Source organism: Rhinolophus ferrumequinum, chromosome 25, assembly GCF_004115265.2.
Source record: "Rhinolophus ferrumequinum isolate MPI-CBG mRhiFer1 chromosome 25, mRhiFer1_v1.p, whole genome shotgun sequence".
In the NCBI taxonomy this organism is placed as follows: domain Eukaryota; kingdom Metazoa; phylum Chordata; class Mammalia; order Chiroptera; family Rhinolophidae; genus Rhinolophus; species Rhinolophus ferrumequinum.
The window spans coordinates 1,609,490-1,740,533 of record NC_046308.1 but is presented as its reverse complement, the minus strand read 5'-3'; the positions used below and the strand labels follow the sequence as shown (position 1 = coordinate 1,740,533).

At 48.3% G+C, this 131,044-nt stretch overlaps 1 protein-coding gene across 1 annotated transcript; it reads right to left on the bottom strand.

The window, feature by feature from the left end:
- Positions 1-9,979: 9,979 nt before the first annotated feature.
- On the bottom strand, positions 9,980-110,721 carry LOC117017810 (transmembrane protein 132D-like). The gene is made up of 4 exons (XM_033098407.1): positions 110,664-110,721; positions 105,328-106,216; positions 12,239-12,385; positions 9,980-9,998 (listed from the first exon to the last, which is right to left on the bottom strand). The coding sequence occupies exons 1-4, from the start codon at positions 110,719-110,721 to the stop codon at positions 9,980-9,982; spliced, it is 1,113 nt and encodes a 370-aa protein (XP_032954298.1).
- Between the last annotated feature and the right edge of the window lie 20,323 nt (positions 110,722-131,044).

Sequence of the window (131,044 nt, the reverse complement as noted above, 5' to 3'; positions counted from 1 at the left end):
AGTAGCAATAAAAGTATGTAACCCCCTGGATACTTTTTGTAATTAATAAACTAATATATGCGTATTGTAAAGATTGGAAATGTTAACGAATGAAAGACTGAGACTCAAAGATCAATGAGAATAGACATTCTCTTTGTTTAACATTGAACTCACATACAATACAGTACCTAGCACATGGTAGATTCTGGAAATAGTTCATGGTTTGAATTCAGGAGAAAAGATATCATCCATAAGCTCACTGTTATTAAAATTTTGTCTTGATTTGCTTCTGCACAGCAAGAGAAACCATCGACAAAACAAAAAGGCAAGCAACCTAAGGGGAGAAGAGATTTGCAACCAACACCTCCAATAAGGGGCTATTATTGAAAATATACAAAGAACTCATACAACTCAACCACAAAAAAATGAACAACCCAATTAAAAAATGGGCAGAGGACCTGAATAGACACTTCTCCCAAGAAGACACACAAATGGCCAACAGATACAGGAAAAAATGATCAACTTCACTAACTATGAGGGAAATACAGACAGAGGGAGGGTGCCAAAAAAATGTACACACATTTTAAGAAAGGAAAACTGCATCAAAATTGTAATACGAGGGTAAGGGGGTTGGGGGTGGGAGATGAGGGTAAGGGGGATCAAATATATGGTGATGGAAGGAGAACTGACTCTGGGTGGTGAACACACAATGTAATTTATAGATGATGTGATACAGAATTGCACACCTGAAATCTATGTAATTTTCTCTAACAATTGTCACCCCAATAAATTAAAAAAAAATGATACAAATGTAAAAAAAAAAAATTGTAATACGCAATAAATATTGATAACAAAAGATGAATACAAGTCACGTTTGACTCTTGTAACCGAGTTTCCCCAAAAATAAGACCTAGCCGACAATCAGCTCTAATGCATCTTTTGGAGCAAAAATTAATATAAGACCCGGTCTAATTTTACTAGAAGACTGGGTCTTATACAGTATAGTATAGAATAATATAATACCCGGTCTTATATTAATTTTTGCCGTTGGAATTTTCTGGTTAAGTTCTGAGTCCACGTGGTCCAGTTTTCCGGTGTGATAAGACAAACTCCCCTCTGAACACACTTAGTTACAGTCACTAATAAGTGGACTTCCAGGAGTACGTGGGCGACCCTGCAGGTGACCTGTGGATACAAGTATCCCGGGCTCTCCGGAATTCCACGGACACTGGTAGTTGCAGGCAGATACAGCAATGACCAAACTGTGTCGAGTCCAGTTGATATTTGCCCATGTGGAAACTGATCCTGACACAGTGACATCCTGTACTGCTATTCTGACCACATCTGAAAATCCACCTTTCTCTGAATATTTTAGAGTTCCGATTAGAGAGGTAACTGATGGTACAAGGTGAGCTGAGGTCACCCTTCCTTCTTGTTACCGTGGCACAGAATCTGCCTGTAAGACAGAGAGGACAGGTCTAGAGCCCCTGCATTTCTGGATTGGAATCTTCTGTTAAAAAAAAAAAAAAAGTCTTCAAACCAGTGAGATGAAAAAACTTTTAAACTGCCTGTATGTGATTAGAATGGCTGGTCAGTGGGTCATTTCTTCTACACTAACCACAGAGCGTTTAAAGTGAAGTTAAGGGTTCCTGTGAGAAGTTTTAAAAACTTGTAAAGGAGTGGTCATTTTTTCCACCTATCTGTCCAGTTTTCCCAGCACTGTTTATTGAATAGACTGCCTTCACCCCAGTGTACATTCCTGCCTCCTCTGTCACAGATTAAGTGATGTTAGGGGTGTGGGCTTATTTCCAGGCTCCCTAGTCTGTCCCACTGAACGATGTGTCTCATTCTACGCTAGCACCATGCCGTTTCGATGACCGTAGCCTTGTAGTACAGTTTGGCATCACGTAGTGTGATACCTCCCACTTTGTTCTTCCTTCTCAAGATTGTTTTGGCTATTTAGCGTCTTTTGTGGTTCTATATAAATTTTAGGATGATTTGTTCTAGTTCTGAGAAGAATGGCATTGGTATTTTGATAGGAACTGCATCAAATCTGTAAACTGCTTTGGGTATTAAGGACATTTTAACACTATTAATCCTGTAATCCATGAGCATGGTATATCCTTCCATCTATTGGTATTTTCTTCAATTTCTTTCTTCAGTGTCTTATAGTTTTATAGTTTTTGGTGTACAGATCTTTCACCTCCTTGGCTAAATTTATTCCTAGGCATTTTGTTCTTTTTAATGCAATTGTAAATGGGACTGTTTTCTTCATTTCTCTTTCTGATTGTTCACTGTTAGCATATAGGAATGTGATGAGAGCATGTTTATATAAAAAAATGAAAGAAAAATAAAAGTAGTTTAGAAAGGATCAAAGTAACCTGGTGTCTGATACCTTAGCAGATCCCTGTGAGAAGTTGAAAATCCATTAATTTAAAATGAGATCCAGAAATTGTATGTAAATGGAATCATAAAACATGTCATGTCATGCGTCTGGCTTCTTTCACTCAGCCCAGTACCTTTGAGGTTTACCCACATTTCTTCAGACCTCAGCATGTAGTGCGTTTTCATTGCTGTGTAATATTCCATTGCTCAGATGTAGTACAGTTTTTTATACACTCATCAGGTCATAGACATTTGGTTATTTCCAGCTTGTGTTATTATAGAAAAGGCAAAATTATGGAAAAGAGGCTAGTGGTTTTCTGGAATTAGGGAAGAAGTGGAGATTCTCTACAAATATTCGAATAACAGGGACTTTTTCTGGTGATGGGTGTGCCTAAAACTAGGTTGTGATGATGGCTGAACAACAACAAAAAAAGTTTTCTAAAACTGATTTAAGTTCATACTTTATACTGGTGGACTTTATGGTATATAATTTATAACTCTAAAGCTTAATTTTAAAAAACAGCTCCAAATAGGATTTTAAAGCCCCAGGCCCTAATTGCTGATTTCTCCAATGATGTCTCACTTCAAATGCCACCATAAGCACAGAAGCTCTACCAGGCGACCGGTGACAAAATTAATCACCAGGGTTAGAAGACTCAGAATGCACCAAGGAAACTTCTTGAACTAATTGGCAAACAGCATGGAAGTTGAGAGCTATCAGAAGAAAGGTGCTTTCAGAAATGATAGAAAAATCTAAAATGTGCACACTTAAAAATAAAATATGACACCCTGTCCAAGAAAACTAATACTCAGAGGGAAATTTTTAGAATATAACCAAAAACATGATACTTTTCACAGTTAGGCTGTAAATAAAGCTTCTCGGGGTAGATCCTATAATACTTTTTTTGTTTCTTTATTAATGTTCCAGGAAATACTATGATCTTTCTGAACTGCTCCCCAGGGCTTCCCACACACAGCACTTGTCCCACCAGGGAAACGGGAGATATCAGGAGGCTGCTGGTTATAAACAGCTGCCATGGAGAATGAAGACGCAGACCTAAATGACTGAAAAAACTGAGTTTCCGAAGAACGCTCTGTCCCGCCAAAACATCTAAGGCTGTTCAGGAGGTGGGCGGAAATCTAGGGCCCTTTTTACAACGAACATCTATCAGAACAAACTCGACCGACGAAAGTGCTAATGACTCTTAGCAAATAAAAAATAGTGTTAATTCTGCGTTTATATATATATGCTATATTATGCTTACATATATAAATACGCACATACATATGGTATAAATAAGACATATTTGGCTATCGATAGAGACAGTCAGAGATAGAGGCACTGTAGATACATAGATACAGATACAGGCATGTTCTTCCCTGTAGGATTTTTTTTGACGTTTCCCATGTTTGGAGAGAAGGACGCTAAGGGCTATGCATATATGTGTACACACACACACACACACACACACACACGCATGTTTGCACACACAGTCACTGAAGCTCCAAGTTCAGAAATTTACATGAAGACACACAGCAGTCCATGGTTTCCTAAATGGCACGTTGTGTGTCCCATTGGATATTTCTGCTACTGCAGACATTTCTGGAACTTGCAATGCATGAGGAGCTTTACCTCTCCTTGCAGCAACGTGTCTGTCGTGGGCCAGTGGGCGGGGCTCTGAGATCACCGACACTGGCCGTGACTCACAAAGCATTCTGATGAACGCTGGACAAGTGGCACAATGCAATTATTGTTGCTAATAGCTGTATTATTTATGCTGCGTGTGTTAGTTTTGCAGCAGAAGCGCCGTGGTGTTTTCGTATCACACAGCGCGCTGGAGATTCTACCAAAAGCACAAAGGCACTTTCTGCATGTAAAGACAAGCGGCAATAATTCACTGCCGTTCCCCACGGAGAGCTGGTGTTAAATAATTTAATTCTCATTTGGATACTCGGCTTGGAAATGGGAGATATTAAATAGCCAATACATTCAAGTAAAGCCACACAAGGGTAAACTGAGGCAGCCCTCACACTTCCCCGGGCTGTGTGTCAGGCAGCGGGATGAGCGTCAGGACGAGGCGATGAGCCAGCGAGGTGTGACTTCATAGAGAGTAGGGCTGGTCATGCCCCGCACTGAGCAGCCGTGGGCCTGAATCGTTGTATGTTTCTGCTGGAAGCACTACAGAGTAAGAGACATTTCTGGGGCTGGGCTGGGGCTCTCAGAGGAGTCGCTCCTGCACCCCTTCCCGGAGTCGTCCGCACACGTAGCGGCCACGTCTCGTCCCATTTCATCGACCTAAACTCAGTGTTGTTCTCAAAAGCAGCCGTTCCTGTGGGGCTCCTTTTGGAATGAATCGAGTGGCAATCTGCGGTGCACGTTATTATTCCAGGTCCGCGCTCCCCTCCAACATTACATTCCAGGCCAATCTAACGCCGACACACATTGATAGTTAGAGCTAGGCCATTCCTCGGAACTGCCATGTAAGACGCTATTATGTGAATGTCCCATCTTTTAAAATCAATTCACCTCTCGACGGACACTTGGGGTGTTTTCAGCTGTTAGCCATTTATAAAATGTAGCAGTGAACACTCCTGTACACGTCTCTCCAAGCCCACGGCTAAGCTTTTATGGAGAGTAGGTGGCCCAGCACAGCAATCCCAGGGTCACGTGGGTGCCCGTTTGAAACGTAATTAGCCAGACGCTGACTAATCTGTATCCAAGGTGAACAAACCATTCCACAATTCCTCCAGTATGCAGGGTCTGCATTTGCTTTCACTCTCAGAAATATATTTTATTATTTGCATCTATTTGTTTTTGGGTGTTGTTTTTTTTTGAGCCAATCTGACTGGGAGAATAATATCTAGTCGCGTTGGAAGCAAACCTCAGTCTTTTATAGCGCTAAAGTGGAAGTTATTAAAACACACTTGAGTGGAAATGCTTCTGACAGACTGTAAGTTTAGACACAATGAGAAAACTGTGTTCACACTGGATACAGGCCCCACAAATGGCTAATGTAATTCATCTCGTACTCTGGGAAATTTTCATTTAGGCTAAGGAAATAAAGTATCATCTTTTATGATGTAAGAGGACGTGCGTGTGTGGGCTGCATGTATACGTATAGTCATTGTAACAATTTAAAAATAATTAATAGCTGGTTTTCTTTGAATGCGGCTCTTGGTGCTTTCAAAGTGTGTCTGTTCACATGTAGGACTGTATCTGATTTTCACAACAGTCCGGTGAAGGCTGACATTGTTCTGTGGACATTACAGAAGACGCTGAGCCTCTTGTTCCCTCTCTGGTGAAATGTGAGACGGCCAGCAAGACATGAGAAATAGCGGTGAGAGTTCCTGAATCTTACACTCATGTTCTTTCTACTCTCTGTGAAGGAATTACCATTCAGATGCAATATGATGGCTATTGTAATCCACAAGAATCAGTGATGAGGACACTGAAAAATCACACTTGCCACAGGAAACACATCATTTGCAAAAACATATACCAACGTCTCAGGTTTTGTTGTTGTCAAACTTAGATTCTGGATGTCAAAAGAGTTGAACTATGTCACCAAAGACAGATTGCTGGAAAATATCGCTAATCAAATTACTGCATTAATGTTCAAAAACTCTTAAGATCTTTATTTTCCATCACTTGGTCTGTCATCTTGACACAGTCAAGCAGCAGTAAAGTGCCAACATTAAAACTTTGCTTTCTAAAGCAAAACGGAACATTTTTAAGCAACCTAGAATATTCACTACACGTCATTTTTGCCTGAACCAAAAAGAGGCCAGATCTTTCTGGCTTCAAATTTGGGCAAGCCAGCGGACGGGTACGGCATCCCCAAATAGACAGCATTCATTCAGCAAACAACAAAGACAAACATCCAGGGCTCGAGGAAACATTTCCACAGTCTCAGTGCATCACAACTTGATTGCCCCCTTTTCCGGATCTTCTCTTCTCCTCATTCAAAAACAATCCATGTACACTGGGGGACTTTTTCAGAAATACACACTGAGCAAAGGAAGGGAAAATGGGAATCGCAGAAATACCGCCTGCTGCGGGGAGAGCTGTCAGCATTCTGATGGAAGTTTCTCACGTTCTCCTGCCCATATTTATTTATAAACAGAATTGGAGCTATCTGGTAAGCTCTTTCGTAATCCACTGATTTTTGTAACAGATTTATTAGGATATAATTCATATACTATAAAAATCATCATTTAAAGTGTACCACTCAGTAGTTTTTGGGTTTTTTCACTTTACTCACAAAATGGTACCACTTAGTCACCGCTACATAATTTTAAAATAGTTTTCATATTCCCCCCAAATCCCGCACCCATCAGCACTCAGTTTCCCTTCTCTTCTCCCCGAGCCCCCGGCAATCACTAGTCTACTTCCTGTATCACAGGATTTGCCTGTTGTGGACACCTCATACAAACGGAATCATACGACACGTGGTTGTCTGCGTGGTGTATCTGACTCGGCACCAAGTTTTCAAGGCTCAGTTGTGTTGCACCGTGTGTCTGCACAGCTCTCGTTTTCATGGCCATGAAATACTCCACTGAATGGACAGACCACCTGTGTTTAATACCCATTCACCTGCGGCTGTTAGGAGTCACGCTGCTGTGAAGTCCACGTCCCTAGTTTCCGTGTAGTCGTTTGTGTGCTTTCAAGTCTCTTGGGGACATAAGTAGCAGCGTGAATCTTATGGTAACTCGGGTCACACCCACCTGTTCCTGGGGACATTCTTTTTTTAAACTATTTTACTGGATTGATTTCCAGACATTTCTCTCTCTTACTTTCACTTCTTTGTTATTCTCTCCTCTGAAGCTTCTCTGTGCCCTGAAGTTTCCGCTCAATGTCACTGGGCTTATTTTCCACAGCAGCTAATCCGACGGCCGTGTGCTTCTCACCTTCTGCCGTCTTTCTCACCTCAGACGGCTGCTTCTCCTCACTGGCTGATCCACCTTTCATGATACACTGCTGCTTCTGAGTCTCAGAACACTGATCAGTGTTTCTCATCACCTCTGATTCAGGCAAGAAACTCTGTCCATGTCTCTGATTGGCAAAGGTTTCCCCCACATTCTTTCTTATGGTGATATTTTCGGGAGTCTGGGGGCTTTCTGCCCATTTGGGTGTCCTGCCCCAGAGGTGTTCCCCGCCCCCAGTGACCTGTGTAGCACAATTACCTGTCAGGAGATGAACGCTGGAGCTTCTGACATGCTTGGGCCCACCTGTGCCACAAGCGCCTGTCTCTAGTAGGAGACGGCCCTGACTTGTTCTGGGGCCTGGGTCTCCACGCTCCTTCCAGGTCCTTTTTTACGCACATTTGAGATCTTTGCATCCTCCTCATCCCAGCCCTGTCAGCCCTTTACCAAACGTTCTGTGTTTCTAACTTACACATCATAACTTTTCTAGCGCGTTCCCGGCGTGGGTCTCCCACCTGTTACATTCACGGGACATTTCCCTGGGAACGTGGTAGAATGAAGGTGGTGGTTAGGCACCACGCTAGCTTCCTCCCTCTATCGGAAACCCCACAACATGCATTCATTACAGAGACAGGTTTGTGGCGGCCCGGCCCAGCGAGTCTGCTCTTGTATGTTTGGAGCAGAAAGCTGATTCTGAGCTGGCACATGGCTGCCTGTAATCAATGATGTTTTCTGTTTTACTTTGAAGTCTGCTGTGGTCATGCGATTAAGTGTTGATGAATGAGAGGCAAGAGAGAACTGGGGTTCGGCGTGAATTTCCAAGAAAGTTGCTTAAAGTGACTTGATCCAGCTGAGAAGACCCTTGTCTGTCACTTTTATCTGGCCTGCAATGCAGATGTGATGACTGGCAGCCACCTTAATCTAGGAGGACGAAAGGCATGAATTAGCACACTGTTGAAGAAAGATCGTTGTCGGGGACCCTGATGGTACTGGAGAGTCGCCACACCAGCCATCACCCACCTCCTCAGTGAGAGAGAAATAAACCTCTATGTTACTTAAGTCACTCCTATTTGCATTAAAAATGAAATAGTCAAACCGAATCCTAGCAAATATAGCACGAGATATATTTAGCGATACCAGTGTATACTAACTTTGAACATACTTTCATGATTTTAATATCTGTCTATATTTGAAGTATCAATTATTCTTTATTTATGGCAGCTTATGTTAATACTTAAAATATATTTATTTTAAAATGAAACGCATTACCGACAATAAATGGAAAATTCGTATCATATGAAATAGATAATTACATTAAAAAAAGATTGAAATCTAGCTACGTAGTCTTCCCTTCTACATCATATTAGCAAAGGCGAGAGGCTTTGAGGACAGGGGAGTTAAAGGAGATGAAATTCTCTTCAATCAGACGTCTGAACTGAAGGAGAACTGAAAAGCATGCAAGTTTCTGTCATTCAACTTTATTGAATGTAGTCTCATTTTTATGTATCACCTATAATCATTTACGTAGCAACCGCGGGAAACTCTGAGAAACTCTCATCTATGCAGAGAAGAGCAAAGAAATGAAAATATATGGCTTTTGGTACACATTTACCTAAGTTTACACAGTGCTACAGTGAGCAAGGTTCTGAGAATGCAAACCAGAATTTGACGGACAGAAGGACGTCATTGCTTATTCTGCTTCTGTTCCATAATATTTCCTGGCAGTGCTTAGTCACAAGGGGCCTGAGAGCTGTGATCACATTTATATGTTAATACTGTGATGATAAGGTTTTCGACAACCAAACTTCTTCCAAAAAGGAGGGTGTAATGCATCTTAGATAAGAGATCTTCACTCCTTTCTGTTCAATTCATCACTAGCCCATAAGCGGCTCCTTAATCCATAAAATTACACCTGTCACAGGGACTTAACTTCATTAACGGGACTTTGTGATCCATGGTGAATTATCAGCAGTATAACAGCCATGACTCTCAAGCTAATTAAGACTACTCCTTTCATTCCGATTATCTGATTCTCACTGTTAAGAGGACTGAAAAACACTGCAAAAGAGTACGGAGAATTCTTGAAGCAAATCAGCTTCTGAAGCAAAACCCAGTAACATTGAAACATCCCCCCCAAAACATGGTTCCCAATTATCCTTAAGATAAAGAGAAGAGGCTCTCCCCACGGTCCACGCACTATTCTAAGGGGTGGCACATGGTTTTTCTTTATTTAATTCCATAAAGGCAACGGTACAATGAAAAATTGTGAAGGCGGATAAAAGTTGAACATATTAATGAATTTATCATAGTCAAAAAATTTTCTGTTTTAACTATACACTTTATTAAACGGTAACACATGCACATAGTAAAGAAAAAAAGAAAAATCACAGTCCCAACGGCTCCCAGTGAAGATCTATGTTTAGCCTTATCCCTGCCACTCCCACCTTCCCAGCTAACCCAGCAGAAATCCCAGCTGACAGTTCCTCTGGTGAAAAACACTCTCTTCTCTCGGTTTCCCCCACATGGGGCCTCAGTACAGATGCTATCATACACCTTAGTTTTCTGAACAGATGCACTGCAGACTTTTCAATATGCATCCGTATGGATTTGCATCACAACACACACGGTAACACAGACAGAGTGGAATTCTAGACCGTCATTATACAAGCATTTCCAGAGAGACCAGCGTCTATCAGGCACTGCTGTAGGGGCTGCAAACAAGACAGACAGGGGTCCCAGACCAAAGAGCTTCCATTCTGCAGCTTCCTCCGTAAGCAGAGCCTTCCCAGTGTTAGTGTAAGAACGGAATTCCAAAAACTAAGTTTCTGCATCAACACATATGTATATACCTAAGACACACACAAAGTGTATGTGCGTATACAAGCAGATACCAAATGCCTGTCTCATACAGATGCACGTTCTATATACACTTACTCTGCACATATGCATAGATTACGTACACCGACACATCATGTCCTATATACGCACACACTGAATATGTTATACTGCAGGTACACATACACACATAATGCACTATACATGCATACGTAACATACTATGTAGACATATACACTACACACAGAGACACACATACTCTGTGTCTGTACACTTTTTCCCACCATCTGGACCATAGTAGGGAATGAGAGCTGACTTCAGACTCTACAGAGGGATAAGGAATGTTCTCCCTAGGCAATGGCATTACGACCTCAGGCCTTTTAAAGGAGTCGCTGATAACCCACGCAGGGTCCTTGTTCCTTAGAGAAGATACCAACACCAGATGAGACAGAAACACGGCAGCGCCACACGTGTACATTTCAATGTGCTCCAGAGATGTCAGGTTTCTGCTCCACTTAAACAAGAGTTAAAGGTCTTGGGAGCAGCTATCAGAGGGGACGCATAAAAAAGCAGCTTACACCTTAGCGGGGACAAGCGCCCCTTGGAAAGTCTCCTTACTCCTTCTCCGGTCCCCAGGAGAACTGATCGAATTCTTAGACAGCAATGCAAAAGTAAAGCAAGAACCCTAGTTTTCTAACGGTTCAAATCCCTTTGCATTTCCTAGCTATTTCATAGGTAATACGACAACCACTTGTACCAATGATATTCCATGCAGTAGACGGCAAGAGGAGGAAAGAGAAAAGAAGAACACGTTCCCCCAGTTCCTCCTCCTCTTCTGGATACACTGAAGAGTAATGTATCTACGTACGGCGCGATCTATCTAACTGCCTATCATCTATTTATCATTTATCTGTCTGCCTGTCTGGGTATCTACCCATCCTTCCTAATTTCTGCTAACTATACCACATAAAATAAACTTTCACTGCGGGGTCCTTATTTCCCAAACCACATGAGTGGCGTGGTGTATCCGGCTCTGTACACCTCTGTTAGTTCGTTCCTGTACTACTACTATATAAACATCGACGGCAGATCTCAAATACAGATTCCCTCTTTTCCCTTTCATTTGCCTTGTAAACAACTCTCCAAGAAAAACTCTTGAAACAGCGTCACAAAAGGAAAGGCACACACCAGAGCTTGAGAATTCAGAACCAAAGCCTGGAGGGAGCCGCATGGGGTAAAGAAGGGGTTCCAAGTTAGATCATCCCAAACTGGTGTCTGAAGTTCTTTGGAAAGAAGTCCCCCTAAAAAAGTGTAATAGCCATCAGCTGAGATCCATAACTTCTGTATTAAAAGAAATATCGCGCCCTGAAGCTCAAAAATCCGACTCCAGAAGTGATTTACCACCTACCTGGGATTTGTCTGTTCCGTTACGGTTTCAATTTTCAGTAGCATAAAGAGCAAGGAGGAACCTAAAAGTGGCAAAAGGACGTGACCAGACGGAATTCTCCGGAGCCACAAGCGAAAAAGGACTAAATCAGAACTACCGAGTTCCCAGTCTCTCTCAACTCGACTGGGTCTCATTTGGGGGGTATCAGAGCCAGAGGAAGGTCTTAATTTCTGCCGAGTGGTTCGGGAGCCCTCCCCATCAGAAAACGCCTGCACAGCAACACTGCCACAGCCATCAGTGTGAATTTGCACGGCCAAAGTGGCAGACGCCCCGGGTGCCCAGAGAAACGTGCACCTTGTTTCTAACCCTTGCAAATGGGCCATTTTAGCAGACGCTTCCAGACTTGCGGTTCACCTAACAACGTGGATTAGAAAGAGGCCACTCCAGGGGCATGTACCACCATTTGTAGGTAACCACCCCCTCGCGGGTCAGTCCTGGCAGGTGACCAGAGTTGTGCTGGGCTTTCAGGAGGTCTGCTGTGAGAACAGCCCACCTTGCCCAAATGAAGGGTTCCATGAAGGGTTCCTTCCATCTCAGCCAAGGGCGCTTGCGTTAGAGCTGGCACACACCACCCGCACCCGCGGTGAGAACAGTTACTAGCAAACCCGAGAAAACCAAGCCGCAGCTGTCACAGCGAATCTGAACATAGCCAAGGCAGTCGGGACTCACCTGTTGTCCGAGCCTGCAGATGTCTTCTGGCAAACGACGGCAGCAGGCGCGTACTTGCCTGTGTAGTCCGAGCTCTCCTTGACCTCCCAGATGGAGGGGCTGCTGGCTCTGACCCCAGCCACGCGCAGGCCCTTCTTCACCTTCACCCTGTTGGAGACAGAAGAGCACAGCTGAGCCAGCACTGGGGGGCCCGGGGCGGCTGCCGGGAACATGGAGAGCTTAACACACACTGTTGTCTGGCAGGTGTCAGCTCGTGGCTAATAGAAGTTAGGCACATGTTTGCAGTCACCTTCCAATCCGTCTGTCCTACTTATCCCGCCTCCCCCTACTTCCTACCTTTAACACAGGAGCCAGGAACAGTACATTGACAGTAGCAAGCATCGCTGACAGAAAAAAAACACAGAGAAATATTGTGCTAGTGGATGGCTTTAATTTTTTAAAAGAGAATTTCCTGAGACCACCTAGGCTCATCACCACCATCACCACCACCACCACCACCACCACCACCACCACCACCATCACCACCATCACCACCATCACCACCACCATCACCACCACCACCATCACCACCACCAATACTTATTGATGACTTAGCAGAAAACAGGTGCTCACCTAAGTTCATCGTAGCTTTATCTCATTTAATCCCCTCACATGCCCTGTGACGTCAGTGGTGTTTTAATTGTCAGGGAACAGTTGAGACACTTGGGATCACACAGCTCACAAGCAGGTGACCCGGGATTTGAGATGGCTCCTGACCGCATTGCAGGTGGAACCACGCTGGGTGCCTTCCTTGACATTCTGTAAAACTCTCCAGCAGCAAAACCACTCACTTTGACCCCGCTCACATTCTTTGTTACTCAACATCGGTCGGCACATGTCATGAGATGTAACATCGACTCCAACGAGAGACAGAGACCAATTTACCGAAGCCAGGGAACCCACCATCACAGACTATGTTTATTATTTCTGTCCTCCACTCATTTCCTGCTCCCTTCATTCCTCCATGGGGAGGGAGAGATGACATGCCAATGGGTTTATCAGTGACGTCATTCCTCATTGACAAGCTGGAGGAGCGAGGAAGGGGACACAGCAGAAGTGGTCTCCTCTGTGCATCCTTCTTTTCCTACAAGAAATTTCGAGGGAAACACCCACATGGAATGGAAAATGTAAGGTAAAGGGACGATGCAACGACTTGCAAACAGCCTGATGTATGATCTGGCCTATACGTTTGGAAAAGTCGTGCTTCCTGTTGTGTTTTCTCTGCTCAGTCCCTCGGGTGACCTGTGAAGAGTTCAGGATCAGAAACACCAGGGACCAGTGGGGCCATTTGATGGTGACGGGGGCAGAAGATGATGCCGAGAGCAGCAGACTCTGAGTACACGCTCCAGACTTCTGACAGCTGTACCTGCATGAACATAGTGGCAAGACGGATCCGGTCTCACCACCCAATCCTCACTCTTACGATGGGAGGAGACAGGGTAGGGGGAGGAGAAGACGACCCTCTTAGGACTGGGGTTTGGAGACAGAAGGAGGACCGCCTGCCCCTGACACCAAGAACACGATTTCTCACAGCAACATCTCAAAACAGCAAGGAGTTCACGCAGCAGGTTGGGCCTACCCTCTGCAGAAAGGCTGCTGGCAGGGCTGGCCCCTGGGGGCCCCTGGGAACCTGGATTTCCAGCAGGTTCTGGCCACTTCCTGATAAGGGGGATCCGCCAGGCCTGTCTTATTCAGACAAACAATGTGGTTCATGCTGGACGCCGGCTTTCTTCCTGGCAGTCTAGAATGACGGTGCGTGCCAGGCAGAGGGTGCCAAGGTGACCAGTCCCCAAAAAACACCCAGGGCTCCTAGGCTCAGCTGGGCTCTGTGCTGGAGGCCCCGAGGGCATCCTGGGACCCCAGTGGACTTACAAAAGACGGCCCGCTCTCCTCCAGGCGTCACCCCACGCACCTGTCCCCTTCCTGGGTTCACTTTGTGCGCTTTCGCGATACTAAATCTTAGCCGTGATTGTGACTATATGCTGAGTCCCGTGAGTCTTCCCAGGGGTGGTCTTGGGGACCCCAACACACACACTGATTTGACTAGTCTACAAAGAAAACAGGAGTTGTGTGGTGGCCAGTGCTAGAGCGAGCATTTTTAGAAGGTGACCCTCATGTCACATACAGCATCGTTTCTACAGGAAAAATTAGTAAAACGTTTTGTGTTATACACGACCACTGCACAGGCCAGCGCTCTGAATACGGTCCTGTACGAGCTGGGAACTGCATGCGTTGGCCGGAGAGCCATGCGGGTGGCACGCGGGTGGCATGCGGGGGGCCAAGCTATGCGCCTGCCTTGCAGGAAATCATTTAAAGTTGGCAACCAAGATGTGTGTGGTGGTAAAAGCAAGTCCAGCTCACTAAGGACGGCAACTGTTCCATAAGATGAATTCTAAGAGCTGCCCCAATCACCGTGCGCTGGGGTTTTACTGAATCCAACGTGCTAAATAAACAGCTCATCGACCTGGACCGGGCGATCTTTGCATCACACAGGAGAAATCCGTACAGAGGCCTTTCTGACGGAATGCGCCCATACTGGCCTTCAACTATATTCATAAGTAGGTCATTTGAAAGCCAGGTGAATTTTCTCCAAGGAATCACTCTTTTAAGTTCTTAGAAACAAACACAGTTGCTGATTTACCCCACGAAGTCCCCAGTGTTTGTTGGTAATAATGCTCCTGCAGCCTCTGAAGCTCTAATTGATAGCGCTATTTCTAAGGGTGAGTCTTTCTGAAGGTTAGTGCACGACCCCAGGAAGTGGTCTTTCGCAGACGCAGAATATTTTCGTAAGAGAAGACACGTTTCTAGGGCAGGCGTCAGAGGCTCGGAGGTGGAGAAGGGGCCGTGCCCAGAGCTGTCACTGAACTGAGAAGGACATACGTGGGAGGGTGGGCAGTTAGCCCTCAGACGTTGCTACAGTAAGTACCGAACACGCTTTGTGCTGGGGGAATGGTTCTGAAACGCTAATCTCAGAGCGGTAAGTGGTGGTGCTTAGGAACCATTAAGGTAATTCTCAGAACACATGCAGTCTGGCTTCACTGGGTCTGAACCAAAGGCTAATTCCTTCCTTTGTTTACGATGACTGAGTTACTTCCATTCATTAATGGAAGTTTTATAACCTACTGGTGGTTCAATAAATACAGGTTACACTGACAGCTCCATTACGCAGAGATAAACATAGCACTTGATTTCCGAAGACACTATGCTCTGTACATGCTTAATAACATACCTACCATCATGGGAGCGAAAGCCGTGATGTGCCCCCCTGCATGCCTGCGCACTGCAGATGCGTGTAAACAAACCTTGCTTGGGTTAGGGTGTGTTGTGTTTTCAAAACATAATAGACCTATAGTGTGTGTGTGTGTGTGTGTGTGTGCACACGCACGCTCATGTATACAACACACACACACACACACACACACACACACACACACACACACACACTGGGGGTACCAAAAAATGTATTCATCTTTTGTTATCGGTATATACTGAGTATTACAATTTTAATCCAGTTTTTTCCTTTCTTAAAATGTGCATCCATTTTGTTGGCACCCTTTGTATGTACATCTATGTACACATATCCACACACATACACATATAAACACACATGTATGTAAACACACACACGTGGTGTATGAGTGCGCGCACGAGTGTGTGTGTTCCAAGGACAGTAGCCAGTGACATAACTGAAGCACTGGTGAGCTGGGTTCAGACCTGGGTGCACATTTGTTGTTTCTGCCAGTCCACCTGCACTCGCTGGTATTCTGGGGAACAGCAGAGGCTGCCCCGTCACAGGGACTGTGGGCCTGGGAAGATTGACGGACGGAAACCTGCTTCTCCCCCATTGGTTCCAAGTCCAACCAAAGCGCCTCTGGGTCAAAGCCAAGCTCTTCTGAATTTCTCCCGGTCTCCTTATTTATTTTCTCTCATTAATTGAGGAAAAGAATAGATATGCTGTGTTCTCTCATACGCAGTACCTGTATTGCCATATTCTGTCATCACTCATCGCTTCTCATTTCTAACTGACCGGGAACAATTTACAAGGTGCTGTCTCCCCCCAAGCCCACAGCTAGAACACAGCCTTTGTGCTATGAACCACGTCCAGCCCCTTTCTCCGTCTCGGCCCTGCGCCAGCCAACAATTGTATGAATATGCTTGTTCTTGATGTTATAGCAATTCTCGGAGAATCACGTCCCACTGTCCCTGCCCGTGACACTGGCCCCACCTTCTACCAGTGGAATCCCCTTTGCTAAGTGTCTGCCATGGCTTTGGGACTGTCGCAGTACATGCAATTAAAGAGCAGAAGAGCAGGCCCTAGTTACATGACAACCTAGACGGCAGGGTCCAAATACATTGTATCACGCACTCCGACCAGTAAAATATCCCTTCGCATTCAGCCTTGACGGGGGCATATTCAAGTATCAAGCTTACACGTGGACTACGGAAATAATGAAATGTGTGCGGTAAAACATACGCAGAAATGTAAGTGAGAAACGACGCGATTACAAATAAACATGCTGAAAGGTCCTGTATTGTCCCGTCTCAGCGGGTCACTGTGCATGGCCCTGAGGACACATGCCCTCCTGAGGGGACTGCTGACCCCACGGGAGCCCTCAGTCCCCAGCACGGGATGGAGAAACTCCATGAGTGAAGTAAATGCACAGAGAAGCGGGGACATGGACGCGAGCTCTCCTGCCCTCTGCGTTCACATCGTCGTGAGGGTGTGGGCAGCTCCTCTCACGCTGCCATCTGTGTGGTCAAGTGAAACTTAGAACGAAGGCCAGTCGCTCCCAGGCAAACTGATTTTGATGTCTGCCTCCCAGGGGAGGAGGTTGCAAGTGCTGGAAGGACACGAGGAACTGCAGGGTGCAGTCCTGCTGTCAAAGGCCATCTGGGGGACCCGAAACACAGAGGGGCTTGTTTGCAAGAGGAAGGAGCATCTCCAAGGCCCCGCGGGAGGGGCCAGGAGAGGAGAGAGTGGGACCTGCCCCGCGAGGCCAGACCCACAGCCAGTCAGTGACTGACGACTAAGCAAACATCGAACGGCCCTGCACGTGGGGCGTGTGTCACTCGTTAGAAAGTACACACTAAACTAGGGGCTGGCAACTCAGCTGTGAGGGCAGACCTCACCCACAGGGGCTGCCGTCACCTCCAGGTGCCCTGCCACTGGGGCCTGATGCTGCCGAATCTGTACAGTACTCAAGGGAGGCCAGAAACCCTGACTGCAGGTGAAATCCCAAGGTTTTACAACAGGGCCTGGCTAGACGAGGCATCTGGGGACTGGAAGCAGCCGGGTGTCATCAGTTGTGATGCTGCTGGCTGGGACGCAGGCAGTGAATCCCATTCTGAACGAGTGACGGAATCCGTGAGTCACTGAGCGATGTGGAAACGTCACACTGCCTGTGCAGCATCACTGGGGCGTCCAGGTGTAGAAACACGCTTTACCTATGTCCTCCCCTCCACACACACACACACACACACACACACACACACCCGAAACGACAACAGCTTTATCACGTGTGTCCTGAGCGAGAGGCTGGAATTGCTCAAGGTGGAAAAGCAATGAGCTACACACAAGGGTGAAAGTCACCTGAACTTCCATCACGCTGAAGCTGACCCACCAATACCGCCGTCGTCACGTCTGGGCCCTTGATTCACTTCTTTGTATGACCAGGGTCCTGCCCGGAGCTGCCATACGGCATCACAACCTGCGCCCTGACCCACGCCAGGGAGCACCATTCACGGAGCAGGAGATAAGACACATGGGCCTCCCAGCGTTGAGCAGTGCGCAACCTGCACGACTGTATGCGGCAGCTATGTTCACTGACCGGCCCGGTCTCTCTTCTCCACCAAGGACAAATACAACAGTGCAAAGCAGGGGCCCGGCTGGCTGCCGATCACTTCAGGAGCGCCAAAGAGCTGCGGAGCCAAAGCAGCAGAACACCACGGCGTGGCCCCGCGCGTGAGCGACATGTGATGTCCGCTTGCCAGCCAGGCCCATGGCTTTGCTTTGGGGCCTCGATGGGGGCCTTTCCTGGGGCCTCGATGAGTCACAGTTGACATCCCATTAAACCTGGTCTGTGGGCTTTCTCTGCCGGCACAGACAGATGTTCCATCACTCTGTACAGGCGATCTCAGAACCCAACGTGCCCAGCAAGGAAGCTTTCGTTTTTCCAAGCACCTGGTTCTCCTCTGACTCTCAGTTCCTGAGAAGGGTCCGCAGGCCAGTCTTTCCCACGGGCACTCGTGCACAGAAGACAGGTGACGAGTGGGCCCCGGACAGAAGGGACTGCACAGTGGACAGGAAGCCCGCTGGCTGAGTGCACGTGGGTGCTGACTGTCAGAAGCTTCAGAGGGAGCCCCGACCGCCACCAAAAAAAAAAAAAAAAAAAAAAAGGGTTGTACGAGTGTACAAACGACTAAGCAGGTGATGAATATAATGAATGACGCTAGGTAAGACGCGAAACCTGCCTCTTTGTTGGTTTATTTGTTCATCGATTCATCCAGCACATACTTTCCGAATCCCATCTGTGTTCCAGGCACTAGTCACAGGGCTGGAAACGCAAATAAAAACAGTCATGTTTCCTGTTGACACAGAACTAACTCTCCCGGGGGAGAGACCACACACGCACATTTATTATGCTGATAAGTCTGTGAAGAAAAAGAAAGCAAGGCACCAAGGGAACAGAGCCCCCAGGGGAGGGGTGGCTACCTTAGAGAGATTCAATTTCCGGTGTTACCCACATACCTGCCGAATGGCAAAGCCACAATTAAACCGCGTGTGCGGGCAGAGGGAAACACGTACGTATACATGGTGCCCTTCTAAACTCCATTGCGCTTTGCCTGGCACGTGGCTGGGAGGACACGTCTCCTCCTTCCTACGGAAAAGTCCGACCACCACCCAAGAGTGAAGGATGCTGTTTAAACAGCCCAGAGCTTATGACGGGAGGACCCTTGTTGACGGCGTCGTGAGGACCGTGACAGCTCCATACAAACGAGGGATTCTCGCCTGGGAAACCAAAGCCTGGCCGTAGGCAGCACAGCCTCCCAGCAAAGGACGGCTGAGCTGGCGGCAGCGGGCGCAGGCGAGGCTGCACTAGCTCATCACCTTTCTAGAAAGAGAGGACCAATCAGGTGCGTCCCTGACACTGAAGCAATAAATGACCACGCCCTCTGCACTGCCCACGTGCCCTCGTCCTTTGTACGCTATTGGCTCCCCCATCGGATCAATCAGCAGACCTGCAAGAGAGAAGGTCTCCTCCTTGGTGAACGAGGTGAACTCCACCAGATCCAGGAGGCAGGGTCTTCACCCAGCACCGGTAGAAAATAAACATTCGTTATTGTCAGGAGTGTTATTTTCCTTGTTGCATAGAAACCTGCATGCCTGACTACCTTGAATCAATTTTCACTCTCTTTCCATCTCATCCATTCAATGATCACGAATCAAACCTTCTTTTAAAAAGGAAAAAAACCAAAATAAAACAATAAAACACGATTCTTGCACTCTAGTGGGAAACAGAAGACGCAGAACCAACGTGGTAGAAGAACCAAGGGTGGTAGAAGTCAGATCTCGCCACAGCAGGAATCTCAGCGGAGCAAGCAGGGCCAGTACAGGGACGAGTGTTCCAGGACATTCCACTCTGGTCCCTGTGCCCAGGGCACCAGGGTGCCTGTGGTTTCCAGAGTCTGGGATGACACCTCATTGCACTGTCTGTTCCAAGCCCAACCCTCTAATTCCAGGGCGGCCGCACAGACCAGAACTGGCCTCCGTCTTCCCCAGCCTTGGGGGCTGCCAGCGTTTTAGAGGAATTGCTCCAATATACTTCTTTAACGAAGGGAACCACTCTAACAACACCAGAACGATGCTGAACACACGCACATTTTCAGGAATGTCCTTTGTGGAGGCGGAGAGTAGTTAATTTTTCATTTTACCCTTTTTTTTTTTTTTCCACTGAGAAAATAACGCAGGCATGCTGGGAGTATTCAGAGTCACAAATGGGGAAACGTGAAGTTTTTGTCTCTGCAGAGTTTGCTCCCCCGTTCAGCGCAATATTATGGGATGTCCACGTAGTTAGATGTGGAGATGAGACTAGCAAGGGCGGCACCCTGCCCTCCTTTTCACAGTGCCCACCGGTCACCTACACAGGTCTCGGAGGTGCGTTCCTGGGGGCACGCAGAGACCCACTGCTTCCCCGCCTCACACCTACCAACTACCCCACGGGATGGGCGCATCTGAACAAGAGCTGACAGACTGGGGCCCATCAGATGGACAAGTGGGTGACTTCAAGCTTTGCTACTACAGTCAGTACTTCCGAGAGTTCACACACACACACACACCCATGCACAAGTATGTCTGCAGCGTAAGTGTCTGAAGAAGGAACCCCACATCCAAGACGAGCTCAGCTCTGACAGAACTTTCTAAAACGCCATTCAAAGAGACGCTCCCAATTTACACATTCACTGAGGGTGTCTGAATGTGCCTTTTTTCCTGCCTTTTTGATCCCTGCAGAACTGATAAATAAAAATAGTATTTCATGAAGCTGAGGGGCACTGAATTTGTTTTCATATACGTGTATTTGAAGACCCTCTTTTCATTCAACGCCTGTTTACGTCCTTTTCCATCTCTCTCTTGTTTTGTGGGTCTTATTTTTATTGTTTATTAGAAAATTCATTTGTAAGGAAATTAATCTCTTGATCCATCTGGAATTTATTTTGGTGTGAGAAATGTGTGACAGAAGGATACAGCTTTGTTTTTTCTCCATATGGATTTTATCAGCACTGTTTATTAAATGACTCACCCCGTACCTGTTGCTTTAAATGCCATCTTTAATATGTACTCCATTCATCTGTTTTTCAGGCTGCGTTTTGGACCCTCTGTGCAATTTTGTTGATCTGTCTGCCTTCTCATGGGCCAGTGCCCAAATTTTTTAAACACAATAGCTTACGACGCATCTTCGTATCTGGTAGGGCTAGTTCCTTCCTATTTGCCTCTTTTTTTTTTTTTTTTTCAGTGTTATCTAGATGCCTATTTCAACAAGAACCATTTCTGTTAGCACAATTTCAAAGATAGCCTTTCAGTTTGAAAACATTAAATGTGCCCCTGAGACCTCCCTGTCTGAGGTTGACAGGACCATTCCTGGGGTAAGACGTCACCAGTGCCCACCGGTCACCTACAGGGCCAGCTCCCCACTGTCCCAACTTGCAAATTTTGACTTGAGTGTTTCCATTTCTATTTTTCACTTTTTTATTGTGATGGGAACATTGAACATGAGATCGACTCTCTTCAAGTTTCAAGTGCCCAGTACGGTATTGCATTGATTGTATCTGCACAAGCTATTTCCGAACCCAGACTCAGTTACTAATGATACTGGCAGAGAAGGACTTCAAAGAGACAAAGTTTATCCCACAGCACAGGTCCTTTCCACGGGTGCTCTGCCAACTCCAGTGGGCAGCCTTTTATTGATCCAATTTCCACCCAAATGTGACGACAACTGACATTTGTTCTACAGTGTTCTCCGACCAAAAAGTGACCGGAAAATGTTGGGTGGGAAAGCCAGTAAATGTGTCTTCACTTAAAACTTTAATGTCAAAATATCACTTTTAAAAAAAGTAATAAACTGTTTTTCTGGAGCAGTGATAGGTTCATAGCAGAACTGAGCAGAAAGTACAGCGTTCCCATCTACCCCTCATTCACCCCAACACACGCAAACGTCCCCCACGGACAACGCCCCACAGCACAGGGGGGGCCCTACCACAGATGACACATCGTCAACACTTCTCATGTTGTGTTTCTGGAGTAAAAAAGTGAAACCAGTGCGTAAAAGAGCCGTGTTGGAAAACTGGTAGGATTTTGCAAGCGCTGTAATGAAGACAAGTTTTATCCCCATTTTACAGAGGAAGAAGCTGAGGCACAGAGTAGACCAGTCACTGTCTCGAGGTCACACATGGGGACTAACGGGAGCAGCTCCAGGAGCTCTCCTTTGACGCAGTGGGTTCTAGTTCAATATCCCTGCCCTCGTGCGGTGTCTTCTGGGAACCCTGACAACCTGCCTCCACCTCCTTCTCTGCCCCTCCGCAGGACACAGGGGGACTCGGCATAGGGACAGCTGGATGTTGTGCAGGAGAGTCAGGCTGACCAGCCTCACCCAACCCTGACGTCCACGCTGCAAAATGGCCTGTGCGACAATCTCCTCCCAGGACCCAACGCTACTGCGAGCGGGGCCTTTCTGGCCTGGAGTTCCTGTTCATCTTCACAGCAAATTCCTCTCTCGCTGACCACGGTTGCTGCCTCATTACTTACTGGACACTGACACACAGGCTCAGCCTCTCCCCACTCTTTCCATCCTGTCTCTTCTTCCCACGGTCCCTGAGGCCTGCACGTGTGTCCACAGAGCAGGCGGTCTGCACCCTCCTTGCCTTCTCCGGCCCTGGAGTGTTGTTTCCTCCACCCGGCCGCCCTCACGGCATGTTACAAAGGGAGGGGGACAAAGACGACTTCAGGAGATTCTTCTTTCACTCCATACAGTCTGGCTTCGAAATGCGTTGCCTTCCTGAGGACAAAGAAAATCCCATTTTGGAAATGAACAGCCCCTGAATTTTTACCTCTTTGTCTCCCCGCTTGACTTCCCGTCAGCTTCCATCCAGTTCTAGCTCCACAACGTCATGGGCTCGCACAGATTCAGCTCTGGCAGCGCTCACCTGAATTCGTCACCTCACATTTTATTGGCCAAAAGCAAGTCGCGTGGCCACGTCTCACTTCCAGGGCGGTGGGAAAGTTCTCCTAACATGTGCCACCCCTGCAAACGGATGAAACTAAGAAGAACTCATGTATCCAGAGATGCAGAAGAGAAAACACCGCCATGTATTTCAAAAAACGCTCCCCTTTCCCATTTTACAAATGAGAAAAAGGTTCATTTCCAAAATGGGATTTTCAAAGAGGTTACGAAAACCGGATGTTTCCTTAGGTCACCCGAGGGGACTGTTACACACATGAAAGGAAGAAGGTGGCTCCAGAACACTGAGGTCCTGGGGTTACTTGTCACTGCAGCCTGCCCTACACGGTACTGTCGCTTAGAGAAAGCCTTCTCTGCCTTGTTTTCCCAGTAGTGTATAAATTAAGAGCCTCAGCAGGATTTTGGGGACGTTGACTCAGCCCTGATGATACAAGAGACAAACTAAGGCGTTGTCATGGAAAACATTCATCCTTTGAGCAGCGCAGAGGTCATTTACCAGATTCTGTGGCCCCGGATGAAAGGACACATCCCATTTGTGGTGAAACTAATTATTCCACACTGGTGTGCTCGCCTGTATTTTCATATTACAAACTCCTGATGGAGAAACGTGCTGACTTTGTCACCTTGGGCGCCGGAGCAGAGGGCCGCATCCCTCTGCTCTCACAACTGTGCAGGCGCTACTTACGGAGGGCTGGCCGGCGCTCCTCCCCGCCGGCGGCCCAGGCGAGGGCTCTTTGTTGCTATTTATCCTCCATCTTGACAGACAACAAAGCCAACCTACCATTTAGCCGTGCACTTCTGAACCGGCCCCTTTGTTGACGCTGCAGCACGGCACTTACCAGCCCACACGCTGCAAAGCTGTCATTTGTCAGCAGCCAGCTGTTCTACTTTCTACAACACTTAAGTAACAATTTCACAGCCATTACCAGTCTGCCATAATGACACTGCTGAAAGCTAAGTGAGTGCTAAACTGGTTTTTCAGAACCAAGCAAGCCAGGGGACGTGAGACAGACACTTCGGTCAATAGGAAGGGACAGCTTGTATGTTTTAACGGGTGGGCTTCTGTCTCCATCGGGCCTTCCTTTCATCACCTCAGACCCCTTGGTGGGTAGCAGACACGGTGGGTGGTCCTGTGCAGAGAGGACCACGGTGGTACCTGCCCCTGTCCCACGCGTGCCTGTCTCTCCTCCCACCTGTGACGCAAGGGACGCTATGACATCTGTGAGCTAGGACATCAGAGGTGAACAGTATTTCCCAGTCTTCACGGTGCTTGGCTCTGCAGCTCTGAACCTCCGTTCAGAAGACGGAGGCGATCAGACTGTCAGGAAGCCCCAGCACGACGTGAGGCCACATGCACTGTTCTGGTGACATCCCGGGTGGAGGTTCCAGGTGACAGCCATCATTCACCATCGACATGTTGGGAGCGAGACTTCGTAGGATCCCAGCCGTCCGTGGGCATGTCACCTCCTTCATGCCCTCCTGGCTGAGGCCCCAAGACACCAACCCCAGATACGCGCCTTTCCAATTCCAGAACCCAAGGACATCGTAACGGTTGTTTTCAGAACGTTAAGTGTGTGGAGGTTTGTATGCAGTCAGAGAAGCTGCACGGCGGTGTCCACACGTGGAGCGGGAAGGTCGCCACCTGCCTGTCCTTGCTTTGTGTCCTTGCTTTGTGTCAGAGGCCGTGTTCCACTGGGGACAGTGCGACTCGCCCTCAGAAGTCAGAAAGTCCTGCTAGCTCACGGGCCGGACAAGGCCTGAAGATGTTTGCCTCACATAGTTTTGGTCCATCTTGATCATGTGAACCAATACTTTAAAATGGAAACATTTCCTTAAAAAATCCAGGCTTTGGCTTGCCTTGAAACATCAGTCATCATACTTGACCTGCACGTCTTCGCAGCACTCACCAGCAGAGGTGCCAGCTTTCGGCAGGACACAGGTTCCTCAGCCCCCCGGGGCCCCAACACCCGCTGTGCACCTCCAGACATCTCCCTTTTGCCTGGTCTGCACTCATTCACTCACTCTATTACCTGCCTTCCTGCCCCCTGGAGGCCACTGAGTTTGGGAACCCAGGGAACTCACACGGGGTCTCAAGTGGCTCCTGCAGCAGAAGCCACGAGTTCTGGCAGCCTAGTTACAGCCCCTGGACTTCAGAACAAAGAGAACATGACGGGCGTCAGCTACAGGGGCGGAGACAGAGGGAAGTCCTCTCCTGACTGGAAGGGCCTCACACAGATTGGTGGGGCTCCCCTCTTGCTCTAAACTCTTTCCCACAAGATCTGAAAAGAGTACCTCTGTTGAGGCCTGAGAGTAAATAAATACACTGTCAGACACAAATGTCACAAAGAAATTGGAGAAGGTGAATCCATGTGTTACATGGACGACTTCCAACCACACCGTTTAAATGTATGAAGACTGGCTACTGGAAATTGAGATTGCAACAGGAAAGTAACCCTGTAATTGTGTTTTCTCTCATAGTAAAATCTATCTAGCCATCTGACTATCTATCCATCTGACTATCCATCTATTTATCCGTCTACCTCTCTGCCTACCTACCTATGTACCTATCATCTACCTTCCTATCTGTTGATCTATCTATCTATCTATTATCTATTTGTCATCTCTAGTGATTAACTGGTCCCCAAGTACAATATCAAGCTCCCCTCTTGTTCTACTCTGGCAGCCAGACACCTTTGTCCTTCCGCTTCCTCCTCCAAGGCCCCGCCCACCTGTGTGCCCTGAGCCTGGTGAGCCAGCTCTGTTAGTTTCTGCAGTCTCCCCCATCACGGCGCCCTCTCCGGGAAGGCTTGCGAAGTCGCCACCACCCTGTAACTCAAAATGACTGTTTCCCCGAAAACAAGACCTAGTCAGACCATCAGCTCTAATGCGTCTTTTGGAGCAAAATTAATGTAAGTCCCGGTCTTCTTTTATTATAAGACCCGGTCTTTGATATGATATGATATGATATGATATGATATGATATGATATGATATGATATATGATATGATACTGGGTCTTATATTAATGTTTGCTCCAAACGACGCATTAGAGCTGATGGTCCGGCTAGGTCTTATTTTCGGGGAAACACGGTATATATTCTGCTTTGTCTTTTCTCCATCAAAACACCAGTTTTCTAAAAACAGTTATAGAAACAAAGAACAAAGTGATGGTTGCCAGAGGGGAGGGGTGGCTGGGGGAGAAAGGTGAGGGGATTGTAGTCAACAATATTGTGATAACGGTGCACGGCGACAGACGGTTTGCAGACGTAGGGTGGTGATGAGGCGTAAGGTATGTGAGTGTGGAATCACGATGGCATGCACCTGAGACTAACGTCACACTGCCGGCCGACCATACTTGAATAAAAACATTAACAAAAGGAAGCACTCGTTTTCCGTCGTGAACACGCACGAATTGTGTCCTCAGGCCAGGGTGGCAGACGTCCCGTGGAGCGTTGCGTTTCCTTCCGCATCCACGGCTCACGTAGCGCAGCTGCCTTCATTCAGCCCTGAGCGCCATTCACTGCGCTCCGATGCCTTCACCCTCCAATGTGACCACCCTGCAGCTGCCCTCCCACCCATCACTTGTCCACGCTCCACAGTGGGAGGCAAGCGTGCCCCTCCTGTCGGGGCCACCACTCCTGCCTGCTCCTGGCCGCTGGGCACCTGGGGCCGCTCTGAGCTGAGAGAGGTCCCCGAGACCCTGCCCCTCAGCCCGCACCCTAACACGTCCCTCTCCCAGCGGGGATTCCGCTCGTGTCCTCCTTGGAAAATGGAGGGGAGCTGCGTCTTCCGAAGGTGCTTTCGCGAGGCGTGGAGGGTTACCTCGGTGGTGGTGAAACCCCGTAGGAGAGACTTCCAATGCTACCGTAACAGAGGACAGAAATAATGTTGCAGTTTTCCTTGGACCTGTTTTCATCTGATGGACCAATAATCTAGTCGCCTTGCTTGCACAGACGCGGAAAATGCACTGGACAGAAAGGTAGCCCTTGGTCACGTGACTGTATTTAAATTGAGATCAGTGCAGTTCCTCAGTGGCACAGCCACGTGTGAGAACGTAATAGCTCTGTGCAGACAGGGCCGCCGTGTCAGACCTCACAGGCAGAGAACATGTCGACGGCCACAGAAAATGTGATCGGACAGCCGTGCTCTGGAATAATTTTTACAAAACTATGCATCCCCAGGCACATTTTAAAGTTGACATTTAAAACTTTCCCTCCTCAGCGGCAAAGGTGGAAATTTTCAGTATATTGTAACTATTGACATTTTAAAATTAAACTGTTAGATCATTCTTCTAAAAGTATTCACTGGAATCTAAATACCATGGTGATTTGATATCCTCCGTCATTCGTCTTAAAAAAATATACAGACAACCTCTTCTTTATCAGACTTAAATTTTACATTTACGTTTTTTTCACTTTCAGCTTGCATATCCATTTTACCTCTTTCACAGCATTTTATCCTAATGTGTTCTATTTTTGTGTCTGAAACTCTTTCATTGGTCACTCTGTCATTCTTCTCTGCAACAACAATATGTATATAAATTCAAATTTAGTTTTCCGTGTGTCCGTCAGTCTCTAAATGGGTTGTTTTAAATTCTAGGTTGAATTTCATTACAACTATATTCATTATGCATGCAAATATATATATATATACACACACACACCCATATATATATAAAACTTAAAGACTAATTATTTAACATAAAAATATGAAAGATTATCAGAAATATATTGCTTAATAACCGGAATGGGATCATATAATCAAGATCATCTATCTCGTGCTAAAGTAACAAAAACTCTCCCTGCCTTAAAATGACAGCCTGATCTTCTCTCCTACTTGGGGTTCTACATGGATAGGCAGGAATTCAGGCTGGGGGAACCCACACTGTGATGGTGCCATCACTACACGGTACTTGAGAATGTCCCACCCAAAGGAAGACAGAGCGTGACATGTCACCGTGGGTTTCACATGTGTTTCTGCATGGAAGTGACACACATCATTTTGGCCAAAGCATGTCACATGGCCACAGCTAATTTCACGGGACCTTGGAACGTACTCTTCCTGGAGGGTATCACATGCACAGAAAAAATGAAGCAGCTCCAGAATATTCTACATAGGAAGTATTTAAGATGAGGAACCAGAAACCATGGTCAAGCTGGAGGGAGGCTCGGGCAGCCCCTCCCAGCTACCTCTGCGCCTGCTGCATGAACACAGATGATTCCAGCCTCCATTCCCCAGATGCTGGGGACCCCCATGATCTCTGTGAACCCACAGGAGAACACCTTCTTCTCTACGTTCCAAGTCCCGGGCCTCTCAGTACAGCCTCCAGCCCAGAACCACAGGGAAAAGGGAGCCTGTGACGTGTAGGTGCACATTCCTGCTCGCAAGTGCGGACCAGCCTACAGGACGGGGTGTCGATGGCACTGAGCTGACAGCATGGAGACGTCCACTCCCAATTAGAACATGTGCCAGTGGACCACTGGAGGCATTTCATTTGTGGCAAGAATGAGACAGGTCAGCATCAATTGAATTCCTACATTCGACTTCAGAGGTGCGGTTCTGAGAAACTGAACTGCGGGCACTGTTACAGAACGTCACTCTAGTCTCTGAACTCCTCGGACGACAAACATCACATCGTCACCCACCATCAGAAGTGATGTTTAAAGATTTGACACTTTGATCCGGTTCTCCTTCTGCCTGGCTGAAAGCAAAGACTTAGAGGTCATGTGACTCGCAAAAGCACTGTGAGTAGGTACCCACGTGGTCGGCCTCCTCAAAGACACCACTGTGAGTGGAGTGTCTGTAGCGTTGTCAGCCCGTATGGTTCACGCCCAGGGCAATCCATCAGCGTGAGATCCCATCAGGGCGAGCCAGGCAGGTGTGAAGCGGAGGACTTTGACCTGAGATGCTTTCTTGGGCAGATCAGTACATGGAGGCAGAGAACTCAGCCAACAGATTCTCCTAAAACGATGCATGTCTATATAGTCCTGGAAAGGCTCTATCTACACAGCACCAGGCACACACATGCCCCAGCGTGAAGACCTTTACAATTTAAAAATGTCCTCAAATGTCCAAAGGGGGTGAGAGCTCTAGCAGGCTCTCTAGAAGCCATCACAGTACAACCTGCTGACACACAACTGAACACACCGGACATCTTCCCAGCAGGTTCAAAGGCTGTACGTTTTCAGCACAGGAACGATCTGCTGTGTCTGAGAGGTGACACGAGCTGGTGCGTGAGAACAGATGGGGACTCTATCTTCATTTCATTCTTCTTCGCCTAACATGCAGAGGTCACGATTTAACCCCGAGCCCTTCTTCCCAGAGTAGGTATCAGTGACTGGTCGCAATGCCGGCCCAGGGGAGAGACAATAAACAAGCGGTTACGTGACAGACAGTGATGATTGTAAGGAAGTCTGCGGTGCCATAGAAAGTAAGTAAGGGACTGAACCCAGGTGGAGGGAGGGAGTCAGAGAGCGCTACTCTGAGGTGACATGTAATAGGGGATGTAAAAGACCCAGTAGGATGAGAATGTAAAAAGCCAGTGCTGCTTCTCACATGGAGACAGAGAGCAACGCTGGTCTCTCCAGAACGAAGCTCATTTCTGGAATTCTAGGCATGGCGTCACAGCCGTTCTTCACAGGAGAAGCCTCGGAGCTTCTTCATGTCACACTAATAGTTTCCCTGATTAAAATCCGCAGCAGACAAGAACTCGGAGTCCCACAGATACTGCTGGAGTTCAGATAATTTATGGAGAGCGGTTGAGCACAACATAAGCTATTTAAAGCTGCATAATATACCCACAAACTCTTATTAAGGGCACTGGTTTTCAACCCTCCGAGACAGAAACCAGTTATCATTATGCATCACCATGAAAGCAGATTAAAATTAAATCAATTTGTTTATCTCTGGGTTCTCTGCCCAATTAACAGTTCAGAAAGAAAAGCCTCCTGTCCAGACACCAAGACAATCCTCATTCAAATTGAGACATTAAAAATATAAATCTCGGGAGAATCGAGTACTAAATTTAATTATCAAAAGAGCAGAAAACGGGACTCGGCTTATGAACGGATTGTGCTGTGAGTTCGAGCCAGTCTTTTCGGACGCCATCTACTTAAAATGAAGGAAAGTGATACGTTTCTATGCAAATTACTTCACAGCCTAAGTGGTTTTCTCTCCATAAAGAGAAATGCCACTCGATGTTGCAAATATATACACACCTCTTGGAAGATGTTTTACAGTGAAACATGGAAGCTCTGGAGAGAATACACTGTACACTTACTCATTCGCAGGGTTTATGGATGACTGGCTTCAACTAACCAATGATTTTTCCGGAGTCCCAAGTTCCTGGCTTCAAGGTACATGTTTCTGAGTGTGGCTGATCCATGGGAGACGGATTATCAACCGGAAAGTCCAGGAAGGCAAGGCCTGGGTTCTCCCATCACGTGTTTGGAAGTTGGCATTGAACATTGAATTCGCCAGTTCTTCCATGTCGAATATAAGGGATTTGCTGCATATTCTACTGCTAATGAGGAAGGGAACGCTGCTGCAAGCCAGCTCGCCCCGCTTGAAGACACGCCCTACTAGAAGCCACCCAGCTTCCCACCAAGTTATTAAACAAGTCGCTTTCAGGGAGGTAACCAGAGAAGAGGTGAACACAAGGCGACTGAGACTTAATCGCAGCTCCTGGCACCTCACGGAGCAGCAGAAACGGCCCCACCCTAGAGAAGGAGACCCGAGTCAAGCTCAAGGTCTGCCACTCACTAGCTCTCTGTCCGTGGCCCACAGACTCCGTGACCTCGGTGCCCTCACGTAGCAAGAGGAAGCAACATGCTCAGTCCAGCTCTGCGGTTGGCCATCTGGGGGTCAGCTGAGCTCACGTGTGTCCAAGACCTTACCCGCTGGAACTCCCTCACGCCCCCCAAAGTACCTCATGCTCCCCTATGTGTGTCAAAGTGCCCTGATCCTCGCTAGTGCTTGGTCTGGAATGTTCTTCAACCTCTTGTCCACCTGGATAAATGCCATACGTCCTCTGTGACTCAGTTTACAGAAAGCCCTCTTGCAAAGTGACGCCTGACTTAGCCTGGTTGGACCAAGGCGGACAAACGTCCGCTGTGCTCCAACAGCACTCAGCACACTTCTGTTATGGCACCTGCCACCCTGCGCTGTAACTGACACGCCACCCCTGTGTGACTGACTGCAGTGGCCAGTAAACTATCATCTGTGTCCTTCCCTCCAACACCCCTGGCCGCTAGCACAGCCGTCTCCATAGTTGTGCTAAATTAATACACTGAATTATCATACATGTTGATTATTTTTAGAAGGTGCTTGGTTTATGCCAGATATAAATCTGGGATCCTGAAATTACGCAGCAGAATAATGGCAAGCTATGACCCCCACCCCCCAAAAAAAAATAACTTTTAAACATACACTACTTCTCTGTCATCTCTCTGTGTCCATTTCTATAAAACTTTCAAGACCGGGCTGAGGACCATGGTGACAGAAAAGGCCACCTTTCTAGAACACATCCAGCTTTTCTTCATTTGATGTATTTTTGATCCTTGGTGCTTTTGGTTTAGTGTATGTGTGTAGTCGTGTATAGGTGAAGACACACACGGTGATCTTTTTCCATCCTTAGTTCTTTTATCCCCCTCTTAACGCTTCTTGAGGGGAAGCGGGAAGACAGGCTCCAGAGACCCAAAATCAGCGAGCATAAGAGATCACTGCAGTTACCCTACGAGGGAGGTTACAAGAGAAACGCTTCTTTTTTCTGGTAGAGATCTCACTCTGTAAAATCTGAAGGACCCACAGCTTCCTCCTACACGGAACATCAAAGATCAAGTAAAGGTGTCCTTTCGGGATGAATTTAGAACCCTGGGGGAAGGACAGCCTGCCCGGAAATTGACCTGGGATTGCAGGGGTGGGGAGGAGACAGGGTTAACAAAGGGACAGCAAACCCTCGCCTGTACACCCATCTGAGATGACCTCTGGCCCAGCGGTACTAACCAAATTATTAACAATTGGTACATTACGGGAGTCAGTCAGGACAGCCACGAATACTGAGATGGTTTCCCCGACCTGGGCAGTGGAGGGGTAACGATACCAAATAAAGGATAAAACCCTTGGCTGGCAGGAAGTGTACCTCCATTTTTGAAGGTGGACGATACCTAGTTTTACACACTGGCAATATTTCAGGGATAACTAAGGCACTTCACAGGATTTTCACTTACTTCTCCAAGAGAATCTGGTAAGCAACAATTTTAGTGATTATCTAGTCAACCTGCCTTATTTTATAGACAAGAAAATGGAAACCAGGAGAAGTTGAACAGCATGCCTAAAGTAAAAGTGCTAGCTAGTGGCAGGGCTTAGAATCTGAGTCTCCTTGACTTGAATTTATTAAAATAAAAGCTTGCTAGATGGGCGGGGGGAGTGGGGGGTGGGGGGGAGGGTGAGGGGATTGGAGGGCAGTCGGTGACCACAGGATGGCCACGGGGTGTGAAAATTAATCTGGGGAACGTAATTTGGTGGTTACCAGAGCGTAAGGGGGTTGGGGGGTGGGGGATGAGGGTGAGGGGGATCAAATGTACGGTGATGGAAGGGGAGCTGACTCTGGGTGGTGAACACACAGTGTGATTTATGGATGATGTGATTCAGAATTGCACAACTGAAATCTATGTAATTCTACTAACAATTGTCACCCCAATAAATTAAAAAAAAAAAAAAAAAAAGCAGGCACTTTTCTGACAGGTCACCTGACATGGTCCCTAGGCCATGGAAGGATATTGCCGCCTGGTCACAGGACGTGACAGGGCTACAGAGAGCAGCCTGCACATTCTGGCAAAGCGCTCCTCGAGGCATTTGGGTTAAGGTTGTTTTCTTATCTTCTAGAACTCTGCAGATAAAGGATGCTGCAGCCCCCTGGGACAACTGTCTTGAGTGTCTGCTATTTCTGTCTCTCAACTTTCTTTTACTCTTCTTTTGTTTGTCCAGAGGTCATTTCCATCACCCACTCTCAAGCCCTGTGGATTGGGTGGAAATGACCCCTCTCGTAGGTACAAGAGGGTGCGTCATGGCTTATGTCAGTGATTCTGTGAACCTCTACTGGTCCCCGGGGCATTTTCAAGGACTCTGTGAAGTCAAAACTCTTTCCATAATAAAACCAAGATGCTACTCACGTTTTTCGCTATGTTGTCATGTGCACAAATGGTGCAAAAATGATGGTGAATAAAACTGTTCTCACCTTAGCACAGATCAAGGCACTGGACCCAAGCAAACTCTGCTACGAGTAATGATATCAATTACTGCCACACACTCACAATGTAAAAAATGCCTATTTTATGTAAGGCTGTCCTCGATGAAGCAGTAAAAACCATTATCTGTATTAACTATGTGCCCTTGACTCCATGTCTTTAATGTTTCGTGTGACGAAATACCTGCAGCACTTCTGCAACACGCTGCACTCTCACGGCTGTCCTGAGGATCGCACGCCTGTTATTCTCCGAGCGGAAAGCTGAATTGGCTACTCTTTACGGGTACCATTTTCTCTTAAAGGAATGACTGGCACACTGTGGGTATTCGGTTTGGGTATCTGACAAACACCTTCTCAATAATGAACAACGTGAGGATGCTACTTCTAGGAAAATACCCTCGTATTTGTTACCAATGCCCGAATTATAATTTTCAAGGAAAAGTGGAAATTTGGGTGAGTGGCATCTGCCATTGTGATTCTGAAATCTTCTCAATAAGCACAGGCTGTTTCTGATGAGAGGGGTGTTGATTATTTCAAAGAAAATGTAAATTTTGATATTTTATAATGAAATGGGTCAACATTTGGAAGTCTTGCATAATTAGTGAATCAATGTTTTCCAAATAACTAAGTCATGCTGGTATTATACAATCATGCCTGGGGAGAACCATTCAAAATTACAACACAGACCTCAAGTTCACTGATTTTCAGTATTCACATTGCAACTAACCTTTAAGAAGCCACATGACAAGTTTTGGTGTAGTATTACACAGACACACACACACACACACACACACACACACACACACACACACACCTGAAAAGTCTGTTAAAAGATTCCTTTCTTTTCCACCTACATATACATGAGGTCAAGTAATCTATCTATATTTCAATAAAAATGATGACATCACAACAGACTCAATGCAGAAGCTGATATGAGAACCCAGCCGTCATCTGTTAAGACAGACTTTTTTAAAAAATGGCAAAAAAGTAACACCTTTCTCATGAATTTTATTTCATTTTGGAAAACATGGTTATTTTTCATAAAAATATATCACTTATGTTAAGGTGCAGTGGCTTTATAATTGTTTATAAAGCAAATTTATAAAAATACATTTTTTAAATTTTTCAGTTTTAATTTCTAACATGGTAAATATCGATCGGTATAACCTAAATAAACTTTTTTTTTTTTGGAGTTCTCGGTAATTTTTAAAAGTGAAAAAAGAGCCAGAGCCAAAAAGTCTGAGAACCACTAGTTTAAGCCATCAGCATGTCCCCACGTCTGGCCGGCGTGGGTGGCTTAGGGCTGGACCTGTGACCTGAAGAGAATGATGGTTAGGGGGTGTTCAAGGGCATTTGGGAGAGAAGCGCATGCATTGTATCTCCCACTGGGGCTTCCAGGAAGGGTGTGTTACGGGAGCCCTGAGGGGGAGCCGTCCCTGGCTTGCCTGCCACGTGCAGAGTCTGAGGACGGGGCAGTGAGCTCTCGGCAGACTTCTTGGGGTGTTGCTGAAACGCTGACTCAACCCCCCTAGGTCCCCCTGGCATCTGAGATTTCAGTTTCCTGAGGCACAAATTCCCTTGGCTGGTAAGTCAGTTCGACTGTTTCTGTCACTTGCCACCAGAAGCCTCACTTATACAATAGCCCCGGAAAACAGCCTACGGCTTTACAGTCACTAACTCACCTCACTGACACATCAAATGCCCGCCCACCAGCTTCTGAGCAGTTTCATTTCCTGGGGAGCAGACATAACCCAAGTGCTCATGAATCACTACTTTATGATATAATTTCCTACGATCGTTCCTTAGACATGAACTTTGATCAGATTAACACAATTATATTTGAATACACACTGTTGTTTCAAGAAATCTCAAGTCGAATTGTTCTCCTCCCTAAGGAATCCCACGTACACATCTGTAGAAAGGCGGGTCGCTTCCTAAGACATCTGTTCCTAAACACACCTCCTTCCAACATCTAAAGCAATGCATTCAGCAATAGAAATTTCTTGTGTTTGGTTCACTGTTTTATTTTATATTATGTCACTTTATTTGCATCTCCAATTCATTACAGTACGTTTGAAGAGAATGTGAATGTTTTCCATTGTATTGTTTGATTGGTTCAAGAGAAATGCAAACAACGTGAATGGGATACTGAACTGCAGATTTCTGGGGTAACTGGTTCCTCAGGTCAGAAAGCTAAGACGCGAGCACAAGTGAGGACACACCACCCACGCGTACAGCAGTGCTTCCCCAGCCCCCGCACACAGAGAATCGCCTGGAAGGCACTAAATCATTATCAGGTCCCAGCTAGATTCGGGAAGACCAGAGGAAGGAGAGCTGAGGTGGGGGCGGGGGGGATATCCTTACCTGAGGAGTAAGATTTCAAGTGGACACGCCTCTGAGTATAGAATCATACAGACCTTCTGCCTTTGTCAGCCTACCTGTCACGCCCGCTACCCTGAAGGTGCAAAATGCCCAGGGAAACCAGAGGTTGGAACTGGAAGGAAGGAAGGTCCGCTGGGCATCTGGGGACAGTTATGTGACACAGGTACAAAACGTGGATAATGGTTTTCAGCTTGGCATTACAGGGATCCCCTGGCCACCAGCCTTAGCAATGTTGCAAATGTCACCATCTTCTGGTTTTGTCCAGTGGTTGCAATGCTCACTGATAGCCTACTGTGTGCTAGAATTACACGCAGGGTGGGGTGAGCGAGGGACGGACGAGCATTAAGGTACCTGTCCTCCGCACTGCGATGCAGAATCGAAACATTTCACCATTCAAAATTTGAAACACAAGTGCGCCTTTTCAAAACTCCATTTGCAAAAGGTGTGAGCACACAACACAAGTATTACAGCTCAAGGTGATACAACCTGCCAGCTTATGTAACACCCATCAAAGCCAACCCTGAGGGCTTCAGGAGGCAGCTCAAAGCAACAGCCTGGCTTTCACAAGCTCCCCGGGGAGAGGGCTGACCGTTGAGAGCTAAGACCTGACGTCAACGGGAAGGCCAGTCTTACCCAGTTGCTGCTGCTATACTTTGTTTTCATATTTGGGTTTTTGTGGTCGACCAATAGAAAGTTATACGGAGCGTTTTTAATTAAAGTGGACAAATCCTACTTCAGCTCTAAATCCCCGTAAAGCAGTTGGTGTGTGGTTTTTACTGGATGACAAATAAAGGCAGCTGTTTCGTCGACGCTAAAGGAAGGGGTTCTCAGGAAAGGAGGAGGGTGACAAAACAGAGTTCAGTGTTTTTCTATCGGCTGAATAACGTCACCCAGAAACGACTTAGTGAACACAAGGGTGGGATCCAAAGACGAAACCAAATATTGGTACATCCCTTAGGATGCATTTGGCTTGAAGTAACTGAAGACCACATAGAAATGGCTTAAAAAAACGACTTATCGTCCCACAAATCATTCCGTCCAGAGAAAGAGCAGATTGGCCTGGGTTGATTCTGCAGCTCAGTAAAGACCGTTTTCCTGCCATCTGAGCCCGTGGGTCACTCTTGTGATGATCCCAAGATGGCTACGGTGGTTCCACGCGATCATGGTGACATGACATCTGTCTGAATTTAGTTTCATCTAGAACTATACACTGTGATGAGAACGCAAGTGCCAAGAGTTTGTTTGAAACGTGATGCCGAGAATCACCAGTGAAGACTAGAGAAGACAGCGAGTTACAGACTCGCTCTCGAGCCAGGTGCCACTAGAGGGAGCTTCCGGGGAGTCCCCCTGGGAACTCTGAGAACCGGTGTGCAACACAGCCCAGAGCCACCCCACTCAACGGGGGAGGAAATGGGGGTACATGCACTGCCTTGGCCATTGGATAAGGGCCACTCCTGGGGGTGCTAATTCCATGCTGGCTCTGGCCTGGAGAGGGGTGGGCAGAGTGAGCCCCGATGGCCAGACACCACCCCACGATGACGTGGAGGTGCTGGCCATGGAAAGTCGGACCGGAATATACTGAAGTGACGAGTGCAAGGAGAACGGTTCGGGCACCAACACCCACCACAGGATAAGAGGGCTGTGTCCCCCAGGCTTTTCACCCGCTTTGCTGGTGGTTACAGTATTCGCATTATTCGCATTACAGAAGGAAACCCTCTCAGGAGTCCCTCAGGTCACATGCCCACACTGCTCCTACTACTGATGTGTCACAGCGGTCACTGAGCCTGGCTTAGGAAAGCATGGCCAGCCTCCAGGCGGGCGGGGGTCCCACCCCCCGGTACAGGGCAGTGGGGAGGACCCGGCTGAGTCACAGAGGACCGAGAGGGGAGGGGCTGAGGCAGGAAGTCGTGGGGTTTGCTGTAATTACACCACTTCAGCCATGACACATTCTAGTGAAAGGAACCAGAAGGGTGGATGTTCTTCCATATCCCCGACAGACAGACAGAAGGACAGATGGGAGGACACACTGTCGAATAGGAGCTTAAGCCCATTCTCACCACAGGGGGGCCCGAAGCCCCTAGGAAGGCAGGTTACCCCTCAGGCTCTACTCGAATCTTCATTTAAAATGTAAACTGTGTGCGGAGAACGCGGCCATATAACTGAAGAGGGGTCCACATCGGAACTGGGTGCCCAGTCTGAAGACTGAGCCCTGCCAAAGCTTGACTGTAGGGAGTGGCCCCCGAGACATAAAGTGACTCCATCCTGAAGCTGGCATCCCTGACGGAAAGGGAATAAGAGCACCTCTGACAGGGTGGGCGGGTAGACAGAAATGTGCAGGAGAAGAGGGACCTCGGCCCGGGGAACGGCCCTGGCGGCAGCTCCTACCGGGTCCAGGCCCCTGGCAGCCCTCACTAAGGGCACCGAAGCCTCCCTGGCCCTGCAGGACCCCAGGCTCACACCTGCCCCTAAATCAAGGGGATGTGTTGTTAGAAGCGGGAGAGAGAGAGAGAGAAAGAGAGAGAGAGAGAGAGAGAGAGAGAGAAATCACCCCGCTCACCAGAATGTGCACCCTGCTTCTCAATGGGCCCAGACAACCTGGGGAGCAAGAACGGAGGACGAGGCGCATGGGCTGGGAGGAGGAGAGGTACTGGGGCTGGGGCACAATTCCACCCACAGAGATAAAAACCCTCGCACGATGTAAGGAGGGGATGCTCCCCTCTCCTGGGTCAGCCTGTTCACGCCTCCGAGTGCACTCGCTTTTCTGATGAACTGCCTGTCTTACGGTGCACACGCTGTGTCCTGAATGAATTCTTTCCTTCAAGAAGACAAAGAGCCAAGGTACCACCTCATTCCCGGTAACTACACCCCTCCTGACAGCAGGCTGTTCTTTAGAGATTCCTCCTTACTGCCAGGAAGGAGACACTTCAGAAAACACACCATCCCCCAGGAGAGGTTGCGGACAGTGGGATTCCAGAGACTGAAGACTTGCTATTGGGAGATGACGACGACAGTCACTCAGGAAAGACAGCAGCAGGTGAAAGCAGCAAATGTCCCTGCAACTTATGCTGATGGGGACACAGAGGGGACGTGACCTGGAGACGTGAGCTCACCGGGACACTGACGTCTCTACTGGAGACATTGTCTGCCATGGTGACAACCAGCTCGCTGCCACCTAGAGCGTAATCCACACTGAGTGACTCAGACAGGGGGCCCCAGGTCCATTTCACATGAACTTGAATTATGTAAATTTAAAACACTGCAACATAAAGCATGGAAATCAAGCTTTGCCCTACGCACACTGTGTGAAGTAAGTGGACTGACTGGACCCTGGGCAGGGGTTGGGAGGACGCTCTGAGCAAGTGGCTGCAGTGTCTCCGCGGGGTCTGGAGACTGGCGCTGGAAGGCGGAATTGGGGCCACAGGCTGAGGGAGGGCAGAGGGGTCTGCTTGGGAACGGGGGTCCGCTCGCCCACAGCAAGGCCTCCGTTTTGGAATGATTACTGCTCAGACTTTCTGACCTGGACTCCAGGGGAGGCCAGTCAGTGCTGTGGGCGTCTCTTCTCATTTAAGTGAGTCCGAGGGGCTCAGAAGACCAAAGCAGCTTTGTGTGGGTGTCTCCGGAGGGCTGACTGCGCAGGTGGCAGCCACGGAGATGCCACATCTATGCAAAGCCAGTTCTAAAAGAAATTAGCCCTTTGATTCCTAAGGCATATGCTGGTTATTTGGTACGCACCCAAACAGTTAAAGGATGCTATCGCTTGACTCAAACCCACTCTGTAGCCCCTCCCACTTATAACCTTGATTTCAAGGGTCGGCAAATTACGGGTCGAATCCATGCTTTCACCTTCTTTTTACAGCCTGCAAACTGAAAATGGTATTATTACAGTTTTACTTGAGGCAATAAATCAAAAGAAAAGTAATATTTCACAACATAAGAGACATGTTCAAATTTAAATGTCCATAAATAAAGTTTTATTGGAAAGACAGCCACGTCTGGCCTGCACGTGTTGTTGCCAGCTGCCTTCAGGCTACAATTGCAGATCTGGAGGTCTGCAGTGCAGAGCCCGACGTTCACAAAGCCTAAAATATTACTTACTCTCTGGCCCTTTACAGAGAATTTATAGCTGATCTTGGTACTTTTTCTAGTTGAGTAAGAATTCTACAGAGACTCAATTTCAAAATGTCACGAGGCAGACATTACCAACCGGTCGACCTTAGCACAAGTGATAAAGCACACACCACCCAGGTCTAAGTTCAACCCTATCTTTCCTTTCTTTTCGTTGTTTCTCTTAGAAATTTTCATACATGGGAAGTCCGAAAATAGTCTGTACTGAGACAAACCCAAATATGAACCGAGAACCTTACCGTAACCTTGCTAGAAATCTCTCAACTATTTAAGTGGAAAGACCTCAAATTAACTTTCCCAGGGGCATGTCACTCTCATACGCTTTTCTTCCTCTGTTAGAATTTTCCATCCCGGGATCTGCTAACTTCTCAAGAAGAATATTTTCCTTGATTAAGGACATACTTGTGAGGAAGAAATATGTCTTATTCACCAAAATCAGAAGATGTTTTCAAAAATACAGATTGCTTTTTTAAAAAACCTTCCTCCTCTGATGATGTGCAACTAACGGTCGTTTACCATGAACTCTTAGTTTTCCAAAGTAATATTGTTACATCTACCATCTTTGCATTTCTGCCGTTGAAATGTACACAATGGAGTCAATATTTTAAGCAAATGTTTGGAAAAGAGGCGATGAAATGCCACAGGCTCACTAGACGGTATTTTCTGAGCTTTCCCCACTGCTGAGACATGGAAGGACTGCAGTTTCATTCAGGTGTAATAAGTGGCGGAGTCCTTGCCCTTAGTATACACAGATGTGCATTTCTAACAGGTTACTCGGACATTGCCGTCTACGCTGTTGCAGGTGCATTTACTCCACGGGAGGAGGGAAAGCAAAAACACGCCACTTCGGTATTTGCCTGCTCACCTATCACTGCAGAAACCCACAGGAAAGGTTCCTCCAAGAAACAGGTTTATGTTACTTGGTAACATCCTGTCCGTGTTTTCCCTCCGGCTCTGAGAGAGGCATTTGCTGCCCCCTTGGAAGCAACCACCACCGAGTTACCCGGCAACTTCACAATCGCATCCTAACAACAGCACAGTGCAAGACTGCGATGGAGTCTTTTCACCCCAATTTTTAAGACAGTCGTGAACAATTGAGTCTTTTAGTTTTGAGAGTGTTGTTGCTATTCTTAAGAAAGTTTCTGGAATAACGTATCTTAAAGAAGAATGAAGACACTTCTAAAAATATGTTTTCCTGGACTCCCATCAAGTAAAATTTCATAAAAACAATTTCTAAAAAGACGTGGCCAAGAAGCTCCATATTAGAAACAACCACAATACTTTCATTCCCTGTTACCTAGTTTTATGCTTTTCCTCTTTGCACAAACCGACCATAGTGAACTGTGAACACCGGCATCTTGTTTCATTTTATTTTTGGTGATTCAGGAACAAGCTCAGGCTTTGCATTTGGTTAACATTACTTCATTTTACTAATGCTCTGAAGTTATAAAAGCTGAAGGAAATCTCTCTGTATTTTAAATATTCCTGGATACTTTGGACATGGTTCCTGGGACGGGTGTGAGGCAGGTTAGTGTTTATAACCTGCCACTCTCGCCCCAGAAGAGGCACACTGCACCCCCACTGACCTGTGTTTGGCTGGGAAAACTCCCGTAGCCTCAGGGGGGCTGGTTACCTCCCCAGGCCCTGCCTTTGGGTCCCCATGTGACGTACTCTGGCCAGTGGGACGTGCGTATGATATAAGCAGGTCGGGAGAAGGTGCTATGACAGGATTTCTAGGCACATACGTTGTCATCACAGTGGAGAACCTCCCTTTGTCCCCACAGGCCCGAGGCCCAAGGTCCAGGAGGGAACCGGGTAGCCTGGACCGGGCTGCCAGCGGGGTACAGTGCATTCATTCAATGGCATACTGAGTCTGTCACAGACTGCAGGGTTCCAGGACAGTGTGAAAAAGATCGAGGCTTTCTCCAGCCATTCAATAATTATAATGAAATAACTAACGGTGAAAAGAACAAAGGGTTCTAAATTCATGTGTAAGCTCCCCAAAGAGAAGGGCAAGGGAGCCCCACCACACCTTGATGGAAGAAGTGTGGGAACAGGGCTGGGGGCGTGGGACTGAATCTCGGCTGAGAGACCCTGGGAAATCACTTCATGTGCCTCAGTTTCCACACCTGAAAAAATGAAGAAAACAATGCAACCTACTTACTAAGTGGATTTGAGGATTAAATAGGTCAATGCAAATAAAACCCTTAGAAGAATGCTGGTACACCACACATGCGCAATAAATAATAGCTTTGTTATTATCATTCTTACTTAGAGGCTTAATAATTAATTAGAGGACTTCCTCTATACTAGAGAAGCATCTGTGATCTGAGTCACAGAAAATTTAAAAAGTGATTTCAGTAAAACTCATGAAAAGGCTCATACGCTACTAACATGAGCGGAACATTTTAGCAGAAATTACAGTCGACTTTAAAAAGAGTCAGGAGTGATATAAATACACACAGCTACGTGCATGTCTGCCACATGGTGAGATAAGGTTTGAGGAGAAGAAGGAAAAACATTCTCCTGTTCTCCAGCCTGTTAGCCTGTTGTGGACCACAGTTCAGGAACCTGCACGGAAGCTCAGCATTTTCCAGAATGTTGGAAAGTGGGGCGGATGCACGGCGGGAGTGAGCTGTGGCATTTGTGGGACAGACGTTAGCCGGTGTGTCCCTGTGCGGTTTTCACAGTGACTGATACACTTGATAGATTACTGACACGTTCTAAGCTGTCTCAAGTGCTTCTTCAAATGCACAAGTGATGGGTTAACTGTGTGATTTGCTGGCATGGATTCCTAACTTTGATTCTTTTTTTAAACTTGTGTTAAGTAATTCTTACCACACAATAAATGCCCCAGGAAGTCTTTCAACGGGACTTCAAATTAAGATTTTGGATGTTTTTTTTTGTTTTGTTTTTTATTTATTGGGGTGACAATTGTTAGTAAAGTTACATAGATTTCACGTGTACAATTCTGTATTACATCATCTATAAATCCCATTGTGTGTTCACCACCCAGAGTCAGTTCTCCTTCCATCACCATATATTTGATCCCCCTTACCCTCATCTCCCACCCCTCTCCCCCCTGACCCTCTGGTTGTTTTGTTTTCAAAGTAGAGGCATCAAGAGGACAGGATGAATAACATACAGATATTGCTGTTCTCCCCAAATGAATGGATATAACGCATTTCAATCAAAATGCCAATGAGATGTGTATGGCGGGGGGAATACCTTCACAATTTTATTAAATAAGTGTATTTGCATAAGAAAAGCCAAGAACACTTAAGGGAAAAAAGATATAACAGGAAAAGATTGTCCCTACTATATGTCAATATGTACTGCAGTTATAATAATAGCAATTAAAAGAGCATTGTGCTGCAATAAGAGTCGATAAACAGTTCTCCGGAACAAAACAGAGTCTCGAAGCAGAAGCGCGCCCACACTGGCAGCCTGGAAGACACCTGCTCTGTACTCACCACCTTTTCCTGTCCCCGTACTCACAGGGTGACGAAACTTCTCAGCCTCCCTTGGGATTAGACTGGGGACACGAGCGTGAGTTTGTCTCTGGAATGTGGCAGAAATCACCTAGGGCACGTCTGTACTTAGCACTTAGAGTCATGCCTTCGATCCTCCAGCCACTCCTGTCCTGCAGTGTCCACCTGTCCCAGGTGGCCCGAGTTCAAATGGACAAGGGCCCACGACCCACCTCACTGTGCCGTGGGTGGCAAGCCCGAATCTATTACGCTATACCTGCGAATTTCAAGGCTTATGTGTTACAATACCACGGCCTAACCTATCTTGATTAATACATGTATATACATGTAATAAAGCATTTAAGACGAGTAAGAAAAGATGACTCAATACATGGGCTTCTACTAATTAGCTCTTTGTTTTGGAAATGAGAAAATGTGAGATAGCACAGAGCACACTCAAAAGTAAATCTCACTGGTTCCATACAATAAAAATGTATTAACCCCTCACAGTGCAGTTAGATACAATTCTAAAGACTACGGAATAAGTTGGGAAATGCTAATAAAATACATCAAATGAAAAATACAGATTTTAAGACATGAGTACTCATTTTAACGACAGTAAGTCTATTGTTGAAAAAGAATCACTGCAGAGACCTCAGAAAACACATTTCCAAACCTGCAAATATAAAGGGTTTGCATTTGTTCAGATGCCCTCGTTTTCTCCAGAATCACATTTCTACTAAGACTCACATGCCCCGCTGGCATTGGCCACCCACCTTTTCTGCTCTCACTGTCACGTTCGCCCCCATGCAATGGGTGGCTTCCACCTAGAAGCACAGTTTGTAACAGAGCAAAGGGTTGCTACAAAAATAACCAGAAAGAAGACACCATACCCACAGTGACATAGCACAGCGGGCCAGGGGTGTATCAGTCTCTTATCGCTGCTATAACAAATTGTCACCAATGTCTCAGTGCCTTACAACATAAGGCATAAATCAGTCACCTCACAGCTCTGGGGGCAGGAGTTCAAAATCAGCTTCAGTAAGTGAAACCCCAGGTGCCTGCAGGGCTGGCTTCTGTCCTCACATCTTCTGTGACCCCTGACCTTCCTGCCTCCCTCTTACAAGGACGCGTGTCCTTCGGAGTGTCCACCTCAACAATCCCGAACAACTTTCCACCTCAAGATCCTTCTCACATCTTCAAAGTCCCTCTCACCATGTAAGGTGACACCTTCACAAGTCCCGGGGCTCAGGACATGGCCCTCTTTGGGGGACATTCCTCAGCCTACCGCAGTGGGTTAGGATCACTCACATTGCTAACCGGCATGGCTCATCCAGGCTCCAGGAAAACTGAGAGCTGTCATGGCCTCTGCCCTGAACCCCTCATCAGCACTGTCTGCAACCGTAATGGTGAGCCTGCGGTGCCAGCGGAGCTGCCCTGGTGCACGTGTACATGCTGGACCACAAACAAAGGGAACAGAAGCAGATACACCCAGAGCAATCTTAGCACAGTTGCTGGAGTAGTTGAACAAAATACGAATTGTATTTTCTTCACCCTATTTTCAATGTTTATGACTCACATGAAGACAAATGACATTTAATTTAAAATGTATCAATGACTATGTCTCTAGCATCCCAAAATCATTTATCGTTAGTACCCAACGCAAACTTTAGCAGAATGACCTTCTTCCACTGTGCCCTGTAACAAAGGTCTGTGGGTTAAGACAGGGGAGACCCTGCTGCTTTGGCTCAGAACTCACTTTGTGTTAACAATTGGGAGACCCCAGCCAGAAGTTCTTTATCTTTGGGGAGCGGGGGTGGGGGTGGGGGTGGGGAATGGTAGCTGGCTGCAGATGCAAGAACAAATACTCCAGATATGTACAATCACATCTACTTCCAGCTGTCCTTTTTGCTGTCTCCCACGCCAGCCCCAATTCTACACTCCAGACCCTGCACAGTTTCCTACAACCAGCTAGCGCCACGCGGGGAGAATGCTGAAACAGACGGTACACATTCGTTAGGACGGCCGTCTGATTTCCGTGGGGCTCGCTGCCTGATGTCCTCAGGGCAGGTGGAGCGGCTCATCTTCCCCGTGGTTTAGTGAGCTGCCTGCAGAGAGTGCCTCGTCTCCACACACAGACTTCTATTCCATCCTCAGCGACAGGACCAAATCCATCAGGCTGTGACTCCTCTGCTGCAGGACGAGTGTGATCGAATGCGTGTCATCACCCGATGGCTCCCTCGACACTTGGAGAACGTTTATCCTTCCTGGATTTCACTGTTTCTAGTCATTTCCTCCTGAGAATAAATGTAATAATTCCCCTTTGTCTTTCTCCCTTCTACTCTTTCAAACATGTTATATTATGTTCCCCTTTAGCTTCCATTTAGCCGAGAGATATATGCTCAGCTCATTTAATCTTTCTTCATAAATCAATTCCTCAATACCCTGCTTAACATGTTCCTCTTTCATTCTGTAAAATTTTTTTTCTCGGTCTTCAAACCCCTCCCCATGCGTCTGTGTCCGGGATGAAGTGCATTTCTCCAGGTTTTGCCTGACCTGCGAGACGTAAGTGGGCCAGCCAGCCCTCGTCCACAGCACTTTGTCACAGCACCTGAGACACAGAGAAGAGCCAGGGCGGGATGGCCATTGTCCTGCCACAGCCATGGCTGAGACACCTTCTCGGCACACAGCCACCCAAGTCTCCTTTAAAACAATCAGCATGCCAGGTCCCTCTTGCCACCGATGACCCATTTTTCCTTGTTCTCACAAGCACACTGGGAAGTCGTAAATTCTCCCAAATGCCATTTCACTTTTTGCCCCTCGTCCTCATATATTGTGTGACAGCTGGGCAACATGTCCGAAGAACAGGACAAAGAATTGCGCTCCGTCCTTCAGAGCTGGCTGTGTGAATGACAGATGAGGAGCCCAGCACTTAGTGCAGAGTTCCATTGGCTGTCACAGAGACCAAAAGTAACAGTGGCTCCAATACGACGGCAGTTTATTTGTGACAAGGTGCCAGAGCCGCATGGTGGCTCAGTGCTCATAGGGTTCGGGCACCTGTAGCTTCACTGTCCTTCCTGCTTTGTCCAGGACGGCAAACATCCCAACCTGCATGGAGGACGGAGGGAGTACTGAGGGCCTCCTGCTCCTTTTCGTGTATCATCCTCAGTCACGAAACACAGGGCATCACCCAGTGCAAAGCTAACATGTCCAGTCTTCATTCGTGGGAATCAGTTTACCAGATAGGGTTGTGGTTGTATGATGATGAAGAAGAAGGAAAAAACGAATATTATGGACAATCAGGACTTCTAAGAATCCACAAGAAGGATGGAGGTGGCATACCTTCAAACCCACGGGAAGAAAGGTATTCTTAACAGGTAAATACAAGCTTTGAAACCAGAAGCTCCAAAGAAACCCTGCAATGAAGATTGAGGAAAGTCCTGGCAATGGGGGGAAAAAAAGATGGCAGATGAGCCTCACCACGTCTTTCTAAAAGTTCCTGATCAATCTTCACACGACAGCGTGACTTACCTCCTCCACATCTGTGCTGAGGAGGGTGACGGTGCTGAACTTGCTAATTCCTGCATCATCCATATCACAAAACATCACCAGGTTTCAGTATCAACAAGAATATCATGCTTCGGAAGAAGACTTAAAAAATGAACAATACACTTTGGACTTCACAGCAACATGGCATATTCCATTCTCTCTTACTGAAAATAGCGTTCAAACTAAATAGAATTGATTCCACCATTCATCAGCGTTTTGAATGGGGTTGGTTTTGATTTTTGTGTGTGAGGACGATGGCAGGGCTACGGAGGCACATTCACTCGATATCTATTTGTCAAGTGTCTATCACGAGACAGCCACCTGAGCTATAGTGCTAGATTAGAAACAACCCTGGCCCACGAAGCTGTTTTTCCTCAACGAGGGGGGTTATTTGCCAAATAAATTAGTTAGGAAGCATTCTAAGAGCAATGACAAAACATGAAACATGGATTTTGAGTTTTGAGCTTAAGGGTGCATGATCTGATGTGTGTCTTGAATGAATGATTTTGATGGCTTAATATTTAACTAAAGTATGAATAAGAAATCACCTTTTAAGAAATTCAAGACGGGTCCACAATGGCAGTGAAAGTCAGCACCGACCACAATGTAGAGAGTTTGCGCTGACCGAATGAAGATTTATCTAAATAACATGTTTGAAAAAGGTTTTTACTGTTCCTAAATCACATTATTTGTTCTATTTTCTATTATAAAAGTATCACATTTCACTGAATCTAACACACCACTGATTGCAAAACATGCCATGGTTCATGTACCACAAAAAAGGCAAAAAGACTGCTGGATATAATGTTGGTCACAACTGAGCACCGTACCCACCTGGTTTCAGGCGGTCACATCAGTGTGACTTGGAACGGGTAAGATTTGGGGAAATATCTTGCTTTCCTGTTGCAGACAAGCTGCCATCCTCAGGTTCTACTGCTCAGCCTTCAGATGGTCCAAGAGGTGGCGAGAAAAACTAAAAGGCACCCCCAATTTATGAACTGCTGAAGGACGAGAATTGCCTGTCCTACATGCTATGACATTATTTTTGCTTTGGAAATCTCCCCTGTCATAGGATAACCCAATAATCCTACAGAATTTGGCAATACCTTTCCTTTGACCCAGCGTCTAGGTATTTATCAAGCAGATACGTTTCTTTATGAATGACACATGTACAAGAATAGTCTTGCAGCACTGCATACCTTAAAGACTGGAAACAAGCTAACTACCCAACAGTAGGAGACTGGATACATAAATCACAGGACATTTGCCCAATAAAATTGTAAGTACCCATTATAAAGAAAAAGCCAGCTGTGTACGTTCTGATACGGAAACACCATGTAAGATATATTGTTAATGGACACAAGGAAGACGCAGAAGTCTGTGTGTTTGTTAGTATGCGTGAAGACAGACCAGGGCTTCTGCAGGTCTTACATAGTATATACAATTATACAATCTTATATACTCCTTCTAGACAACAATATCCTATGTATATAAAACTCTGAAAGGAGATGTGGGGAAAAGGACATAGCTCGGAAACGGGGATGGGAGGAGGGGTGAAAAGAGTGAAGGGGAAGAGAGTCAACACTTGGGACAGTTTGCACGGTGACAATGGCTACTCGACTTAAGGCAGTGATCACGTTGTAAGGTCTACAAATGTCGACTCCCTATATTGTGCACCTGAAAGTAATATACGACTGTCTGCCCACTGTACTTTAGAGAAAAACCTACAGCTAACGATGTAAGATTAACATCTGTTCATTTGGGTGGCAAGTACACAGGTATTGATTACCTTTTGTACTTTTCAGTCCTGACAGTGTTTCTGTATTTAAAAAAGGAAGTAGGGCTATTGGGAGACAAGGGATATAGGATTATGTTAACAGGATGTCCCTCTGCACTGGTAACTTTTTCATGTAATTTATCACCTGTTCCACAATGATGAGCACGAGGGTGAGGAAGAGAAGCGGGGGGATGGAGACCAGAAGAATTCCCAAATCATCGTCACATCAAGTGCCAAGAAGAGCAGAGCACTTTGAGGTTTAGGTGCTCTGAAACTTCTTCCACAAGTCACAATGCACGTGTCCTAAGACCGATCACTATGAGACCAGGTTAACTGTTCAGAGATAAGTGACTACCTACGGACAGGGAAACGAACCGGCTGAGAAGACTCTCTCTCTCTGACTCGCTCCCCTCGCTCTGGAGGGGACCCCGAACAGCCCGTCGTGGGGAGTACGCTTTCCTTAATGCCATGCTGCTGAGAGTCATCCGGCAGCTCCAGGAAACGAAGATGAAAACGGCCGTGGCCCCACATATTTTATTATGCCATCCAAACTCCACTCCCGGCACGGAGAAGGGCAAGCAAATCTGGTCACACGCAATGGCTGAATTCAAGCGTTTGAAGGTATCGATGAAATAAATCGGGTCTCAGACACTCGGAAGGCAGGCAGGGTTTTGACTGATTTTAAATGTGCTGACAAGTGGGTGTATAGCAGGGGGTGGTTCATGTGCCAGGGTGAGTTAAGGGGAAACCGTGATGCCAAACACTACAACAGAGAGGCTTTGGCTCCCGGGGAAGACGAGCAGTTGTTGCCAAGGAATTACGGCCGACTTCGGAGCGGGAGACAGTTTTCTTTTACTTGCTCAATAGTCAACATGTCGGATGAAAGTAAATTAGCGTCGTGCTGGATTTAAAGACGACGCTTCAACACCTTACGGCATCAGGAGGTATCTGAAAGTGCTGTGGTTGAAAGTCATAGGGAACGCCTCTGCTTGGCATACATTTCTCTAAAACATGAATTTCTTGAGGCTTCCAGGGTTTCTCCAGCTGGCATGACTCCAGCACTGCTTGCCATGGCTTCCCCCTGCTGTGGACACGTCACCCCGACACTAAGTGTCCTCCTGTTACGTATCGCTAACGTCCGACTAAGACGAGTCCTCAGAGGCCCCACTTGACAGATTTCCCAGGCGTCCCACCAAACACAAGGGGCTCGTTTACGTTGAAGCCACGACGACGTGAGCACACGTGACTCTGACCTGCAGGGCCCACTCAGGAAGGAGGAACGGCTTGATGCTGCAACACGGGGCATTTCCCCGGGCTTCCCCCTCGCCGTTCAAAGGGTTTTAAAAGCTTTTATGAGCTGATTCGGCTTAGCGACCCCATGAGCCACGTGGCCTTATTTAAGACCACGATTTGCTTCTAGGAGATTTGTGCATTTAAGGTAAGTCAAGAGATTTTCTTGACAGTTACCGGATAGACTGCCAGCTAAATGAACATTAATGTTGCACCCAAGTCCAGTGGAAATTCATATGCTGTTTTCCTAACTGTCAGGAAGAGTGATGATCAAGCCTCCCGTTTTCACTGGAATGAATTCAAAAAGGGATACATCACCATGTAGTCTCCACGAACCCAGCCAAAACATATAGAATATTTGAAAGTGTGGCATCTGATCAAAACGTGGCGACCATGATTTCCCACTAAGATTAGAGGAGGTCAACAGCCAGAAACAATTTCAGCCACCAGAGTCCGCCGTGCACCAATGGCATCAGAGCCTTCCTAAATCCTGTGGAAATCGGTTCTCAGTGCTATCTATGTCACCTTTCTCTACCCATTTGCCAGCTGCTATTCTCATCAGCTCCTTGTGGCAAAGTCCTCGCCTTCCCCGGATAACCTGGCTTCTACCTCCAACACCGCGTTTGGACGCAGTTGGGGTGTACCGGACACTTGCTGGGGAAGCTTTCCCTCTCTGCTGCTCAGATTGTGGGCACGACACTTCCCGCAGCTCTCGGAACGAAAGCAATGCCAATTTCCCTTATTCCACTGGGGCCGGAAGTCTAACCACAGACAGGCAGAGCTGAAAGCACAGTGAGATCCTATACAAGTTCCTAGCTTTTTACAGAAGGAGAAACGAGGGTGAGAAAGAACTCTCCTAGATACAGATCAGGCTCAAAGCAGAACCCAACCGCAAACCTGGTCTCCTCGCCAATTCCAAGTAAAGCAGACACTGCAGACGTGAATGGGAACGGAAACTGACATTTGGGCCTGAATTCAACCCCACAGGGCAAAGAGTCCATCCACGAGGGACAGGAAGGGGCGTCCCCTGAGAGAATGGCTTTCTGTCTCAGCCCATCACGGAAGCATGTTCCCTCAGTCAGTCTGAGGATGAAAACGTCACTCCTCTCAGTGGAACATGGAAAAATCCTGCTAAAAATACAAATTAGAGCCAGGAAATCCAACCTTAGGTTCACATTCTCACCTGTGTTTCAACCGTGACCGCGTTTACGACTTGTCTATTAGTTACACTGGCCAAACCGTTCTATGCACATCACAAAACGCCCCAAAGGTGGGCCCGCCGTTATCCACAGACAGACGCTGCCCATGTGGCATGGACCACCTGCGGAGCTCAGACAGTGAGAGTTCACACTTGGTCTTACAGTTACATGTGCTTTGTTGGACGGTGCACTGAAGCATGAGTCTTTAAAGATGCCATTTGAATGAGGTCAGAGGCATCGGGAACTCAATCCAAAGTAGTGTAAGAAGGATTTCAAACGTAGGAACCCAGCCATGACATTCTTTGCAGCCAACCGATCGATCAACCAGTCCATGACTCCCAGATGAAATCCATCCACAGATGTGAAGAGCGCATTTGGGAGGTGCAGACTTCCAGCTCATTGTGAGACAGAGTCTTAGGAAACGCAGGAGTTTTTCACACATTTCATCTTCCATGAGGAAAACGCGTTGTATAAAATGCTCTTTATTTCTTCCTGGGCTGTGGAGGAAGGCAACGTACCCTGTGACGGAGGATCTGCCTCGAGAGGGCTGCAGACACCGACGGGCCACAGGTCCAAGCCAGTGGCCATCGGGTCGCACCAGCCTGTCTGGTGGGCGCATGCAGCAAGGAATCCTGGATTTTCTGGGGTGTTTCCTCACCCCCAGCTGAACCCTCAATTTCTCTCTGTCTGCACCAGGGCCCTACCTCTCCTGCAAACTAGAAATAGATTTCTTGTACGCTTGTATTTTCTATTGCCGTTGCTATAGTTCTAGGTTCTTATTGACAATAATGACAGAGAACAAGCAAGAAACGCCATAATCATGGTAAACATAAGGCAAAGGAACAGCAGCAAGAGAGGAAACAAAAGCAAAACAACACGACGCATGGGAAAGCCAAGCTCACAGAAAACCCACACTGGTTTCTACAGACCTACGTCTGGTACGGGATGTCGACTACCTGTTTCTGTGCCTTCCGAGAACTGCCTCGCTCTCCCTCTCATCCCACCAGCTACTTTCCCACCTCCTCCCACTCGAAGACCATGTGGACGGCTGGGTTGATTGTATGCCAAGCAGAGGTGGCCACCTGATGGAGGCCTGGCCAAGCAGGCCAGCCTGTGGTACTGCAGCATCTGGCCGTGCTCGCAGATGGACACTTGGTGGGTCAACCCAACCACAGAGGTCCCCAGAGCTCTGAGGGACATGGGGCTACTTGCTTGCCCCCAGGATGGCTGAGGGAAAGAGAGCAGGCTTGGGGGTTCTGGCAGCCATATTTTCAGCATAGAGGGTGCCCACCCTGAGAACGGGTGAGGAGGGCTGACCCGAGAAGCAGAGAAGCACTGACTGCCACTGGCCCCGTTGAAATCCTAGAACCAGCCATATGTGAAAGCAGCGTCACCCGCAGGAGTCCCCGTTTCACGAACCAATCAATCCCCTATTTTGCTTAATTCAGTTTCAGTAGGGTTTCTGTCCCCTGGAATTAACATACTCACAACTCATATATCTGGATGCATCTATCTGTGATTCCTTGTTTATAATCTAAGGCAGGAGTAATAACAAAAGTGTGACGTGGAATGACAGAAGCTTTACGTACCAGCGACTGTAGAGTCCTCGGACAGAAAGATTCCCTGCCAGTCAAGTCAAAAAGAATGGAAACCCAAAACAGGTCTACTCGTACCACACAATCTTGTCATCAGTGAGAATGTGTAATTGCTCTGAAGTTGTCCCATTTGAAGAATAACCTTAGAATCATACAGAAGTTCACTGCCATGAATCAGTAGACTTCATGCATTTTACACGTCCCTTCTATATCCGGTGCATGTTTTCATTATCACTTGTGTTCAAGAGCATTCTGATTATTTACCTGTGTCCCCACTGGCCCCGCCTCGGACTTCAGGACATCAGACAGCACCTGGGAGACGGCCAAACGGCCAGCCCTGAAGGCCAAATCAGGCAGAACGGCTAAAAGTGAAAGCTACAGCCAGTTATGACGAGCACGCCGCAGGTGATGGATGCCCGGACATCTATCCACAGCTCAGTACCCTAACTCTCCACAAACAGCGGACCGAACACCTAATACTGACACCAGGACGATCAACACGGCTGTCACCGGTCTCTTTCAATGTTGCTCCTAAAAGGGGACAGCCTGGGATTCCGTAGGCTTCTTTAAATTGTAGGGGGTAGGCAATGATAAAATGGAAAGGAGGAGGGAAAACATAATTGAAGAGTAGGAAAAAAGAACTTAGGAGGAAAGGGGGAAAGAAACAGAGCCAAAATGGTAGTTGATACCAGTCATCCCCAGGCCCCATGACGTAAGCTTTAGGGTCCAGCGACTGCACTTCTTTGGGTCTCCTGCTGATTTTAGTCATGTGGGCACATGCCATTTTTGTGTCAGAACATCACAGATGTCATCATTTCCAGACCTGGCCCAACCATCAGCCTCTGTTCATTGTTTTCAGTTGAGTTAGGAAAGCAAAGATGCACTGAAATCACTACAATGCACTTAACCAAACGGAAAATGACACAGATGGAAGCCACGTCCCATCCTCGTCCTGAAGCGTTCTCCTCCATAGATGGTGAAGCATGAGATTCGATCAGCACTGTTGCTCTCTAAGCTTGACTTGCTGCAAATCAATGTGCTGTTCCAGGTACCCAGCCAGGGCACAACCGGGAGATGCCGCCAGCAGACCTGGTACTAAACAGCACAAACGCATACCTTCCTCAGCAAACAGTCCTAATCAGAACAGCCTTGGTCTTGGGGAGAAGGGAGGGTAAACGAGAAGCCGTGAGATGCTGACTTCAGGACCCAGGTTTTTCCCTCCGTAGTAACCTGGGCACCTGTCAACTTTGGGATTTCTTTCTTCATAGTGTGGGTATGTATAAAAATGAATCATTATCATTGACCCGTGAAAATATAAATGTAAATCTAAAAGGAGCTCGACGGTGCTCACTCCCGAATGTTCTAATCATGGCTCTACTTTCAGATCTTTTCTCCCGCATTCTGTAGTCTATGTTCTCCTGTGTAGCACACAGAAACACATCCATGTGGCACTGAAGATTTCAACATGACGGGTGATTGAGAAAGATGAGTCTGGTGGAGACATCCCTTTTCATGAAGCACTGTGGATTTCCTGTGTGACGACTCATCTCTAAAAGTCTACGTACAAAACACAAAGGCAGAGGCCACTGGAGAACAGGGAGGCCCCCTGCTTGACACCCCTAACGTTCTGCAGAGGTTCTAGCCTCTCTCTCACATCCAGGAAAAATGACCCTGTCTGATCTTATATCCTCCTGAACAGCCCTGGACCAGCCTGACCTGAGCACTAGAAAAATCAACCTGGTTCTCTCGGAATAGCCTCATGCCACCTAAGCAGCTGTCTTAATGATCGTGGGCAATTAGGATTCCACGTACATTTCTGTACTTAGGATGGAAACGCGCTGAAGAGCAGACACCCATCTGGAAGCCCTGATAGTCACACTGCCCACCGTAAACTAGTAAGCGGACAACGGGTTTTTAATACATCACTGTTCATGGGTCAGAGTTCTTGGTGGCACGCAGCAGCTGCACGTTGGGTCTGTGGGGGCCAGATAAACGAGCTTAGATGCTACGAAGCCAGGAACAACGCAGCCAGGAAAAGGGCCCAGCTCTACCACCGAACTGCTCGCGCACTGAAATCACAGCAGACGCCAGCACTTCCTGTGCGTGCTAGGAACTGGGTGACAGCCACGCCAGCGACCCGACCCTCACCCTCGGCACTTGCTCGATTCGCTGCCCAGGGCAGCCTGCGCTTGTGTGGTGCTCACTTCCCCTCGGTCTCGGTCTTCTGGGCAGAACACAGGTTCTAGATGGAAGCCTAGCTGTAAATGTCATTTTAGTTTTCACTCTGTACAGTGCAGAAGGCAAGCTAGAGGGAACTGGAGGAGGTATGGATGCAGCCAGTCCATTAATCTCTCCACAGACTTTCCTGAGTAGGAAACCGGGCTAACCGGCAATGAAGAAACAAGAGGGCAGAGACAGGGCTGCCGCACGCAGGTATGGAGACCCTAAGACAGGCTGCATTGCTACAGCCCCAGAGCCCTGTGGGAAAGTCGCTGACATTCCCTGCACCCATGAGATGGACCTGCTCAGTTAGAGAAAACGCCGGTGAGAAACTGAGCAAGGACACAGCTTTGAGGAGAGCGGATGGACAGCCAATGAGCACGCTTCACAAGATGGCCTGAGGACCATGCCAAGGTCACCCTCCATCCCTCCGACCCGAGACACGTGCTACTAAAATGCCTGACACCTGGAAACGACGTTCAGGGAAGGGCGAGGAGAACGCAGAACTGACTAACAAAAAGCACACTGATTACCTGTGATCGGCTGAGATGAATTTTCTGCCACTTGGGTAGAAAGTGGGGACATCCTATTTGAATAAATAAAACTTGCCTTTCTCACACACCTGAGTATATCACCTGATTTAAGCACCCCTCCACAAAATTGCTCGTTGTAGAGAGTGACTCTCAGAACGCAGTAACGTTATTTCAGAGCCTGCGTCCGTCCACAGACGGGGCGGCAGGAGGCATGGGAACCACTGCTCCCGTGTGTCGCCGACGGTGTTTACTATGCTCTCTGCAACTGTTGGTTTCCTTGTCTGTCCTGGAAATGGAGAAAGAGACTGTCTCCTCATCTCTGTGCCTCCAGCGCTAACATAGTTCCTGCCTTTCTGAGTGGGGCTGCTGCAGTGTGGAGGTCCCCAAGACCACTCTGGACTCCTATTCAGAAGAAGAGCTCAGAGCCCAGTAAGACTGCGATCCTCCAAGCTGTGGTTTATTTGTAAACGGACACAGGTTAAAGCAGTGATGAGAAAAGGTGCGGAGGGCGGGGCCCAGGGAGACCAGGTCCTCTCCCAGGAAAGCCACGCAGACACTACTCATCCCTCCATTGATGATGTGTGACCACGTGCACAGAGTACTGCCAACCTGGGCTCTCGCTCAAAGCTTGGCATCCAGAGTTGTCACTGGAGGTTGGGTGCACAGAAATGGCTGCCCTTAGTCTCCAGCTGCCCCAAAGATAGACCTGACATCTTGTGGATCAAAGCTTCCACCATAAATCACGTTGTTCGCATACACTATCCAGCATGACCCAGGGTCCCCAAGTAAACAAAGACTCTGATCAGGCAGCACATTCTAAGGGCTTATAGGTTATACCCCATCCCCAGGAACCAAGGACCAAGGGCCAAGAGGTCTTCTGCAGATGTTAATCCTCACTGCTCACATTCAGTGTTTGTGGAATAAACAGAATGGCTGACAAAGGACTGGAGGGGGAGGCGGAGAGAGACCAGGAAACAGGGAGGGTGGGAGGGAGGGAAGGAGAGAAGGAGAGAAGACGAGAGGGAGGGATTCTAAAATAAACTAAACACCTATTTTCATGCCTTTTCCTGTATTTGTGAGCCCCGTAGGTTCCATGCAGGCTTTTCCCTGTAACTCACAGAGCTGTACAGGTTGCTTGCTGAGTTGTTTGTGGCAAGAGCCCCGCTTCTAACCCCACCAATCAGCTTCGAAGATACTTTCAAGGCGGGACTCACCACCACCCAAGTGCGCTGCTCCGGATAACGATGCCCACCCTGGTGGGCGGCTGACAGACGAGTTGTTGCTGCAAGATTCTGGGGAATATTGATCGCTGTGGGGAAAAACAGGTAACACGTTGCAAGGAGAACAGAATAATTACCCACAAATCCCCGGCTTTTCAACTAAAAATCACTGTGAAGGAACAGTGAAGTGTGCTTTCAGGAGTTTTAATTCAGGCCTCCTGAGCCTGAAGCGGCAAGAAAGAAGAACTCTAATGTTTATTCACTTGAAACGCACGGCTGTTCACTTAACAGACTGGAGAAGCTTGCACAGGCTAACAAAGCTGCAACTTTTGTGCAGGGAGTGGGCCGCAGGGCCCGGTGGGGGAGACTGAGAGCTCTTTGTCCAAGCCCATCCAGGGTTGGTTTTCATCTGCAAAAACCACAAAGGGGGAAGAAAGGCGAGAGGCAGGCAGCCCTTCAATAGCCGAAGCTCAGGTCTGACAAACTGCTGGTACCGTTAATACGAGACCAGTTTGTCCACCGAATGGAAATGCAATGGATTTTCTTTTGGAAATCTGTACTGATTCTCCTTTTTATTCACGTTGTTTCCGGACACACACACAAAAGTGCTGAGTTTACAGGTAAGAACAAAACTATGTGCCCTGTAGAAAGCCAGGTGACCTCTGTTGACAGATGAACCCAAAATATCCAAGTCCATTCACTGAGCCGTCAGCCCTGTCTCTGCCCTCATTTACATCCTCCTCGCTCCTTCCCACTCCGCAATTCCGAAACGAGTCTCCTCCTCGTTTGGCTACAAAGAAACCTACGAGAGCAGCGGTTCTCACAGTTGGCGAGTACCCACAGCTCCCAGTGGGCATGTTCAACCACAGAGCGCTGGGCACCAAGCCCAGGGGTCCACCTGCGCAAGTCTGGGCCGGGGGCCCCACGTTTCATGGCTAAGAAGTCCCCAAGCAGTGCTGATGTTGTTAGGGGACCACCCCTTAGAGCCACCAGCTTAGAGATTTATCCACATGTCACTAGAAAAAAAACACAGGCATCTTAGCTTAGGGCAAGGTGGCTGGAGAGAAGGAAGAAAGTGGCAGAGCAGGTGGGTCCCACCGCCCAGGGTCCTGTCAGAGACTCATCTGCCCACCTCCCCTTGGCATGGTGGCCTCCCAAGAGAGATGGTGGCCCCTTACCCTGCTGCTGGCAAGTGACAATAGTGTGTACTCAAGGTGACTGGTCACAGACAAGCCTTGGACTCAGCCCTCTGCTCACACCGGGGAGAGACTGGGGCTCCCCCGACCAACGCTGGGCTGGCAGGTGGGGCTGAGGCACCACGTGGTCAGGTCTGCTCTGGCCCCGCATCAGGCTCAAGGGCTGGGGTGCCCCCCCGTCACCTGGTGCCCCCGGTGCTGCCACACAGATGTGGTGCTCCAGGAAGCACGGCCCGTGGGGACCCACACACCTGCTACCTCTCCTGTCCTGTGATTTCTCTCCCCAACAAGCGGCGCTCCACGGTGTGGTGTACGGGCCGTGGGCCCATTGCCACTGTTTTGAAGACCGCTACAAAGAAAACGATGGTCCCCGTGTTGGGAGCGTGGCAGCATGGGCCGAGAGCGTCTGTGACAGACAGAAGACAGAGGGCACGGACTCCCCTCCTGCACCGTTTTGGTCCTATGCCTGTTGTACGTAGACGGCCAGCTCTCCAGAGACACCGGCATTTTTGAGAGTGACGATTATGTGCTGTGCAATGTTTCTCAATGTCGTCCTTCAAGTGGAAATTCTAACCCTGTAGGTCCGGGTGGGGCCGGAAATGTAACATTTCTGATGTGCTGCCTGGAGCTGTGGCCCAAAGTCTAAGCAGCATGGTCTTAGCGTACATTTTTCTTTCTTAATCCCATGAGTGCAGGATAATCGGCCCATAATGGGCCCAAAATGCAATAAACACTTGTTAAACGGGACTAACTACATAAGCACTCTACTTCTGAATCAGTCAAGACTCTTAGCTGCAAGCAGCAGAAACCAACTCTAATTTCAACAAGAGAGAACCAGTTGTACGGACAGGGGGGGTCCACAGAACTGATGAGAGGTCAGGGTGCAGGGCTTGGGGATGGGTGGGAGGTTAAAAGCAGGGGTGGTCTGGTTAGAATCTCGTAAGGCAGGGGCTGGGGACCTCTACCTGCCGCCTGTCTCTCTGTGCCTTTGTTTGTTACTATATTCATATTCCATGGAAGAAAATGATTGGCTTTGTTTGGGTGGAGGCCCTGCCCTTCACAGCAAGACAAGCAGCCCTTGATCTGTAGCCAATCAATAAAAGTCATTCCAATTAATGAATCTGGGCTGCTCTGAAGAAAGGGAATGCGTGGTGGGTGCCCTAGGAGAGCACGTGTTCTCTTAATTGCAGAGAAATTAGGGGAGCGGCGGAAGATCATTAGTGCACGCCCTGACTCTCTGCTCTCAGATGAGTCTGCGGTGACCAGCCTCGAAATTGTGTTGTCGTCAGAAAAGTGTGTCACAAGGAGGCTTAGAGAAACGTGCAAAGCAGGCTCCTGATGTTAGAACTCACAGATCAATCAGTATCTGACCTTGGGCAAGTTGCTTAACCTCCCTGAGTGTGAACAAATGAGGATAATAACACAGGCTTCACAAGTTGTTGCTCAAATGTCCATCAATGGCTGACGGATACACAAAATGTGGTTCATCCAGACAATGGAATAGTAAGAGGGAAGGAAGTTCTGGCACACACTACAACATGGGTGAATTTGGCAAACACTATTATACTAGTGCACGAGGACCCAAAGGAAGAAACATTGTATGATTCCACTTAGATGAGGTCTCTAGAAAACTCATATTCATGGAACCAGAAAGTTGGGTGGTGGCTGCCAGGGGCTGGGGGAGGGGCTGGGAGAGGGGCTGGGCTGTTGCTAAATGGGGACGGAGTTTCAATTGTGGATGGTGACAAAGTTCTGGAGCTGGATCGTAGTGATGTTTGCACAGCAATAGGAGTGTACTTAATGCCACAGATCGGCCCTTAAAAACTGGTTAAGACGGTCAATCTTATGCTATGTGTATTTCATCACAATTAGAAAGCTTCCTGGATTAAATGGAAAGCGCGTGCAGTGGGGAATGGCCCACACACAGCCAGCATCACGTTACACTTCTGTGCACTTACACGCCAGAGCAGGGGGGCACCCACAGTCCATCGAGCCTGTGAACCACCAGCACCAACCCACACGCTTGTTCCCTGCCCTCACTGCGCCTGACGGAGATCCGACAGCACCATTACAGGACGATCGAGGGGGGATCGATCCCCCAATTCTAGCCCAAGACAGGAGCTTCAGCTACAACTCCTGACGCCAGCGGTGTGATCCTCTCTTGTAGGAATGAGATCACGTGAAAGAGGCCCGAGGACGCAGGGCACGGTCCCCTGGACCTGACAGGCACGGCTCTGTCTTCGGCCTTGTCACCCCCGCACCCTAAACAGCTTCAGCAACAACAGTCCCTCCTATTTCAACAGCCCCATTTCCTGTGCCAACACAAAACCTTCCCTCGTACTTTCTTCTGTATCACCCAGGTCAATAAAACCTGAAAACAACCAGTGACCAGAGTTCCCTTTTCTAGAAGCCTGGCTGTTTCCTGGAGGGGTGCGGACCCGGGGAAAGGTGCCCTGAGAAGCAATCATCCGGCCGCCAGAGGGGCACAGACAGCCCTGAGGGTGGAGCCACCGCAGCTTGTCCAGCCCCGCAGAGGCATACGGGTCTCAGGTTACCGGCGGGTAAGTAATCGGTGATGTCAACAGCAACGACAACTCCGTGGGCAGGCAGCTCTGTTTGTCCGCAAGTGAATTAAAAACGTGTTCCTCGGACGTACTAGGAAATAAACAGCACATAATCTGGGGGATTTATAGGGCACCTGGGTTAAGTACTGACGAGAGTGCATTCGTCGGACACGGCACTAACGCTCTGGTAACAGACGGGCCAAGGCCCTGGTTCAAACTGCTCCCTGCGGGCTGCTCACAGCGCCTGCATCCAGGAGGGGGGGGCATCACCAGGCCCCCGCCTCTGATCGCAGCTGCGCCGGGGTCATTCCTGCAGCAGAATTCAAACAGGAGGGTGCCTGCCGCCTCCCCCCCATTCTCTCTCTCTCTCTCACTTGCCATGTGTCAGACACTATCCAAAGCACTTTAGATGTACTTTATAGAATCCTTACCACACTCATGAGTTACATACTATTTCTACTACATCTCACATATGAGGAAACTGAGGCATGGAGTGTTATAATAACCTGTGCGAGGAAGACCACAAACCCAGTGCATTTTTAGGGTAATAACTAGCTGCCCTCAGATGGCGCTGGCTGGGAGGAATCCCGTCCAGGCTGACCGCAGCTCCTGGGCTTGCCTTTGGGTAGGCTTCTCCTCTTCCCTTACCCTCCACGTCTACCCCTGAAGTGGGTGTGGACACCAGAGAGCTGCACGAGTCCTCAGCCTGTTCCTTGTTCCTGGCAGCTTGGGGCCCGGGGTTTATTCTCAGGGTAACACAACGAGCCTTGCATTCTCACTCATGCCAAGTCCAGTGTGGACCACATGGAGCTCTCCTCCACCCAGTGGCACGAGGATCCAGGCTCCTTCCATCTGTGAAGACACCGACTCAGCACACGGCCTCCAAGTCCATCCCCTCACAGAAGACACGGTGAGGACAGCACACAAACACCGAGTTCCCTGAACCTCCGTGCCTGGTATCAGACGTGATGCGTGACGAAGCGGGGGTCCGGGGGAAGTGTGGGGAGCCCAGGGACAGCGGGTGCACACAGCTGTCTCAGCAGCGCACAGGATGTGGAAACACCAGTGTCGGAACCACACCGTGCGGCCCCAGAACCCAGGCTCGGAAACATCGGGTAAGTTAGCGGAGCATTTAGGCACAAACAACAGAAAGATAACTGGAGGACTCGGCCGAAGGCACATTTCTTTTTCTCATGTAACAGAACGTCAGAAGCAAAGTACTTCTGAGATACCGTGTTTCCTCGAAAATAAGACCTAGCCGGACAATCAGCTCTTATGCGTCTTTTGGAGCAAAAGTTAATATAAGACCCAGTCCTATTTTACTATAATATAAGACAAGGTCTTCTATAATATAATATAAGACCAGGTATAATATAATATAACATAATATAATATAATATAATATAATATAATATAATATAATATAATATAATACCAGGTCTTCTATTAATTTTCCCTCCAAAAGACACATTAGAGCTGACGGTCCGGCTAGGTCTTGTTGTTAGGGAAACATGGTAGTTTCAATAGCTGGTGGTGTCAGGTCCGGAGGCATCACCACTGTGAAGAGGCTGCAGAGGTGGGGAATGCTTTGCCAGAGGGGCCCAGATCCACCGGAGCTCTGATGTGGGGACAGAGATAAAGGAATGTGACAACCAGGGGTCACACACAATCACTCCACTCCACTCCCTCTTGGTTAGAACAATTCCACTCCTGAGATTCAATTCCAATCACAGCTATCTGACATGCCTTGGCCATCACGAACCACGGGACAGAATTCTGCAAAAAAGGAGCGAATCCAGGAGTTACAAATGCACGTGCCTGCAGGGTCCAGGTAGATAAAAGAAATGAGCAAAACCAACTGGGGGGAGGGGCTCTGCAAAACGGGACTGTGGTGGGGCCCCCAGTGGGAGCGAGTGGTGGCCCCACAGACCCAGTCCTCCCAGCTCTCCTGGGGGTGCACATGGCAGGAGAAATGAGGATTTTATGGGACACAGCGTGGTTTTAGAAGGCTGGCACTTTCTAATTAATTTGTAGTTTGCCTTTCTGCATTCCTGACCGATAACTGATCCAACAGTCAAGATGCTAACAGAATAGACCTGAGCTGGCAGGGGCCAGTGGGACTCAGAAAAGAATGCAAGTCCCCATGGAAATGAATTTCCACCTCCAGTCCCAAGACAGAGCCCAGTACTGGGAGCCAGGCTGTGCTGAATCAGGGAAGAGGTTAAGGACTCAGGATTGGAACCAGGGCACGAGGTGGGAAGGAGCTTCAGCAGGACCTGGATTCTGAGGCACAGAATGGTGGTCACCGCTGAGCAGAGAGGGAGCCCTGAGCCCACGGGGGGGCTAAGCCCGCAGGTGCCCACTAATGGAGGGGGCCAGGCCAGGGGACCAGCCACTCTGACATCTGAAAACCTCCGCTTTGGAGGCTGACACAGAAAACGAAGAGTGGAGCAGATGAGCAGAATCAACGAGAAGAGATTCTAGAGTCCAGACTCCGGTGAGTGAGGCTGCTTTCCAGGAAGGTTTCCATCCACCCTCAGACCTTACGTGGCCCCCATGCCCAGCTCTCCTGCTGTGACAAGATGGGGCTGTGAATCTGGAAGCCGGCTCTCAAGTCTGACCCCTCCTGATGAGGCCTTGGGCCCTTTCCTTCCTGTGCACTCACCTGCCCACCTGCAAAAGGGGCGCCCACCCCTGCTGTGCAGTGTTGTCACCAGGACCACAGACAATGCAGGGAAGCTGCCTGCAGGTGGTGACATTTAAATGAGACAAAAGGATGCAAAGTGCTATGACTATGAAATGTCATATGGATGCCAGGGTTTTTTCCATGAAGGTTTGGAAGACTATGGATTCATCACGGTGAGGTCATTTTTTAAAATAAAAATATCTAAAAACATGATTAAGTAAACAAAACAAAGAGAAATAAAGTCATCCTCAAGCTAGAGTATTAAAGCTTTCGACATAACAACACTGACAGCAACCTGACCCGGTCTCTGCTGAAATGTACCCAGTGTGCTAGTTCACGTCGCAGGTACTGTTACGCACCCATTTGGACCCGGTCACGTTGCAGCTTGGGGTTTGGCAAACATTTTCAGTCAAGGGCCAGATGGTCAATATTTTCGGTTTTGCGAGCTATACAGTCTCTTGTGCAACTACTTAATCCTTCTCAAGCTAAACTCAATAGCTGGGAGAGAAGAGTACCTGTAAAAAACAGTATGAATGGAGCCACTTTAAAATGAAGTAGGAGCTGCCGTCCCACAGGCGCTGCCTGGCACGTCCTACGGCTGAGCCTTTGGATTGTTAACACAGGACGGTGTAGCCTAAGGCTACACTGTGTCCCAGGAACTGTTTGTAACGATACAAGAAAGCAGATGTTGTGACTGTTAGACTGATGACTACAGACTGGAAATTACAAACGTTGTTTCGAGTTGTTGTCACTCTGTCACGTTATCTGCACCAATAGCAATGCCTTCCTTCTCCGGGTGTCATTGTCCCCTTCCTTTCTCATAAATACCAGAGCCTTTGTCTCCTCAGCGGAACACCACTTGGGTTCTGCCGGAATCAGTGGTCCTGCATCGCTGTTCTTACTGATCTCAAACAAACGCTCGTGCCTCTCACTGTGACCTTTTATTTTTAGGTTAATGTCCCAAAATGGTGAGAACGGCATTCCTTAAAATTTTTGTACCTCCAATTAAAATTAAAGGCTACCTGGATTTAAAATACTTAACACACACACACACACAGACACACACACACACGTATATACACACATACACATACATACATACATACGTACATAGGGCACAGAGCATACCTGTGTCCCTGTTGAAATTCACATATGAACATGGCACCCCGTTAAGGGACAAGTTTCATCGTATTGTGCACAGGAGTCCATGGAGAACAAATGTCTGTACAGCACTGTCCCTGCCAACGAAGGACTTATTACTTAAGTCTGGGAACACTTAGCCAGTGTCCCTCCGTTTAGCTAATTTTCCAGAGTGTTCCTCTTCCTGAGGCATCCATTTGTCTTGGCTTCCCCATCCCCTCCCCCTACCACCCATTTGATTTTTTAACTTCAGCCAAATTGCCTTCATTTAAACTCAATTAACTTCTGAAAGGAAAGGTATCAAAGCAATCCCATTTGCTGAACAGAATTCTCCTAATGGCCCTGTTACAAATGTCTGCACTCTGTGCTTTCAGCGTGGGAATCAGCTGACACGCGGTTTAAAGGGCTCCATCAGTGGGTGTGAAACAAATTCCTTAAACAACTTTCTTTGACTCGAACTGAGTTTCAGCCATTATTTTCTTCCTAATTTAAACACCATGAGGAATTCTTTTTAAAGGACATTTCATTTTACAATCGAGTGCACTGACCTTACAGGAGCGGGACATTTAGGATGTAAAAACCAGCACTGCTCTCTAGACAGGCGTCCAGGATTAGCTGTGCTCAGTGAGAGTGCCCTAAACTAGCCCGAAGCTACCCAACCCAAGTCGGCAGGATCGCGAGTCTCAACACACTGATTTCTGCTCTTGTCCCCAAACCCACTCGTCCTGCCACAGTCGTCTGCCAAACTGTTGGGGTCACCTTTGACTCTGTCCATTCTTTCAAACTCACAATGAACCCACTGGCAATCTCCACTTCTGAGGCTCACCCAGCATCCAGCCACCTCTGACCTCCTCCCCGGCTGCCGCGGGACAAGCCACCCTCTCCTGCCTGGACTATCCCTGTAACAGCTCTCTCCTGTTCCGTCTCGACCTTTGCCCCTTCCAATCTATTCTCCACACAGAACCATCCTCCTAAAGTATGTGAAGCACGTCACTGCCCAGATCCAAGCCATATTGCGCTGAGCATCCATATTGCTCAGAGTGAAGGTCAAAGCCAAGGTCGAAGCATCTCCTGCAGCCTCACTGGGCCCTCTTCTCACCCATCCCTACCTCTCTGAACACCTTCCCTCTCACTCTCCTCACTCCTGCCACAGCTGCCTGCTTGCTTCCTGGAAGGACCAAACACCTTCCAGGCCCCAGGTCACCGACACAGCTGTCCCCCTGCCGAGCCCAGCTCTCCTCCTCCTCCCAGCTCCATTTATCAAAGAGGCCCACCCTGTCCAACCAAGGAGCAGCCCCTCTTGCAGGATCCCCACCCCTCTTACACTGCGGCGGCCCTCTCCAGAGCGCTTAGGACCGCCGAGGCGGGTGAGGCACCCACGTGCTCATTTTCTCTCTCCCCATCGGAATACGCATGTCACACGGCAGGGACTTTGTTCACTGTAGTAGCCGCCCTGGCCACAGCCGCGTGCCTGGCACCACACACGCGCTCGGCGATGCCCAACGCCCAGAGTGTTTGCTGCTGCCCCTGGGCCCTGGCACCCTAATCAAGTGAACCCGTGCCGGGGGCATGCTGGCGAGCACCAGACCCTGCTCCACGTGCTCAGGGACTCACACATCAAACCTCCCCACCACGTGAGGGGGTCCTATCATCATCTCAGTTTACCAACCAAGAGTCTAACCACAGAGAGGCCAAACGACTTGCCCACGGCCACACAGCTGCATGGCAGAGGCAAGCTGTGAACCACGTGATTCGGTCCCGGATCCCTGTGTGCTGCCCCTACGACCACTCCCCTGACCGATGCGATTGTGCTGACCGACCGGTGCTGTCTGCACTCCAGTGCATTCCCTACCCAGCACCCACCTGCCTTTTTGGAAAAGGAGAGAAGGTCATACCCCATCGTGACTTACAACCCTCAAGTGTGACCGTCCTCAGCAAGGCGACTGCTCCTTTTTTCATAAGAGGTTTGTCGGGTCCATGGGGGGGACTCTCTCCATTTAGATGCATACTCGGAACCAGCGAGGGAGCAAAGTTTGGAACAGGGAGGCAACACCGTGTGCAGGTGTCTACTAAACACTGGGGGTGCAGGCATAACCCAGCCCCGTGTTCCCTGGGCCCCCGGTCCCGTGTGGGAGACGACGGGTGACAAACACCTGGGACATGGGGCCTCTCCAAGGTGCCAGCACACAGGACAGGCTCTGCATGCAGATGTAGGGGAACGCATGAAAATCCAACGGATCACGTGGCACTCTGAGATGTGGATGAATACGGGGGAAGTGCACCTAGAAAAGGTTCCAAGGTCAGAAACCGAATGTGCTCTGACGTCCCACAGCCTACATCCCAGAACACATCCAACCTTCCAAAATTAGAAAAACCCTGCTGATCTCGCACCTCTCTCCGGTGGGAGGATCTAACTCCACCTGCTCCACACTCCTCTACAAATGTTACCATAGTCTTCCCGATGCACGTTCTATTTCGATCGTGGAGACATGCCTGCCGTACCTCCCAGCACCCCTTTCAGATCCCTAGGGTCCCAGGAAGGCTGTCCGTCACGGAGCCCTACCTGCTTGTCACAGGACTGAGCACGCGACACAGGTGGCCAATCAGAACGTCCCCACTGCTCTGGAGCCTGGTCAGGGTGTGGACAAATGACCCAACTCAGGCCCTTCAGAGCCCGCCTTTGGGCTGGTAAAGATGGTGGGTGAACCTGGCTCTGGCCACTGGGGGGATGAGAAGCAAGGCCACAGCAGGCTCTTCTGACACCTGGGACAGTTACCAGTTACGTTCATCTGCACCAGGGGAAAATGAAAGTCACACTCGGGAAATCAAAGCTGAGAGGAGCAGGGAGGAGACAGAGAGAGAAACTGCTACGTGGTCCTTCTTTTCAAGATCATCTCATCATGGCCCCAGGACCCAGCATACTTTAAAGTTTCAAGAAAAAGACACGAAAATGTAATTTTCTCAAATCAAGTGACATGAATCTTTGAACCTGCTTTTGCATTCTAAAACTGATTTTCCACCCTTGGAACCTGCACCCCAAAATTTCGTTTGCTGTCACGTGAATCCCCAGGGGCACCCGTGAAGGCTGGCACAGGAGCTGAGAAGCCAAGGTGCCCGGCCTGTCCCATCAGGAGCTGGGCATGGGCCAGGCTCATACGACGTGTTTTTTGACACAGACACGCAGAGCAGAGGCTATGTCCCCGACGGTCAGAGCGGGTGATACCTGCAGCCCTGGAAATCCTCGTCACCCACGAGACGCTTCTAAGAGAACCTGCACCGAGGCTGCATTATGCAAAGACAGGGTTTCCACCTTCAAGGTGATTTCTTACCTTCCACCCACAGGGATTTCTTATCCCCTCAGCCTGAGAGAATGCATTTAAATAACACCCACTCAGAGGGGGAATCTGACATCTCAATCTGGGATGTTTAAAGACGATTGCCACTGCTGCTGCTGCACATTACAGAAAACTCTAACTTTCAACAATTAAGCCTGGGGAACTCCTCTTCAAACAAAAGTGGGAAAGTATAAGAGGTCAGACAGTTAAGTTCGTGAACTCATCCTAGAAAAAGTGCTACATGCCTCATTGCTGAATATCACTACAGTCATCTTTGAAGTACTCCCCTTGGGAAGCTATGCACTGACGCCAGTGCCTAGTCCACCCTTCAAAGCAGGTTTGGAATTCTTTCTGGAATGGCCATCAGAGCTGTCGTCATATTATCCCTGATGTCCTGAATGTTATCACTATGTTTTCCTTTCAATATTTCCTTTATCTTTGGGTAAAGAAAGAAGTCATTGGGGGCCAGATCAGGTGAGCAGGGAGGGTGTTCCAATACAGTTATCTGTTTACTGACTAAAAACTCCCTCACAGACAGTGCCGTGTGAGCTGGTGCATTGTCGTGATGCAAGAGCCATGAATTGTTGCCGAAAATTTCTGGTTGTCCAATGTTTTCACGCAACCTTTTCAGCACTTCCAAATAGCAAAGTTGGTTAACTGTTTGTCCAGTTGGTACAAATTCATAATGAACAATCCCTCTGCTATCAAAAAAGGTTAGCGACATGGTTGTAACAAGTTCGTGAACTTAATTGTCACACCTCGTACATTGCACAGTCGTAGTAAGCGGCCATGGCTGTTATAACTTCTCCACTCACAGCTGTGTTTCTTCCAGTTGTGTTTCCTGAAACACTAGTTTCTAGTGGAATTGTAATGGGTGTCAAGCTAAAAAACAAAAGCCCCGCGGTCTGTGAACGCTGAGAAACCCTGGGTCCCAGAAGTTCAGCAGCTCGCTCGTCTGCGTGAGTCTCCAGAGGCTCTGCTAGTCCAGGGCTCTGTGAGCAACCCTCCAGGAGGAAGACACGGGCTGGGGGGTCCCACAAACCTCTTTAATGACAGCCTGTGCCATGGGCTGCATGTGTCCCCGACATGGTTTCTGAGCGTCAGCTTCTAATGTTTTCAGGAAACTGATCAGGAAGTTGTCAGCTGTTGCTGGTACAATTTTCGCTGACTGTTTGAAGGACAGGCACCGAGAGAGCCACATGACACTGCAGGAGGCAGGACAGCCAGACGTACAGACAGAGCCCGTTCAGTCAGACCCCTGGATGTCACTGGCTGTCACTGGATGTCACCGGCTGTCACTGGATGTCACTGCAGTGGGCGGAGGTGGTTGCACCGCAGACTCAGTGATCAGCAGGAGGAGAGGCCAGTCCAGTCATTCATGCACTTTGCTCCATTCAGCAAACACACATGGAGCAGCTACCACGTGTGAGGCATGGTGCTAGGCTTTCGGGGTTCAGCCGTGAACAAGAGGTCTGCTCCCCACCTCTGTGGAACTTACTGTGCAATCGGGGAAACACGAAGCACAAGTAGATCAATGATGGAAAGGCAGGGAGTGCAGGAAGCGACAGTCAGTGTCTCTAAGAAATCACAGAGTGCGACATGCAGTGTGGCCGCCGCCATGCTGTCTCCTCTCTCATCTTCCAGGGATCTTCCTCGCTTCCTCTTATTTTCAGAATAAAGCCCAAACCTATCCCACGGACAAGTGCCCAGGTCGCCCTGCTCCTGCCACCTGGCTGTAACCGATTTTCCCTCCCCGTCTCTCTGACGCCGCCGTCCCTCGCTCTGCTCCAGCCACACCCACCTTCCTGCAATCCTCTGCTCTCACCACATGCCCCCCACCCCATGCCTGCTGGCATATTCTTCTGTGCCCTCCTGCTGAACAGCCCTATGTGTCTTTCAGATCTTGTCTACAGAGCCTCTGCCACCTTCTGTCTGCCGGGGGCGGGGCGGGGGGGGGGGAGGGAGGGCACATCCCAGAGCCTCAGGGAACGCTCCTGGGTGGCTCGGCTCCTCCCGAATCGTCACTGTGCCTTCTCTCCTCCAGGCCCATTTTGCTCACCTTTCTAGCCCTACACCCAGCCCCGGGCACAACATAGTTAGACTGTTTGATGGATGAGTCCTTAGAGGTCAGTGAGTTCAGGTGTCTTCTCCACCCAGAAGACACGTTCCTCAGTCCCCCCGTCTATCTACGTGTCCCCAGCATACTTGCCTACCACATTCTCCCATGACTGACTGAGGCGCACGTCTGAGTTTCCCACTACCTGCTTGTTGGAGCTGCCTTTTACTCAGGAGTCAGGTCCTACGGATGACCCATAACGAAGAAAAAAACTGTACAGTCAAAACCATCCTTGAAAACGCCCATCTAAGCTCAGGATCCATGACTCTGTACTCGAAAACTGTGGGGGGCAGACTGCTTCTGTGGGGCAGCAACTGATGTGGTTTGGCTTGTGTTTAGGGGGCCCACTTTGTATAAAAATATGAGCACATAGAGCTGTATTTTTTAAGTTAAATGTTCATTTCATAAGTGCAATATATTCCTGAAGAACAAGATTTGTTTCCGATTTATCTTTGGATTTACACAGCGATTAAAAAGGAGCTTCGCACATAGCAGGCAGTTAACACATATTTGCTAGGCGGTTGGTTAAAAAGTTATCAAAAAGTGGCAAATCTGGATCCACATCAAATACAGAAACAGCGGCCGCATGCGCCCTCTGCATGTAGGTTTCCTAGCCGCCCCCTTGGCTGGGAAATTCTGTTTGACTCCTGTGGTCTTGATGGCATAACGGGCACTGCCCGTTTTCAATGTAGGAGCGTTCTAGTTTGGAACATAAATTATGTGAGAAAAACAGACAGATGGAAACAGTAGGACTGAATGGCTTAAGTTTGGGGTTCAGGGAAGCTAGAACTGGAGAAAAAAGGAACGGGGAAAACCACTCTGCAAAGATTCAGGAGTCCAGAAGTCACCGACGGTGACCACGAATAGGGAGGGCCGCACGTTCCCGTGCAGAGTGGTCTTGGAATAAACCCAAGGGGCCTGTGTCATGCAGAAATAAGGTCTCCTGGGGTCTCTCTAAGAAGGAAGAACCGGAAGTGCTGAAGGAATGCAGACATGTGCAGGGACAGTAGCCAGACCCGGCCACTGCCATCAGGTCCGAGATTCCAGTGGCCGCAGCAGGACTCCAGCATCCCTGGGATCACTGATGCCCTGCCATGCTGAGCAGCACGGTCAGGCCACTCCATGAACTATTCTCCGAGTCCTCGTGATGACCCCAGGGCTGGGACACTAGGTCTTAGGACCATTCCTATTTTATGGATGAGAACTCCGGCGCTCAGAGATGTTAACTTGCCCAAAGCCGCCTGAGTAGGAGGTGGCCACGGCAGAGTAGACCCATAGCCGCCCAACGTGGGACACTGGCCCCTTCGGTGCTTCTGCTGGTCCCCTTCAGAAATGCCCACGGCTCCTGCACAGAGATTGAAAGGCTCTGCATGAATGCTGTGCGCCATCCCGAAAAGCCCAGCAGGGCCAGCTCATGAAAAAGAGCTGAAAGCAGCAAAATGCAACCGAAAGCAGCAAAATGCAACCGAAAGCGTAAAGGCTTTGACCCACCACAGCAGCAGAGAAGGTCCCAGACGCCTGCCTCGCCAGCCTGCTGGACCAGGGGGAAGTGGGTTCAGATGTGGCTTCGGAGACCTGTGTGCGACCTCACAAACGAGTGTTGTAGTGAGAACGACAGTGGAGAAATTCTGCACAATCAAGTGGAGTGTGGGTGTGGCATTTCCCTCACACCTTGGAAAAGCACCGAGGTCTCACCAAAGTGGAGCACAGGGTGGGAGCAAACCACATGAGTCATAACCCCGGAGACCGACCGTCTAACAACTGCTGGCTGGGAAAGGTCATCTGGAGACAAAATGAGATGTCAGGATGCTGCAAAGTCTCACCTCCCAGGCAAGTGAAATCACTGACGAGCTGCTCGATGGCTTGTCTTTCTGACTGACAACCAGAGCCATGCAGATTTCAAGAGCCACAGCCGTCGGGAGGGAGGGCCCCTGGTTAACGGATTGTGAATGCGACGGAAACTCCTACCCCCGGAAACACTCATAGAGTCCCAAACGCACCACGAGAGACTTAGAATTTAAGACTATTAATTCACACCCAAGAAAAACAGCCACTATTCCAGGGAATAAATAAGAACAACAGGAAAACACATGAAGATGTTTGCTACAGTGTTATTTACAGCAGGACGGTCCAAGCACCATAAATGTACCAGGCCTGGGAAGTGACTGCAAGTAGTTTGGTGCCTACTTGTGAAAGACTAGTCAAGAGTGTTGACAATTATACTTAGCAATTAAATTGGCACACTGAGAAATGGCTACATGTCCACGGAAAGCAGACCTGAGCTGTGTCTGCACATAACGACACGGGAACAGCCTGTCCATTCTGGCAGAGGGCCGGGTGAGGATGAGAACACAGGACAACCGAAAACGCTTGGCTCAGTCAGGAAGGAGTGGTGGGGGTTTGATTTGTTTTCCCTTAATGCAAACTAAACAACAAAACAAAAAAAAACACAAAGAAGAAACATTGTGCTCAGTTCTGATGAGATTAACCCTCAATTCAACACGTGTTTTGATCCTGTTTCTCCCTCTTCCTGCAGAGTTGGACCCCACCTTTGAATGTCAGCCTGGGGGACTATTAGAATCGGGACCCATGTCCCCTTTCCTTTGATCTCCTGTTTTCTACCAGATTGTGTTTTATTCCAGGGCGAGCCTCCAGGCCACCAGACGAGGCTTTCCCTCCGGACACTTTGCTGCCCCTCCCCGGAAGTTACCCCCTCTGCTTTTCTGTCTATTCTTAGCTGTGGAAATCCTACGAAACCATCAACGACAAACGTCAGACCCTCTGTTATGTGATCTCCCTCCCCCGCCAACCCCATCCTGCAGCCTCTGTCTCCTGCGGTGCTAACCTCACGAATCGCTAGTGTTAGCCACCGGGGTTCACTCCTGTGCGTGCTCTGTCCCCCTGCTCCTGCCAACACCCCTCTAGACAGCAAATCCCACACTCACATCTGATTCACTCTGAATCCCAAAGGACGGGTAAGACGTGGGACATGCCCTGGAGTCAGTGCTCACTCCTGGGGAGTGACGCGATGTCCTTGGGTATCATATAAAAGTGTCCTGAGTCAAATGCTACTCACATTTGAAACTGAACACAGCCACCACCCATCCTCCAAACTGGAAGAGCGAGCTCCAGGTGACCACCACCTCACAGGTGAAGTAAAACTGCGTCCCGAGACAGGCGCGTCTTCCCACAGGTACGGGCTGGCTCGTCCCTGGATTTTTCCCCGTAGGTTTCACAATACTTACGCATCTATGGGCATTCTGAGGCCAGACAAATCCAAAGTTTTCAAAAGTTAAGACATTGCCAATTCTTATAAAGAGCTTTTGCCTATTTAAATTCAAGAAACAATATAAACGCAACGATGTGACTTTGGTCCAAATCAGGTACACGTTGGAGACTGCCTGGGGAAATCTGATCCGTGATACTTCAAACTGCAAGAAACTCCTGGCAGCAAGCAAACTCATTACATCTGTGGTATCTGTCACGTGAGACTAAACAGGAACTAAAGAAGCTGAATTCCCCAGGAAACGGTGCCTCCTACGGGTTCAGTCAACGGACGGGGGCTTCTCTTTCTCCCTCTGCATTAATCTCCTCGGAGGCCCAGGATCCGCAGCCCGCGCCTTCCCCGGCTACATGCATTGTATCGGCTCTTTGGGAATTGCAGAACATCAGACTGACATCTCCGGTCCTCATGAAAGTGTGATGGATGAGAGGAGACCCGCCGAGCGCCTGCGTGCTCAGGCAGTGTCACAGCCCATCACACTTACCATCCATCCCCCAGCTGCCGGCCCCGCCTGACGGCCTTCTTTCAGATGGTTTCATTTTCTTATTGCCAAAGATCCACTAATGTGTTCTTCACAGGGAACTCAGGAGCGACAGAGACGTGAGCACAGAGGCTTTGCAGCTTGTGCCCCTACAATGTAAAAGTACTCGGCCCAGAGCAGTTAAGCCAGTAACTTCTGAGAGCTGGGTTCGCATCTAAGTTAATAGAACAATATTCAAACAGGAGAAGAAAGAGAGCTTCTCCCCTAAGATCTACGCCTGTACTGCAGAGAGCAATGGGCCTAGGTGGAAACTGTCACCATTTCAAACACGGTGTATTCCGCCTGTCCCCTCTTCCACCGCCCGCCTGCCAGTGTCAGGTCCTGGAGTTGCTATGTGTACACCCTAGGTGCTGAATTCAGTACCTGGTACATAGTAGGTGCTTTAGAAACTCTCCAAAAGGTCATGCACTGCACTTGAAAAGTTCTACATTTATTTAATCATCTACAGAACTTAAATTCTATCTAAATCTTGGGAACAAATCTGGTGCTTTTTATCTCTTTCTGGGTTGCTGCAGACTATTCACGGAATCAATAATCTGGGTAGCTCAGAAAGAGATAAACATTTCAAAGGCAAATAGCGTACGTGTAGTGATGCCACATCAAAGTACATGGTTGCCTAAATGAAAATTTAAGAAACCAGGAAAAGGAAATCTTGACGCATCAAAGTTTGAATACTTTATTCTCCAATCTCTGCTAAGGTACAGTCGTCCCCCTTATCCACAGGGGTCCGTTGCAAGACTCCCCTGGATGCCTGACACCACGGATAGGACTGAGCCCTGCATACACTATGTTTTCCTGAACATACAGACGTACGATAATGTTGAATTTATAAACTAGGCATGGTAAGAGATTAGCAACAATATAGAATAATGAAGTAGAACAATTATAACAACACACCATAATGAATGTCTTGCGGATGTGGCATCGTGACTAAAACAAGGGTGACTGGACCATCAGCCTTGAGACCACAAGACGGCCGATGTGACTCCTGAGCCCACTGCTAAGTGAACCACAGGCCCGAGCGTCTACCACGTGGAGACCCGGGACATATGGGTGAGTCATGCCCTGGGTGGCCAGACGGGGACAGCATGAGATTTCATCACGGCTCACAAAATAAAACGCATCAATTGTTTATTTCTAGAATTTTCCATTTAATATTTTCAGACCACCTTTGACTGCCGATAACTGAAACACGGAAAGCGAAACTGCACATCGGGGGACAGCTGCGCTTTGTTTTGTAGAAAACGCTGTATCATTTTTGCCTCCTTGGTGTTTTCTGGGCCTGCACATTCACGTTTAAAAAAAAAACAAACAAAAAAGCCTTTGCCTTTTTAAAAATTTGCATTCCAGTTTCATTAACACCTAAGAGATTATAAAAACAAATAATTTTAAGTCACTGATAGTTGCTTTGTAGATTACTTATTTAAAACCATGCTGCCTTTGGGGAGCGGAAACCAAGTTTGCATAAGAAATTTACCTTCTGGGTATCTTACACGGGTCCTTCACTGAAATGTTTGAGTTTCCTAACCGCTGCATGACTGTAATAAAACACTTTCCCATAAAATATCTATACTGTTAGCATTTACATACATGAAGTGCATCTTTAATTACAAAAAAACACACAAGATTTCTAAATGTTACGTCTAACTGCAATACTCTCACCTTCCCAGCAACCATGTACTTTGACGTGGCGTCACTACACATACGCCATTTGCCTTTGAAATGTTTGTAGGCTGAGGTCTGTCTCTCTCCTTGTCTCCCTCCTTACCTCTCTCCTTCCCTCCCTCCCTTCCTCCTTCTCTCTGGATTTGACGGCTGTCATTTCCTCTCTGCTGATATCTCCATAATGGTTAGTCGTCAGTTTACACAAGCAAATGGCACAGAGAGATGGGGAAGACTCGGAGAGGTGGAAGAGAAGCCTAAAGTACGGGGAAAGACAGTGACCGAGCGTGAGTCCCCTGCCAGGCCTCCAGGACACCTCCGTCCCGGAAGCACTCTGCATGTAGGTAAACACCTTGCCCTCCTCTGACATCGTCACTTCCACAAGAGCTAAAATTGAAACCATCTGTCAAAAGACAAGTGCTCCATATGCATTTGACGGTGGCATGCTCTCAACACGCAGAGTCAAAATGAGTTTTAACATACGGAGTCAGGCAGAGATAACAATGAAACATTTGGAGGAGGTGGTCGAAGTCGCTGTTGTCTAAATTCCTGTGATCTGGTTATTCCCTGCATCACAAGTCAGGTGTGAACCTGCTTTTACTCAGAGTGAAAGTCTGTCTCCAGTTTTTGACAACTGAAGACCATGTCAAGATTTAGGGCACATGTGGACCAGATAGTTGTAATAGACACTTGCATTCACAGAGTACACACAACAAAGAATGACTTCACATGTGCCACAGACATGAAAACGCTGAGTAGCAGACCCTCCCGCCCCCAGAGACACACACGATGCTGCCACATGGATTTCTCAGCAAGAAACGGAGGCGTACTCGCTCACACACAGGCCAAACTTCCAGAGCGAAAGTGACTCCCTTATTACGAGTCGAACTGCTCTGGACAAAACCAACACATCACCCTACAACACTTTTGCTTCTTAGAAAGCTTTTATTTAACTAAAAGAAACTTTTTTTGGTCAAGCTGACGCCTTCCCTATGGAAATGACTCAGCCACTTTTTTCAGTTACACTGCATTCAAATCTATGCTTTTTCTCTAAAATTTACACTAAAGAACAAATTTGCAACCTGACTTTCTCCCTTGGATTTTCATAAGTCGAATGATTTGAATACATTTGAAAGATTATTATTAAGAGATTTCCAAGGGTTTTTTTCCTATAAAGAATACAATGGTAAGGGCTTCTAGTCACAATGGCAGAGCAGGAAAGTGCCGTACTCACCTCCTCTCAGGACCACATCAAAATTACAACTAAACCACAGAACAACCACGACTGAGAATCACCTGAAGTCTAGCTGAACAGATCTTAAAACTAAGGACATACAGAAGCCACCTTGAGACTGTGTAGGAGGGGCAGAGAGATGAAAAAAGGCTGGTCCCAAACCCACGTGTGGTAGTTAAAAACTGGGAGGCATATCTCGGCTGCAGAGGTCCCCCCTGAGGAGCAAGGTCCCAGCCCAGGGCTCCAGTGGCAGGGAGAGAAGTCCCCATAACTTCTGGCTGTGAAAACCAGCAGAGATTGTGGGTGAGTGAGATGGAGGGCAGCTACAGTCCCAGGAGTGAGATGGAGAGAGACAGTCCTTTTAAAGGGCCCGCACACGGACTTACTAGCTGATGGACTCACCCACTCTGAGCCCCAGCGCTAAGACAGCAGCTCGAAAGGCACCAGGGACACACAGGGAAGAACTGAGTTGTCTAGCTGCAGGGTGAGTGCTGGAGGGGCAGCGTCCTGGGCAGACATGCTGCCAGAAGGAACTGTCCCCGCCCAGCATGCAGACACAACATCTGAGTCTCCATCAACCTGGCTAATACCATTCACCCCACCCTGGTGATTTCCTGAGACCCACCCAAACTGTGGGGCCACCCAAGCCACTTCCAGTGGCTTTTCCATACAAACAGCCTGTCTTGGCTCACGCTATGGACTTTTCCTAAAATATGTCAAAGGTTCACAAGCCCCAAACAAGCAGCATCTTGTCCAACATGCCCCATACCTCTTGCTGAGCAGCCCCAAGCCTGGCATTAGAGGCATCTGGCCTCTGTTCACAGCTTAGTCTCCTCCAGGCACCTCTAAGGCCAGCACAAGTGGCAACCATCTGCAGATCACTTTGTAGCCCATACCAAGTGGCCCCGGAGAGGGCATAGGCAGCCACTGATGTTGGCCTGCACCAGAGCCCCTCCCAAGAGCCCCCAGACTAGCACACCCAGTAGCCAGCTTCAGAGCACCAACCAACCACCTCCATGAACATCACACCCAAAGAGCAGACTTGGCAGACAGCAGAGCCCTGCTAGAGCGAACCCTGCTCCATAGGGTTAGCCCTTGAACAACAACTCCTCCACTGCAGTCACAGACAGTCCTCACAGCCAATCAGCCTGAGGATCAGCCCCTCCTTTTGACATGCAAACAGCAACCAAGGCTCAATTACAACAGGAGGGCACACACAACCCACACAAGGGACACTCCTGGAACACCTGGCTCAGGTTACCAGGGAGACTGCATCACTGGGCCCCACAGGACACCTACTATATAAGGTCACTCACTTAAGACCAGGAGACATAGCAGCTCTACCTGATACATAGAAACAAACACAGGCAGGCAGTCAGAATGGGGAGACAAAGAAATACGTCCCAAATAAAAGAACAGAACAAAGCTCCCAAAAAAGAACCAAACAAAATGGAGACAAGCAACCTAAGAGATGCAAAATTCAAAGACTGGTTATAAGAATGCCCAATGATCTCAGAGAGAACTTCAACAAAGAGATATGAAACATAAAATGGAGATAGAAACCATTTAAAAAGTTAGAAATAGAGAATAGAATAATTGAAATGAAGAATACATTAGAATCAACAGTAGATTAGATGAAGCAGAGGATTGAATCAGTGATTTGGAAAATAAGGTAGCAGAAAACACTCAACCAGAACAGCAAAAAGAAAAAAGAATTTTTTAAAAATTGAGGAGACTTTAAGGGGCCTCTGGGACAACATCAAGTGTACCAACATTCGCATCATAGGGATACCATAAGGAGGACAGAGAGAGCAAGGAATTGAGATCCTATCTGAAGAAATAATGATGGAAAAGTTCTCTAAGCTGGTGAAAGAAATATACATACAAGCTGAGGAAGCACAGAGAGTCCCAAACAAGATGAACCCAAACAGGCCCACATCAAGACACATTATAATTAAAATAGCAAAGGCTGAAGACAAAGGGAGAATCCTAAAATCAGCAAGAAAAAAGCTGTTAGTTCTCTACAAGGGAGCTCCCATGAGACTACCAGCTGATTTCTCAACAGAAACTTTGCAAGCCAGAAGGGTTTGGCAGGAAATATTCAAAGCAAGGACCTACAACCAAGATTATTCTACTCAGCAAAGCTATCATTTAGACTCAAAGAACAGATAAAGAGCTTCCCAGACAAGAAAAAGCTAAAGGAGTTTGTCACCACCAAACCAGTATTACAAGAAATATTAGAGGGATTTCTTTAAAATGGGGAAAAAACAGATCAAAATTATGAATAAAATGGCAATAACTACATATCTACCAACAATTACTTTAAATGTAAATGGATTGAATGCTCCAATCAAAAGACATAGAGTGGCTGAGTGGATAAGAAAACAAGATCCTCACATATGCTGCCTACAAGAGACTCACTTCAGATTGAAAGACATACACAGACTGAAAGTAAAGGGAGGGAAAAAGATAATTGATGAAAATGGAAAGAAAAAAAAAAAAAGCTGGGGTAGCAATATTTATACCAGACAAGACAGACTTTAAAACAAAGTCTGTAATAAGAGACAAAGAAGGAAGGACCCAGTAATTCCACTTCTGGGTATTTATCTGAAGAAATCCAAAACACGAATTTGAAAAGGCATATGCACCCCTAAGTTTACTGCAGTTCTATTCACTATAGCCAAGATACGGAAGCAACCTATGTGCCCACCAATAGACAGTTGGATAAAGAATAAGTGGCTCATATATACAATGGAACACTACTCAGCCATATATAAGAATGAAACCTTGCCATCTGTGGCAACACGGTTGCACCTAGAGGGCAGTATTATGATGAATTAAATCAGAGAGAGACAAATACCATATTATTTCACTTACATGTGAAACCTGAAAAACAACATATACAAAACAGAAACAAACTCATAGATACAGAGAACGTTTTGGTGGTTGCCAGACAGGAGGTGGTCAGGGACAGGATGAAAACAGGGAAGGGATTAAAAAGTACAAGTTTGTAGTTTCCAAATAGTCACGGGGATGTAAAGTACATCATAGGGAACAGAGTCAATAATATTGCAGTAACTCTGTGTGGTGCCAGGTGGGTACCAGATTTATCACAGTAATCACTTTGTAAGTTATACAAATGTGTAATCACTATGTTGTACACCTGAAACTAATATAATGTTTACATCAACTATAGCTGAAAAACAAAAAGTTATTTCAAAAGAATCTACTGGCTACACTGATAATCATTCTCTAATTCACTTTTCACACAGATCTAAACATTCTAGTACCAGGTTTGCAAATTTTGCAGTGAGAGGCCACGCATGCTCTGAGTACTTGAACCGTGACCAAGCGGGCCTGAGTGCCCCCCTCAGCTTGGCTAACTTCAGCCAGGTCCCCCTGCCTCCACCCACGACCTCCCTCTCAGCGGCTCCCACAGAATCCAGAGGGACCAAGCTCAAACGTGTCTCCCCTCCCCTTTCTTACAGCATTTACGTTATAAAACCTGTCACTGTAAATTCTTTCTCTGCCCCTTTAAGACGGAAATCTTTTTGACAATCTCTTGCCAGACTTACATCTCCAGACGCTCTGTCTCCAGGACCTGGGAGCCATCCCCTTGAAATGTAACCTCAAGGAAGAACCCCAGCCGCAGTCTCTGTGGGAAGGTAGGAGCCTTGCTCTGGGCGGTCAACATCCCTCCACTCATGAAGGCACGAGAACCTCACACGTCCTTTGGGTAAAGCCAGTAACAGACCGAAGGACTGAGATCGCTCCACCAGCTCTTACACCACTCCCACACCTTCTTCCTGGGGCTGAGCTCAGGCTGGCGTCTGGCCTCTCTCCCCTAATGCAATAGCCTTGAATAAAGTCTTCCTCGCTCAACTTCATCCAGGGTAATGTTTTTGCTTTGATGTCCTTGCTAGTTTCTAACTTCCTACAACCAAATTGTGAGCTAAGTATTATAATCTCTCACTTCAGAGGTGACACACCCAAGGTCCCACAGAGTAACTGCTAGGGTCCCAACCCAGGCTGAGATCAGTCACTAGAGGGCACTTCTTAGCACTCACAAAACAGGGTAAGGGGTCATGTTTCCTTGGAAATAGTTTACCAGTTTAATGTCTTAACTCCCACACTTAAATTCTTCAGTACAAATGCTGTTGGCCACTTCTCTTCATTTGCAAACTCTGAGGTGAAAAAAATCAATATGAGCTAACGAGTCTGCGATGCTTCTACTCAAAAGGCCCCCAAACAACTGGCTGTTGTTGCAGACTGAGCAAGGGGCCGAGTATGTGATGCCCTGTTTCTCCCAGAGCTCCGCGATACCGGAAATGGCACACGAGTCCCTCCAGCCAGGGACTCCAAGACCTTTGCTATCTGGCCGTAGGAATTTCAAGGTGACACGACACAGCAAAACAGAGCCACATGTCCTTCCGACTTGTTTTATTAATTTGGTCTTGTACCAGACCCTTAACTTCAGAACAGCAGGCAATCCGGCATGGGACAGCCCCAGTAAATGAGATGCCATCACACTGCAGAGTTATCTAGAATCCCCAGTCCACCGGCACCCCTGAGTGTAAATTCCCTGAACTTGCAAATTGTTCTAGAGGAAAAGGAGGCATCTGACTTCAAGGATTATTTCTCCTACGACAGTGGGGGCATAAGAGTGAACCCCACACCACCTGGGAAGCCCATACTTGTTGCCTAATGGCAGAGAAATGACCCCAACCTCCACCCACCAATGCTGGGAGACATCTGAAGTAAGAGGGGCCCTGCTCTAGGTGCAGGCCAACTACTTAGATGGTTCTATAAATAAAGATGAAGCAAAGGCCACAACTGGAATTTTAAAATATTTCCCGTCACTGTCAAAATGCTCACAAAAAAAGACATTATTCCCGAACCCCCGAGGCACATGGAAAACAGAACTGTTGCATTCTTTCGGCAGGTGTGGGTACTGTGGGATCTCCATATACCGTCTTCTCAGGTGGGCGGGGGGACGTATCAAGTACACAGGTGTGGTGTTCCGGGGGAGCCTAAGGTGATAAGCGGCCCCTGCAATTATGTATCTAAGAGGTAATTAACGCCGGAGGTGCCTGCCACACTTCGGCATTTAGATGGCAAGTGTGAAGGCACATGCGTTAGGTGGAGACGCACAGAGCACCAAGAAAGTCAAGAGTCTCAAACGGCAATAACAAGACGCAGGAGTTGGCGTGTCAGAGAAGACATTTTTCTAATCATTGGATGAGTACAGCAAAAAAAGTCCATGGAAACTGGGCTTTGGCTTGGGTGGGCAGTTTCTAATTCTGTGTGAGAAGGCATCTCGGTGAGACACTAAACATGAGGGGCCATTTCTTCACATCCTTTCAATATGTACGTGTTAGAATGTCCTTGTGCACAAAGGGCTTTCCATCGTCACCTTCTTGCTGTCCCTATTCTCGTCCCTTCCTGACGGCCTCTCTGCCCAGCTCCGTGTTCCCAGGAGCCTGGACTTTGCACGCTGGCTCTGCCAAAGACCATTTTGTACATGGTGAGTGGAGACCAACACCTTACAAAGTGTAAAACAAGTGGGGACACAGTAACCCCAAGTGTGGCCCATAGTCCCTGCTTTCCAGGGGCCATGTGAGCCCTCGTTCTGTCTGCTCACGTACCTGGTTCCACCTCTGACCCCTGGGTCCAGTGCCTCCTGCATCCTCCAGCCATCCACACTCAGGCTACACTCCACAAGTTTGTGCCTAACTGGCTCGAAGATTTACAACAGGCCCCTTTCTCTGAGGTCCAGTTCCTTCATCTAGCACAAGATGTGGAATTTGGACCCGAACAGTATGTTTTCAAGCCTCAGATACTCAGGGGGACCCTTCCTGACTTTTGCAGGATTGATAGACCACCAGTATTGTCATACACTAAATACTGTCCTTTTATTCGACTCATTGTGTTAGAAACGCATTGATTCTGAGCACAAATCTCACATTATGAATGTACATTGAACCTCAAAAGCACTCCAGAAACTCTTAGGGTGATGGTATGTCTTTAACACCTGTCTCTGCTGAAATCAGAAAGTTTCAAGAGCCAGAGAAACATTAAACATTCTGACAAGAGTTGAGAATTTCTCCTTGACATAACCAGAAGGACTTACAATTTATTTAAGAAGGAATTACTTTCTCACAATGGGCTTCAACATTACTTAGGCTGTGTCTCCGCACCACCTACAATCATTTGATGTATCATTAGTGAGGGCTTGGCAGACAACTACCCATTCATCAAACCCAGCCCGATGCCTGCTTTGGTAAATAGTTGGATTGAAACAGTCCCGCGTGTTAATTTGTGTATTTCCTACAGCTGCTTTGTCTACACAAGGGCAGAGTTGAACAGTCACACAGAAACTCTACAGCCCGCAAAGCCAACAATATTTACTTCCTGCCCCTCCACAGGGAATGTCTGTCCACTCGTGGATGCACGCAGTTCTCAGGGCATCTTCAGAGGCCTTCTGTAACTACGCCCTCTCCGCTCCTCACCCTTCTCTCCTCACCCCTCATCAGTCCCAGAGCTGTTTGTCTGGGTGTCTCACAGCTTTCGTGACCTTCAGCTCCATGAGGGCAACAGGACCCAGAAAGCGTGTTACCATGGGGATCAGGGAGGGACGGTGTGAACGCGGTGAGGTGAGCTTCCGTTCCTCGGCACTAGAAGAGGATTCGAATTCCTATGTGGACGTGCCTTATGACAGCTAAAGAACGCCGCATGTGAACCGCCGAGCACCTCACCTCACACTCCATGAGCATCCTGCGAGTTCGTGGACGCACACCCAGGCACCAAGGTCCTGTTAGCTCACAGGTTTTCGCTTCATTCCACGCCCATAGATCTATCCGTCAGTGTAACAGCTGATGCCGGCATGGTTCTCGTGAGCTGCACTGTCCAACAGGGCAGACACCAGTCAGTGAGCTGCTACGCTATTCACAGAGATGTGCTGTGAGTGTAAAACACACCGGGTGACAAAGACCGAGGACGAGAAAGAAGAAGGGGCCACTGATAGCTCACACTGATTATCTGTTGAGCTGACAATAATTGGATGTCCTGGGTTATATAACCTCTACTATTCAAATGGACTTAACCGGTTTGTTTTCATCGGCTTCCTAGCATGGCCGTTAGAAACTGACGACTGTTACAGGCACACATCTCTCGGGCAGCACTGGTCCAGAGCTTCCCACGGACATCTCTCGTTGTCTCATTTATTCTGCACAACCACCCTGAGCAGGAATGACCTTACCCATTTGGCACAGGGGGACGCTGTGTGTCCGAGAGGGCAGCTATTCCGTCTGAGGGGACCTTGCGTCATGGCCAGTGCCTGTACCCACTTCCTGCCCTTTGTCCTGGTCCTAATGGTCAGTCAGCACTCCTTAGGGCTTCTCACAGCATGCCCTCATTCAGTCATCAAGGTCGGGGAGGGACAAAGGCTTTCTATCAGAGACTGTTTCAGGGAGACAGAACACGTGCATGGGTTAGAGTAACACCAACGGCCCCATGACCCCAGTGAGAGGTTCTCTTCCCAGATCCCATGGCATCTCTCCTTCCCTCAAGGCAACCACTATCATGAACTTACGTTTATCATTCCTAGCTGTGCTTTTATGCAAACATATGTACGCATGTAAATATGTTACATTTATATAAATGTGTATATACACGACACATGCATATATACATACATATACATATAAGCAATGTATGTCTATGTTTGATAGACACACACAAACCAAACATCGTAATATTTTCCATGATTTTCAAATTGCTATAGTGTCGTATGATTTTTCTGCAACTCACGCTATGTGCTGACTCTTTTTTTGGTTTGGTTTTCTGCGATGTGTCCACCTGTGGCACAAGCTCTAGCTGATTCATTTTAGCTCACGTGTGCTGCTCTGTGGTCTGCACAAGACCTGTATCGTTCCCACCTCGATGGGAGCTTCGGTCGTTTCCCAGGTCCCACATCACGATCAGCGGATATCGTGGCAATGGCCTCTGGCTGCAGACGCACGGTCCTCCCAGGGTGCCTGTCCCTCTCAAGTACCACGTCTGCCTCACAACAGAGTGACAAACTGCTCTCTAAAGCGGACATCCCAAGCGGTCTGCTTCTTGTCAGAATTTGCCTTTTTACCAATAGGGTAAGTGTGGAGTGGTACTTCAAATTTTGTGTTTCCCTGAGTACTGGAGACTCAGCCTCTTTTCGTAAGTGTATTATGGGCTGGGGGTATTCTTTTTTTCTGTGGATTGCTCATCCACGTCCTTTGCTAAATCTTCTATTGTAATTTTTGGCACTTTCTTCTTGATCTGTATGACATCTTTAATTGTTCTGATCTTTAATTATTCTTTGTTGTTTTAGACACAGCTGTTGCATGATTTGCTTGTCATATCCTTTGCACACAGCCCGGGCTTAAAAAAACAAGTATTATTGATCAATTGGTTCACGCTTAAGAATCTATGTTCAGTTGTGATGTAAGTCAAATTTATTTGCAGCAAATCACTGCCCAAAGCGGGAGAGTGGCCCAGATGGAGTTGGAGAGGAAGGCAGGGTCCACTCACACCAGGCCTGTGTGGTCTGCTTTCAGTCCCGTGGCCACGAAGCCACGGGAACCACTCAGCACGACCGCCGGCTTCCAGGGCAGGACCATCGGAAGAAAGCACACAGTGAAAACTGTTTCTCCTCGTAGGAAGCTGCCTCTTACCCTGCTGTCCATTCTATTCTGCTCCCTTTACTTTAAAACTAACTGATGAAGGGGAGAAAACAGAGACCAGGAAACCCTGTGTAAGACGAATTCCTATCAGAAGAGCCAGAGTAACTGCACGACGGGAACTGAGTCACACACCAACACAGACTGTTCACCTTGATGACGCCACGTGTGACCAGCTGCTTCTCCATTTCTGTACCAGGGCCTCTCAACCCTTCGTTTTCATCATCACTCCTAACGAGACTGTTTTTAAATACACTTTTTATTTTAGAACCGTTTTAGATCTACAAAAAAATTGCTAGGATATTACAGACTTCCCAAACACCCACACCCAGGTTCCCCTGTTTCAGCGTCTTACGTTACTGGGTGCATTTATTACAATTAATGAGCCAGTGTTGGTACATGATGACGAATCAAAGTCTGCAGGCCCCTCACATTTCCTTAATTTTCACCTCTTTTGCTAGAACAGGACCTCGTCCAGGTCAAGGCAGCGTCATTCGTCATGTCTCGCTGGGCTCCTAGTGGCTGAGACAGTTTCTCAGGCTTCCCTTGTTTTGATGACAGGGGCAGTTTTGAGGGGCGCTGGTCAGGGATTTTGCAGGATGTCATTTGATGTTTTCCCTCATGATGACACTGCAGTGAAATACCTTCGGAGGAGCCAACAGACATGACACTTCCCTCACAGGCCAACACTCTAGGTCTACAAAGCTTTGTCACACGCGAATTTCCTAATCACTTTTCCCTACAATATTTTAAGACCACAGGCACGCTGTGTATCTGTTAAGTGCTGTAATTACCTCTATACTTTTTTACACAATAAGGGCAAGCTTTTCTTTCCCCACAAGAACCCATTACATGCCCTTGGAGACCATTTCAACTGCACTGAGAATGCATGATGTGTATCTAGGTTGACACCATACAGAGTTTCCAAACCCACTTCTTGCTGAAGAAGACAACCGGATAAATGCTTACGGTCTAATTCAGAGTTGCTCTTTGTTTGAAAGAGTTGCTCTAAGACTCCGGGTGTTTGACATCCGATAAAGGGGACAATGTGTATATCTGAAGGAGATGACGGCAGCAGCACTGAAATCAGAGCACTTCTGAGAAAACAACAAGCCAGCAAGCCCAGCCCCTTCTGTCCTGACACCCCTCCCCTCGCGCCCCTTCCCTAACGTCCTCGCCCACACGTCCTGCACCGGGGCCACTCTGAGCTGGTCCTCACAAGGACACCGACGGCTGCCGTTAGGAACCCGAGGAGCCGCGTGTCCTTCATTTGTTCTGTCACCTGCTAGAAAGCTGCAAACGAGCTGCTGGCTGCTGAACCAGAAAACAGCATCATCTTACAAGAGCCATTTCTGGAACGGGGCTGCATTTAGTTTCTCTCCAGATAATGCAATATTATGAAAGGAATGCAAACTCCGAAGGAAATGGGGTGACTTCCCACATTCTGAACCGTCTGGTTACAGACAAAGACGTCGCCATGGAGATACAATTTTAAGTGACCCAACTTTTCTTTCCGTTTCTCTCACGACTCCGGGGAAGGCAGGCGGACCCCGCAGACCCCGCCTCCAGCCCCCAGGAGGCCAGGCTCCTGCCTGCCCAGCACTGGGCAGCCCAACAGGTTAGATAACCATGGAGAGAACAGAGCTGTCCCCACCTTTCCATCACCAACAGGGAAATAAACAAGGTCTCTAGGCAGCTGCTTCACCACCAAACATACTTTGCAGTTAAAATAAATGCTGAAGGTCATCACGTCAGCGGGCGGCAGGCCCTTGAAAGTGACAGCGCCTTGCACGGGTAAGTTAACGGCAAACACAATGGGCCGTTTACCTTTCTCTCATTTTAAAGCACGTGGCAGCCGGTCAGGGACCACAGTGCTCAATGGGCAGACAGCTGTGGTCACAGGGAGCGGAGCCTGAGACTCAGACGGTGGCTGAGAACAGATCCTCTCTGAGCCTCTAGACAAACCACACTAGCTTCTGGAAAGGAGGCTCGGACTCGGCCTTCTCCTCAGTGCATCCAACTATTAATTCAGATGGAACCAGGGCCTTGCCAGGCGGCCCTGAGCAGAGCTGGGCGCTGAGATGTAAAGCGAACAAATCAACGGACCCTACACGGGGCGCTCCCTTGCCAGCAGCTTGGGACAGGTGATCACCGAAATTAGACAATATCCATAAATACTGTGACTTCAGATGGGGCTGTGAGCTGGAGAGAACTGCAAAGGAAAGGCTTTCTGAGGAGGGGACGTGTGGAAGGACACCTGCTCCTGGAAAACAGCACAGACTCTTCAAAGAATGAATGAGTAAGCTTTCCCAGAAACAGAGAAGGCACCCATAATCCAGGAACCCCTGCCGAAGACAAAAACCACTGGCATGAGTAATTTAGATAGACGGTTGCAAATAACTTCCAGCAACTCAGAAGCATCTTAGAATTTCTTCTCTCATTTCATCCACAAAACTGCACCACCCCCCGCCCCCCGTAGCCTAATGGGGGATTTATTGCTTGTCATTACTCAATGACGCATGGTTCATTCTATCCCCCTACATTCTTTAAAATGTGCACCACTCCTGTCATTTCCCTCAGGTACACACGTTTGTGGCCTTTGCACCTAGAAATGCCAGCTCTGCACGTCAGCGTTCCCGTCTCTCAGGAGACGTACACCAGCAAATGTCAGTGGCCAGTGAAAGCTCGATGCAAGTGCTTTGCTGCTCCTTCCACTGAGAGGTGCCGTCTGATCTGGTTCCTGCACCCGGAAACCCCGGCTGGCCTCCGTGACTTGCTGGGATGGAGAGAATGTGGTGGGACAGACATTCCGACTTCAGAAGTGAGGTCTGAAGGAGGTCTGCAGCTTCGGCTTGGCTCCTTAAAACACGCATCTGTGCAGGCCAGCCACTGGGGGAGACGTGCGTCTCCTCTGACCCCCCCCCAAGCTGTGAGACGTTCACCTCTCTGCCAAGGGAGAGAAGGATGCAAGGCCATGTGTGGAGAGAGAAGCAAACGGGCACCACAGGCAAGATACAGGCGGCCAAAGCAGCTGCCCCAGTGATGCCACCTGGAGCCGAGATGAACCGGCCAGCTGAGCCCTTCCCCAGTTCTGACACCAAGAATTATCAACACACAAAACAGCTGTTTTAACCCACTAAGTTTGGGGTGGTTACTTACACAGTGATAGATAACCAGAGTGGACCTTTTAGTGAAGAATCTCAGCGTTATAAAATTGACGGCTAGGCTGTGCTGCCACTCATAAGAAAACTTCCTAAAATGTGTGGCATGAAAACGAAAGGGTCGTTTTCTTATATTCCAGTTACCTCGAAATTCTCAAAAACAACTAAGTACTCACTCGCCTGGTCCTGTTGAGCATAGAGGACTAGCCAGCTTAAAAAGTTATTTTGTGAAAAGAGAAACAGCTTGGTTTTCTTCTACCAACGAGCAAAATAAAGGTGGGTAACAATAAAACACAACACTTACTCTGCTCTGTTCAGTTCTGTGCAATTACTCTGAAGAATACAGAATCCCTTTTTTTGTAGTCAATGGTTAATGGCTTTTGCAATATCATGGTATATGGCACCACACAGTAGATTTTGGTTATAACCGTTTTCTCATGAATGCAATTCAGCCCTTAAAAATAAACCGTTTCAGAGAATGACTCAAGCTGCCTTTATTTCCTGGTGTTCTCTAAATCTGAAAAGGAGGTACAATTTTCGACAAGTGACCAAAAGGGTTCCTATCCTTCAGTCAAACCCAAGGAGTTTTCTTTGGGCACATCTGTGAGTTACGAACTACGTGGAAGGGCTTATGGGGAGGTGTCAGGCTGACGGGCCTGGATGGTGCCACCTGAGTCGTTCAGAGGCGTGACTGCAGGGTCACGGTGCAGTTGCCAAGGCCTCAGAAGAATGGGTAGTGGAGGCGAAGGCCAGGGGGTGGGATGAGACAGGACTGTAAAAGCAAACATGTGCCCAAATTACTGAGACGACGTAGCAGCATCATATAGATAAGTAAGTGGGAAAGGCGGTTCAACCTGCGTGCAAGCGCTGGGAGACCTCCTGGAGAAGCAGCGGTGGTTCATTGTGTCTACAATGCAAAACCATGCCCAGGAAAAGCAGCGACGACATGGTTGTCTCACCGTCACCTCAGACACAGTCACTCCCTCCCTCGGCCTCTACTGCTTGCGAATCATGTTCATCACGCTCCAGAGGTCTGGCCAACCTTGCTGGTGGCCATCTGATACGGAGAACTGTGCTGGGCGGACCGTGTGTCGCCAGTTGTCGCCTTTACATCCAGTCTGCATTTTGGTGGCTTCTGTGCTGATCCCAAACTCCGAGCCAATCAGTTGTGTCCAGGATAACACACTCACACGGAGCCTTCATGCTGCAGCTTTTGTACAAAGAAAGGCCGTCCAGGAGAGTGTAAGAAGTAGCCCAAGTCTGGGAGTACAGGGCCACCTGTATACTTTGTCCCCAAATGCCCCAGCCCTGCTGCTCCTTGCTCGTGGTGCGGGGATACGCCACGCTGGGAGACGTGGTCCGTGACTCCCTGGTGGGCAGTTCCTGTCTATTTCCTCCAGCTGACATCCTCCAGACACACGCTGGTGAGAACATCACTCCTGCCATCAGCCGGAGGAAACGGGGCGACTAAAATGCACGACCACCACCGTCGGTCCCGAGCAGCTTATTTTTCCACAGCCCAGAGTATTTCCCCATCTCACCAGACCACTCACTCCCAGACACCACCAGTGACATGGGATCTCGGTGGGGCAAGTGGGAAAGCAGTACGTAACAGCGCAGGCAGGTCACTCTTAGAAGGGCTCTGCCGGCTGCCGAGTTCAAGGAAACCCCCTCCCCCAGTGGCCGTTTGCACACACACAGCATCTCGACTTGGAGCTGCTGTTTGTTTGAAAGCCTTGGATGTGTGCACAATTGAGTGGCTATCCCAGGGCCATTACATTTTCATGGAAACAAGGTTGTAAAAGCCTCACTCTGTTCTTCAGCAGCTCTGGAGCTCACAAATGGAAGGAAACTTATTGAAAACCTAATTTTCACAGATTGCAAAACACATTTCAAAAATGGAAAAGGAGAAGGCGGAGAGGTTATTTGATGTTTGGAAAACAGTGCCTCGGTGCAGTGCTAGCCAGTTAGTCCCCACAGCCCACTTAGACAGGAAAGCGGACCTTGGCTCACAGAGGCCACACTGTCGCAGGCACGTCAACCACGGAAGGGCCACTGGATGGCCTGGTGTTCATCTCAGATGCCTGGTGACAGCAGGGCTCTCCGCTGGGACTTAGTGTACGGTGGAGGGCGGCAGTACTGCGAAATGAGTGAAGAACCTCAGCAAAATGCCTACGTGCCTTCTGTGCGTGTGTACACACACGGTTAGGTTTCCAGTGGGCTCTGGCGCAGTCCGTGCTCCCAGTGAATGCACACTTCTGGCCATCACGGGCAGGGAAGCAGAAACAGCACAGCAGCGACGCAGTGAAGATGGAGCCGGCACGTTCTCTCTCTGCTCCCTACATACGCCCCACCTGACTGAGCAGGTAAGGTTTTACTGAGTCCACAGCTCAGCCTGTGCGAGGTGTGCCTTGTACTGGGATATCCAATTGTATAAAATGTAGTTGGTCTTACCTTCACAGACTCTACAAGCTATGAGGGTAAATATCATTAATGTTTGAGAAACAGGGAAACCATTAAGCGTGTGGTACAGATCAAAAGTGTTATAAAAGCTCAGGTGAAGGAATATTCTGTTCAGATGACAGCAGGTAGAAGACAATGTGACAGGTCACGAGACGTGGGCCTTGTGATCAAACACCATCCTGATGAGCTGCACGTAAGTCTGAGCCTCCTTCTCTCTTTGCTACCCAGGCAACAATCTCGCAAAGAGGAGGACATGCGTAACTTCTGCCCTAAATTCAGAGGTCTCCTTCAGAGTGAAGGAGACTCACGGCACAGACTCACCTTCACCTGGATCTGGAGCTGTCTCCACTACAGGCGATGGACTTGGCCAGCTCACCACCCACGGTGCCCTCCTACCTGGCCCACCTCCACTCCGTGAATTATTTACGAGGAGCGGCCAGGTTCAGGCATGTCAGTCTCGGGATTCGGTGAGGCTAAGACACGTACGGCCACAATACGCAATCTTGGCTGTGTGTGGCTCACGGCTCAAGTCAGCTGACCTGACAGGACACGGTGAAATATGAGGGGTGAAGGCAGAAGGCAAGTGTGGCTGTATCTGCCCTTCTCAGTCAAGACATGTCAAGTCCCTCCAAAGCCCCTACTGACGTCTCGCCAGAATCCAGCAGGGTGTTTGGCCAGATCTCACCTGGAAAGGGTCTAGGAAATAAAGACTTGAACAGGCCACACTGCCCGCCAGGGATGAAATGAGAGCTCCACCAGCAAACACGGATGTGCGATGGATGTTGGCGAGGCAACGAGCAGCTTCTGGCAGAGCCACCGAGAATGACTTCTGATAACTGACGGCAAAGCCGCCTGCTGTCCGCGACTGTCCACATCAGAGGAGCAAAGGGAAGCGGAGACTTTCACTCCGATGTGACTAACACATCCATGCCCCCCAAACGTTCTGCTTTGTACTGTGAGAAACCTTTGGGGGAAGCCTCGGCCCTGTGCTTTCTTCCTTCCCCTTCTCATAGAACAAACCATTCGGGATTAAGAGACTCCGATAATTATTCTCAAATCAGGACAACCACTCTTTGGGGCTCCTTTTCAAACGGTAGCCTATCCATTAAAGAAGGAGGGAAGTGGAATGTTTACACTTCTCCTGTGTGGAGGTTTTGGGGATTGGAAATCATCATTGCTTGATTTTTTTGGTTTCTATTAAAATAAAAACAACAATGGAAAAGCTACCATCGGACTTCAACTGCAGGTATGGAGACTGATAGGATGTCATCAAGGACACGCTGTGGCAATCCCAAGCCAACCGGCCCCAGAACTCAGAGCACAGCCCTCCGAGCCCCGGGGACCCCCAGTCTCCCCCCGCTCGCGGCTCAGGTCAGCAGTGGGGCCTGTAGGCAACTAAGGAATTCCACCTTCGAGGGCTGTACGGACAGAAACCAACTCCAGCTGGGAATCAGATTTCGGCCGTGTGTGAACAGGACGTGTTTGTAAAGCGAGGCCGAAACCCTTTCAGTGGCTCTTGTCTCGGTGTTCTGCAGTTTTCATCAGAAGACTATTTTTAAAGACCTCGAAAAGGAGGCTTGTTCAGAAAAGGTCAGAAAACTTAATTTGGGGCAGTCCTGAAACACTGTGGACTAAAACTACAGACACAAAATTACTCAAGGCCTGACCACAAGAGCTGACACTCCCTGGCACCTCGTACGCACAGGGCACAGTTCTAAGTGCTGCATGCCTCGCTGGCATGGTCCCCGTTTTGTGGCTGAGGAATCAGACGCTCAGAGGACCCTGGTTCCTGCACCCTTAACGAGCCCCATCAAACTGTCTCTACACAGCAACACAGTCAGTACGCACCACCCCGCAAAGACTGGCGGCCTCTGTATATACCAACAGGCCCGAAGTCTCCCCTTTCACACTTTCCTGGGGCGCCTCCAGCTTGGAGAATGGGTCATCTGAGGTGTGGCCGTCTGCTACAACTCACAACAGCAGTGACACCCCAAGAAGAGCTGGCCCAAGTCTGGCCTGCAGGAATAACCAGGAGCCAAAGAGGGGTTTAGGTGATAAGCAACGGGAGCGCATATCACCAGTGGACTACGCAGTCCTCAGAGCAAGCAGGCAGGGCTCAGCGGCGGCGTGGTAAATACCAAACACCGAGGAAGGCAGGAGGCCGGGCACGAGCAAGATGAAACGGAAGAAAGGGCGAGAAAAATGCGGCAGGCGTGGGAATTCCCAATAGAAGGCAGAGGGTTTCCAGGCTCTTCCAGTCAAAAAGGAAGTAGGCTGCACTTTCATATTCTACTTAAAATCGTGGCCTTGCCCAACACAGGACAACTGAGATCTTCATTACTCACTGAGTCACTCACAGGTAGTTTCACGGGAGTTCTGAGACTTTCTTCCTAAGATACATGCATCTCTGTGGGTACAGACTGGTTAATGACCATTTTTCTATACACATGTATGTTTCAGACCACCTTCCCTATGATGTATATGTATTTTGTGCAGTGATAAGAACATCGTAGATACACAAATACATTTAGATTTGGTGCCTACCAGGTAAAAATTTCCGGCTGCTAATCTGTTTTAGCCTTTTGGAAAAACATCTGCCAAACTCATATTCTATGACTTCCTTCTGTACTTGAGAACCACCCAGGCTGAATCTGAGGAGTCTCCAGAGACCTTCAGTCACTCTCTTCTTACATGAAGTGCACTGTCTTTTCATTCTCTTGAACCAACTTTATAAAGAAATAAAACACATTTCTGTTTTCGGCACATGGCTGAAACAGTGGCTGAAGGTCCTTCTCACAGAACCACCAGAAATCCCCGCTGAGGTGTGAGCCAGCGGGGCCGAGCACTGTGGGCACGGTGGGAAGACACACGTACTGCCATCTGGCAGGAGTCTGCACAGTATTTCTTCCCCATTTCTTGCAAAAGCAAAAGGAAAACAATTGGAATTTGGAAGCATTTGTTTAAAAGTCTTGGAACTCTTTCCAATGTTCCCCCCTCACTGGAGTGAGGAGATGCTGAAACCTTCTTTTGGCAAGAGACAGGAAACAAACAAAGAAAAGGCAAACAATGAGAAAATGTACAAGACTATTGCTTCATAGTATTCCTAGCAAAGAGAGCAAACAGCAAACAGTCCCAGCCAGGAAAAAATCCTCCTGGGACCTTTCCATCTGAGGGACTTGTATTCCTCTTGGGCAAACAGATGCAACTTCACCGCTCACTGGTGGCCTTACTTTGTGGAATGGAATACAAGTGCTCCAGTCACCGGTGAAATGGTAGCTTCCAACAGGTTTCCCATGTGAAATTAAAAATGGGTGTTCATTTGAAAAAATATGCATCCCAATAAATTAGGGTGGGTGCGTTTTTAGATAGGAAGAAGTAAATATGGCCAGGACCCGGGCCAGGGAAGGCTTTCTCCCCACTCCCGGAAATCACAATACTGGCTGTACACGCCAATGACAGAATGTTAGCTGTTGGTTAGATAGCAGTGGGAAAGTGAGAAAGTGAGAAAACAGCTAAAGTGGTAAGGGACGCTTTATGGAGGAGATCAGAGGTGCTTAAGTATTTAAACAGCATAGAGCACAAGCATAGCAACAGCTGGAAAGGGCGTAGAGGGTAGGAAACCGCAAGGAAAAAAGATGAAATGCTGAGTAGAAGTGTTGATAAAAAGGGCAGTCCACGGTATAAAGGACGGGGGAAGGCACCAGTATCAGCTACCGAAACCAATGATAGTTTGTAAGTTTAGAAGACTGGATAGTTCATCTGACCTTGAGAAGAGAAAGGTGGAAAGCAAGCTACGTAGCAAACCCAGAGGGGTGTGGTTGGTACTGGTTTAGCCACAGCCTGAGAGTGGACAGTAGAGGCCTGGGAATGAGACCACAGTGGATTAAGGGTTAAAATCCGAGGAGCTGTGAAGGTTCGGGGTGCACTGCGGGCTGCCCAGGGCTCTCCAGGGGCTCCAGCATGGAATTCCCACCTCGTGGTTATGACATGATAATGGGGGGAGGGGACAGAAAAAGAAAGAGGGAGACAGTGAGTCAGGGTCAAGTCCCATTGTATCTACCTTTGAAGAGCAAGAATAAAAATCCCGAGGGATGTGAAGGACACAGCCACGCACCAAAGAAAGCAGCTGCTTCTGACCACATGGCCTGGCCTCTTGTTCAGGGCCTACGGGTGCTGTCCAGCCAGGTGACCATCGGCCTCTGGCCAACGGCACATGGGCAAAAGTGGCATCCGTTTCCAGGGCTGTGCAAACTTCCCACGCGACCCCACACTCTCTACCCGCCAGAAAGACGGCCTTTGTGTCCGACAGGTTGGCAGAGCTCCGGGACGACCTGGTCCCACATCCTGCAGGGGAGGGGTCCCCCAGCACTGGACGCAGCGTGAGCGGGAAGCACGCATAGTGTGTCAGGCACCTGGGATGCAGGTGGAGAGATCGGTCCCAACTGACACGAACAGGAAGGCTCTGATTTAGCTACGCCAGAGCCTGCGAGCTCGAGAAGACATGAAACGAGGCCATCCGGCTGAGGGCGACCTGTAGCTTCTCCCCTTCTCCGACCTGTAGCTTCTCCCCCGGACACTTGTAAGGTCAGAGTGAGACACTCAAATATGGGGCGGAAAGTCGGTACCGTTTCACACAATTCAGCCATTTCAAATGTTGGAGTTGGGGCAATTTTACGAATCCATTCACCATGCAAGCTATACACATGTGTACATACACGTCCGTGTATGACAATGAACGTTTTGCTGCACAGGGGTATGAGTTCTCAGGCCTGCATAGCGTTCACGCAGCCAGCAGCACGATCAAGTCACGGAGCAGCTTCACTGCCCCCCAAAATCCCTCCTGCTTTCTTTTTGTGCTCAGACCCTGTCAGGCCCTCCAGCCACGGTCCATGCTCGGTCCCTGCAGCTGGCCTCCTCCATTAGGTCACGGACAGTCTGTGGCCTCCGTGGCGGGCTCGGCGCACTCAGCGAACTGCCTGAGAAGGTGTGTTGGGGAGAGGGAGGAGCGACACGCGTGGAGAGTGGTGGTGTCTGCTGCACGGGACCGGAATCCATTCTCGCCACTTCCGCACATGGGTGGAAAGTCCAACAGTAAAATGCTTTTCAACTTTGACAAAAATAACACCTCTTGTCTCCTCTGGTCTGTATATAAGCGTCGCTGCTTGAAAGGAATGTACAGAAACCAAGGACCCCGGATGGACAAAAAGCCGGGACTCATTCAGTCCAGGCCGACCAACCGGCACTGCAGTTGTGCTCCCTTCCTTCCAGAAGGAAGAAGGAAGCGGTCAAAGCACCACACTGACAGCTTGCCAGTCTGCGTTTAGGGTCGGACTGTTTCCGGTGCTTAATAAGCCAAGAGACAGTGTCCTATTTCTCCAGCACAACCAACACCCACCCTTTGCTCCGGCCCAGGCTGACAACCCCTTCAGCTTCTGATTCGAAGGCTCAGTAGAGCAGAAATAGGCCAGTTCGTTCTATACAATGGATCTCCCCTAAGAGGAGAGGAGCCTGCTGTAAAAACTGGCTGTGCCCCTTTCCCAAGGGGGCACAGGCCTGCCAGGTGAAAAGCCCTAACTTCAGACATGAGCAGTCACCGCATTAGCCCCCACGGACCACGCCTGCCAAGCGCCTGCTGGCGACACATGGGGACGTAGGTCACTCCTCCCAGCCCCGCCCCATTTGCACGTGTCTGAAACACCGGCCCCTCTGAGTTTCCTTCGCTGTAATGCAGTCCGAGTGTGGAAAAGCAGAAGTGAAATAAATGTTCCTCAGACCAAGGGGAAAGGCATCGGGTGCTAGTTCTGCAGGCCCTGCGGAGCTGATGAAGGTTCTGGAAAGGGCACGCACCTGCGCAACGTGCGGGAAGCCCCGGCGGTCCCACAGGCTGGCCCTCCTGGCCAAGAGAATGGAGCAATTCACTTTAAAAAAGGCGGCTTTTCACGCACTTAGATTTTACTCAGATAGAGAATGTCAGAAACTTCATTTTCTTCCGAGAATGTGTATTTAGTGTCACCAAAGTAACCATTTTTAGACTTCTTCCAACAAATCGTCTCGTAGTAGCACGATGAGTCTCTGGTTTGCATAATTCATACTAGCTTCAAAGGTACTTTCAGACTGAACTCAAGCTCTACGTGTGTTTTATGTTTTAACCCTAAGCCGGGTCTGTGCAGGGAAACGTCCCATACAGACAGTGGTGCTGCACTTCATTGTATCAGAACCAATATTGCTGTGCCTTTCCGGTTGCTTTCAGCAGGGAAGGTTTATTCTCTCAACAGCGTCTAGAAAGGGGGCACCCTCCCTGTCTTCAGGCCAATGAGATACGCCACCAGTAAGAAAGGAGACCTGCCTGGAAAGCACTGAGAGGTTATGGAAGAATTTAAATCACCAAGAGCCAAAGCAGCCGCGAGAAACGGCTCACAAACCTCACTGAGCATCACGGTGTGGCTTAGGAAGGAACTATGGACTTCAAGTAACATTTCATTCCGTGATAAGAAGGAAAAGTTTCTGTAAGATAGTGGTCTCAGCTGGGGGTGACGGGCCCCGACGCCGGCAGACATTGCTGGTTGTCACAACTGAAGGGGGCCGGACGCTAACGGTAACCACCGTGTTTCCCCCAAAACGAGAGCGGCTCTCACATTAATTTTTGCTCCAAAAGACGCATTAGGGCTGATGTTCAGGGGACGGCATCCTGAAGAATCGTGCTCGGGTTTACTTTCCGGTGAGGGCTTATTTTCGGGGAAACACGGTAGTGGGGAGAGGCCAGGGTGCTGCTCGCTATCCTGTAACTCTCAGAACACCCCCTCGCTGCTCCCTCCCCGCCCACGTGCCTGCGCGCCCACGCGTGCGCGCACACACGCACGCACGCACGCGCACGCACGCACGCGCACGCACGCGCACGCACGCACACAATTATCCGGTCCACAGTGTCAGTGGTGCTGAGGTTGAGACCTGCCTTAGCACCAGAGCCGGAAAAACTTCAGCACAGGAGCTGAGATGTGCGGCCACAGGTAAGAGGTGGTCCGTTTCCACATGGGCAACCCCGGGCTCCACCAACACGCGGGACACTCTTTTAGGGCCATGAAACGTGTCATGATCTTTGGCTTTAAACTAATCAAAACGCTCAGTCAACAGAGACATACATCCATGTATGCGTCAGACACTGGGCGCTGTGGTTTTCAGGACGCATGAGACACAGAAGCTACCTGCTCACATGGAGCTTCCAGAGCGGGGAGACCAAAACGGCCACAGCCCAATCCCCTAAACAGCTGCATTTCAGGAAGTGGTAAGTTCTGTTCAAAAACTAATGACAGCCAGGCGATGGGGGGCAGGGATCAGACTCCAGACGGAGTCGTTTAAAAAGTCTGACAAATGTATTCAGGGATTATCTCTGTATCTGTATGTCTGACCATCTCTCTATGTAACTATGTATCTGTATATATAACCATCTATCTAGATAACTATGTATCTATAGACCTAACCATCTCTCTACGTAACTATGTATCTATCTCTGTATCTATCTAACCACCTATCCATCCATCCACCCACCCACCTTCCCATCCACCCAGCTATCTATCATCTATCAATCATCTATCTATCTTTCCATCTATCTCGGTGTCTGTCTGTATGTCTATCTGTCTCTCCATCCATCTGCCCTACCCCATCTTTTCACTTCATTTTTTTTCACCTAATGTTTGGAAAACTGATGAACATGATATCATATTCTGTGAATACTATTATTCTGTGACTGTAAAATAACCAATGTTCCTTTAATGAGCCCTTTCGTGATTTGTAGATATTGTTCTATTATCTCCTGGCTTTGAATGGCCTTGAATGTGACTGGAGAAGTCAGGCACCAGCCTGAATTTCTTCCCCTGTTAAGTGACAAGTGACTTGCCTTTTCCTTACCAAACGTTTTAAAATCTGGCATGTTTCCCACCCCTCCCCACCATACAAGTATATATAATATAAAGCATTAATGGAAATTAGATGTATGTGGTTTAAAGAAAAGAGTATATATCATACATGAACACTTTAAAACACAATAATACACACCCCCACGTACTTAGCACCCAATGAAGAACTAGAATATGTTCAGCATCTTCGAAGCCCCCTGCTGTTCCTCCCCAGTGAATCCTACTCCTCTCCACTGAGACCTACTACCCTAAATTTTGTGTTCAGCTCCTTATTTTTTATTGTTTTACCTAAATTAATGTATATGTCGATTATCCACGAACAGTGTTAATCTGATGCACATTTTTATCTTTACGTAAATGTATTTTTCTGCAAATTTCAATTAAATGTAGTATTACCTTTCAGAGACATAGGTATCAGACACTCATACTAACGTAGCTAGCTGTAACTGAGTCATTTTCATGAATGCACAGGGCTCCACTGTCAATATGTTTATCCATTACCCTCTCAATAGTCATTTGGGTTGTTTCCGTATTGTTTCTAATTTGGGGCAATTACAAACAGTGCTGCTGTGGAGGTTTCTGAGTGCCTTCTGCTGAACAAGTACGAGAGTTTCTCTAGGTTATATACCTCAGAAGTGGAAATACCAGGTCACAGTGTGTCATTATCTTTGATATGACTGTGCAATTCCAAAGTATTTTCTAAGAAGTTGACCAATTTTTCCCCCAGCACCAATAAACGAGGGTTTCCTTTGTTCCACAATCTCAACAACTCTTGATATCATCAGACTGCCTAAAAATTGAAATTTCAATGTATTATAGTTTTAATTTGTTTTTCTCTCACTTCTAATGAGACAGAGTATCTTTTCTTATCTTTATTGGCTACTTTGTGTTTCTCCTTCTGTGAAAGGCCTAGTCATATTTTTGCCCATTTTTCTATTTACTTATTTGCTTTGACTTATTGAATTATAAGCATTTTTAAAAATATATTCTGCATCCTAATTGTTGGTCTTATATGTTACAAACACCTCCCCCAAATTTGAAGTTTTTGATTTCAAAAAAAGTAATTAGTTTTAGAATGTTGTCAAATGTACCAACTTTCCCGTGGTCAGTGTTTTGGTATCTTGTTTAAAAAAATCTGTTCTTCCCAGAGCGTATAAAGATACCCTGTAGTATTTCCTTCTATATTGATTTCTTTTTTCCCTTTTGAATACCTAATTGATCTGAAATTGATGTCTCCAAAGGGAATGGAGCAAAGATTTGATTCTTTTTTTCTCTTTTGGACAATCAATGTCCCAGGGCCATTCTTCTCACTGATCTGCAATTTACTGTTAGACAGTCTCGCGTTTGCACGAGGCTCTTTCTGTTTGTCATCCTACTTACTTATTGTGTGCCACCGTCATACTGTTGAATATCTATGACTTTTTAACTTTGAACCTTCCTCTGTGTAACAGATGAGTTCACTCTATGAATAGTTTCTTTCCAATAACTGCAATCTAGGTTAATGTTTTCAACTTGCAGGGGTGATTTTTCTCCCCCAGGAAACGTGTGGCAATATCTGGGTACATTTTGGGGTCTAACAACTGGGGGATTTTCTAAGGGCATCTGGTGGTCAGAAATGCTGCAAACATCCGACAATGCACAGGACACCCCCAGAACAAACTGTGATCCGATGCAGAGGTCAACAGTGTGAGGCTGAGAAACCCTGTCCTGTCTGGTGGATTATAACCCAAACTGTAGAATAAATGCCCAGCTGCCCCTACTGAAATACACAAATGGTTGCATATATAAATAGATAAATGAGGGAGAACAAACAAGTGTCACCTGCAGAATTTCAAATAATTTATGGGGCTATGTCCCTCCCTCCCGCCCCCCAGGAGGTGGAGTATATATAATTGTCCACTCCATAACTGTGAGCTGTGTGAAATCACTTCCTCCCACAGGGTACAGTTACGGGAACAGGAAAAGGCAACTTCACAGGACAAACGAGAAATGCCACCCCAGCCACAGGGTCCCGTAAACATCAACAGTGACAGTGTGTGCTGCCTTCACGTAATGGGATGAAAAGGGTACTTTACCTCTGTGGTTTTCCACCCCCAAGCCCACCACTTCAGTCTGATCAGGAGGAAAATATCAGACAAATCCCACGTGAGAAGCATTCTACAAAAGATCTGAGCTGTCAGTCTCAAATCTTTCAAGGTCATCAAAAAAAATATCTGAGAAATGGTCACCATCAACAGGAGCTAAGGAGACATGATGACTAAATGTATGTGGTGTCTTGAACAGAAGGGGGCTTTGGGTAAAAACTAAGGGCATTTGAATCAAGTGTAGACTTTAGTTAATAATATTGGTGCATTAAGTGTGACAAAGGTACCATGCAACGTAAGACGTTAGGAACAGGAAAACGAGCCACGAGGCAGCTGGGTCTGTCCTGTACTGAGCTCACAACCGTTTTGTAACTCCAAATCTATTCTAAAATAAAATGTTTATTTCAAAACGATGGAGCCTCCTCCTTTCTCTGTTTACCTCTCACTCCATTCCCCATCGCACGAAAGGCCATTAATCCCCCGAGATGACAGAGGGGACACAGTCCCAGGCACAGAGGCCGTGGGCATTTGTGGGTTTGGAGACCCCAACACCATCCTCTCCCTGACAGCACCCCGTTTTCCTTTTGAGGGAAATATAATACGTTCTTTGGTGGGATGTGCTCTTAGTGAAAGGTCACCCCAAGATCCCACGTCTCGTCTGGGAGCCACCCCGGACCCCTCTCCTGGCCCTGGAGCAGACAGCAAGGAGGGAGGTGAGCCAGCGCGGGCGCCTCCAGTCTTGGTACACTTTGTGTGCGCAGCACGAAGAGGAAACTCGTGCAGGGATTCACTGTGCTGGGGCGGGAGGTGCCGAGAGAGCGGCTACCCCCCCCCCTCCTCCCCCCACCCTCTCTGAGACTCTGCCACTACCAAGCCCAGGGACCGTGTCTCTTATTAATGCTTGAGACCCACGGTATACATCCAACAAACCCTTTGTTTTTTCTTAAATTAGCCAGACTGGCATTGACGGCCTGAACTTACAATAGTATTGAATACACGAGGCGTATTTCACCTGAAATCGAGTGAAAAGAGACCCTAATCGAGGCCAAGCAAGTTCAAAGGCTACATCATCCCGTGAAATGAGCTCCGGGTTTGTCCCAAACAATCAAATCAGTTCCTAATAAGCTGAAAATCTTCTGTAAAGCAGGGTTTCCGAAGCTCCAGGACCATCTTTTGAGTTATCAGTCATAGGCCGGCTTTCCCTTTGTCAAATACTTTTACTCTACTCTCTTACTCTCCTTCACAGTTCTCAGCTTTGCAAAAATATGTACTTGGTAATAATGCCTTATCCAGAAATGACCTTCCATCTGACCAATGCTAGGCACAGGTTCTCCACAGATCCATGGGCATTTAGCATTTAAAACTGCACAGACCTCAGCAAAGTATTTGTTTTCATTAGTAATCAACAATTCACTCATTCATTCATTCATTCAACCCATTTGAGAGAGTCTCTGACTTGGAGAAAAGGCCCCATTCGTTTGAGTTCTGTGCCCCTGTTCCACACCTTCTCACTTCCCTGAGTGTGAGGGAACCAGCTGACTCTATGCAAACACTTGGCTCCAGCCTCGCATTCAGATATAATGACCTGAACTCCTTTGAAATCGACCTTCCGTGGGAAAAAGGAACAGAGAATAAATAGGTGGGAGGATATGAAAGAAAGAGGACCAGTCTTTTCTTCCTCCAGACACATAATCAGGTGATTAGAGACCCAGGTGCTTCTGAAATGGCTCTCTGTGGGGAGAAAAGGGGGCAGACGAACGGCTGTGGGAGCACGGAAGAAAGGGCCCACGTGGGCCATGGACGCTGCCGGGTTCACTTGAAGGAAAACACTTTCTGAAATTAAAAGGCATCCTTAGATGTCTAAGGAATGAAAGCATTTTGCCTTTCTCCTTTTGGACAGGCCTGCTTTGGAAGACACAACCCACGGGAGAGAATTTATAAAATGACAAACAGCCGCATGTGGGTTTTCTTCTTCTCAAAGGTTAACACACACGTGTGTGCACACACACATGCATACAGGCACAAAGCAATTTTTAAAACTGCTCTTACTGATAATTCGCACAACAAAACTTGGCCCCCAGAATGGAAGCCACACCTGTGTGTTAGCTGTGGTGTCACCCTGAGGTCACAGGCGCAAAAATTAGCGGGGATGTGGCAGGAGGTGCTCGAAAAGCAAAGAACCAGTTATAGCTGCAGTGTCAGTCCTCAAATTGGACAGGCTCCCTCCTGTTGGTGGCACTTAATTGGATCCCCTCTCCACGCTGGCTGTCCTTAAGTGGGGATGGATATCCTGCTGGCACCTGACCTACAAGACAGGAGCCCACCTCTAGACAGTGTCACACTGTCAACACAGATAGTGTAGAAACAAAAGTCGCAATTTCAGAGACAAGTACCCAAGGAGACACGGCTGACCCTTCGGAGTTATTCTATTACAGCAGATGGCAGATCGCGCAGACGCACACTAATGCCAGACATTTGGAAGCTATGCTCAATTAGTGTCAAATTGACTTCATTAAAAAAGATATACAGTTTTATTATTTTCTAATTATGAGAATTCAGACTAAAGGCTAATCACATTGCCAGATCCAGGTTTACCTCCAGCTGTTTTCATAAACAGATAAGACTTGTGTGTAATTAGAGAATTTTAAGTATGCAGCAAGCACCTTATTAATGCAAGCTTTTAAAGAGACAGAAAGCGTACCGCCTTACCAAATTAAACAAATAAACACTCACTCATGAAAGATCTACTTCACTATTGTCTTAACTGGAAAACTGGTTTTGTTCTTTACGAATTTCTAACTGGTGGGCTCTGAACAAAATATAGTTTTACAATATATTCAAAATGTTTGAATCTTGGACTTACAAGCAGAGCTACCACATCCAGCGGCCTCATCCGTGCTTGTTTGTGAATTTGCAAAGATTGGGACCCCTCAGATGACATGGCTCAGCGAAGCCTCATCACAGCTTGCCGATGCCAGAGCCATACACAGGACTCTGCTGGACGTTTGCAGCATGCAGTGGGTGGTCACCACATTCAGGCTTCCTGTGACGTCTAACACCACACGTACAACGGCTGCCCCAAAGAGCTGGACGTGAGTATCACCTCCTGGAGAGTTAAGGCCCCAGGAAATGTTGAGTTTTAGCCCTGGGTCCAGGAACGCGACAACCAAGAGTTGGCAAACAGAAAGGACGGCAGAGCGCGTGAACTTATGTGAGCAAAACGCTTCCTTGATTCAAAACCTGTAGTTTCGAGCAGCAAAACATTCCTGCGTGTAAGCAGCCACCTGCACAGGGATATCACGTAAGACCGCTGGACCAGGAAACTCAAAGCCCAAAGCTGGCGGCCCATGCCAAGGGCCTCTGACCAGCCGACTCGGGTCTGAGCTCCAAAGGACAGAGGGACAGCGAACGAGACCTCAGTCCACAGATGTGTTTATGCGCCTGAATCGCTGGGCTCTGTCTGCAGATGCTCTCAGTCCAAACCAAAGGCTACACCTGCCAAGAATTAGCCAAGTTCAATCATTAGATTAAGATGAAGGGACAACCCCTGGCACTAGGTCACAAACAACAGACTGCAAAGTGTAAAGCAGATGAGTAAAAGAAAGATCCCTTTCTTGAACTCACCCACCCCTCAACAAACGCTGAGAGAAATAAGGGAAGAAAGAGCTGCTGCTACATCCAGACGGAGCGGGATGAGAGAACAGATCGTTACTGGGCGAACTTTCATACCCACATAGAAAACGTGTCATGTACCACAGCACTTCCATTTTCAAGGGTCACAACACAAACTGTATCACATGGCACCTTCAGACCACGTTGCTGAGCTATGTCACAACGCTAAGCCCTGAGTAGTGACCCAAAACACTTAGGCCAACGTGCTGTTACAATCAAACTTGTCTGTGCTTAAAACAAAGAAGAAACAATGTAATGCAAATCCAGTCTCGCCAAGGCAAAGGGCACCTCTCGGATGTTATATTCCAAAGAGGAAACGAACCCATATGATTTTCTGAAGTGCACACTACTGCTTTCAAAGGGCTTGTCTGCGGCATAGTCTTACGTAAGATACTCAACAAATTCTACTGCATATTCTTCACACATCATGTTCTTTTATCCTTGGAACACCCAGTGCTATTTCCAGAGAGAACCAAAACCCGAACTTTGAGGTCGGTATCACATCAGACTTGGAACTCACGTGTTTGGAACACACTTGGACTTGTTGAGGCCACGTCCTGGATCCCTCCTGACAACTAACTGCTGCCATCTCAGCCGCAGCCTCACTTCAGCTGCAGCCATTTAACTCCCCGATTCTCCCAGGGCTCCTGTCTGACCGCCTTAGCACTCCTGACACTCGGTGTGGACCCCCACACTACGCCCAAGGAGTAGGCCGCCGTCTCCCTGTCCTGACTGATCTGTGCCGGCCTAGATAGATTAGTAAGAGTATCTTTGCCACCAAATTGACAACCAGATAGGTAAATGGGTCTCTCCATGTCGCCGCGAGCACGGAGATTGTGACACGGAGAACACCCTTGCACACAGCTTTTCAGACCAAACGGGGGTGTCTCAGGAGCCCGCCTCACCTGCCTGCGCGCTGGCACAGGTGCACATTGAGCACTCACTCACCTGAGCGTGAACCGATCCTCCGTGGAGTTTCTGGAGACGGACACGGGAAAGGTGAGCACGTCGCCGTGCCGGGCCGTCTTTGGCAGGTAGTGCACGGCCACATTGCCGTCCAAACGCAGCTCTCTCAGCGGAGGTCGGCTGTGGGCCTGGTACAGAAACACCGTCCCGATCCTCTGCAAGGGAGGTCCCGACTCGTCCAGGTCGCTGCGGCCGGTCCCGGCGCCGCCACTCGTCCGCGAGGGCCCCCGGGCACAGTCCCCGCGCTCGTCCCCCGCGTGCACCGCGTAGTAGAGCTCCACCGCGCTGCCCTCCGCGGGCTCCGCCGGCCTCTTCCTCCCGGCCAGCACGGCGGGGGCGCTGAACCAGCTGGCCAGCAGCTGCAGCTGCGCCACGCACAGCCCCAGGTCCCCGCGCAGCCGGCAGCCGCCCCGCACCTCCCGGGTCTCCCGGAAGGCGAACACCCGCAGGCAGGGCAGCTGCTCCCCGGGGCTGCGCTCGGCCCAGTCTCTGCCCACGACGTGGAACAGAACCTGCACGGTGGGCCGGTCCGGGTAGACGCGGTCCCGCAGGATGTGGGCCTTCAGCTTCCAGTTGAGGGCAAACTGGCCGGAGAAGCCGAAGGGGCTGGCGGGCAGCAGGAGGTCCCGGCCCAGCGCCTGCTGCGCGGAGAAGGGCCCGTAGCTGGCGTTGAGCACGGGCGGCTGCTGGGCCTTGTAGACCAGGAAGGACTCCACGCGCGACTGCAGGCTGGAGTTGCGCATGACGTCCTGGTTGGCCTCCTTCAGGAAGAAGGACGCGTCGGCGTGCTGGACGCGGTAGGTCACGGGCAGGTAGGTGGGCAGCAGGGAGAAGCGCTGGATGCTCTCCAGGGCGCCGCGGCTCTGCGTCACTGTGGGAGCAATCGGAGGAGCGCAGTTACCAACCGTCCCCACGCGGCGGGCCCCGGACGCCCGCCTGCCCCGCTCTGCGCCAGGGGCCAGTCCTGTCTCCACACGGCGTCCTGACGTCCCTCACTTCTCATTACGGTCGGTCAACAACCCACGGGACACGAGGCCGTGGCCCACAACCTTAGTGGGGCTGAAACACGGCTGGCGCCTGGTGAGGGCGTAGCCCACGAAATGCCGTCATGTGGTCAGGTCGTGACGTCAGACAGCAAACGTCATAGCACGAAGCCTCACTGCTCTGCTGGCGCTCAGCCCTGCCACGCTAGGGATGGAATCGACCCTTGCTAGCCCGCCAGGGGGACAGAGACAACGCCAGGCCCTTCCCCCCACTGACGCTCTTTAGTTTTCCATGTTGGTAGATTTGGATAGCTGACCATTTGGGCCTTTCTCCCCGTCCTCTTCCTGCACCTTAAATTCCTGCTCTTCTAAATTCAGGTGTCTTTTTTTTAAAAGGTGTTTTAAATTCACCAATAAAGAGTGAGCTAGTAAAATCCTAGGCCCCCAACCTGGACCCCAAGAAAAGCAGAACCCCAGGCCTAGCTTTTTCTTCAGTTTCCCAACGGTTATCACTGAAGGGCGTCTCATAATTGCACTAAGAACCACCAGGGTCGGCCCAGTTGTCACATGATTTAGAAAGGGGAAGGGTCTGTGGGCAGCTCACCTGGTCAGGTGAGTGCCCTGCCATTTCTAGCAGATTGTGAAGCCTGGCTCGCACTGTTGCAGTCACTGTAGCAGGCTGTGCCTTGCGGGTTTCTGTGAAGTGCACTCTATGATGTTCACACGATGATGAAATCACCTAATGACCTATGACTGTATATACAGAGGGTGCCAAAAAAGTGTATACACATTTTAAAAAATGAAAAACTGTTCAAATTGTAATACTCAGTATATATCGATAACGAAAAAAAATGACTACAAGTCACGTTTGACGTCTGCAATCACGAGAGGTGCCCCAAGTGGTTCCCTTCAGCGTCCAGACACTTCCGATGACGGCGAACTACTGCTTGAGCAACATGGACCAAAGTGTCCACTTTATACATTTTTTTTGTCATCCCTGGTATTTGTTTTACAAAATCTAACACCACTAACGTAAGTGGAAAACCAGTATTATCTGCCATGCATAGAAGTTGAGCATGCAAATAAAAAAAAAATCCAAACAGAATAATGTTTTGAAATTTCAACTGGTGACCATGGTGTCCTTGGGGGATTACGGAGGTATGGCTAAGACTTGATCTGTTTTTGTGAAAAGGAGAGATCACCAAAGGTTAGAAAGCTGTTAAGAATGTGGAGCATCAAACAGAGAGGGACGTTCGCATGGACGCAACCAGACAGGCTGAGATGGAAAAGGGAGTAGTAACTCCCTCAGCATGTGTCCACATTCCACCCGCTACACATCTGGGCACATGGGCCACTAGGAAATGAGGGAGGACGCGGGGCAAAGTTGAATCAAGATGGGCAGTCATAAATCACTGGACATCACACACCCCCCTCAGGGTTAAGCTGAGAGACGAAGGCAGGCCACCCTGGGAGGATGTGCTGGCTGGAGCCCTCCAGAATCAGGAGAGGTGACCGGACCTCGTCACGCCGGGTCCACGTGTGGAAGGTGCACACCCCCAGGCCCTAGGACCAAGGCATCAAGGCAAGCACTTCGCTTCCATCACATCACATCCTCTGTGGAAGCTGTGATGGCACCAGTGTACCAAAAGCATCCTTCTTTTTTTCCTTATGGAACAGATCCTTCCCTCGGAGGGGAAAAAAAAAAGTCCAAAACGTTATTTTGACAGTGTGCCTTCTATTCTGTTAGAAAAACACAGACACAGAAATTACTAATTCAAGAACCAATTTAATGGGTGTTAGCATTGGGAATTACTGGCCCGGGGAACACTGACTGGGCAATGCCACACGTTACAGGGGAGCCCTTCCTGTCAGGACGTGGCATCACCTCTGGCCATTCTGCCCACAAGCACCTCAGGCCCTGACACTCACGCCAGCTGGTTTCAAAGGCCGCTGGGAACGCTTTTTCCAAGGCCCAATGCTCACCTGAGTCTGCAGTCCTCTGGGCAATTGTCGTGAGCAGAGGAGAAAGCCAAGGGCTCAGACAAAGGAGCCCTGTCCGTGGTTTGCTGCACGGAGCTCAAGAGACAGAAGCCAGCCACTGAACCGCTCTGCCCCTCGTGGGCTGGTCCGTAGAATGAGGTGCTGACCGCAGGGCCCAAGCCCACGTCTAGTTCTAACAGTCAGGGAGCTACGTGGCTTTCCGTGACACTTGTGGACAAGGAGCCAGTCAGACACGTGCATTCGACATGCGCTTATCGATGGCCCAGAGTGAAGAACCCTCTCAGGACAATGGCACCACCAGCCCCAGGGCTCGCTGGGCCCCACCTGGGCCATCAGGGCTTGCGCAGGCCTGAACCTTTGCAACTGCCGACACATGAGCCGTTCCCACGGACCCACACTGCAATGTGACACGGTTCAACCTCCCAATCGGGAACCTTGTTTCCAAAATTCGGATATGGTAGATACTGTCAGAGACTTGGTTCCTTAACAGGATTGTATCTTTAAGCCTTTCTGGAAATCACTCAGGATTGATGGTTTCTGTAAGTGTGTATTGCCACATGTGAGTTTTAGTGAAAGCCTAAAGAATTGGCACTGAATTGTGCGCTCGTGTTCTGGATGGAAGCTTTCTCGAGTGTCCCTTCACTGGGTCCCGCCACCCCCACCCTGCGCTTCCTGTGACTGAACGACTCTGGCTGCATGGTCCATCGGTGTCCTTCCCTACATCCCACTCTTGCTCCATCACTGGACTTCATGCCCTGGTATGGTTCTCTTTGTGCTCCAGTGGCTTCTGTGCAAATGAGCAGAGGCGCCATAGGGACCTTTGCTCCATTTTAATCACAGTCCTTAGGAGTGCGCCTGGCAAACACTCAGTACTCAGTAAATATTTGATCAATGCGTGAGCAAATGAACCAATGCATGAATGACACTTTTCATCTATTACAAAGCAGATTATATTTTTACATTAGGATTTTATGCTGTCTTCTCTGCTGCTGTCACTGCATAATTAGAACCCTGGATCTTTTTGTCCAGGGTTCTAAGAGCCCCATGGGATCTGAGTGACTTGTAACTAAAACAGGAGCCTCTCTATGGAACAAGATCCCTTAAAAGACCAATGTCAGTGACACAGTGTCCCCTGATTCTTAAAAATACATCTTGGCAACAATTACCTTCAGCTGTCATCACGCCAGCTTGTCATTCATTCTAGAAACTGCCAAAACCAGTTCCCAAGTTACAGGTAGTTACACATCAATCCTGACACCATGCAGTCTCTGCTGAACCTCTGAGTGCTACTACTTGAGGACTTCAAACATAATTATTCAACCAATTACATATTATAAGGACAATGGCTCTGGGTCCTCTGAGTTTATTCCGGAAAGCCACAGGGGGTCACATTCGAAGTCATTTCTGACCTTAATTCCACAACTGGCCTGTGTGTCCCTTTGCTTGGTATCTGACCTAAATGTTGATTGCTTAAAAATGTTCCAAGTTGACCTAAAGCCAGTGTTTGGTGTTTTTTTTTTTTTCTTTTCCCCTTAACAAAATGACAAAAGCAGTGCCAATATTTTTCACAATGCACAGAATGGGCTAAGAAGTAAACCGATCATCCTCAAATTCCCACGGGGGTGACTATTCTGATCTGAGAACGGCATTCCACTTACCAACGGGGAAGGTGTCAAGTGAGAAAGCAGCCGTGTGCAATAAATCTCAGTTAACGACCCATTAAGAAAAAATGCATCACGTTTCATTTGGGCGCCATGGCTTCCAACACTTATTTGCAGGAAATGGCATGTTGATATCTTTAAGGACCTCCACAGCCCCGGAGACCATTTATATTAATTTGAACATTTTTGAAAAGATAATTTATCCCTAAATACTACTTTTAAGGAATAGGGGGGAAATGGGAATTTGAGGACAGATCTTTCAGTCTTCCCCTGAGCGGACCCAAAAGCAATAACTAAGGGACTGTGCTAGCAGGGACAACATCTGTGTCCCATGGCGGGGAGAATTCCTGAGACATTGTGGGACTGACACTGCACGCAGAAAATGCCCCCTGGGCTGCCAGATAAAACACAGGCACCCACCGTGCTTGCCTTCCCAATAAACAGAAGCAGTGCCTGGGGCACGGCCATAATAAAAACACAAAGTACATTTGTTGTTTATCTGAAATTTCACTGTAATTGGGCACCCGGTATTAGTGATCGAATCTGGCACCCCTAAGCGTGGTGTCACAGAAAGAAAGCCCAGTCAGCCCGGGGGGACTCCCCGGAGGTGTCCACGAGTGAAGGCTGAGCAGGTCACCTGAGCTCGGAGCAGACCAAGCCACCGGTCACTCACCAAACACAACCTGTGTCCCCTCCTCTGCTGCTCCCTCGCTCTGTGCCGTGATGCCCATGCCCCCAAAGCAAATCTCTGGCAGGAAAATTGCCCTCTGTTCTAGAACATTCCCTTTAGGGCCTACACATCTAAGAAGACCCCCCCCCCTTCACCCCAGCCCATGGGACCTCCACGCCGAGGCAGGCTTTAGGTTCTGTCTTTCTCCTTGGGTCTGTCGCAGGTTCTGCTCGGCAGCGTGGGTAAGGGAGCTTACTTCCCCGCCAAATTCTTTATTTAATAATCACATTCCCTTTGCTCCCCCCGCTGTTCTCTGCACTAGAACAACGAGTGAACGTTGTACTCCTGGCAACCCCATGTGTTTGGGGCTGAGACGCAGAGTGGGTAAGTCGCTTGCCTGAAGTCACACACGTGGCAGGGACAAGACAAAGCCAGCAGGCAGTCTGCTCCTCCCCCACTAAGCAATGGGACTCTCAAGGGGAGACTCAAGGACTCAGTCCTGTTCTGCTCATCTTTCCAGGTTACAACACGTTTTACCCAGAATGTGGCGTGAGTGCCAGTGCTCGGCAATCACCAGGGGTCACAGGAAAATGCCTTTGTTACATTGTGATTGGCCGGGCATGTCTCTTAATGAATCTGGGAGGCAATGCCAGTCACCCACAAAGCCTGCGGTCCGTGGTCATCATCGCTTAGGCGGACACTGAAGTACGTCCTTTGTGGTGATGTGTCTACACCAGCCGCTCCAGTTACAGGCGTGGGGCTTCAAGGACATGCCACTGCTGCAAACGTGGCGGTGACATGTGAGATGCCCCCAGGACCACGCACAGAGCTGGGCACGTTGGGGGGCTCAATGTGTGTTCTTTATGTATTTATGTATTCTTTAAGTGACACAACGTTAGCTCCAGAGAAACACACACATTCTTTGGGATCTGTGTCAATCAAGGGACACTTTTAGGGGACCTGGAGAAGAACTGCACGCCCTGCCTCCCCCCACACTGCGCCTGGGATGTAGGAGGAAGGCCCCAAGGTGGGGACAGACTCATTCCTCCATACACATTGCTTGCAGTTTGCGGCTAAAACACAGAAGTCGATTCAGAGAGATCAGCAGGGAATCTGTCTCCATTTCTCAGGCACATTTTCATATGTTGAATGATTCAGGAAACTGATATTTTACTGCAGCTTCCTGAAGGAGCGTGACGCCCACGGTGGCAAACGCAACCGCCCTCTGTGTTGCTTTCAGTGCGAGAAGCGCTCCGGCCTCAAGAATCACTTGTGATGAGAAATGTGTTTGTTCAGAGGCTGTGCAGTTACCTTCACAACGAGATGCACGTCTGCCTTTATCTAGTCATTGTGTCATGCTGGCACGGAGATGGGCGCCAGGCAATGTCCTCGGTGCTGGGAGACCGGATTCAACAGGACACACAAGATCCCCTTCCTTGTGAAGGTGACATCCTGCTGAGGGGGACAGACTGAAGCACAAGTAAGGACAGGAGCCCACGTGATGCAATTTCATGCCTGAGTCAGGGCCGTGAAGAAGAAGGCAGGGTTAGAGGACTGAAAGGCAGGCAGCCAGCCAAGCAAGAAGAAGGCCTGACACAGGGAGGCTGAGGACAGTCCCACGTTCCCGCATAGATTAGTCAAGGGGAGTCCTTGTGAGTCTGTACATTTCACTAGCTAAACGCAAAAGCTGGAAATTCAATGGAAAAACAGACAGTCCCATGAGGAATCTCAGCGCAGGATGACTGAGGATAACTCTTTGTTGCAGGAGGTTTTGTGCACTATTGAATATTTATCAGCATCCCTGACCTCCACCCACTAGATGCCAGCAGAAGTCCCCTGCCCAGCGTGACGACTGCTAATGTCTCCGGACATAACCAAACGCCCCTCTGGGGCGAGCTGCCAGATAAACACAGGGCACCCATTTAAATCTGCATTTCAGAATAACAATGAGTTCTTTTCTTAGCCAAAGGCTGTCCCAAATATTGCATGGGGCATGCATGGTTTATCTGAAAATCAAATTTAACCGGACATTCTGGAATTTAAAGTGCTGTATCAGGCAACGCTAGTCGGGAAACAAAATCACTGCTACCTGAGAACCTCCACTCCTGTTTTCCAATTTAAGACACCGTATGTGTGTATGCCACATATGTGTGTATGTATGTATGTTTGTATGTGTGTATGCAGCCATGCCAGTCATGGTAATGTGTTGAAACGCCGTCCAGATTAGCGAAGGCACAACTGGAACAGACCTTCCAGACAAGTGAGTGTGGAAGACCCTCCTAGATGGGACCTAGGTCAGTGTCTGTTATGCCCATATTCTGAAAATAGAGACAAAAGTCATGCCACACTCAACATGACAAATTTTTTTTACAGGGTTGACAAATTGTTTACTAAACCACAGTGAACAATGCTGTCCAGGGTGGTATTTCACAGGAGCTGATTTGACAACATCTAAGAGAAGAGTGGAATCCTCTTTTCTCTGCCTCACTCATTGCATGCCTCGCAATCTATTCTAGACGTGAAACAATAAGGAAAGTTGATATTATAAGAATGTTCAGTGTAAGTGTCAGGCTTAAAGTTAAAAAAATTAGAAACAAACTAAATATCCAATGAAAAGTATATTGAACCACTGCAGTCCTATTAAAATAGCTAAAATCCAAAACACGGACACCACCAAATGCTGGCGAGTATGGAGAGCAACAGGAACTCTCATCCACTGCTGGTGGGAATGCAAAATGGTGCAGCCGCTTTCAAAGACAGTTTTGTGGTATCTTATGAAACTAAACATACTCTTAACGAACGATTCAGTAATCACACTCCTTGATATTTATTGAAAGGAGTTGAAAATTTATGTCCACACAAAAACCTGCACAGGGATGTTTAAAGCAGCTGTATTCATAATCACCAAAACTGGGAAACCACCAAGAGATCTGTCAGTAGGTGACAGAGAAATAAACTGTGGTCCATCCAGACAGTGGACTGTTACTCAGTGCTGCAAAGAAACGAGCTATCAAGCCACGAAAAGCCATGGAGGAAGCTTACATGTGTGTTAACAAGTGAGAGAAGCCAACCGGAAAAGGCTGCAGCACTCTGTGATTCCAACTCTATGACCTCCTGGAAAAGGCAGGACTGTGGAGACAGTAAAAGATGAGTGGTTGCCAGGGGTTGGGGGAGGGTGGAGCAGAAAGAATTTTGAGGGCAGTGAAACCACTCTGTGTGACACCATAATGGTGGGTCCAAGTCCTCGCCCATTTGTGCAAACCCACAGAACGTACACCACCAAGAGTGAACCCTCATGTAAACGGCCTTTTCGATTTGTTTTCTTGAGTAAATCTGCAGACCCCTCCTTCTCTGACAGGACTTGGGCACCGCTGTAGGTTCAGGGCTCAGCAAAGTGCCAAGGCACAGAGAGACAGTACGTAAATGTATGAATGAAAGAATAAACAGGTAGGTAAGTGAGAGGCGATCGGGCGCATAGCTCCAAGCCAGTATGTCTACGTCAGGCTCGGCAGTTCCTTACCCCAGAGCCACACTTGGAAGGTCCTCGCTCTTGAATCTTCCTGAAAGCCCACTGAGATCAACTCTGGCGAGGAGGACGCCATTTGGACGTGGAGCACGGATTTTATTTTTAACCTCCAACCTAACGATGCCTAAGCAGCCTCCCCCAGCAGCCCAGACGCATGCACTCCATACGCAGTGGAAGACCTTGGGTAAGCTGCTTTGTATTAAGCCTAGCAGAGGTTTGTCTGACCCCCCCACACACACTCCTGGAAAAGTCAGGTGTGTGTGGCCACATACTTCAACCTGCCTTTACACCGCAGAAATGTGTGCTTCTGCCTTCTATCCCTTTGGGGTCGGCTACACCATCTGCCTGGTGTCCTCATTTAATGAATGAGCTAAATAAAATGTGAACACGTGTTCATTTTGTATCTGTATGACAGTCGTGGTTTTTACCTCGCTGAAAATTATCTTTTAATGAGGAAGAAGAAACCACGCCGGGTGGCATCTCCCCGGTCCGGTGCTGGGAGGCAATGGCATGTCTCCCTCAGCTCCCGCCTGCCGGCCACGTCTGCACCCTCACTGTAGACCCCACGTTCGAACCCTGAGGAAGTCGGGGAGGGCCCAGCACGTGATCAGAGAAAGAAGAATGATGAAGCATGGTCATTGTATGCTGCCATCAACAATCGACCTCACAAACCTGAAACCACCTCTGAAGAACGGGATTGATCCGTTTCCAGGCAGAAAATGGTCATTATGTGTCACGTGACGATGCTCAAGGTCCCAGAGCTGAGACTTCCTAATTCCAGGGCGGGAACCACAGCAAGCTAACCTTGACCGACGCAGTTTCCAGAAAGATTCCAGAAATCACTTCCCTCCCAAGCAGCATGAGATGTGCAGTCCGAAGTGTGATTTGAATGTAACTAAAACCAACATAAAATGTGGACACACTGAAAATACTACAGCTAGGAAAAGGGCTCATCCTGTGTCCATGGGACACTGAGTGACAAATGAGGCCCTCCCTGCAAAGCAGATGTTCTCCCTCAGTTACCTGGAAGGCTACGAGGATCTCATTGCCAGGCTGCGTGGAGAGAGAGGGTTTCAGAAGTCAGCAAGTCAGCAGGGTGCCTGCAGGGCGCCTGACCCTCGGAGCAGCTAGGGAAGTGACAGCTCAGGTCTGTCTGGAAACCCTGGCAAGCCGCGAGGTGCAGCTAGCCCAGCCCAGGAGTCAGTGATCGCCGACTGAGGCCCAGAACAATTGACTACATTTAAACAGTAGTGTGGTAGGGAGAACACTGTCCCCCAAAGGTGCCACGTCCGGACCCCAGCGTGCCTGTCACCCGTCATGGCAAATGGGACTTTCCAGATGTGGTTATGTCAAGAACCACGGCATGGCGAGATCTGGGTGGGCTCAACGCACGGACAAGGCTCTCAGAAGTGGCAAAGGGAGGCAAAAGTGTAGGCGGGAGGGAGAAAATGTTAGAACACGCAACCCACCCCTGCCGGCCCTGAGGTGCAGGAAGTGGGCCAGGAGCCACGGGTGCCAACAGCTTCCAGAAGCTGGAAAAGCCCAGGACACAGAGTCTCCCTGCAAACTTCCAGAAAGGAATGCAGCCTTGATGGCCCTGAATTTAGCTGAGTGAGACCTGGGTCAGACCTCTTGTCCACCAGAACTGTAAGATAATAAATGTGTGTGATTTCAAGGCCCGAAGTGTGTGAGGATTGGTTACAGAAGCGGTGGGAAATCAACACAAGTGGTAACTACGAATGAAGAGCAGAACCAATCCGCTGGATCAAAGCACTTCTTTTCCAGGGATACTCAGTACTGAAGAGTGGGGGTGGGGGTGGGGGTAGGAGAGCAGGCAAACACTTAGGGTGAGTGCTGCCAGGGCTGCATGCAACTAACTCACAAGACATCTCGGTGTCCTCCCGCCCAGGCCAGTGCAGTCTCACGGCAGCCAGGACGGCCCCCTGAGGGAATGTGCCTTCAGCCACACGAGTCCTCTAGCCCAGGAGCACTTGTGCAGTGCACAGCCTGAACAACGATATGTGGCGGCCTGAGAAGGGGCGATGCCCACTTTCATCCAGGAAGGCCTTTGCTCTCTGTGCAGATGCGGGAACTTCACTGCGTCGTAGAGGAGGAGCGCACGCGGCGTCCTCTGCGCTGGGAAACCTGTCCCTCTGCGCTGCAAGGTGGATTACGGCTTTGCCGCCCTCATTATACTCGACACATGTACGCCTCGTGTTGCAATTTCAAAGTCTGAACAGGAGTAGGACAGGAACCGCATCCCAAGCGTTTTGTAAGTACCGCTGGCGTGTTTGTCTGTTTTTGTAAAAGCAGCCAGAAAATATAAATCTAAGCAATTTAAGCAAAGGACGGCATTTCTTTGACTCCAACATCTGAAGCTCCGGAGGTCTCAGAGGTTAGGACCCAGGTCCACTAGCAGCACCGTCTCTTCCATCTGTCTCAGCCAAAATTAATGGATTTACTTTCAGGACGGCTCACTGGTGCTAGGGGTCCCTAGCAGCTCCCAGCTTAGCCCCCCCCAACCCCCCCACCCCCGACCCTTGCGTCCAATCTAATGAAAACTGTAGCTTCTCTTCCTTAATAATTTTAAATCTGAGGCTTATCGACCATTGGCTCAGCCTGGGTCACATGCTCATGACTAAGCCAATCACAGTGGCCAGGGAAATAGAATATGCTAATTGGCCAGGCCTGGGCCTCATGCATTTCCACAGGGACAGTGGGATGGATTCAGCTGCACACGTGCCCCTGGACTGGGGCAGGGGGGGTCCCCAGAGGGCATGATGGAACTAACAAAAACATGAGGTCTGATATACCGATGTTGCTGTGGAAGTTTTAGTCCCAGTTTAAAGGAAGTAAAACCTTAACAGGCCACTTGTCCTTATTTTATTCTGTCTGCTGTGGCTTCACATTTCTGCATTTGGTTTCTTTGGAAATGGGTTTCCATATAAAGGTGTTTTACAGGAAAATTGAGGAAGAGAAGGATGGCGGTGGGGGGGGAATGATATTTATTGTGTTTTTGCCAAGTGTCAGGCACTTTTGATTTATTATATTATTAGGTGTTCACCATAGTACGAAGGCAAGAATTTTATTATCCCCACTCAGCAGGCAAGAAAATTAAGGCTGAGAGAATCCAGACAGTTGGCCCACGGTGGGTGACAAAGTGGTCAAGCCTGGATTTGCAGCGAGCTCTGTCTGCTTCCAGAATGAGCAGCCTTCACTTCCGGAATGCTGGCTTCACAGTAAAATGGAAACTGATTTATTACAAAACTCCTAATTAGAGAGAAGAAACACTTTCCCTTCCATGCGTCTCCGAGGATAACTACGAGTTAGAGACGCCGCCACGCCCCCAACAAACTCCTCATGTATCTGCCTCTTAATTTATGTCCTTTTAATGAAACAGGGAATAAATGGCCAATAATTAATTCACTTGCTACCATGTTTAAAAAGAAAATGAAAACTGGCGGTAAAGCGGGTAGTGAAGAAAGCGGGTTGTGGGTCAGGCGGCCGGGTTTTAGAACAAACACAACCATCCGCGAGCTTCCCTCTTGCTCACGGTGAGACTTCAGCAAGTCATTTAATCTGCCTTATTCTCCTGTTCTTCATCTGCAAAATGAGCATAATAACCCAAGTATGCGCCTTGGAGCACTGTTGAGAAAGACTCACATGAGTTATTCCATTTCCATGCTCGACCCATGTCCGCTAGTATATTCTTAATATGACTAGTTTCAGAACTGGAAATCTGGCCATCCTAGAGAAAAACCCACCAAAAGCTGCCTACATACTCAAGATGAAGGAAAGAAAGAAAGAAAGAAAGAAAGAAAGAAAGAAAGAAAGAAAGAAAGAAAGAAAGAAAGAAAGAAAGAAAGAAAGAAAGAAAGAAAGAAAGAAAGAAAGAAAGAAAGAAAGAAAGAAAGAAAGAAAGAAAGAAAGAAAGAAAGAAAGAAAGAAAGAAAGAAAGAAAGAAAGAAAGAAAGAAAGAAAGAAAGAAAGAAAGAAAGAAAGAAAGAAAGAAAGAAAGAAAGAAAGAAAGAAAGAAAGAAAGAAAGAAAGAAAGAAGGAAAGAGAGAGAGAGAGAGAGAGAAAGAAAGAAAGAGAGAGAGAGAGAGAGAAAGAAAGAAAGAAAAACTGTTAGATCCAGTTCAATTCAGTAATAGAAAAATACATTTCTCAGAATGAAAAAAGGCTCAAGTGTATAGTAAGACTAGAGCTATACGATGACTGTACAACACTATTAGAAAGTAGTTGGTTTTCAGTGGGTCCTCTTACAAAGTTCTGAGTCCCCAGGAATGACAGATGTAGGGAAAAGCTTCATTATTTATTTTTCCCGTCAGACACTTATTCATTGAGTGCACATTTCTCTGAGCCTCATGAAACGTAGTGTTTCCCATAAGGAAAGTGTTTCTGAAAGCACTGCATTCTGTCAACACCAGGTAGCTGGGATGCTTTGAAAATGATTCAGTAAATGTTCTACTCTACCAGAAAGTGCTTCTTTGAGAGCCCCAGCTCCTGAGAGGAGTATTTGCCTAAAACAGTACCCACCACCACTTGGATTCAATGGTGAGCTTCTGGGTGACAAGTTTATTTCACCCTGACAAGGGATCTATCTGCTTCTAAACGCATGTAAGTCTTTATGAAATAGGACTTTTGTGACTTCCTTGTTCGTTCGTTTGTTTACTGCCTCCTTCAAAGCTATTCATTAGCTGGAATTTGCCAATAAAAACTTGATTACCAGTAGTCTAAGCTCCTTATCCCACCAAAAAAAAAAAGAAAAGAAAAAAAAACAGAGTCAAATGGGCCATAAAGGATCCATAACCAAGAATACGGTCACTGTTGCAATGGGACTACCTTTTGGGGCCACCCTCAGTGTGGGCCGGATCCACACGAGACACGCAATTCACCACTATTTAAAGACCTGGTTTCCTAAGAGCACTGCACACGTGAATAGTGTCGTCAGACTACCGACAACAATAGTGTAAATTAAAATAAAACGTGGAAATGACTCCGCAGTGGTCCTGGTCACTTGCTGTACCAACCACACGTCCACAGGCAGGCCTGTCCTGTGCACAGACGATTCCAGCCACAAGAGGGCGACACCCAGGTAGCGCTTGGCGCTGAATCTGATAGGAAACAAAAGGTGGCCTCCATACTCTTTCCTCCCGGTGCCCAGAAATACTCCATGGCACTGTGATGAAGACAAGAACGTGGTTAGGGTCCTGCCTAGAGAGGGGAGGGACCGCCCATTCCAGCAACTCTCACTGGGAGGGGCTCCAGGCAGGAGACCTGGTTCTCCAGCCTGAAGTTCCCAAAGGTCTCCCCACTTGATCCCCAAGCTCCAGGGCCTGGGTCTGCCAGGCTGTGGGCAGCGGGGGGACGCACTGTGCATCCCTGGGGGTGTGAGTGGCCGGCAGTCAGGGCACCGCATCCCAGGGTGCATCGGCGCACAGCCGTCCAGGCGGGTCTCCTCCCCGGGCTCTCCCGCCCACTGCCCGGCGGTCTGCCTTGCTTCTTACGCAGAAAGTGTAACACCCACTTCACAGACTTGGGGCCCAGGAAATCTAATTTTCTTAGTTTGTCTGTAACACAGCTTCATGGCTTCCTCATTCTGCTGTGCGTTGTGAAGTGAACCCCACCTCAACTGTTCCCCGCGTCTCGTCCTCGCTCTCTCCTGGGTGAGCAGGTGATGGAATCCCCGAGACTCCAATGACCAAGCATTTACCATTTAGATCTCACACTGCTTTTCAAATGCTAACTATCTGATCGATTCCTCCCTCTCCCATATCAATAAGCCATTAGTTCCTAATTCCTCCTTTCCAATGAGAAACCAGGGAACCCTGAGCATGGGCTGCAGCTGAGAACACACAGAATCCATCCGGACCAGGCGGAGAGCGCCACTGGCTCACAGCATCCGGGGAAAGGTGAAATGCCAACTGCTTGTCAGTCTTCCCCCAGCTAGTGTGACACCCACCCGAGACCCCCTACCAGCACCTGTCACATCAGTGACAAATCCCACCTGTTAGTTTGTTTTCTACAAAAGGCTTTGACATATCTCCCACCACTGGAATATCTTATTAGCGGAAAGAATGTGAGGAGGAAAGAATCGTGGACGACTTATCAGCAATTTAAGAAATGCTCAGTCCTCCCTGTCTGGGTCTGGCTGCACTACAGCCCTGACACAGCAGGTGGCGTGTAAACACAGACCCATATGAAGCTAGGAAGTAGCGGCCATGGCAATGGGCTGACATGCTTTCCAGCTTGACGGGACAGCAAGAGCAAAGGCCCTGAGGCAGACACACAGCCACGGGCTAGACCAGGTGCGGTCTCAAATCATGAGAATTTGGACTTTATTCTGCATGTGATAAGAAGCCCTTAAAGTTTGGAGCCAGAGAATGAAACTGAGTTGATGACAGGAAAGCATCTTGCTGAGCAGATGGCCCAGCAGGGAGGCAACTGCAATAATGGACCCAAGTGGGTTAGTGTGGACGGCGGGTTAGTGTGGACGGCGGGGTTAGTGTGGACGGCGGGTTAGTGTGGACGGCGGGGTTAGTGTGGACGGCGGGGGTTAGTGTGGACGGTGGGTTAGTGTGGACGGCGGGTTAGTGTGGACGGTGGGGGTTAGTGTGGACGGTGGGGGTTAGTGTGGACGGTGGGGGTTAGTGTGGACGGGGCAGGTGAATTTGGAGAGAAGGTCTGCACACACTTGCCTAAGAGCCGGAGGTCTTTCCAGCTCCCAACCCGGCGGGCAGTGTCCCATCTGTCCAGTGAGAGAACCAAACCACAGCAGGACTTCCCAGCTGGCTGACCCCCGGCAGCTGTAAAGAAGTGCTCAGACCACCCCACCCCGTGTGGACTGCTGTGTATGACGTGGCCCAAACCTGGAAGCTTTCTAAAGTCCCAGGTGATTCTACCGTGTAGCGAGGACACTCATCAGATGATCTCAGGGTCCTTTCTCGGTGTCTCATTGTGACAATATGATTGTCCCCATTTGAGCAACGTGGAGACCAAGAATGAAAATGAAACAAAATGTGTGTGTCAGGTTGCAGGGGAGTAAGAGGGACCAAGAGCAGGAAAGAAGGGGTGTCCCCTCCCCACCTCAGCTCCCAGATTGCCTGTGTCACCAAGAGCTGGCTACTCAGCATGAGACCTTTCTTCTGAAGTGACTTACAACCACATGGAATGTTAAGGGTGGGTGGATTAGTAGGTGTCACCGGAAGGGAATTTGAAAGTGCAACCTTAAAAGCCTTGCATGTTTTGGGAACTGATGTAAAGAAGAAGAAGAAAAAAAAAAAAACGAAGCTGACATGATCAGAGCAAGGAGAGTCCTGGCAGCACAGCAGACAAAGGACTCTGCCCAACTTTACGGGTCGCCTTCCCCTCCCGCTACCATCCTTTTCAATCAGAAAATGACATTCTTTTCCGGTCACAGGCTTTATCCAGATTGTCAGTATTTCCCTACCAGGTCCATGTGCGGTCTCTTTTTCTGCATTTCTGTTGAACAGCATGTGTAAAAGCCCATTACATAGATACAGTGAGAAACTAGAAGGATGGAGGCCCACTTATTCAGGGTATTGTGTCGGGGAAGAGAGGGGTCTCCCAAGTGACCTCCACTTCACTCCATTATCAAAGAAGAATATTGAGTCAGAATATAAAGAACGCAGTACGCAAGAATCGGGTGTTGGAATCCACTAGCACAGAAGGCTCTCCAAGAGCAGGCCGGAAATTAAACCATGTTTTCTTTAAAGACAGAAACTCACCTCTCATCCTCTTTTCCCTTGCTCCTCAATTCATCTGCCAACAACTTATGTTCCTGAGTGAACGCAACATATCTCGCTCGCTAATCTGAGTGCTTAAAAAGCGTGCAACCCACTTAGCTCTGCCTGCACACTGTTCTCCCCAAGGCGACTGGACGCTGTGTCTTCTGACAACTCCGCGCGCCAGACACCCCGTAGCCAGGAGCAGGAAGGACCTGGGCACAGTGCAGGTGATAGGAAGTGACCCTGCGAGGCTGGGTCCTCACTTAGAATGTCAGAAGCCTGAGAAGCGAGGGCCCTCCGTTCTCCTGCATTCAGGGTCTGGCCATGGGGAGGGGAAAGAGCCAGTTTCAAATCCTTTTGTAAAAAATTCTAATGGTGAAACCCCAAGGTTGCCATCTCTGGGCAAAAAGGCATCTGTGGTGTGAAGCGGGAAACAGGGATACTGGTTCTGGACTTTCAGGAGGAACCTGCCCTTCCCCAAATTTGGTGCTTGGGACACTCAGGTGGATGGTGGCAGAATGTCACCCCCAAAGGTCTCTGTTACTTCTTGGTGAAAAGCCCTCCCCACTGCCCACAGCAGATGCTGTACACCGAATCCCACGAGCCAAGTCTGGCTCCCAAGCCTGCGTGGTATTATTTGAATTCATAATTAGTTCTTAACACTAATATTTATAAAACATTAGATTTCACACAAAAATCTTGATTCTAGGTTCTTCCTTCAACACATTGCAAGATGTGACCAATCTGTGACTCCATCGTCACACTGCAACACGTGACAGCACGGTGCTCATTAGGTGGTCTGAGGACAGTCCCCACCCAGCCCCTACGCCTCCTTTGTGTCACACGCTTTTCCTCCAGGAGTTGGACTTGCTCATCTCCAGACTGCAGGATCATTCACAAAGGCCAGATGTCTAACTTGATCTCTCTGGCTACCATGTGGGGACTAGGTCGCAGGTAGGGGACAAGGACGAGGTAGGACCAGAAGGGGGCCTTGCCACAGTCCAGGTGAGAGATGGTGGGGGTAGCAGTGCAGGTGATAGGAAGTGACCACAATACGGACATAGTGCAAAGGCAGAGGCGACAGGACTTGGTGATAGGTTGGACGAGGAGTGTAACATCTATGCTGGACTTACCAAGCCCACTTTTTACCCATTTTGGCTCACATCTCATTTTCCTCATTCATTTTCCTTCCATCACAGGCGCAATGGAAGAGTTAGAAGATAAACGTTGTGTAGAACTTTCTAGTTTGTTCTCAGGTACAGATGGCAATCCAATGTCAGAGACGATGACTTTTAAACAGTCTGGCACTGAGAACATCAGTGATTCATGGCTCAAAGGACAACACTGGCCAGCAAGGTGACACCCACTGCCAGTTCCCCTGGAAGAATAAAACATCACACTTAACTACCCTTAATTAGCTATTATGCGATGTCGTTCCTGGTGCCCTTGTATTTGAACCTAATGAAAATGTAAGATGTCATGCACAGAGAAAATACGGTATTTACAAAAACGACAAATGATGGACAAAAGAACCCTTCACCTGTTGTTTGGGGTGTTCCCGCTACTTGAGAGGAGCTTCTGGCCCTTGAACCAAAATCCTATTCATCTTTTAAGCATCAGGTCAAATTCCACCTCGCCCACGAAGCAGTTTTTCTGAGCACCCCATCGCTGATCCCATTTTTCTCTAAACTTCTACAGCAATTATTATTTGTTCAGTTGACCATGCAATTAGCCCGAGTTCCACGTGATGCCCCATCTAGTATTGCAGACCGAAGTTTAGATCATTAATTGTGATGAAGAATACTTTATCAAACCCACAACCCCACAAACGCAATCAAAATCAAATTTACCCAAAATGAGATCTATATGTTTGGGACACAATGATTATGACAAAATAAAAAAACACTCCTGTAAATTAACAAAAAATAGAAATGATTTGAATTTAGAATTGAATTCCCAGCAGGTTCTCCACCCCCATCCACCCCCCGTTTTCTTAGGCTTATAAAAAAACAACCAACAACTCTAAAGTGTTGGAGAATTTGGTTTCTTTACTCACAGAAAGGTAGCCACATACTGAAGCCATCATGAACTTGAACTTCTGAATCTAAACACATGTCCTATTTCTCAGTGGTGACAGTGCAGATACCAGGTGACAATTAAATAACCAAGTGCATATACAAATGGCAGTTAGTCTAATCACAGATAAAACATATTAAGAATCAATGCTATTTCACTAGTTGCTAAGAGATTAGATGCGAGAATAAATCTGAGTCACTTATTTTACGGTGTGGCAACAACGAAAACAATAAACGTTGAAAGTTTGACATTCAAAATACTATCCTTCAGAACAAAATACTCAAAATGTCCAGCCACAGTTTGGCTGCCGCCTAATTACGTAGCAACAAGGAACTGGTTAATGAGATCGTGTGAACAGCCCCTATCTTCATCTTTATCACATTTTGCATTATTGCTTATTTCATGTCTGTGAATGGAACGCTGAAAGGTCAAGAGGCTTCTCTATCCTGCTCACCATGTATTTGCAGAATCTGCACAATGTCTGGCATTTAGAAGGCCTTTAGCTCAGACGTAATTGTTGAGTAAAGCACAGTGGTTGCATAAATCAGGCAGATGGTAAAATGATACTCTAGGGTCGAAACATGCAATGGTATGGGAAAGTTTTCATCAGCATACATGTGCAAATATGTAATGACATTACATCTTTGGAAACAAAAACACAGAACCCTGCATACAGATGCATCTGCACAAGGTTAAAAGAACAAAATACTCACAAAACAGAAGACCCAATCGTGACTTAGGCAACAGACTTGAACAGACCTGACAACCTACCTGAAATTCACGAACAGGATGCAGCGTGTAAGAAGCCACACACAAACAGACACATAGTAGCTGATGACGTTTGCATAAAACTCAAAAGCAGGCAAAACCAACACATGTTCAGGATGGTGGGTGCCCTTGGGAATAAGCAGTAGTGACTGCAAGAGGGTGCCGGGAGCTTCTGGGTGCCAAAGAAGGTCTATCTCTCTTTTTCCCTCATTCAGCCTTATTGAGGTACAACTGACAAACACAATTTTAAGACATGTCAAGTGTCCATCTGTCGTGCGGGGTGTCCTGCGGGGTCTCTGGTCCCGCTCCCCACATAAGAACGCAGGACATGGTGAGGCCAAAAAGGAACACCCATGGAGCCATAGGTAGGGGAGTCATACCACTATACTCTCGCTGGCGGCTGGGTTGGAGACACGGGGACCAGGAGCAACACAATTCTCAACCCTCACTGTGCCGCTTGCAGGCTCAGCCACCATCTTCTTGCTAGCCCCCTTTTTTCTGCTAGCCTAGCCACGGCAGTTATATTCATGGCTAATGGCTCACTGGTTACAGCTGACGGCCGACTAGCCACAGCTGCTGGCCATTTGATCACAGTCGATGGCCATTTACTACCTGAGCCAGCACCTTTCTATGTGAGGCCAAGAGCCTGGAAACTGCTTTTTGGGGCTCTGTCCCCACACCATCATGATGGTTTGATGTACGTACCCACCGTGAAAGCATTGCTCCCACCAAGTTAACACATCTGGGAGGAATCCTTTCATACACAATGTATATCTATGCCATCATCACAATACACACTGTAAATTTCTCACAGCTTTATTCTTCAGTTATATAGTACATACACACACACATACACACACACGCATATATATACATACATATACACATATACACACATACATAACATGCACACACACACGCACACACATACACATACACATACACAACGTATACATACACATGCATACACACATACACACATACACATATGCATACACATGCATACATATACACATATACACACATACATAATACACACGTGCACATACATACACACGCACCATACATACACATGCACGCACACATGTGCATACATGCACACATGTACACATATACCCGCATACACATACATATGCACACAATACACATACATAACATGCACTCACATGCACACACACATACAGGCACACACATACACACATATACACACATGAACATACACACACATACATACACACGCACGTCCACACACATATATTTTGGTGAGAACATTTAAATTCTACTCTCTCAGCGAATGTCCTCTCCGCAGCAGCATTACCAGCGACAGTCACTATGTTTCAGGTGAAATCCTCAGACCTCATTCATCTTGAAGCTGAAAGTTTAACCCCTTTTTGCCAACCTCTCCCCATTTCCCCACCCGTCAGCCCCTCGCAACCACTGTTCCATCTCCTGATCATGGACATATTGATTGTTGATTATCCAGTTGATCCCTTTTCTTCACAGATGTTACATTTCAATAAACACATTTATTTAAAAATACTGATACAGTTTCTCACTGGGGATAGAATATATGACTGACTTGCTGATTTTCCTTTTGTTTTCTATTTCATAGAGTGATCAGGTGTTACTTTTATAATACTTCTATAATATTAAAACTTATTCCTATTTTAAAGAGCGTTTTGGAGCGCTATTAAAATCCCATATAGGTGGATGTACCCGACGAGATGCAGCACACGCGGCAGACCCGCCCGGGATGTTGCAGTACCGCAGGGCCAGCACTAGGGGGAGCGCTCATCGCCCCAGGAAAGAGCCCGCTGTGACACCCAAAGGAACGGGCCCCGGGACCCCATTCTCCTCCCTGTGCCGCCCATAAGGACCATCCTCCTGGGACACCGGGCAGGGCGGGGAAGAATGCGGAGCGGCCCACGGAAGTGGACCTTTCCCGCCCTGCAAGCTCACGCTCCAAGCGCCCTCCCACTCAGTTCATGAGACGGGGCCGCCCACTCCCACGGTGCTTCTTACCCTCTGCACGCAGAACGTACCTCGTTATCTCGCTTTGCTCTGGATTGCCACGCTGCACGCGTGTTTCTCTTTTGCTTCCACTTTTCCTGTCTTTTAGGTAATGGACAACCTTAAAAACAAACGGCATTTTTCGCTGTTTCCCTAAAAAGGCCTGTGCCCTGCAGAAGTTGCCGTCTTTACGGACTTCTGCTCGGCAGCCGTGGGTGCTGCTTCTTTATGTACGTGGGAACTCTTTTCCCTTGATGTGGATTTCACGTAAGCGCGAATAAATGCCTTACTAGCTATCGCAACACAATTCCATGGAGAAAAATGTATTTTGTATCTGAAATACTGCTCTCCCGGAGTGTCTTCAGAAGCACCTTACACATAATATAAAATAGCAGGTGATTGTGAAACAAGTATTCCACGGATACCAAAGAGAACAGCATGAAAGGGTCACGTAATTCAGAGGACACTGGCCAGCAAGAGAGAGAGTTGCCGGCCGGTGGTGGAACCATCGGGCTGGGTGAGCTCCGAGGCCAATTGAAAGCAATAGGTTTTAGATTGAGGGGAAAACAAACAAACAAAAAAACAACAACAACAACAAAAAACACCTTTAAAGTTGCCACATAAAAACCCTCAGATAAAAGAGCTCTCAGAGACAAAAATGCCTTTGCCTTGTTATAAAAATGAGTTTGTGCTTCTTTAAAGAGAAAGAAACATTAGGCACAAATGTTTGCACAGATGTTAATTCTTTGGTGGCCCGTGTGAAATCACCCTAAGAAATGGTTTCTCATCCCGGCACTACTGAAATGTGGGGCTGGATGGGTCCTTGTCGGGGGGCTGCCCTGTGCTGCACGACACTTAGCGGCATCGCCGGCCTCCATCCACGAGCACCTCGTCCAGGTGTGATAACCACGTCTCCACACATAGCCAAAGAGCCTCTAATATTTGCTCGTTAGTTGACAACACTGAACGCTTGTGAAACTCCACAAGGAAATCTTCATGTCTTACATCTCTCCAGGCGCTGGAGGGTGAGGGATCCCTGATCTCAGGTCCATAGCAGGCCCGTTAGGAGGGTGTGCAGTCCCATTTCCCACAGTCCACGCCACTCCCTAGAGTCTCCCAGCAGCTGTCCATCACCACTTACCATTTCCTTTACACCATTCTCCCCTTACACCTGTCTGTTTCACTCACGTACCGGGGATGCCAAAAAAATGTATACCCATTTTAAGAGATGTTACCTATACTTTTCAAAGTTGAATTGAATTACGGTAGCAACGTGTAGTATGACATTCGCTCAAAAGATGGCGCTAATCAAATGAATGTTGGCATCACCACGCGACAGGCAGGACAAAGAAAATGCCGGAAGCATGGTTGTCGTTTGAGGAGCGCAAGACCATTTTGAAGTGGCATTTGAAATTCGAGAGCGTTGTGGACGTACAACGACAATGGAGGCGTGAGCGTGCAACAGAACCTCCAACACGCCCAACAACTGCACGCATTCGTGATAAGTTTGAGACGCAGGGTACGGTGTGAAGAAATTGAAACGCCATGCCCAGCCATACAAGTGGACACTTTGGTCAGCGTTGCTCAAGCAGTAGTTCACCGTCAGCAGAAGTGTCTGGACGCCGATGGGAACCACTCTGAGCGCCTCTTGTAATTGCAGAAGTCAAACGTGACTTGTATTCATCTTTTGTTATCAGTATATATTATTACAATTTTAATAGTTCTTTCTTTTCTTAAAATGTGCATACATTTTTTGCCACCCTCTATGTATTTCACTGCTGCCCTGTATGGAATTTGAATCTGCAGCATCTACTCCAAATGCAAAGAACCTAAAAGTTTCTGCCATAAAATAACTAATTTTTGGCAAATAAGCCCAAACAGCAGTAAAGGAAATCACCATGGTTTCACTGAGGCCCAGGATAGCTGCCCATTATTTGACTTGTAAGGTGAAAATGAGCACCATTCTTTGTTCGTCTCTCAGGTTTGTAGCCATTGTGACACTGTTGCAAAGACCCTTGCAGCAAATGAAACTGAAATTTATAAAACAAAAAAGAAAACAAACAAAAAAAATAATCTGTTGCCTCCTGATCATCAATATGGGTCGTCCATCACGACACAATTAATGGTATTTCTATAGCCAATAACGCACTGTATTGATTGGTTATCAGTGAACAAGCTAAGCAGATTAAATGACTCTTCCATTCATTTCTCGAAATCTTACTTAAATGGTCTCAGCTATAATATTCTACCAAATACCAGGAAAAATCAATGAGATTAGAGATCTTGCTGCTAAACCTAAGTGGCCATGTTAGTCTTTGCTGTATAATAAATGGAATTAAAGTAACCATCGTCTGCCTTTACAGCACACACCTCCCACCAAACACACAGATGGAGTGGACTCTATTGCAGGAGAAACAGAGGAAAAAGAGGGCAAGAGGAAGGGAGAGGAGGGAAGGAGGGAGAGGAGGGAGGGAGGGAGAGGACGGAGGGAGGGAGAGGAGGGAGACAGGGGGAAAGGGAGGGTTGTCTGTGCTGCAACAACATGCCTCATGCCTTTGATATGTAGCCTGATACTTAACACCCAGAGATGCCAAAAAAAAAAAAAAAAAAAAAAAAAAAAAAAAAAAAAAAAGGAACTCCCAACACATTGTAGCGAAACATGGAAACAGTCAAGTGGTCAATAAACTCTAACTCCCCACCTTTGGGGAGAGGAGCTGGAAATCTCCAGGCAGTGCGGCCAGACCTAGAAGACCCAGTCAGGCACCAATTCTCCCTGATTTTGTGTCTTTTATCAGAAAAGCAGGCCCAGGTCAAAATTAACCTCTAGTGCAGTAGTACCGGGTTTTCAATCCCAAAGGCATAGAGTGACTGCCATGTAACAGGAAAGCCTGCTTTCCTTCCACCAGGTCACGGGATCTGTAGAAGACGGCTGCCATCCTGAGGCTGTGCTCGCCAGGTGACAGGAGGAAGGGTCAGGCAGCCATAGCTGTTAGGAGGCGTGTTGGACATGAAGAAGGTCTCCTCCCTGTCCCCCGAGTCGTGACACCAGGAGAGAACACAGAGCTCCAGCCTGAAGGCCGGGATTCCAGGTGAAAGGACAGAAGGAGGGCCCCTGTCTCACCTGCCCACTCCTGGGTGGGAGTGCTGGGAGGGCCGTCCACACAGGACACTCGTCCCTGTCCTGTCCCTGCCCTGGGATGCTTGCCAGGCCTTTCAGAAAAACAATCATTTCAACCACACCTGAGTCACACTACGGGCGACAGGTGAGGGTGGGTTCCGGGCACCCCATCCGATTCACTGAGTCCCCCCCCAAGCAGGCACAAACGGGGAGCAGAGTCCTCCAGAAGACACTCATAACACACAGGTGCAAGCTGCAAGGACGTAAGGCAGGGGACTGCAGCGTTGCATGTGACGTCACCTTCAGCAGCAACCATAGAGCACGGACGGCAGTGACATTGGGCAAAGCTCCACTTCACGGCATTGGTTCATTTTCAGGCGATTTCCTTGTTAGAGGGATTCTTCCAGAATCAATACCTGCAAACACAGTTTTGGCCACTGTCCTGAGACCCCACGCTGACCTGCTCACAGATGTGGGCATGTCTGCTGGGTGCCACCTTCTCAGTGCCACGCAACCTGGCCATGTCCTAGGAGTCCTCTCGTCCTGCTCCTCAGCTGGGAGGTGGAGAGCCCCGGATGGCAGACGGCATGATCCAACCCCACCCCCTCCCCCCCCCACACACAATCTCTCCATCCTCATTTTCTTCATTTGCATTCTTCAGTGGTCTGCTAAGATTACATGAGCTAGTATCGGTGCTGAGGGCTTAGGACCGGGTCTGGCCCACGGACAGGGGCTGTGATCCGTCGGCGGTCCGTATAAAACGTAAGACCGTAGAGAATATGAGCGAAGCTGCTCCGGCCTGTGGGTCCCGCCTGCAGGACACACCACATGGTGCACACTCAGCATGACTCTCCTTCAAAAAGAAAGAAGCAAGGGAACGAGCTCGAGGAAAACCTTCCGAAGGTAAGAATGACATAAACGGTTCACCTGTGTAGAGATCTGATTCTACCTTTATCCTATAAACCGTCCTGTCCCACAGGCCCACGCGGCCCTACTGAACGAGAATTGTGGAGATGCTGCCAGGTGGGCAGGTGCAGGAGTGGGAGGAGCTCTTGGGGGGCGACAGGGTGGGGGGTGGCATTTAGTTAGGGACTTGTATCACCAGGGACGGCCAGGCCCAGGACGGAGCTGTCCC

Coding starts and splice junctions, on each gene's coding strand:
- LOC117017810 (XM_033098407.1), bottom strand. CDS start 110,721: ATGGGCATCACGGCACAGAGCGAGGGAGCAGCAGAGGAGGGGACACAG. Junction 106,217..110,663: donor GGGGACACAGGTTGTGTTTG/GTGAGTGACCGG, acceptor TTGCTCCCACAG/TGACGCAGAGCCGCGGCGCC. Junction 12,386..105,327: donor GAGGATCGGTTCACGCTCAG/GTGAGTGAGTGC, acceptor TGTCTCCAACAG/GGTGAAGGTGAAGAAGGGCC.